This window comes from Salvia miltiorrhiza, unplaced genomic scaffold, assembly GCF_028751815.1.
Source record: "Salvia miltiorrhiza cultivar Shanhuang (shh) unplaced genomic scaffold, IMPLAD_Smil_shh original_scaffold_265, whole genome shotgun sequence".
NCBI classification, from domain to species: Eukaryota; Viridiplantae; Streptophyta; class Magnoliopsida; order Lamiales; family Lamiaceae; genus Salvia; species Salvia miltiorrhiza.
The window spans coordinates 2657-124136 of record NW_026651512.1 but is presented as its reverse complement, the minus strand read 5'-3'; the positions used below and the strand labels follow the sequence as shown (position 1 = coordinate 124136).

Below are 121480 nucleotides of genomic sequence, written 5' to 3'. Positions count from 1 at the left end.
TCCAGGAGAGTTCTGTGATGAAACAGTTTATTCTTTAAAGTTGAGGCAGTGTAGAATTAGTAAGTTGTATGTATTCGAAATTTCTTACTTTTGAAATTATATTGAGAATTTTAAAGTTTTGGTGAGATATACACCATATTATTTCATGAAAATGCTACTGGAATATATATATATATATATATATATATATATATAGGGAAGGGCTACCGTGAAAACACTTCTTAAAATAAAAATAAAAACGTTTTTCAATGAATGAATTTTATGTAGAACACGTATGAATTCATCCAACAAGGTTACGAATTGTGAAAAATAAATTTTTGCTACATTTGGGATTCTAACTCAGGACCACGAATTCATCCAACAGGGTTACGAATCAATCGTAGATCTTGATGATCTAAGGGCTTAAAATTGTTTATATTTTATATTTTAAGAAGTGTTTATATATATAATTTTGGAATTTTTCAAAAAGGATTTATGAGATTTATTTGTCACAATTCTTATAGAAAAGGATTGTTTGGACTTTTAATATATATATATATATAAAATTTTAAATTTTTTCAAAAAGGATTTATGAGATTTATTTGTCACAATTCTTATAGAAAAGGATTGTTTGAACTTTTAAAGGTTTGAAAAGAATGTTTGAGTCGGAAAATCCTTTCATATATATATTCCATAGCTTACATGAATATTTGAGAATTTACTTACAAGGAAAAAAGATTTTCAAGTTTCATGGAGTGATGTTTAAGTCACTTTACTATTTGAGTTAAACTGAGAAAATGTTTTATGTGGAATAATTGATTATTGAAGTATGAATGACTTATGTGAATTATTTGAGTGCTATTTACCTATAGGATTGAGTGTCTTTTAATGGGATAAGATATCCAATTACTTGGGAGGTCCAATTGGATAAATAGTGGAGAAGTTATAAGATGGGATCAAACATATGACACTACAAAAAAATGCCGAAATATCGGCGGTAATTACCGGCGGCACAACGACGGCAAACAAGGCAACCCGTTTTTTAAATTTTATCGCCGTCGATAATTGTAAAATAATTTAATTTATGTTTAATTTTAATTGATATATATATTACCGGCGGCGTGTTGCCGCCGCTATTTATAAATTAAAATCAGGTCCCTTTCTTTCCAGATCTACTTTTTCATGCACAGCAACCCCCCCCCTTGCACCCTACTGCACCCCCCACCCCCAGTCACCGATCCACCTCGCCCCACCCCCAGCCGTCGCCGCCGTCGAGCCACTGCCGCCGTCAGACCACCGCCGCCGGCCAGCCACCCCTGCAGGTCCTCTTTCTCTCTCTTTCTCTCACTTTCACATCTCATTTTCTTTCTTTATCGTCTCAGTTCGACGATGCCGCTACCACCACCGCCACCGCCACCGCTCCACCGTCGACCACTACCGTACGCTCTCGTTCTCGCTATTTTATTTATTTAATAATTATTTTGTTAGACTAAAATTAATGGTAATTAGATTAATTTTAATTAATTTATAATATGTGAAGTTTGATTAATTTTAATTAGTGAGATTAATTTTAAATTTGTTTTTACTATTATTTTGTTAGAATCTAATTAATGTTAATTAGATTAATTTTAATTAATTTATATTTTGATTAATTATGAAGCATGATTAATTTTAATTAATTAGTTTAATTTGTTAGTTTATAAAGTATGAATAAGTATGAATTTGTTAGATTAATTTATTTTTGTTAGATAATTTTGTTAAATTAAGTATGATTAAGTGAATTTTAGGTATGCTAGTATGTGTTTATGATGAAATGATATGTTATTATATATTGTGGGATAGATTTAATCAATTTCTTAAGGATCTTTTCCATTTGGGATAGAAATTGATTATTTCTTAAGGATCTTCTCCCAACAAATTATTGTTTTTTATTGCTTTATATGTATTGTATTGTTTCGACAATGGAAGGCCGGGTAGACCTAGTATAGGCTTAGTAAATTAGGACCACTATGGTCACTATAGCTGCCGGTAGAGTCGAGCACTTGGTAGTTAGGATAGTGGGGTTATGCTGTCGAAATTTCGTTTGATTCAAGTAATTTATCATCTTTTATTTATTTTTTTAATTAGAATTTGCAAGAATGAGTGATAATCGTATGTGGATGTACGCGAGATACAATGATCGTTCTGCATTTGAAACGGGACTTGAGAGTTTCCTTGAGTGTGCATAAATCAAACGGCGTACACAGATGGAGAAGGTAACATTAGGTGCCCGTGTAAGAAGTGCAAGAATGTAGCCTTTTTATCTGTACCTACAGTCAGAGAACATGTTAATAGGCGTGGATTTGTCCTTAATTACACAACCTGGATTTATCACGGGGAAGCACCATATATATGCCGACAGAACATGTTGGACCTAGTAATTACCAAGTAATGGATGAGGATGATGGGTCATACAATAAGTACGAAAGAAAGGTGCATGATCATGCTGGACCTAGTAATTACCAAGATCTTCCAAATCTGGAGGAGCCGCCCAATCCTGACGCTCAACAGATTTATGACATGTTGAATGCAGCCGATAATCCATTGTACCCATCCTGTGACACTTACTTACAGTTATCCTAGATGACTCAATTCATGAGTATAAAGACTGAAAGACACATGTCAGAGAGAACTTGCAATCAGTTATCTTTGATGTTTTGAAAAGGCTTTACCGAAGGATAACAACTATCTAGAAGACATCTATAATACGAAGAGAAATCTGTGCGGTTTGGGTTTGCTGGTAGAGAAGATCGATTGATGTGTTAATAATTGCATGTTATATTGGGGGGACGATAGTGAGTTGCACAGCTGTAACTTCTGTGGCGAGTCACGATATAAGGAGAAACGGCGTGTATCTGGAAGATAGCGAAAGAAACTTGTTCCTGCAAAATAGATGCACTATTTCCTTTGACGCCTCGACTGCAGAGGTTGTATGCATCTGCAGCAACAGCCGAGAATATGCGTTGGTATGCGACTTCAATAGACGATGGGGTTATGTGCCACCCGGCAGACTCTCCGGCATAGAAACACTTGAATTCAGTTTATTCTGAATTCGCTCAGGAGACCAGAAATGTGAGATTAGGCCTCTCTACAAATGGTTTTGCCCCCTTTGCACAATCAGGACGTCAGTATTCGTCTTGGCTGGTTATTGTCACACCATATAACTTTGCCTCCGTGGTTGTGCATGAAAGAACAATTCATATTCCTCACAGTTCTCGTACCTGGACCATCTAACCCAAAGATGAAGTTTGACGTATTTTTGCAGCCACTGATACAAGAGTTGAAATATTTGTGGGAGGTAGGTGTGAACACTTACGACGTATCTGTGAAGCAAAATTTCCACATGCGGGCAACTCTTATATGGACTATTAGTAATTTTCCAGCGTACACTATGTTGTCTGGGTGGGGTACAACTGGGAGATTAGCCTGTCCACACTGTATGGAGAATACAGAAGCATTCACTCTACCGAAGAGTGGAAAACAATCGTGGTTTGACAATCATCGAAGTTCTTACCTCATAACCATGTGTTTAGGAGAAACAAAACTTCATTCTTGAAGAATAAGACTTGCAATGTGAATCCACCAGAACAGAGATCGGGAACATAAATCATGGATCAAATAGAGCGGTTAGACTTCGTGAAGGTTACAAAAGACTTTGATGGCAGAAACGCTCAACTCACAAAATATCAAGACATTGGGTGGAAGAAGAAAAACATATTTTTGGATCTTCCCTATTAGAAGGATCTTTTGATTCGACATAATCTGGATGTCATGCACATTGAAAAAAATATGTTTGATAACGTGTTCAACACTGTCCTCAATGTGAAGGGGAAGACAAACGATACAGAAAAGTCGATAGAAGAATTGAACATCTTTTGCCGACGGCCTGAATTGAAGAAACTGGATGGAGCCCGACAGTATCCAAAAGCATGTTACAGGGGATCAGCAGGCACGTGGGAGGGTCTCAGTCCACTTGTATCCTGCAGCAGAGTCTGGTTAATAATTATCAAATAAGTTCATAAGTTATATATACATATATATATATATATATATAATATAAAAAATAATATAACTTATTTATCTTATATACATGCATGAACAGAGCTTGGAGACTGATCTCCCCCAGGATGCACAGAACTATAGCAACTTCCTCCACCTCCACATGCGCTCAGATGGAACTTTTCTGTCACCGAGGAATGAGAGAATAGATGTGTTTAAGTTTAATCAAATATTAATACATAGTGAAATATTTTTATTTTCTAAAAATTATGCATTGTTATGTATGAATTAGGTGGAGATTCGTCGCATTGCTGTTGAGACTGGACGAGAGGACCGACTGGATGAGATCTACTTTGAGGTCGTACAGCCAGACAGGTCACGGCTCTACGGCAATGGAAGTGTCGGTCGGAGCTAGGTTAGTAGGGGGTCTACTCGCAGCACTGGTGCTTTTAGGATATCTCAACAGCTGTATGAGACACGGATCTCTACGCTGGAAGAGCGGCTGCAGAAGGCGGAAGAGGACAGGGCTGCAGAACGAGCGAAATTCCTAGAGCGGATGGCTATGATGGAGCAGTATATGAGGCAGACGAGTCAGCTACCTCCATCCCCTACTCATCATGATGATGATTAGGTCTCTGATCCCTGGTCCATCGTCTTGACTTTTATATATTTATATTTTGTTGAACTATTTATTTCATGTTTTGGAATAACATTACACTTGGCACTTTGTTTTTACATTTATGTTTTATTGAACTATTTATTTCATGTTTTAAAACAACATTGCATTTAACGTATGCAAATGAATTCAAAATACATTCCAATTACCAAATCAAAATACTTCTGCGCAGGAAAGTGTTCTTCGTTAGGTTAGCCGAGGGTTACCGGAAATAAGAGCTTCGAAAATCTAGGGAAGAAAATTTGATTATGCGCAGGAGAGTGTTCTTCATTAGGTTAGAACCGAGGGTCGGCGGAAATGAGAGCTTCGAAAATTTGGGGGTCAAAATTTGGGTTTGACGAATTTTGGATGCAAAAATCAAGGGCAATTTTGGGAGAAGGGTTTCAATCTCAAAGTTCAGAAAACGTATCGGAGGGGGGGGGGGGCGCCAGTTGTGTAATCCGACATGAACAGTAACTAAAGGCCGAGCTATTGAATTTTACCGGGCCATCGGGAATATGTTCAAAGGATTTCAAACACCCGTGTATTGCCATATACATATGCTAATATGCCTTTAAACAGCCAATCAAACTGGGCCTAATGATATTATTATGATGATGCAAATAAGTTTATGACAGAAAAACATGAACATGTATTTTTAATCTCACTTAATCCTGTTGATGCTTTGAAAAAGGCAAGGTTGACATATAGCTCTAAGAGCAACATTTTAATTATTTCCGGCATGAGTTCACTGAGTGCGTTTTGGTACTCAGTCCTGCATATATTTCTAAATGTGCAGATTTGTTTGGCGTGAGGATGGGTGAAGGCTGTTGGAACTGTCAGTTGACCGTGTCTTTCCTATGTCTCATATTTATCTTTATACGCTTTGACTCTATAAGTAAGTGAACTCCCTACTATATGTCTTCACACATATAATAACATATCTCGCTGCATAACTGTGATGAAACTCTTTTATTCAATTTGCTTATGTTTGTAATATTCCATAAGGGATAATACTTTTCAAACCTTTGCTAAGGTCTTCAATTGCTTATTTATGTTTTACCCAAGTATGGAAATGTTTTGGTCTTAAAATCTTTCTTTAAAACGAGTAAAGTTTGCAAATGCTTCTACTAAAACAAGATGTATTTCTATTTCTTTAACCATTTCTTTTATTAGTCGTACGATACTTGGTATACGCTATCACTGGCTATATCGGGCTGCGACATGTAAAGTTTGTGCTGCTACTATTGGAGGAAGCTTTGTTGTTGGTGAAACTCACCTAGAGACCTCTTCCCGATCATCTCCAACCTTTGGATATGCATTGACGCATCGGCAAAATCCCAGGCATAGCTGCACGGTGACAGATGTAATATTTTATGATTATCAGTACTCTAGGATATTTTTTTAGAAAACGTCCAAACGATGGGCCAAAAATTGATGTTTACCCTAAGAGCATCTCCAGCACTATGCTGGAGAGCTGCATCGGACCAGAAAATGGGCGTGCCGCGCTCGCTGGAGAGCTACGGCGGCACGACCCCAGTTTTTCTGTGGAGAATCGCGGCTCGGGGAGGAGAGAGAGAAACGCGTTAATATCACGCGTTAATTAAAAAAAATTGAAAGTTGCAGAAATGGGGGAAGAAGAAGAGAAAAAGAAATGGGTGAGGCGTGTGGGGGGAGAAAAGAAGAGAAAAATAAGAGAGGGTGTTTGGGATAGGGGTTTGGGTAGGGTTTTTATTTTTATATTTTGATTTTTTATTTTTGATTTTTTTTAATTTTTAAATTCTATTTTTTTAATTCTTTTAGTTTTTTACTCCCTTCGTCCCATTAAAGTTGGCCACATTCTTTTCAGCACGGAGATTAAGAAATGTATTGTTATGAGTTAATTAAGTGGTCCATATTTTAAATGACTTTTGTTTATCTTAATTGCTTAATTAGCAAATCTGCTTAATATTTTTAATTTTAAAATCTTATATTTTATTTTAATTATTTTAATTATTGTAATATTGAATTTTATTTTTATTAAAATATTTAATAATAAAATAGAAGAGTAGAAATGAGATTAAATGGAAATGAGGATTCAAGGACCTTTTATAGAGCCTTTACACTGTGGATGGGAGGTGCTAAAGTGGGGACCGCCTTGTAGAGCCCCCTTATAACACCTCCCAATGAAGATGCTCTAATTGTTTTAACAAAACTAATTATTATATTGAACCATCTGGGCTCTTTCTAGCTGTTGTATGGTGTTGAATGGTAACGAAGTGATAATTGAAAGTGGGAAAGCAGCAAAGCTTCCGACAATAGATAATAAAGAAGAAAATATATTGTTTATTTAAATTTTTGTGTTAAATTAGATACTAAGAACTTTCTAAATTTTCATAAGAATATATAGAGAAAAATCAAATTGGAACACAAAAATCTTCTAGAAACTTTCTATGTAGTACTGAAGTTTAGAAAACTATTTTAACAATTATATTTTCAAATTAAAATTAGTCTTGCATGCGCATCATGATTGAAAATTAACAAGGCAAAATCCCAAATCTTCTGGAGTGGCTGAACCGGACAGAACTGAAATCATCGAGCTTTTTGGGTTTAATGTTGGGCACCTCCCAGTTAAATACATGGGAATCCCACTTGCATCCAAGAGACTCCTTGCTAGCAAATATGAGCCCCTTGTTAAGAAAATTTTTGATTCTATTCACAAATGGAATAACATTAACTTATCTATGGCAGGTCGCTTGGAGCTTGTTAGGTTAATCCTACATGGCATAGAGTGCTACTGGCTACAGATCTTCCCTCTCCTGACAGGTGTCATTGACAGAATTAATACAATAGTTTAGTCACTTTGTATGGGACTCTACTACCAGCCCCGTTGCTTGGAAGAGGGAGGCCTAGCAATTAGAAACCTCACAACATGGAATAAAGCGCTGCTAATCAAGAACTTGTGGAATATCCACAATAAAGCCGAATCACTGTGGGTTTGCTGGATTCACTCGGGATTCATTAAAACAAGAGACATCTGGACCCTAAAGGCTCAACTTTCGGACTCTCCATTGATCATAAATCTGATCAAAACTAGAGATGCGTTGCCTTATAAAGCATAATAATGATATTATGCAATCTCAACAAAAAATTGAAGTATGGGTAAATTCAAATCTGACTTTTGAAGCATACGAGTTCCTTAGGGGTAAAGGGCGAGAAAATGTTCAGGCATAGAGTCAGTCATTTGGAGAAGCTACATCCCACCGCGGTGTTCAATCACCCTTTGGCTCGCGCTACAAGGACGACTGAAAACCACAGATAGAATTGAAGGAGTCTCTAAACTTTGTGTGATTTGCTATACTCATAATGAGACTCACGATAATTTTTTCTTCAAACGCACAGGAACCGCAAAAGTTTGGGATACAATTTGAGATTGGCTACGCATTCCACATAAAATGACTACTATTAGTAGTGCAATCAAACACCTATCCCAACAAAGAAAAAGATCCACCATATTCCAAAAATTAAATTTTTAGCCTTAGCAATTTCAATAAACCATCTTTGGTTTGCTTGAAATAAGCTAATTTTTTAGGACGAACTGTTTGTAGTTGCTAAGATAGTCTATGAGATTAAATGTGATATCTATCGTTGCTTGAATGAACTTTTTACACCGGAGTAGGTGCGAGTCCACTTAGAATGGAACACTACCAAGTGAAATCAGGTGATACTTTCCAATTCATTGAAGTTCTATTAATTTTTATAATTGCTACTACCTGATTCCCCTCCTGTTTTTGGTGTTTAACAAGTTCAAATTTGAAGGCATTCATTGAAGAACCAAGAACCCTAAGACCAGAAACTAAAGATCAAATGCAGCCTGTGACTTTATCCGACCCTCCAAAATTGAAAAATAAGGACTACACTTTGCTTTTATTATTTTTATCTTTTTGGGTGTCTTTTTGAGAAAACCCTCTGTCCCCTTGCCCTAAACCTTTTTTCACGGTGTTTTAGTGGTTGTATCCCCTTGGGAAAATGCTCAAGTAATTCGAGTTTGTACATGTACTATCTAGCCTTATTTATTTTACGATGTTTTTTAGAAAACCTCCTCCTTACCCCCCCCCCCCCCCCCCCCTTGAATATGCCCAAAGACTTTAGTTTGTATAATGAATTTTGGTAAATAAAATCACGAACTATTTTGAGTTTGCAATTTTAACGCGACTTTTGAAGTGTGACGAATTAAATCACCACCTTTTCAAATTTTGCAATTCTGTCCCCCCAATTTTTTTTCGGTCGCCAGGGTGTTGAATTGGAACTTACGTAGATTAGTAAAGACGACGCCATTTTTGTGAGGCTTAAATGGCATCGTTTTGCCCAATTTCAATTAATTTTTTTCTCCAAATTATAAAGATTGTATCATGTGTTTGCACCATAATTTTCAATATTCATCAATTTTATAGAAAACATTGTAACATGAATATTATGTGGCGAATTAATCCACGTAAACTCCAATTCAACAATCCGACGACCTGAAAAAATTGGAGGGACGAAATTGCAAAAATTGAAAAAGTGATGATTTAATTTGTCACACTTCAAAAGTCACGTTAATATTGCAAATTCAAAATAGTCCGTGATTTTATTTGCTAAAACCCCTTTGCATTATTTTATTTAATACAATATTTTCATTATAAAAAAAAAAGCCTTGCATTTAGCTAGATCTTGAAAAGTTTCCGACAATAGATACGTTGAATGGTAAGAAAGTGAAGATTGAAAGTGGAAAAGCAGCAAAGCTTCCGAAAATGCGAAAGAAAAAAGTATTGGAACACATACAAACATGTAAAATCGACTCACTCCAGATTGCAAATTTTGAATTTGTAACAAGCATCATCAACACAAAAGCACTTAGCTACATTAACAATCAACAAGCCTGCTGCAATCAGCATTATGATATACATAACCAAGCAGGCACATTAACACTGTATACATACATCTTGAAGGCGACTGCAACTGCAACTTGGCTCACCTAACCCGGCATGCTGCAGGGCCACCAGGGGAGCAATTTGGGTTGGAAGACCGACAACCAACACCAGCTCCGACTGCCCCAGCAAACCTGCGATGCACCCGATAATCTGGGATCCGTCCTGTCACAAATGGACTGCCACTGCACAGGAGCGTAGGGGTTGAAGACGATGATGAAGAGACTTCATTACCACCATTAGACTGTAAAGGTTCCAAAGTCTCAACCACATCACTCATTAATGGTCTGGCCTTCGGGTTTTGGCTCAAACAATAGTATGCCAAACTGCAAGCTTTCTGGGCTGCCCTTACTGAATACTGATTCTCTAATCTAGGGTCTATGATTTGCAGCATTTTTCTCTTGTCATTTAGCTTTGGCCTCGCCCAATCTACCAAACTTTGTTCTTTGCTAGGCCTCGTCTTGTCTACTGACTTTCTCCCCGTCAATAACTCCAGAAGAACTACCCCAAAGCTGTACACATCACTCCTGGCAGTAAGGTGCCCTGTGCATCTCATGTAGAGTCTAATTAGATAAGTGAGCTGTGTATACATTCAATAACTCTAGATACTTAACTTCATGGCACGGGAAGAACTGAAAACACATAAGGGATGAATCTACATAGACAAGTGATTTGAAAAATTGTAAATGTACAAGAGAAGAAGCTTTTCACATCAAGACCAAAACCAAGCATTTACAAAACCAAAATTCCATCTGCACAATAAATTTATGCAATACTAGCTCTATATACATTATATTTGAAGGGAGTTTTTGGAACAAGACACAAAGAAACCAACAAAACAACCATCTGAAGGCTTCTGTTACCACAGCAAATACCAGCAGTAAATGAATCAAGCTTCAGCCCTTATTTATTTATTTTTTTTATTCATTTTTTCTGATAAAAAAAAAAAAAAATCAGAATCCCTGAGCCATTAATATCCAATAGCTAATGATCAATTTCAACAGCTGATATATATATAAATGATAACATAGTGCATGGAAACAAAATATATTTCTATTACCAGTCATAACATATTCAGGCGCAGCATAGCCATAGGTTCCCATTACTCGAGTAGATACATGGGTCTCATCACCTTGCGGCCCTGCTTTTGCAAGACCAAAATCAGAAAGCTTGGCCATATAATCCTGCAACAAAGAGAATTTGCATAAAGTATCAGATGAGAGCTCCTCTATTGGAAAAAAGAATTCAGATATAGAAAGAAAGTGATGACAAATAAAACTATGTCATTGATAAAATCAAGTGAGCACATAATTATAATCTTTCAAACAAATTCCCCAGAGAATTTCAACCACATCACTTACTGAATCTAGCAGAATGTTGGAAGTCTTGAAATCCCGATAAATAACTGGCCTTTCAGCATTATGAAGGAAAGCAAGGCCCTTAGCTGCCCCAAGAGCAATCATCATTCTTGTTGACCAAGATAGTGGAACAGTTGCTTCTAGATGCCTCAGCAAAATTTCAGGTTAATTGTGTTCAGCAGATGATTAATTATACAAACTTTATGCTAATCGGCACATAGCAGAATTGAATGTTCATGCTTAGAAGAATAGTGAAGAAAAAATAGAGCTAAGGAACACATAATAGAAAAGATTCATTAAGTAGAAAACATAGCATGCATTATTTAAATGGAAAATACAATGAGAGCTTAATGCAATGAAACAGTGACACAAGAGCATCTTTGTTGAGTAACAATTTAGTTCAAAGACAGTACATTCTCAGATCCAGGAAGTCTGGACTTCACAAGCATGTAATATTCGTATCAGATAACAACACAATTTTTTCACCAGGACAACAATTTGCAAGAAGAATCTTTCTTTAAATCCACTTCTAAACAAATATTGTGTGACCCCACTATAGGCAAGATATCATGAAAATTCAGTCATATACAGAGACAATTTGAACGTAGAAGCATAAAAAACAACTCTAAAGCATTACTTGGAAAGGAATCGAAAACGGGACATACTTCGAAACAGATGATTCTCAAGACTTCCTCTAAACATGAATTCATAAACAAGTAACCTGTGGTCATCCTCACAGCAATATCCAATCAACTTCACTAAATTAGGATGCCTGAGCTGCCCAAGGAAGTTGACCTCAGTCTGCATCAATGAACTCAAAATTAGCATATAACCATTATCGTGTTCATGGGACAAGGAAAATAAAACCGCGGACAGAAGTTAATATCAGGTCCAAGAAAAGACACGAAACTCACTAGCCATTCGCGGTGGCCCTGAAGACCTTCCTTATTAAGCACTTTGACGGCAACAGGAAGGGATTTGAGACCAACCCTAACATTCTCATCAATGTAGCCTTTGTATACAGTCCCAAAACCACCTTCTCCAAGAATGTAGTCTGAACGGAAGCTCTTTGTGATGGTCTCAAGCTCAAAAAGAGTGAAAGCAATGACGTGGGTGTAGAGCAGGGCGTTTTTACGGAAGTCCTCAAAGTTTCGGGGCGTTGAAGGATCACTCAGATCTGAAGTGGAGCGGCTGTGCTTCTTATCTGTGGAAGGGTTCCTAGTGGGCAATGACAGCACTTGTAGCTGCTGGTGCACTGCACATTGCGCTCTAAATTAACACCTTTTTTTCATGAATGAAATAGTAGAAATTTACATCATAATAAAGACCATAGCTAATTGGTGGATAATTGTTAAGAAACCCTAAATGCGAGTAACGATCTCCAGACAGGTTTACGCGCAAAATTCCTTCCAAGCAAGTAAATCAGTGTAGTAGAAGAAGTAAGAAAATGAGGAGTAGTTGAGCATGAATTGAGCAGTGAAACCTAGATCTGATTGTGGAGGGAAGGAAGAGGAAGAGGGAGAGGGAGAGGGAGAGAGAAAGGGAAATGTGGGTAAATTAAGCATAAGCGGGCGGACCTTGATGGTGTTGATGCGCGGTGGATACGACGGCGGACTCCTCCCTAGTGCCGCAATTTCCCATCTTGTCTGCCACCGCGATGTCGCCGTCTCATTCTTCGCCGCCTGCCAGCCTTCACTTTCTTCTCCCTTTCACAACTCAACTCTATTCACTCGTCTCTTGTGCTCCAACCTGGACGACTTTTCCTCTTTATTAACTCTACTACAACTCACCCAAAATAAATAATAGTACTACTCTACTACTAACATATTTACCTTTCTTCTTCTCACTTCCATCGTAATTCATAACTTTTACTTTTAATAATTATTTTCTGTATATTTCTAATTATACTTTATAATTTCCAGTATAAAAGTTATAATTAAACATTCAACTTATTAGTTATCAAAAGGACATCACTTTTTGTTGAAATATGGTATCCCCTCTGTCCCATAAAGCTTGAGCAATAAAGTGAAAAGATGAATAAACCACACACACACCCCACCTAGTGATTATTGTGGCCGAGAGTACTCGAACCTGTGACCTCTTGGACAACAGGCAACCACCCTAACCACTAGGTCATCCCAAGGGGACAAAGATAATTTTTTTTGTTATATAAGAAAAGTGTTCGAGCTTCACTGGACAACCCAAAAATAAATACTACTCAAATTTTGCGAGAGGGATGAAGTATTTTCTTATAGGCTTAACTGCCGTAAAATAAACCAATTTTCAATGAATTTTATTTTTAAATTTTGAAATAAAATACAATACTTTCACAATTTGTCTGATTTTTTTCATAGATTTCGAATTCCCCTAAATCGATCCAGAAAATGGATGTCTGATTTATTTCAAAATTGAAAAATCATAAGAAAAACCAGAATTCACTGAAAGTTGGTTTGTTTTAAGGCAAATAACCATTTTCTTATATATAATAAAAAATAGTTTTTTTATAGGGCACTCTAGAATTTCTCCATACTCATTTTTTCAAAACTTGTAATAGTTACTTTTTTATTTATAATATCTAAAGTATATATTTAATATTATCAATGGAGTCGTTGGGAGTGCTTGCATTTAACTTTTGTTGATGGGGCAAATGTTTGAAGACTACAACATTTATCAAATATAAGGCCTCTCACCCTCTATTATGACAACAAGAGTATAATTGATATTACAAAGAATCATGTCTTATACTATCGGACTAAGTATATCTCATTTTACATCATTTTATCCGAGACATGATGGAGAACAAGGATCTTAAATTAGAGTTAATGCCCACTGAAAGACAATTTGCCAATATTTTTACTAAAGCTCTTGATGTTGATAGGTTTGAAAAACTAAAAGGTGAACTTTGTATCTTATGACTAATTGTGCTATGATTGGTCAATGGAAGTAATGACTTGGTTCACTTCATCTAAGTGGCTTCTTGGTGTAGTCCAAACCCTTGTTGTTTTTTATTGGATTTTTAGTTATTTGAGTTTAAGGGTTCATATTTTTACAGCCTTATGACAGTTGGCGCGCCTATCTCGGTACAGTCTCAATATGAGTGCTTTCTGGATTTCAAGAATTCATACAACAATACTTTTTGCAATGTTTGGCGTTGGAACTTCTAATGGGACTGTGAAATGTCATCATCACGACTCTGCAATTTTGCATTGCGTCTCATACTGATTATATGATTTTTTATTTTTGGAATTTAATATTGGAAAAGATTGCATCTAATAGTTTCCTTCTCCACACCTTACGTTTCTGTCTATATGTCACACCCCAATTCTTGAAACGATAACTATAACCGGGGTACGACTCATCATTTAAAATGAACAAGGGAAAAACCTTGTTAAATCTTGTTGGGAACTTTATTGAAATATCCTAATCCTTGTTTTGATGATACCAAAATCCATAGGACCTTATTGTAATAGACTAGAACCTTTTGAACTCAAGTGTTAGAGTTCGTTTCTAGTTTAGTTAGCAGTTCTGAAGACTGAAGGACGAATGATTGAAGACTAAAGACTGAAGATACCAACTGAAGTATCAGTTGAATAATAAGTTCGAAACTGATTACTTAATGCGTGCCGCGTGGATTTAGCGGACTGATACTAAAGTCAAGTATCAGTTAAACAATCTTGCTCGGACTGAACCTCGAACGTTCAAAGGAAGCCGTGTACTCAAAAAGTACAGCCGCATTAAATGCAGAGATCTCAGGATCATCCCTCTCTGCAGAGGTCATTCCTATTTGGTGGCTTCTTTATCAGAGACGTCACATCTCCTGCTCTTCAATATAGCCGTTCCCACCAAACAAGGAGCCTTGAAGATTGAAGCCTCAGCCCAAATTCGAAAAGCTCTCCAACGGAAGAAATCTTGAAGACGTTCTCCGCCAACGGATCTATTCAAGACCTCTCCTATAAATAGCGCTCGAGGATTACTTCAATCTTCACCGATTCAACGACATAAGCTGAAACTCTGCCAAAATAGTTTCTCAGCCAAAAACTTAACCTCCCCAAAGCTTGAATCGAATAAGAGAATTCCAAAGCTAAAAATCAGTCACTGTTGATTACACACATTCTCTTAGACCTTAGGCAAACCTCTGTTCACCTAGAAGCCTAGGTCAAACTAGCTCCAAAGAACTTGTTCTTTGAAGTTTTGTTGGCAGGATTTCAAACCTCCCTTCGAGATAGAATCGAGTGTTTGAGTGAAAAGGAGTTCAGGAAGGTACTCTGACTCCGTGAGATCCTAGTGCAAGGTCGTGCTAGGAGTGAAAAATCCAACGCGAGTGAAGTGTTGGTACTGAAGAGTGGAATCTTCAGTGGTACGGTTGTGTGCACCCGGCAAGCACATGGTTCGGTTTGCAGTGCACCAGTTAAGCACTTGCGGAGTGGATTGTTGGTCTGATCAACCGACCGTGGATGTAGGAAGTGTTTTCCGAACCAAGTAAAATTTTTTGTGTTATTTACAGCTTTCAGTTTTACATTCATACTTGTGTTCTTACATTTGATAAACTGAATTCTGATTAACTGCAAAGAGAAACCTAAGACTAACAACGTGCTCAATCGAGGCTATTGCGAAACAAAGTTATTTCCGCTGCAGATGTTATTAGTCTGACTGATCTATCCTCTGATAGTCAAGAAGACTTGTAACATCTCTGTCTTAGCAAACTCGACTGAAGCCTTAACGTGCATCAGTTAAGTTCCAGTGACTTAACTGATAACTCCTTACTGAAGAGTTTTTCAGTATCAATCGTCAATCCTGTTTGGTCAAAACTCCTTTCTGTTAACAGGTGTCTTAGTTTGCTTGCAAAGTTTCGTTTTGATCTCTATCTTGAGATCCCTCTGTTTTAGAGGAGAAAAATAGCCCATAGGTGTATTCCCCCCATACACCTATTCGAGACCCTCCGAACCTAACAATTGGTATCAGAGCAGGTTGTTCGCAAGAACATTCTATTTCTGATTAGGTTCTAACTGAACTAGATCCTACTGAGGGCAATTTTCTCTAATCATTGTCGTCTCGAGATTTTTCTTGAGTTTGCATGTTCTGTGATTCTTTCGTGCTCCTGTGTGTCTTCTTTTCTCTTTTATCATGAACAGGATCAAGAAAGACTCCTCCAGCGATTATGTCAATACATACTTTCGAGGAGTGAACGGACTTGCGATTGGGTCATTGGATTCTAACATCGACAACCAACTCATCTTTCCAGAAGAAAATCAGAGTCCAACCCACTCACAGTCAGAAGGAACTTGCAGACATGATCAAGTTCAACAAGAGTATCAAGACCTAAGAATGAGATTTGAAAATCTCCTTAGGGAGCACAGACAGATCATCAGTGAGATCAACTATGTGGAAGATGCTCGAAGGATCATCATGCGCTACATATCAGACGAAGACGAAGCTGATAGAAGAAATGTTCAAGAGCGCAGACTGATCAACAGACTGAAACTGCTTCAGTCTCAGAAACAAGAACTTCTACCACGTCTTGAGGAAACAGAGATAGACTTCAAAAGAACGTCAGAAGTATTTGAAGAAATGATTCATGAAGAAACACTTCAATTCAGAAGAATGATGAAACAAGAGAGGAACGTGCAACAACAGTCGACAACTAAGTAGCTGAAGGAGAACCAGTCATCTATTTAAGGGGGAACTTCCACTACAGTCAACGACTAATCAAGTGCTAGTCGTTGTGTAAGCTTCTCTCAACAAGTTCATTTGTTTTATTGACTGAGTTTCTTTATTACTTTCGACTGAAAATTGTTCTTAGCTGATGTGTCATTAAGTTTGCTTCTTCATTTTCTTTTAAATGACACGTAGAAATTTCGTTTAAATATGGATGTCACACGTTCGCACGATCCCGCCCTTTTTACTAACAAGCGGATTGATCCACGTGCCACGTCTCCATTTGCACGGATTTCAAAAGTTTATTGAAACCGCCTTGTGCACGATCTTCCACATTCTCTTCAAAATCATTTCATCTTCTGAAAAAGATTTACTCAATCTCTGAGAAATCTTTTGTGCCAAAATTATCGAGTGTGTTTTCTCTCCAAGACTAACAGTGAATTCCACAGTTCAATCTCTGTGAGAACAGTTTACAGATTTTTGCAGAAACCTCTCATTTCAAAATCTACACATGGCAAAATCCACAAAATCCATCTCTCAACAGGCAGTATGTTACGAGTCCATCATTACATCTGAGGCTCTTCAGAGTTTCATTGAATATGTCAAGATTAATGAGATCTTGGAACGCCATGGATGGACAAGGTTTCTTCAAAGCTCCCCAGAATTCCTTCTTGACGAACAAATCATCAGAGAATTCTATGACAACATCAAGACTGATGAGTCAACTGGTGACTTCACAACGAATATCAATATCTTCATCAACGAAGATCTTTCAGAATCGACAAAGTTCACCATCAACGTCACTCGAGCAACAAGAGAACTGTTCAATCTTTCAACAGAAGGACTAGCCCCATTCTTCACTGATGAAGAAGCCACCGATCTCATGAGAGATGCGCTGATGAATGATGCATCCTCCAATTCCAACATCACAAATGTCTTGAGCATGTCAAGATTGCATCCTCATCTCAGACCAATCGCCAAAATGATCAAGAAATGTTGGTTTGGCATTCTTGGATCACCTGGTCATCTCTCAAGACCACATAAATTGGTACTGATCGCTCTACTTCAAGAAGGCCCATATAACTGGGAAAGGGCATATCTTCAAATCCTAGCTGAAGAGAAGAAAGAGACTCATTCATCTCGACATCTTCGTCAAGGAACAAGAGTGTCATCATTGGTCCTTCACAGTGTGAAAGGAATTCAATGTTTCTGGAAGAACACCTCTCAAGTGTCTTCGACAATGCATCTCTTTGAAGGACAGAAGAGCTCATCCAAATGGATCACCAGCCTGGTTAGTGAAACTCCTGGTTTTACTGATGAAGCACACTACAGAACTCGAGGTTCAGTCAAGAGGAACATTGACAGTTCCTCATCCCCAGTCAAGATCTTACCTGACTCTCCTCAACAACCACTCAATGAGGATTCTGAAGAAGCTGCACAAAAGGCTTCAGAGGAAGTGCAAATTCCAGACACCGAGACTTCTCATCAACAACCGCCATCTTTTATTGTACCTCTACAACGTCAAGAAGAACGACAACCGAAGGAGTCACAAGCAGCTGACAAAGAAATAGATCATGCAGAAGAAATCGTTCCTCCTCTCAAAGGATTCTTCCGCTACTGCATTGACGAATTCAACAAGAAGGTCAAGTATGTAGAGCCTGCTGATATGAATGCTGCATCCTCATCTTCAGTGGCTCCACTCGCTCTTCTAAAAAATTATGTGACACTTCTGGCTCAACACTGTGTCACAACCACCTTTCCTTTGCTCATGGCAACTAAGCATGTTGAAGAGTTTTAGGACCTTGTCAGCTATTTCTTCTTCATCTTCGTCAAAACGATGCCCAGATCTCAGTTTCAGGGGATTGACGAAGTTCTTACAAATGCTGAAATGGATGCTCTAGAGAGTAGCGTCTTTGAAAAATTCAAAGTCACAAATCTCTGGGATGCAATCCATGACTGGTCGCCCAATTTCAAACAGTACCTAATCTCCAAAGGTCTTGTAATACCCGCCATTTTTTTTTATTCTTTATATATATATTATATTCATATTATATTATAAAGATTATTTGGTAGGAATTTAAACTTTTATCATTTGCTAAAATTAGGAAATTTCTAACATGTTTAATGGTATTCCACGTCCATTAAGGAAATATGACTCATTAATAATTTTTATATCCATTAAAAGGGATTATTATTATTAACTATATATATATATATATATATATATATATATATATATATTATCCTGCTATTTATTTAGCAACGTTTGTGATATATACTTACATATATATATATATTATCCTGCTATTTATTTAGCAACGTTTGTGATATATACTTACATATATATATATATATATATATATATATATATATATATATATATATACAGTGAATTAACTGATATTATATATGGATCAATCATATTATGCTTATATGAGCATAAAATAATATTATTATATTTTTCATTAATCAATGAAAAATTTATTATTCTATATAGGTAGAATTTAAAGGAGGAATTATCCTTGATATAAGAAATAATCGTTTATATTAATAAGCGATTTTAGTTACTTTTGTGACAATGCATAATATTAGAAATATATATATTATTATTGCATTGTTAATATCCCACAATTTAAAATTTTGGGAATAAGCTATGATACAATTACAGCCTGATAATTGAGTTAAGTTTAATATTATGGGGATAAATTACTATCATTTTGGGAATAATTAAATTATTCTTTATATGCATCACAAATTAAATTATTTTAAGGAGAGATCATATTTTTGTGTAATACCAAGTTTTCCGCTATATTGTATCTACGGGAACTGGATATAATACTCCAGGAGACAGCGGTGATAAGCCTACGAGTTCGTAGGGTGGGCGGCAGATAAATGCGAAGATTTCAATAAGGGACAGGAGAATGTTTCATATCTTTCCTTACGCAATCGAATTACTTTACATTTAATATTCTCACCTGCAAACTGTTTTTCTTTCCTTTCATAAGCTCTGCCTTCTTCACTCTCCTACGCTCACTCATCTCTCTCCTCTACTTGCCAAACAAACATTCTCTTTCCTCTCTTATACAGCACAACCGCCTCACCGTCTTTTAGCAAACACTCACCACTCTCTCTCACATCTGTAATCACCACACAACAGCAAGAAGCAGCTGACAACGAGCAGCAGCAGCGAGCAAGGCCACCTACGTTACCACCACAGCCCTCTTACGTCGACACCCTCGCAAAAGCTAGCCAAGGACGCTGCATAATTCACGAAAGAGACGTTACAAATCCCTCTCTTTTGTTGCCAGAAATTAGAGCAAAGGCTCAAGTGGACCGTCTTCGTCGACTCGTATCTTCGCCGACCGACCACCAGACCGTGAACCGTCAAAACGTAACCAATCCTTCATCTTCAGACTACCAACAAAACAAATCGAAAAGCCGAAATACTCTCTCTATCTCCCTAACTAACGGCCGCAATATCCTTCGGCAACCAACGTCGAATTTCCGACATATCCGCCAGCCGACTTGCGACCTTTGTATCTTGCTCTTCCTACGACGAAAAGAGGCCAAGAAAACACCGTCGTATAGCCTGACCAACCTCGCTCGAGGACAGCCCAGCCGTTCGTTTCCACGACCGAACATCATCACGAACAAAGGACCGAAAGATCTCTCGGCGAGCACCTTTGTTTCTCACCTTGCACTGCCCTCACTTCCGGCGTATTTTCAGACGAACTGAAGCCATCCCTCACGATACCAAAGCCATCAAGTTCAGCCCCAATCACCGTTTATCTCATCGGCGTTGATATCGCCGGTAGCTAACGAACCTATCTCAAATTTTTGCTTGTGTTATACACCTCACATATATAAGTATAAACGTATACTTACGTAAAATAAATGAACTCACACACATGCACATAATACGTATAGATATATATATTATTATTGAATACTTATATATATGTATATATATGCTTACGTAAATATATATATATATATATATAATAATATTACTATTATTATTAATATTAGTAATAATAGTATTATTATTATTATTATTATTTCTTCTCATAAGAAGAAATCTTACGTAGTAATTTATTTTAGATCCCGAACGGAATAATCAAAGCACAGAGCTTGCTCCACGACAAAGCACAACTTGAATTTCCCACACACTTGTGGATTGAAGTAAGTATTAAAGTGCTAATGATTCATTTAAATTATTGACTTGTTGCAAATTATTTTGCATGGGAAGCTTTGCATGGGAATAAATAAAAATTCCTATCATGCATGCAAAGGTGATGTATACATGAGAATAGTGATAATTGAATTGTTAAAATAGTGGTGATGGATTATCATTATTTGATAAATTATTGATCGTATGACTTTTGGAATCATTGGATATGAATTCACTAAATTTAAATTTTTATGTCATATAGTAATTCTTATTGTTGATTTACTTATGATCGTTTACTTAAAATTGATTAAGATTTTGTTGGTTTAAGCACTATTATCATTGAGTTATCAAGCCTCATTTTCTTAATAATTATAAAAGTAATTATTTTTAAAGACAATTCGTTTGAATAAATTTTGATTTTATTTGGAATTGAGTGAATAATATAATTCACTATGCGTGTCGTTTCCCTTTTTCCGTATTAATAAACACACGTATTATTGCTATCAAGGGTTGAACGAGGAAAAGTGACAAGGTAATCTACGTCACTAAAAGAAGGAAAGCAAGGACGACAGGTGGGCATATCTTCTAACCCTAATATGTGGGCCTCGCGAACCTTCCTATGTGGGTTAAAAAAAAAAAATTATATAAAAAAAATATATGTTATATATATTTCGACTAAACTTCCTACTATTATTATTAAGTATAATGTGATTAAAATTGTTGACTTGCCATGTTTTGAATGAGTGATTATGAAGTGTATTGTACCTGCTACAACGTAATACGATCGGCCTTGAACTATGTGAGCTGACGGGCTACTAGTTAAGGTATGTGCACAGTGGTGATCGTGAGCCGTTGTTATGCATCGGCCGGTCACGGGGTTGAGAAAGAGGGCCACCTTCTCTTCCCTATATTGTTACTATTACCATCTTTATGATGAGGAAAAATGTTGAGTAGCAGAGGTACATGCATTCTATGTTATTGGACATCCATATTGAAGAATTATTGTTAAATTTATTTATACACATATATATAGATAAATATATATATGTTGGATTATTATTATCTCTTGTAAAAAAAAAAAAAAAAAAAAAATATGGCAGGCACAGGTAACTTTTCTTCTAAAAATTTATATACTTGTGTTTTGCTATATTACAGGCAAGTTCAACGTATAGCTCTAAGTAGCACTGTTTAAATTATCTTCGGCACATGTCCACTGAGTAATATTTTGTTACTCAGCCCTGCATATATTTCTAAATGTGCAGGATAAGAAGAGATGGAGAGGAGGAGGCGTTATGTACGAAGAGTCTGTTACACCCGACACTTCAAAATGACGTCTATTATATGTTTTCACTTTTGCTTTATCATGAACTCCAAGGCGTATGCCTTAGCTTGTGATGGCATATCTATGATATCTCGTTTAGACCTCACGGATCACGCGTCTTCATACGAATGATCCGATTATGCTTTCATTTGTGTTGCTCTGTGAACATCTATAACTAGATACCTTTTTACCTTGTAATGATGTAATACTTTGTGTGTCATGACTATGGTTGTCTATCCCCTGTTGAAATGTTTGTAAAATAAAATTTAGATTTGATGACTTAATTAACTTAGTACTGGACTAATAATGCCTAGTATTGATTTGCATATTGTCCGTTATGCGAGTCGCCTCTGATTTGATCAAACTTTATTATGAAATGGTTGAAATAAATGGTTTATTGTTATTATTGTTAAATCGATCCTTTTTCTTAATTAGTCGCGGGATACTCGGTTTATGCTATTACTAGCTAGATGTCGGGCCGCGACAGGTCTTCTCAAAGAAGATGACATCGATGGTACTGAAGCTCACCCTAAGTCACCACAGCGACAGACTGCTCCCTCCAACACAAGGGATGAAGACTCAGCTGATGAAGATCAAAGATTAGCAAGGCCTCTCACTGATGAATAAATCCAGATGCTGGATGAAAGGTTGATCATTCAAGAAGAAGCAACTTATGAGCTCAAAGTCAAACTGACTTTTCTTGAATCTACAGTCATGCATCTTCAACAACAATTGGGAATTCAGACCAAGTCCAGTGCTGTTCCTGAATCTCTCCACAAAGACAAGCAAGTAGAGACAGGAAGGGAAAAGGGAAGAAAGATGAAGAGTCAACTGAAAGTCCTCAGAAGAGACAAAGCAAGAAGCTTCGCATCAACTAAGAACGAAGGAAGGTCAAGGAATGTCAACTGATTTAAAATTTCTTATCTGTAAATGATGTTCTTGGCTTGTTCTGTCAACTTCCATTTGTTCAGTATCACTTTGTTTTTAGCAAATGTTGATGAATTCAAAATTGCATTATTCTTGCTTATCCACAACTCTCTTCATTGTGCATTACTGATATGATTATCAAATTTAGGGGGAACGCTGTTTAGTCTGTATCAGTTATTGATTATTTTCCTGACTGATTGTTGGGAACTTACTGGAATTAGCGATAACTTTGACTGATAAGAGAACGGGATCATTGTGTCATACTGTTGACTGGTGACTGTGTTTTACTTTTAGGACTTTTATAACTTTGAATACCTCTTTTTAGACTTATTTTTTCAAATCATTGCATACATTGTTCGCCGCCTATTTTCTATGAGTAAGAGATTGCGTCAAATATTCCTCATCATTTTGAATCTCTTATTTTAAGGTATTTTTCTGACGGGCATTTTTTACGGACTTCAAATTTCATTAAATACGACTTGGCGCGCGGATTTCAAACCACCCATGCCTTTTCATTTGCCCTAGTAACAGTCCATCTTTCACAATCACACTGCATCACGTCCTGCACACTGTCTCCACTACTCACGTCTTTCACTCTCCCATAATCATCACACATTCACCATCACTTTTGTATCACTACTAACCTTTTCCACAACCATCAACTGTGAGAACTCTCTCGTTTCCAAAAACTCTTCTTTTGCAGATTTATAGAATGTCTAAATTCGACGGAGAGAATTCTGATGCACAAAAGAATGAATGCCTCACCAAAGGAGTGAGATACGACCAGTCACTGGACTATCCATCTCTCGAAAAGAAATCAGAATGTCCTAAAGTAGAGGAGATTCTAATTAAACATCAGTGGAAGACCTTCGTGACCAAGGAAGCGAACTATCTTCTCGTCGACGTTGTTCGACAATTTTATCAGAATCTAAAGTTCAATGATTCCGGTGAACTCTTCTCCGAAATCACGGTATTCACAAACTCGAACTTCTCATACGGACAAGTTAAAACGCTCAATGTTACAGAAATTGTCAGAAATCTGTTTAAGCTTCCGAACAGTGGTCCGTCACCCTCATCCATTTCAGATGAAGAAGCTAATGCCACTCTCAAAAAGGCATTGAAGAATTCAAACAATACAGCTGAAGGGACGCTTGTTCTATCTCTTCTCGAACCTCAATACACTCTCTTGGGTAAGATCGTACAAAAATGCTGGATAGGCGCAACAGGAACGCCTGACAAGGCTTCTCAGCCTCAGAAGAACATTCTGGTTGCTCTACTGAAGGACAGACCCTTCAACTGGGAAGAGGCGTATCTCAATCACCTCTTCAACGAACGACAGAACACAAGGCCGGCAAATCTTTTTCGACAAGGAAACAGGGTATCCCAGATTATCATTCACGGGACGAAGGATCACCCCACTGTCTACTGGTCGGAGATGCTACCATTTACAGACAACTACCGACTCCTCAAAGTTGCAAAAGGTGGACCCAAACCTTCTCCTAAAACGAAGGAAATCATTCTCTCCTCACCTGAATCAACTGAATCAGAAGTTCCTGAACCCTTTGCTTCAAATCCTTCCATCCCCACAAATGTGCCCCGTCGATCTCGTTCCACCCTTCCAAAAACAACATCCAAGAAAATCCCCAAATCAAAGCCAAAAACTGCCTCCAGAAAGCCTATCTCTCCTAAATCCAAAGGCAAAGGTGTTTTGGAAACTTTCTCTGAACCAACTCCCACTGGTCTATCTGATAAAAGCCAAGCAGTCGTTGAACTGCAGTCCGAAGCTCAACAAGATGCAACAAATCACCTCCGACGTCTTTTTGGTGATTTTGATACATCTCTAGAAGTCTATCAGAACCTTCATAGACTTCTCACTTACACTTTCCTGAAGACGGCACCCTACCCTCAGCTCAACAGTCTTCAAAACGCTGAAACTGAAGACTCGTTCGAAATTGAAGAAGCATCCCTGATCAGCCTCTTTCAAATCACAAGAGTCTGGGATATCATCTATGGATTTGATAAATTTGCCATGGATTATTTGGATTCCATCAGTTATTCTAGGCGCTCAACTCCATTCAACAACGATGCTGGCACATCCAAAGTCTCAGAAGAGTCTACAGTCCCTGAGCCTGTAGATGATTTACTCATTACATCGCCACATCGTCAGGATCCAATTTCTGAGATCCATCTCCGAGAAGCACCTGCATTTGAGACTGCTCCTCAAGCGGACTCTGCAACTGACATCACTTCTCCAGAGCAACTGATGACTGATCCGATCAGTCAGTTGTAGTTTGAGACATCAACTGTTCTGCCATCCTCCGTTGAGGATATTCAACCCGGTGATGTTGATATGGCTGCACCTCCTTGCTCATCGCCAGCAGCTGAAATGAAATCAGCCGACAACGCTGATCTCTCGTCTTCGGAATGTCAAATTGAGGATATCTCAGAGATTCCTCGATCATCTTCACCACCCCTCTTCAACACTGACGAGCCCACTCATTCCGAGGGCCTCAACATCAGTCAAGAGTGGATGTATGCTCCATTGCCTACTGAAGAAGAAGCTCGTTGTTCTACTCCTCCAGCTGATGTTGTCGCCACAGCCAATGTTTCCTCAGCCACTAATGAGGCTTCTACATCCCAAGGACCAGCACAGGCACCTCCTGCTCCTATTGAACAACCAGAGCAAATCGTCGATGCTCCTTCTGAGCAGCCAGAAGAAGTCATCAATGCTCCCCTTGAGCAACCGGAGCAAGCCATCGATGCTCCGCCAGAGCAACCTGAGGAAATCATCGAAATCTCTCGCCGACCCGGTGTCATCAGATATGACTCGGATGTTGATACTGATGGTTTTCTAACTGAGTGGAAAAAGAGAAAACCAGTCAGGACTCAGTTCCAGATTCCTGAAGGAACTGAAAATTTGATTGATGCCCTGCTCGAGGCTATCTCCGATCAGCAATTTGCAATCGAAACACTCAAGCATGAAAGAGAACGTTAGGACATCTATGGTACAAAGTTCCTTAGGCATCTTAGAGTTGTTGAAGCTCAAGCCAAAGATGACATGATCCATCACGATGCTCTCCTCATTGAACTCCAAGCAAGAATTAATCGAGCTGAAATTAGTAGTCTCACGTTCCAAAGAGACCTACTTCGAGACGACTTTACCGAAAATTAAGAAAGAGCTCAAGGAGCTTCGCCAACTCCTCTTGGAAGCTGAAATCCAATCCAAGCAGAAACTTCTTGATATTCAAGAAAATCTCAGAAACATGCGTGTGGAGTTCATGACTGACTTCATGACTTCTACTGATGCTCAACTGATGATCGCGCAAGAACTTCGACCGATCCTCATTCGCTTAGCTAAAGTTGAAAGTGAGTTGAAATATGTTCGAGATTCCTCCAACTCTTCGATCATGCAATCAGTGCTGAGTGATATCAAGGATCTTCAGAAGAAGGTTAGCTCTATCCCTCGCGATGATGCCAAAAAAGGGGAAGAGTATTTAGAACCTTCCTTGCCCAAAGAACTGGCACAAGACTTTGCCAGGGCACAAGTCATCTTCTCCGGTGCTACACAAGCTCCCTCTGTCTCAAGAGATCAAGAGAAGAAAGCTCATCCTCAGAGCCGAAGGCCAAGAGAGCTCTCTCCATGAGCGAAGAAATAAAACAACCCTTTTCAACAGAGTCTTCAAGATCAACAGATGATAGTTCAGTACATCAGTGAAGGCCTCTTAGCATCCCACCTGGATAGATGTGAACGACAAGATCGTTGGATGCCTTCCGAAATGAATGAATGGTGGGAAAAGCTGAAAGAAAGCTACACCAAATGGGTTGTCTTCGCAAACCTCGACAGTAGCAGAGAATTTCAAATTGAAGCTTGGAAATACTTCCTTGTCAACTGGCCTGAAAGAGCAATGGTTGAGAGAATGCAGGATGCTCAGAGAAAAGCTAGGATTTCGACCGCAAATACGCTGATGAAGACTGTCTGCCCTCCAAGAACCAGAAACGGCGTGAACAGAGATTCCATTAAAAGAGAAGTCGAAAGCATCTGCAAAATCTGGAAGGTACATACTAATGTCCATTCAGAGGCTCTCAACAATATCAAGAATACAGTCTTCAACTTGAATGGACAGAGACCGTAGTTGTCTATTTTCTTAAGGAGTTTCTTTTTGCTTACTATGTAATTCAAGTTGATGTCTCATCAGTCTTACTTTTAATGAAAATGAACTTCTTTTGATATCAACCTGAAGACAATGACTCTTTGTCCAGGCTCTGATTAATGTTTTTCTGTTTTATCCTCGTTCTATGTTAGAAATGTTGTGTTCTTTCTCTTAGTACAAGTTTTTAGGTTCTATTGTTAAGGGGGAATAATATTCACCCTATTTTAGGACTTGTGCTCTGAGTTCAGTCTGTTGTTTGTCTAGAACTGTTGTGTGGTTTTGGCATCATCAAAAAGGGAGAAATTCTTGGGTACTTTATTGAAATATCCTAATCCTTGTTTTGATGATACCAAAATCCATAGGACCTTATTGTAATAGACTAGAACCTTTTGAACTCAAGTGTTAGAGTTCGTTTCTAGTTTAGTTAGCAGTTATGAAGATTGAAGACTGAAGGACGAAGGATTGAAGACTGAAGACTGAAGATACCAACTGAAGTATCAGTTGAAGAATCAGTTTGGAACTGATTACTTAATGCGTGCCGCGTGGATTTAGTGGACTGCTACTAAAGTCAAGTATCAGTTAAACATTCTTGCTCGGACTGAACCTTGACGGAGCTGTCATTTTAGCTTCGTGCAAATAAAATAATCCTGTGCCCACAACTAGACTAGCTAGCGGTAAGTCCAGAGTCGAATCCACAGGGAACTGAGCAGTAATTTCTCCTGTAAAGGGTGTCACTAAAAAAAGTTTTGTTTTCTGCAGTGTTCTGACCAAAACGTGGTTATGGGCAGAATGGGTATCCAATCTAAACTGAAATAACAAAGTAGATAAATCAAATAACAAAACAATTCTAACTTGGGTTCGAATCACTAAACATGAATTGACACTCGATCATTGGTGCAAAGATTAATCACTATATTCACATACCAGTGGTTATAGGCATAAGAATTGTTGTGCCCCTATTGTCACTCGTCACGCACACAACAAACCCCTGCCCAATCTATCCTTTCAGTTTATGATTCCTTAGAAGGGTCAGCTAATGGAAATCAACTACCCCGAACAACATCCACGCTCTCTGCGATGGCCTATCGCTAGTTGTACTTTGCCCAGAATGCTTTAAGAACTAGATAGACCCACTTGACTCTTACGCCGATATTTCACAGCAGTCACGGCTCCAACACCAGTTGTACTATTTTGGAGGTCGATGGCTGAAGGAATATTAAACTGAATTAATGCTCCGTTTGCCCGATGATCGTTTCTTGGATTATTATTAATTCATCATACAACGATTAAACCCTAACATGCTCCTATGAATTTAACAGCTGCACATAGGTGTTAGGAAAACTTACTTGAGAATCGGATGCACAAGCTGTTGATGATCGCGTCGAAAGAATCTGACTCCAGCTCTGATCTTCTCGACTGTATCCCGCTCAATTCCCAACGTTGGATGGACAACGAGCTATGGAAATTCCCAAGACAGAATGACCACTCACGTTTCCTGCGCCTCTCTCTGCTCTCAAAAACCCTAATTTTTATCAGTGTATTTTCCTGAGAGCTGACAGCTGTATTTAATAATACAGAAAACTGAGAGGGGGCGCTAGTTTCAAGGTGAGGGCCGAAAATCTGCCCTACTTGGGCTAGGAGACATTGGGCCAGCCCAGGGACCAGATACAAGGAATAAAGATGGGCCTCAAATAAATTAATTTATCTATGGTCAGCCCAGACCATAATTAATTTATAAATATCAGTTCATTCCACTAGAGAACCGATACTGACTTACCCCTTTATTGCCGGTGATGAGTCGGGGCTTGTATTTAGACTTATTAAATCTCCGTATTTAAAATATCCGACATCCATTAATTAATTAGAGCTCTGACAGCTTAAATTAATTAATCTCTTAATAATTCCTTAAGCAGTACCACTCAAACTTTATTATTACGCCTGAACTTAATCAACCTGTAGGGTTTAGCGTAATAAACCTTATTGAGCTCCTTAAGGGGATGTCATTATCCTATACCGGATACGGGTACTAATACAGATAATCAAATATCATATATTAACCGCTATCACCCAAGATACAGAGTACTCGAGTTAGTATATAACTTTCACCCATAGTAAGTCAAAGTGATATACAAATTAATATATATATATGAATACTTATTAGTATTAAGATTTATAAGTCACCGAGATCTTGATTCTTCACTTAAGTCAGATAGAAGAATACATCTCAAACTGTGGTCCTATCAATACGTAATGACGTACCAGTATAGACAAGTAGCCAAGACAAACTACTTCCATCTATACTGCAGCCTAAACCAATAACTTGTCCTAGAGTTATTTCGGCTGTGATCATATTATATCTCTTAAGGTTATTCCAATTATATGGTCTTCTGTGATCTACAACACACCATATAATCTACTTATACAGAGATAAAGAACATACATATGCAATCATGAACACAATCAGATAGGAGATAAGAATAGTGAAAACAGGAATCATTGTATACAAGCATAAAGTTCTTGCTTTCAGTATACAAATCCAACAATCTCCCACTTATACTAAAGCAAAACTTTTAGTATATAATGTGTCTAAATACTAGCTATTACAAAAACTTCACTTCATCTCTCCCACTTATACTGAAAGTTTTTCTCTAAGTGGGTGGCATCAACCGCAATCCCATCCCTCGAGCATGCTTCTCATAGGTCTTTTGCGGTAAGCTTTTCGTGAAAGGATCAGCTAGGTTCTCTAATGTGTCAATCTTTTCTACTAGCACATCTCCTCTGTTTACGATTTCTCGTATGATGTGGTACTTTCTCTCTATGTGTTTTGACGCCTTGTGGCTCCTGGGTTCCTTAGAATTTGCCACTGCACCCGAGTTATCACAATAAATTATGATATTCTTAGGCAAATTAGGGACCACTCCTAGATCCAAGAGGTAGTTCCGGAACCATACAGCCTCTTTAGCAGCTTCCGAAGCAGCTACATACTCGGCTTCCATGGTGGAGTCTGCAATGCACTTCTGCTTTGCACTCCGCCACGATACGGCTCCACCTCCCAAGGTAAACACATAACCAGAGGTAGATCTCTTCTCATCCCGGTCAGCCTGGAAATCCGAATCGGTGTAACCCAAAGGAAATAGACTGTCTGACTGGTAAACTAGCCTATAATCTCGAGTCCGTTTTAGGTACTTGAGAATATGCTTTACCGCAGTCCAGTGTCCTGGTCCAGGGTTCGACTGATATCTTGCAACCATGCCAACGACATAGCAAATATCAGGTCTCGTGCATAGCATCGCATACATGAGGCTACCTACGGCGGAAGCATAGGGTATCTTCCTCATCTCCTCAACCTCACTAGGCGTCTTGGGACACATGTCCTTAGACAGAGGAATGCCATGTCTAAAAGGTAGCAAGCCTTTCTTGGCATTTTGCATGCTAAAACGAGCAATCACAGTGTCAATGTAAGACGCTTGAGATAAGCTCAACATCCTTTTCTAGCGATCACGAACAACCTTGATCCCCAGGATGTATGCTGCATCTCTTAAGTCTTTCATTTGAAACTGTTCGGATAACCACTTCTTAATGTCCGATAATAGCTCAACATTGTTTCCAATGAGGAGGATATCATCTACATAAAGTGCAAGGAAAACCACATCGCCATTGGCATCTAAACGGTACACGCAACTTTCGTTTTCACAACGAGTAAATCCATAGGATTTAATGACCTCGTCGAAACGCTTGTTCCATGACCTCGAAGCTTGCTTAAGTCCATAAATGGACTTCTTGAGCTTCCACACAAGATGTTCTTCGCCCTTTTTCACAAAACCTTCGGGTTGCTGCATATAAATGTCCCTTCCTTCTTCAAGGAAACCGTTTAGAAAAGCGGTTTTGACATCCATTTGCCAAACCTCAAGGTTCATGTGGGCTGCTATGGCAAGGAGTATTCGGATAGACTTGAGCATGGCAACCGGCGAAAAGGTCTCATCATAATCTATACCCTGTTCCTGGGTATAACCTTTCGCCACCAGTCTAGCTTTAAAAGCTGCGACTTCGCCATCCGAATCTCTCTTTCTCTTGTATACCCACCTACTACCTATAGCTAAAAAGCCGTCTGGTAATTCGATTTTCTCGTATACATCCATAGCACTCATGGATTCTATTTCAGAAACCATGGCTTCGTACCAAGAATCTGCATCTTGATCTTTCATCGCTTGTCTGAAGTTATCAGGGTCGATATCCTTTTGTTCATCAACAGGGAGAAGATCCGAAGATTCTCCCAAGAACATAAATCGATCGGGTTGGACTATAACCCTCCCACTACGACGAAGCGGTGGTGGTACGGCTGTGACAATGGTTTGTGCAGTATCCTGCGGTGCATTCACTTGCACACTTGGCTGGGGTGATGAAATCGCCTGTCCATTGCCTTCGATTTCTTGAAGGGCAATCTCGGACTTAGACTTGTGGTTATTCATATAATCTTCTTCCAAGAATCGTGCGTTGGTGCTAACAACCACTTTCTGATCCTTAGGATTATAGAAATATCCACCTTTCGTTTCTCTTGGATATCCTATGAACAACATTACTTCGCATCTAGGGTCCAATTTCCTTGCCTCTTTGTCAAGCACATATGCAGGACAACCCCATATCTTTATATGATTCAAGCTGGGCTTACGCCCTGACCATAATTCAGTGGGAGTCTTAGGCACAGACTTGGATGGTACTAGATTCAGCAAGTAAGCCGCTGTTTGCAAGGCATATCCCCAAAACGAAATAGGCAACGATGCATAACTCATCATTGATCGTACCATTTCCAAAAGAGTCCTGTTTCTTCTCTCTGCTACACCATTCTGTTGGGGAGTACCTGGTGCAGTCAATTGGGATGTAATCCCAGAATCTGACAAGTATTGCAAAAACTCGTTCCCGAGGTATTCGCCACCGCGATCAAACCGCAATGACTTGATAGATTTACCCGTTCTCTTCTCCACTTCCGCCTTGAATTCTTTGAATTTCTCAAAGCATTCAGACTTGCGTTGAAGTAGGTAAATATACCCATATCTTGAGTAATCGTCAATGAAAGTGACGAAATACTCATACCCTCCACGAGCTCTAGTGGACATCGGTCCACACAAGTCAGAGTGAATCAATTCTAACACATGCGAGGCCCTATTCCCCTTTGCCTTAAAAGGCCTTACCGTCATCTTTCCCTCTATACAGGATTCGCAGGTTCTAAATGGAACCGCTTGAAAGTCTTTCAAGATTCTATTTGAAACGAGCCTTTGGATCCTATTTAGATTGATGTGGCCTAACCTTAGGTGCCACGCATGAGTATATTGTTCATGAGAATAATACTTCCTCTTATTCGGATTTGGAAGGATTTGTGATGTAGATGCAACATGAACAGAGTTGTTAATTGGGCATGTAATAGTATAGAGAGAGTTGTTCAAAATTCCAGAACAAATAGTCTTGTTATCTCTCATGATAGAGACACCCCTATCAAAAGTAACAAAATATCCATTCAAAAACAATTTTGAAACAGAAATTATGGTCCGCGGAAACTCCGGCACATACAAAATATCCCTAAAAACTAAAATGTCATCACCAAAACATAAAGATAAATCTCCAATTGCAACAGCTGCGACCTTCGACGCATTGCCCATGGAGATGGTGATCTCATCACTTGCTAGCTCCCTTGTTGGCTTGAAGCCCTGCAAGGTGTAACAAACATGGTCAGTTGCCCCCGTATCCACTACCCACGAATGAGTAGAAAACGAAGCTAAACATGTTTCAGTTACTAAAACTTGTGACGTACCTTGTCCCTTTGCCTTGAGCACTGGACAATCTTTCTTCCAATGCCCAACCTTGCCGCACTTGAAGCATTTTCCCTTGGCCGTTGGCTTGTTCACGCCGCCGGTAGGGCCATCTACTTTGGCTTTACCGCTCCCACTAGCCTCATGGTCATACTTGCCCTTTGGACCTTTTCACTTCTTTTTCCCGCCTTTCGACGAAGAAGCAGATCCCTTGGCAGCAACAAGGACCTCTTTCCCACGACCCATAACTCCCTCCGCCGCAACTAGAGCATTCAACAACTCATTAAGAGTGTAGTTGACCTTGCTCATAACGACATTGAGTCGGAAGTTCTCATAGGTTTTGGGGAGAGTGTTGAGGATGATATCGACCTTGGCTTCACCTTCGATACCCCCTCCTAGCAGATCAAGCCTGTCAAATAAATTTGTCATATGCATGACATGATCGTGCACCGAGCTGCCCTCGCTTATTTTACAAGATAAGATTTCTCTCATCAAGTTAAAACGAGCAGACCTCTCGGACTCCCCATAAACCTCCTTGAGGTTTAACATGATTTCAGCCGCGTCATTCATGACCTGATGCTGGAGTTGCAAAGTTTGTGACATAGTCATCATAATATAGCACTTGGCCATATTATTTGACTTGTGCCACCTGAAGGAATATTAAACTGAATTAACGTTTCGTTTGCCCTATGATCGTTTCTTGGAATATTATTAATTTACCATACAACGATTAAAACCTAACATGCTCCTATGAATTTAACAGCTGCACGTTGGAGTTCAGAAATACCTGAAGAATTCAGAAGAATTCGTCAATCTGTCGCTGAACATGTCAGCCAACTTCAACACTCCGTTTGACCCCTCAAACGACCTCCAATCGTATTTTGTGCAGAAATACGACTTCTTCGTCTTCGAGAGAGCTTTCCGTGGCCGCCTGATTCGTCTGAATCTGAGTTCTGTGGAGGAAGTTATGGCCGTTTTACGGAGACTGCCAGAACATGGTTTCCTGCGAAAATCTGACTCCAGCTCTGATCTTCTCGACTGTATCCCGCTCAATTCCCAACGTTGGATGGACAACGAGCTATGGAAATTCCCAAGACAGAAATCACCTCACGCTTTCCTGCGCCTCTCTCTGCTCTCAAAACCCTAATTTTATCAGTGTGTTTTCCTGAGAGCTGACAGCTGTATTTAATTAAAATTAAATACGTGTGGGCACAGAATTAGTGTAGGAGGCGTTTTTCTCTCCTTCTAGGGCTAGGAGACATTGGGCCAGTCCAGGGACCAGATACAAGGAATAAAGATGGGCCTCAAATAAATTAATTTATCTATGGTCAGCCCAGACCATAATTAATTTATAAATATCAGTTCATTCCACTAGAGAACCGATACTGACTTACCCCTTTATTGCCGGTGATGAGTCGGGGGGCTTGTATTTAGACTTATTAAATCTCCGTATTTAAAATATCCGACATCCATTAATTAATTAGAGCTCTGACAGCTTAAATTAATTAATCTCTTTATAAATCCTTAAGCAGTACCACTCAAACTTTATTATTGCGCCTGAACTTAATCAACCTGCAGGGTTTAGCGCAATAAACCTTATTGAGCTCCTTAAAGGGATGTCATTATCCTATACCGGATACGGGTACTAATACAGATAATCAAATATCATATATTAACCGCTATCACCCAAGATACAGAGTACTCGAGTTAGTATATAACTTTCACCCATAGTAAGTCAAAGTGATATACGAATTAACATATATATCTGAATACTTATTAGTATTAAGATCTTATGAGTCACCGAGATCTTGATTCTTCACTTATGTCAGATAGAAGAATACATCTCACTGTTGGTCCTATCAATACGTAATGACGTACCAGTATAGACAAGTAGCCAAGACAAACTACTTCCATCTATACTGCAGCCTAAACCAATAACTTGTCCTAGAGTTATTTCGGCTGTGATCATATTATATCTCTTAAGGTTATTCCAATTATATGGTCTTCTGTGATCTACAACACACCATATAATCTACTTATATAGAGATAAAGAACATACATATGCAATCATGAACACAATCAGATAGGAGATTAGATAGTGAACTTAGGAAACATTGTATACAAGCATAAAACGTTCTTGCTTTCAGTATACAAATCCAACAATCTCCCACTTATACTAAAGCAAACTTTTAGTATACAATGCGTCTATTTACCAATCACCTAACACTTCTCCCACTTATACTTAAAGTTTCCTAAGTGGGTGGCATCAATCTGGCATCAATCGCATTCCCATCTTTCAATGACCATTTGCGATAAGCCTTTTGTGAAAGATCAGTAGGTTTCTCCAATATGTGAGAATTTATTCTTTGAGCACAAAAACCTCGATTTACGAATAATCGTATAACTTGGTACTTACTCTCCATGTGTTTAACCCCTTGTGGTTCTTGGATTCCTTACAGTTCGCAACTGCACTTGAGGTATCACGAAGGTGATGCTCCCACGCAAACTAGGAATTACCCTTAGATCCTGGAGATAGTAGTCAAACCAAAAGGTTTTACCTCCCAAGAAAAAACACATAGCTCGAGGTAATTATTCTTTGTTCCGGTTAGCCTGGAAATCCGAAATCGTATAATCCAAAAAGGAACTAAACTGTCTAACTGGTAAACTATCCTTATTCTCTAGTCAGAGACTTGAAAATATAATTTACCACAGTTCAGTGTCCTTAACTAGGACTATACAGATATCTTACAACCATGCTAACTGCATAGCAAATATAAGATCTCGTACATAGCAAACCATACATGAAGCTATCTACTGCGGAAACGTAGAATATTGCCTTCATTTCCTCAACCTCAACAGGTATCTTAAGACATAGTCTTTAGATAAAGGAACGCCATATCTAAAAGGTAGCAATCCTTTCTTGGCGGTATTCATACTACAACGAGTATTCTCAGTATCAATGTAAGACACTCGAGATAAGCCCAACATCTTTTTCTAGTGATCCCTTATAACCTTGATCACAAGGATGTATACTGTACCTCCTTAGTCTTTCATCTGAGACTGTTCGGATAACCATTATTTTATGTCTTGATAATAGCTCCATATTGTCGCCAATTAGGAGGATATTATCTACATAAAATGCAAGATAAACCACATCACCGATGACACGAGAGCGATTGACACGAGATGTTTCTCTCCCTCCCTCACGTAACCTCGATGGTTTAAGTGAGCTGTTATGGGTAAAATGATCCGAATGTTCTGAGCATGGCACTGGCGAAAATATCATCATAACCTATACCTTCACACTGGGCATAACCTTTCGCCACCAGTCTAGCTTTAAAAGCTACGACCTTGCTCATTCGGACTTATCATTCTCTTGTATACTCACTTGCAACCTATGGCTTTACGGCATTCTGGTAGCAAGATTTTCTTAGTATACAACCATATTCTTAATGGATTCCTCCATTGAGGCGTGCCAGAAATCTACATTCTCGTCTTCCACTAATTCCAAGTAGATATCTGGGTCGATTCTCTTATATTCACTACCAGGGACTGAATCCAAAGATTCTCCCAAGAACATAAATCGATCAGGTTGTCCCACAACCCTCCCACTACAATGGATCTGTGGTGGCACATGTGTGTCAACAGTGCGTGCAGTGTCTTGTGGTACAAAACTCTTGCACACTTGGCTTGGGTGATGGAATCGCCTGTCTAATGTCTTCAATTTCTTGAAGTACACTATCTGACTTGGATTAGTGATTACTCCCATAGTCCACTTCTAAGAATCGTGTGTCATTGCTAATAACCACCTTCTGATTCTTTAGGGCTAATTGCAAAGATACATAACTCATCATTGAACATATTTTTCCAAGATTGACCTATTTCTTCTCTCCACCACACCATCTTATATAGGGATTACACGGTGTAGTAAACTGGGTTGGAATCCCAAACACTGAAATGAATCAGAAAAGATCATTCCTAACACATTATTGGCCCTTTATCCCCTTTGCCATGAATGACCCGGTCTCCATCTTTTCCTCTATACAGGATTCGCAGGTTCCAAAAGGTACAGCATGGATTGAATCCAATGTACTATTTAGACACGAGCCTTTGGATCCTGTTAAGATAGATGTGACCTAATCTAGGGTGTCAATATATGTGTAAGATCCTCATGAGAGATTAGCCTTAACTTTTTCTCTTTCTTTTGTTCGATGATGTAAATGCAATATAAAGGTATTTTGAAGACAAGTTATAGTGTGAAGAGAGATGTTAAAAAAATACCAGAATAGACAACTTTTGTCATTTCTTATGATAGAAACACCACTATCAAAAATGACATAAGATCCATCTATTCAAAAATTTGGAACATGATAAGGAACTCTCAAAAACTAAACTATGTCTTTAGGACTTAAAGACAAGTCTTCAATTGCAACAACTGCGACTCTAGTCACGTTGCCTATGAAGACAATCATCTCATCACTTCTCAGCTTCCTTGACAACCTTAAAGCCATGCAAGGTGCAACAATCATTATCAGTTTCTCTCGTTATCCACTACTCACAACTGAGTAGAAAACGAGCTGACATGTCTCAGTTACTATAGCAAGTGAAGTACCTTAACCCTTTGCCTTGAGTATTGAAAGAAGAAATTTCCAATACTCAATCTTATCACACCACTACTCCCACTATTTCCCTTGTCTTTCTTGCCCCTTGGACCCTTCTTCTTCCCGTCATTCGACGAAGAAGATGGCTCTCTTTTGGCAATAACAAGTGCTTGCACATCTCTTTCCGACAACTTCCTTAGCCGTAACTAGAGCATTCAACAACTCAAAGAGAGTATTATCTTTCTTGCTCATAACAGCGTTGAGGCGGAAGTTCTTAATTAAAAGACTTGGGAAGAGAGTTCAGGATAATATCGACTTTTTGCCTCACCGTCGATACTCCCACTGAGCAAGTCAAGTCCGTCAAAATTTGCATGACATGCTCGTGCACTGAGCTGTGCTCACTCATAAAAATAACGAGATTACTCTCATCAAATTTAAATGAGCAGCTCAGTCCAACTCTTCGAACACTTTCTTGAGATTCAGCATGATGCTAATAGCATCGTCCATGCCCTGATGTTGAAGCTACAAGGTTTGTGTCATTATACTCATAATATAGCATATAGCCACATTATTCGTCTTATGCCACCTTTTATGTAATTCATTTTTCTCATCAGTTGACTCATTGTTCGGACCATAAGAACGTGGAGTAGTAAGCAACACAAAGAAGACTTGTGTTAATTTGTGATAAAGATAAAAATCCAAAACTGCGTTTCCATTTTATATATGTGGACCGGTTAAAAGACTTTGTGCAAGAATAAAGAAACAGGAGACATAGACATATCTGAAAGTAAACAAATAAACATGTAAGAACATGAAGCACATAATTCGTAACAATAATATTGTAACCTTTTGATAAAACAATATTATTGAAACCTCCAACCGCTCAAAGAATTCCATGTGCAAGCCACGCGGGTGGACGTTTACACACGAACTCCTCAACCAGACTATTTACCTAGTCGTTTAATTTCCATCCATGTCAACTTAACCTTTTGACAAAAGAAATTAATAGTTGGACCTTAACTAGACCATATCATAATCAAGAAGGGACTCCTCGGGGAGTTGTACATTGTACTTGATATGATATCTAAGCAATGACCACAATTTAACCTTGATAATTAAATTCTCGAAATTGACATACTCACTCGGACCATGCCGCTTTCAATTTAATTATCTTGGTTATCTTATTTAATTCCATTCTCCAAAGTACTCGTGGAAATTATACTAGCAAGCCACGCGGGTGGACGTTTACTGCATAACTCCCACTACTTTAATGGATTTAAATATTTTTATAGAAACCTCATCTGACAAACTTATGAGAGGACAAATATGAAGTAAGCCACGCGGGTGGACGTTTACTCACATCGCCAATCACTTTGTCTAGAGACCGCTTGTGGAGGTCTATATAATTTTAAGAATAAAATTATTAAGTAGTAACCACAACCTAACTTTTGAAATTAAATTCTTGAATTTGACATACTCACAAGGACCATGCCGCATTCAATTTAATTCCTTAGTTATCTTATTTAATTCCATCGTCTAAAGTACTCGTGAAAAATTATACAAGTAAGCCACGCGGGTGGACGTTTACTGCATAACTCCCACTACTTTAATGGATTTAAATATTTTTATAGAAACCTCATCTGACAAACTTATGAGAGGACAAATATGAAGTAAGCGACGCGGGTGGACGTTTACTCACATCGCCAATCACTTTGTCTAGAGACCGGTTGTGGAGATCTAAATAATTTTAATCGTCTATAAAATTACTAATACAGCTTAGTCTTTTTCTTTCAAAAGGTTTGATCATGCTCAACACATAATCCTAAACATGCTCATCTAGAACGCAACATGTAAAACATGCTTACAGAATTCTAAAACATGCTTAAGAAAACGATAAACCTAGCATGCTTGTCTAAGCGCAGTTAATAAACACATATTAACAAGCAAAGACAAAAACAGCATGCAAAGAGCATAAAGGATTAACACCACGACATGCAAAGAACAGAATTAAAGAATTAAATTCTTCGTGACCCATTCGTGGAACCCCAATTTCTAATCTATTACATTTAAAACAGAAAAGAAAAGGCTCAAAAACGTAAAACTCGGCCCGAACAGCTTCATCAGGCCCGTCTTTGAAAATAGGGTTTGGGCCCCCTAGGGTTTGTAGAAAACTCGCGCCTACCTAGGGTTTGGGACCCCTTAGGCGGCGCCGCCACCTGCTCTTGACAGCAGCTGGAGCAGCCCTCGGCACCAGCCACAGCAGGCGCACAGCCCCGGCGAGGAGAAACTGCCCGGCGCGGCAGCCCGGCGCACTCAGCAGCCCTGCGCGAGCAGCAGCCCTCCGGTGCGGTAGCAGCCTCCTGGCTCGAGCAGCAGCAGTAGCAGCCTGGGCACCTGGTCTCGGCGGTCTCGGCGCACAGGCAGCAGCGGCCGCGCGACGCCTGCCGGGCGCGCAGCGTGCAAAGCGCGCACGCGCAGCCCTGGGCGCGCACAGCCCCTGCTCGCCCCCGTCCAGCCATGCCTCGCCCCGCCACCAGCCCACCTCCTCGCACAACATCCAGCACCGAGAGCAGCAGCGGCCGCGCGGCGCCTGACTGGGCACGCTGTGCGAGCACCCGCGCGCGCGCAGCCCCTCGGCGCCCGCAGCCCCATCTGCCCGATCCCGTATGCAGCCAACCTCCGTTCTTCGATGTTGATTCGTCGTCGTTCTCATCTCGATTTCCAACAATTACAGATTACAAAGGAAAAACAAAACAAAAAGAAATCCTAATCTAACCACGGATTTTTCTCGTGGTGAAAAACGATTACAACGTCAAACGACGTATCCCACGAATCAACAAGCCACGAAGAACGACAGCAGTAAAAACAACGCACATTATTAATCGTACATAAATTAATAATAGAGCCAAGAAATTAATCCTGGGCTCTGATACCAATTGAAGGAATATTAAACTGAATTAACGTTCCGTTTGCCCTATGATCGTTTCTTGGAATATTATTAATTTACCATACAACGATTAAAACCTAACATGCTCCTATGAATTTAACAGCTGCACGTTGGAGTTCAGAAATACCTGAAGAATTCAGAAGAATTCGTCAATCTGTCGCTGAACATGTCAGCCAACTTCAACGCTCCGTTTGACCCCTCAAACGACCTCCAATCGTATTTTGTGCAGAAATACGACTTCTTCGTCTTCGAGAGAGCTTTCCGTGGCCGCCTGATTCGTCTGAATCTGAGTTCTGTGGAGGAAGTTATGGCCGTTTTACGGAGACTGCCAGAATATGGTTTCCTGCGAAAATCTGACTCCAGCTCTGATCTTCTCGACTGTATCCCGCTCAATTCCCAACGTTGGATGGACAACGAGCTATGGAAATTCCCAAGACAGAAATCACCTCACGCTTTCCTGCGCCTCTCTCTGCTCTCAAAACCCTAATTTTATCAGTGTGTTTTCCTGAGAGCTGACAGCTGTATTTAATTAAAATTAAATACGTGTGGGCACAGAATTAGTGTAGGAGGCGTTTTTCTCTCCTTCTAGGGCTAGGAGACATTGGGCCAGTCCAGGGACCAGATACAAGGAATAAAGATGGGCCTCAAATAAATTAATTTATCTATGGTCAGCCCAGACCATAATTAATTTATAAATATCAGTTCATTCCACTAGAGAACCGATACTGACTTACCCCTTTATTGCCGGTGATGAGTCGGGGGGCTTGTATTTAGACTTATTAAATCTCCGTATTTAAAATATCCGACATCCATTAATTAATTAGAGCTCTGACAGCTTAAATTAATTAATCTCTTTATAAATCCTTAAGCAGTACCACTCAAACTTTATTATTGCGCCTGAACTTAATCAACCTGCAGGGTTTAGCGCAATAAACCTTATTGAGCTCCTTAAAGGGATGTCATTATCCTATACCGGATACGGGTACTAATACAGATAATCAAATATCATATATTAACCGCTATCACCCAAGATACAGAGTACTCGAGTTAGTATATAACTTTCACCCATAGTAAGTCAAAGTGATATACGAATTAACATATATATCTGAATACTTATTAGTATTAAGATCTTATGAGTCACCGAGATCTTGATTCTTCACTTATGTCAGATAGAAGAATACATCTCACTGTTGGTCCTATCAATACGTAATGACGTACCAGTATAGACAAGTAGCCAAGACAAACTACTTCCATCTATACTGCAGCCTAAACCAATAACTTGTCCTAGAGTTATTTCGGCTGTGATCATATTATATCTCTTAAGGTTATTCCAATTATATGGTCTTCTGTGATCTACAACACACCATATAATCTACTTATATAGAGATAAAGAACATACATATGCAATCATGAACACAATCAGATAGGAGATTAGATAGTGAACTTAGGAAACATTGTATACAAGCATAAAACGTTCTTGCTTTCAGTATACAAATCCAACACCACCTTTTATGCGTTTCTCGTTCCGCATCAGTGGACTCGTCAGTTAAGGGCGCGGGACGTGGAGTAGTAAGCATAAAATTGTGCTCATCAGCGTCAAGAATATACATAATATGGCGTTTCCATTCGGTGTAATTTGGACCGATGAGAGGATTGTTTGCTAGAATGTTAATAATTGGAGACATAGACATATCTGAAAGTAAACAAATAAACATGTAAGAACATGAAGCACATAATTCGTAACAATAATATTGTAACCTTTTGATAAAACAATATTAATGAAACCTCCAACTGCCCAAGGAATCTCACGAGTAAGCCACGATCGTGTGGACGTTTACACATGAACCCCTCAACCAGACTATTTTACCTAGTCATTTAATTTCCATCCATGTCAACTTAACCTTTTGACAAAGGAAATTAATAGTTGGATCTTAACTAGACCATATCATATTCAAGAAGGGACTCCGATGGGGAGTTGTACATTGTACTTGAAATGATATCTAAACAGTGACCACAATTTAACCTTAAAAATTAAATTCTCGAAATTAGCATACTCACTAGGACCATACCGCTTTCAATTTAACCTCTTGGTTATCTTATTTAGAATCCATCCTCTAAAGTACTTGTGAAAATTATACGAGTAAGCCACGATCGTGTGGACGTTTACCGCATAACTCCCAATACTTAAATGGATTTAAATATTTTTGATAGAAACCTCAACTTAACAAACTTGTGAAATCCAATATGAAGTAAGCCACGATCGTGTGGACGTTTACTCATATTTTCAATCACTTTGTCTTGAGGCCGCATGTGGAGGTCTAAAATAATTTTTAAATACTATAAAAATTATTAAAACAATTTAGTCTTTTTCTTTCAAAAGGTTTGTACATGCTCAAGCACATAATCCTAATCATGCTTTTCTAGAACGCAACATGTAAAACAAGCTCGCAAAATTCTAAAACATGCTTAAGAAAACGATAAACCTACTATCATGCTTGTCTAAGCGCAGTTAATAAAACATATTAACAAGCAGAGACGAACAAAAGCAAGTTAAGAGCAAAAAGGATTAACACCACGACATGCAAAGAACAGTAATAAAAGAATTAATTCTTCGCGGCCCATTCGTGGAATCCCATTTCTAATCTATTACAATTAAAAAGAAAAGAAATTAATCCAAAACAGCCACAAAAAAATGGCTGGAAAAGCTCTCCAGCCCAGCACTTGGGCCCAAAACCCGCAGCCCAGCCGCTAGGCCCGTTCAGCAGCCGCCCATTTCCACACGGAGCAGTCCAGGACCCGCGGTCAAAGAACCAGACCCGCGGTCAAAGCCTGGTCGCGACCCAGACGCTCAGGCCCGAGCGCTCAAGTCCGGCCCGCGAGCTCCATTTCAGGCCCACGTCTGCTAGGGTTTCGGAACCCTTTTCGCGCCGCCTAGGGCTTTCTGCTGCCAAGAGCGGCGCCGCTGCCTGCCATCTTCTCCGGTCACCCACACGCAAAGACGCCGCCGCACGCCGAACTCCGTCGAGACCCTTTCCGCGCCGCCCGCCAATCACCCTGTCAAGTGAAGCTCCGCCGTCTGCAATTGAACCCGACCGCGCGTCACAGGGCCGTCGAGCAGGCAGGGGTTGCCGAAGCCACCCTAGCCCTCGACGCCGTTGAGTGCGATGGCGGTGGTCCAGCAAGAGACTTCGCGGTGGATCGGCAACACAGCAGCTATGAAAAGAACTTGCCCAGGTGGTCTGTGCACGCCAACCCCGGCAGCGCTCGCCGGAGGCGCGGCGATGGCCACCAGAATCTGACTCCAGCTCTGATCTTCTCGACTGTATCCCGCTCAATTCCCAACGTTGGATGGACAACGAGCTATGGAAATTCCCAAGACAGAATGACCACTCACGTTTCCTGCGCCTCTCTCTGCTCTCAAAAACCCTAATTTTTATCAGTGTATTTTCCTGAGAGCTGACAACTGTATTTAATAATACAGAAAACTGAGAGGGGGCACCAGTTTCAAGGTGAGGGCCGAAAATCTGCCCTACTTGGGCTAGGAGACATTGGGCCAGCCCAGGGACCAGATACAAGGAATAAAGATGGGCCTCAAATTAATTAATTTATCTATGGTCAGCCCAGACCATAATTAATTTATAAATATCAGTTCATTCCACTAGAGAACCGATACTGACTTACCCCTTTATTGCCGGTGATGAGTCGGGGCTTGTATTTAGACTTATTAAATCTCCGTATTTAAAATATCCGACATCCATTAATTAATTAGAGCTCTGACAGCTTAAATTAATTAATCTCTTAATAATTCCTTAAGCAGTACCACTCAAACTTTATTATTACGCCTGAACTTAATCAACCTGCAGGGTTTAGCGTAATAAACCTTATTGAGCTCCTTAAGGGGATGTCATTATCCTATACCGGATACGGGTACTAATACAGATAATCAAATATCATATATTAACCGCTATCACCCAAGATACAGAGTACTCGAGTTAGTATATAACTTTCACCCATAGTAAGTCAAAGTGATATACGAATTAATATATATATATATATATATATATGAATACTTATTAGTATTAAGATTTATAAGTCACCGAGATCTTGATTCTTCACTTAAGTCAGATAGAAGAATACATCTCAAACTGTGGTCCTATCAATACGTAATGACGTACCAGTATAGACAAGTAGCCAAGACAAACTACTTCCATCTATACTGCAGCCTAAACCAATAACTTGTCCTAGAGTTATTTCGGCTGTGATCATATTATATCTCTTAAGGTTATTCCAATTATATGGTCTTCTGTGATCTACAACACACCATATAATCTACTTATACAGAGATAAAGAACATACATATGCAATCATGAACACAATCAGATAGGAGATAAGAATAGTGAAAACAGGAATCATTGTATACAAGCATAAAGTTCTTGCTTTCAGTATACAAATCCAACAATGGCAACTCGCCTTTTACCCAAAGTATTACTTGTGACCAAAACTCCCTAGTTAACTAGTGATCAATTAATTAACCAAGTTATTTAAGTCTTTTTGGAATCAAACCTAGTGTATCGGGAATATGTTCATATAGTTATTATGCCCAAATTAGACCTCTCGAGTTTATTAATTCATGCTTAGATCATCTTACCCCAAATCAGAATATAAACTTAGCCAACCATAACGTAAATAACACAAGCAAAAGATATAAAAGAAAACATAACTGGAATTGAAATTACTTAAATGAAAATGAAAGTACCTACGACCGAAAGTGCCGTGCAAAACATAAAATGGTAAAGTACTAGGAAATTGCCCACAGCCTGGGCTAACTCTGACTCTCAAATAATGTACAACTAGACGGAAAATCAGCACCATAGGCTTGTGAAGCTCTTCGGGTATTTATAGGAGTCATTAGGGTTTTAAGGCCCAGCCCATGACTTGCGGCCGGATCCATGCAAGCATGGAGATGCGTATCCTTTTTTCAGACCTAATCTTCATGAAGATATATTTCCTTTTGGATAAGGCTGTGATTTGGCCTTATCGGTCTCTTTTGGATAGCTACCGCCTTCCGCCTTTCTCGGACTCCCACTTGCACTTCTTCCTCGCTCGTCTGTTGCACCTCTGTCTTCTCTTTCCTTCCTTCTTTCTCTCGCCTGCCAGCTCTCGTGCGGTACTTATGGACATAAGGAAAAATCCTGCTTCCACAATCCCTTTGCTTCTGGCGCATACCTCTTTCACGAGAGGTGGCAGTGCTTCTGACCCCTGGAATGTTCTGAGGATTCTTCTGCTCAGCTGACTTGGCTGCTCTGGCGTCCAGAGGAATTGCTTCCTCGCTGGCGGTCAAAGGAATGACTTCCGCGCTGGTGTCCAGAGGAATTGTCTCCGCTCTGGCATCCAGAGGAATCGCTTCCCCGCTGGCTTCCAGAGGAATCGTCTCCGCTCTGGCTTTTGTGACTCCTCTGGCCCTTTGATTCCTCTGGTAAAGCTGACTCCGCTGGCGCTTCTCTACTCTGGCCCTTTGAATCCTCTGATACTCCATTTCTTTGGCATTTTGGCTTCTTCCCCGCAAGTTGGTTCCTGCCATTGAACTATGCCCTCCCAGGCGACCAAACCACACAAACACACGGAAAAAGACTCGATCTAGACTTAAAACAAACACAAAAATAGAGCACAAACCTGGGCTCATCACACGCACACACTTTAAACACGATTGTCCTCAAGCGTGCATGCATGAATTTGCCCAGGAAACAGACACGAACGAAAAAGACACACAAAACATAAAAAAAAAACGAAAACACACAGCATGCTAAACTCTCTCAGTCCAACAGTAAAATGAAGATCAAAAGAAACAACAAGTAGCTGGATCAAACAATCAAAATTGCCATCAGTTGAGTCAAGATCGGGTTGTGGGCATAAGGATGTTCCTCCCATTTCACTCTTTCTCTCAAGTGTTTAGGCTCGTGTTTACACTCCGGACATCTTGATTGGGTTCTGACCATAAGCTTGCCTATCTTCTAATATCTTCCCCTTTAGTCAAAGTCCTAGGTGCATCTCATTAGGTCTTTCATGGGTTGTAATGTGGCTTAAGGCATAAGGTGAGGATTTTTGGTACAAGGCTAAGGTCATACTGAACTTCATTCTGGGCAACTGACTTCCCAAATTCTTTTGATCATTGCCTATTCTTACGGGCCTAAGCACATTCTTCCCTTTATTCTTCCTCTCTTTTTTTCTTTTTCTCTTTCCTTTTCCTTTTATTTCTTTTTCTCTTTCTGGACTTTTCTCTGTTTTGGGATTTAGATTTCCCATTTTGCATTTTCTTTGCACTAGTCCTGCCCATAGGATCCATTACACCATTCTCCCTTTCTTTTTGTTTTGCCCTTAAGTTCAGTTTTGACCGGGATGGCTCAAATTTAGTCAAAATTATAAGTGAATTCAAAAGAATTATTAAGCTCAAAATGGTTGCAAGTGATAGATGTAGGGTTGGTCAGTTTGGCTTAGTGGGCTTAAAGAAAGAAAAAAAAAATCCTAAATCATTCAATACACCTAGACTGTGTACACATGGTTCGATCAAGAATCAAGGCAAGTTCTAGCATTCCCCTTAATCAAGATGTCAAAATTCACACAATGAAAGAAAGAATTGTTTTGGCATAAAGTAACAATTTAAAAGCTCAAATCCTCACAAGGTATGCCCAATTCCCCATCCATCTTCCTCAACTACATACGGCATAGGGTTTGCTTAATCTTACTCACAAAATTGCACTTTCAAATCATCACAAACTGAGAAACCTCGAATGTACAGCATGCTTGACACAAACTTTGAAACATAAAAGAATACTAGGTCTTCCCTCCTACTCACACACTTTGTCTTAAGGCAAAGGGTGTGAGAACAAGGATTACTGGTAAAACCACAACAGACGTCTTGGCCCCCCCCACACACACACTTTGCTTTGAGCAAAGTGGGTGTGTAGAAGGGGTCAAGGAAAACACAAACTAAAAACAAACTAAACAGGCAAACAACAGAAGCACAGACTCAAACGAACTAACAGAACACAAACACAAAGACACAATAAAACAAAGCAAACTAAAAACTAACATCCTAGGGAGGGTATAATTCAAGGAGCAGGTGCAGGCGGATACCTGAACCCTTGATGCTTGAAGAAAGCTAGAAGGGCCTTCTAGGTTGCTGCCAGTGCTTTTTGGGTCTCCACTATCATGGATTCAATCCTGTCCAGCTGACTCCCCTCATCCTCTGACTCTGATTCCTCAATCTTTTCCTTCCCTTTTCCAACAGCGGGGCTTTGGCCTTCGGCTGCTGAACATTCCCTCTCATCAGGATTGATAAATTTTGGCACACCCCGATCCATTCTGACATCTTTCATGCGGATCAGAGCTTCGATGTTCAGCTTTTCTGGCTCAACTTTGGTGTTCCCCTCTTCGATCTCAATTTCATTCACCTTGGCAAAAGCGGTGGTGAATTGAATGCAGGAAAGCCTCTGATTTGGCTTGCTGATTATGGAATCGATGTGCTCAATCAGAAAGGCCCCAAAATTTAGCCTCACCCCGCTGTGCATAGCCCACAGGATGTAGAGATCCTTCTTGGACATAGCATTTCCGCTGTCGAGCTTGCCGAAGAGGGAGTACGAGAGAATGCGATGGCAAACCCTCAGGGCTGAATCGCGAATCCTGTGCCCCTTAACCTTCTGAGTTCTGAACTGGCCTCCATCTCCTATTTCTGCCCACATTTCATCCCATTCCTGTGCAGTGAATGTGGGGATTCCTCTCTTCGCCTCTTTGTAGTCCTTCTTCTGCAGATCCTTAAGCCTAATCATCCCAAGATTTTGGTTGAGCTTATTCACGGACATGTCTCTGATCTCCCCATTCATGGAGAAACTCATGCCCAAAAGACCACAGGCTTGGTTGATGTCCACCTGCACTGATTCAAATACTTCTCTCACCACCTCCTCGTAAGCGTGCCCTGGCCAATCCAAGAATGCCTTCCATCCGATGTTGTTGAAATACTCCTTTACCTTGTCCACTATGCCCAGGAGTTTTAGTGCGTCCATATCCGGAATCTTGGGCACAACAATCCCTCTCTCCGCCATCTTCTTGCTCCTTGGTGTAGATGTCGGTTCTTCCTTTATCATTCGGATTGGGTTTGGGTCTAACACCTTCTTCCTCCTTTTTGTCGGAGTTTCTTCTTGCTCCTCGCCGGAATCTCCCTGTTCTTCGCTCTCTGCAGCCGAACCAGATGGTTCGTTTCCTTCAGTGGATGATTCTTTGGCTGGCGTGGCCAATTTCTTGGCTGCCGGCTTCTTCCTCTTCTGGACAGCTGTGATGCGCCTTTTCTTGGACGGCTCTCCCTTGCTTTCCTTCGCCTTGTCCGGTGTCGTTTTGCTCTCTCCTTCAACTACTTGCTGGTCTCCGTCGCCGAGAGTAGGGACGTCAATTTCCGCCGTGAGTTGCTCGATTGCATGTTCGTCTACCGGCGAGGGGCTCTCGGTTCGCGCTGGGGTTTTGGATGAGGGAGTAGGTGTGGTTTCCATCGGAAATGGTTCTTTATGTGGGATTTTCTTCAGTGCTTTTGGTTTTGTCGGTGAGGGGTTTTCTCCGGTAAGGTCGATTTCTGTTCCGTCGGGTATTCCTCTAAGTTTATTTTTGGGTCTGGTGGATACCATGGTGGCTGATGGTGGTTTTGGTATTCGAAAGGTCGGGAAGGTGGTGGTGATTATGGGAAGTTGGCTAGTTAGGGAAATGACGTCGTGGTAGGGGTTTTTAGGGTTTTTGGGGGATATAAAAGGGCTGACAACTGTCACTTGATGTGACGTGCGTCTGGTAGTTTCAGCCGCGTTCTGCCCGAGAGCCCCCTTTTACCCTGGAATCATTGCTTCTCCCATCGACTGTCCTTTTGCCCATAACTCCTTCCCTGTTTCTGCAAAACAACTTCATACTTCCGCGAATGCGGGAAACTAAAACTCGCCCACAGCATGTGGGCATAACCGGGTTCCTAGGCAAACAAAAAACGAAAAACGAAACAAACTAAAAGTAAAGAATAAAACTAAACGGAAATACCAGGTTACCTCCTGGCCAGTGCCCTATTTATCATCCTGGGCATGACGTGGTACCTTCTAATTAATCCGAGGTGCTTGTGGCTGGATCGAGATCCACTTCTTCCCCAGCGTCGGGCTTATGCCCATAATAGGCCTTCAATCTTTGTCCATTCACCTTGAACACTTTCCCTGATTTTGGATTTTCGATCTCAACGGCTCCATTTGGGAATTGGGTCTTCACCATGAATGGGCCGGTCCACTTTGTACTTAGCTTGCCTTTTGTGAATTTGAACCGTGTCTGGTAAAGGAGGACCTCTTGCCCATAGCTGAATTGCTTGCTTGTAATCAAGGCATCATGGCTCTTTTTCATTCTTTCCTTGTAGAGTACAGCATTGTCATATGCCTCCCTCCTGATTTCTTCGAGCTCTTGAATCTCTAGCTTCCTTGCTTGCCCTGCTTTGTCCCAATCATAGTTTACTTTGTTCACTGCCCAGAACGCCTTGTGCTCCAATTCCACCGGTAAATGACACCTCTTGCCATATACCATTCGATATGGCGACATCCCGAATGGAGTTTTATATGCAGTCCGGTATGCCCATAAGGCATCTTCCAACTTGAGACTCCAGTCCTTCCCTGTTGGGCCAACGGTCTTTCGCAAAATCGTTTTGATTATGCGATTTGAAAGCTCGGCCTGTCCATTGGCTTGTGGGTGATAGGCTGTCGAAACTCGATGTTGGACTCCATACTTTTTGCACAAGTTTTCGATCGAGAAATTGCAAAAATGAGATCCTTGGTCGCTGATGATTGCTCTGGGTACACCAAACCTGCAAAAAATGTTAGTCTTCAAGAAATTCACCACTACCTTTGAATCATTCGTCGGTGATGCTTTTGCCTCCACCCACTTGGAGACATAATCCACCAAAAGTAGGATGTACAAATTTCCTCTCGAGCTGGGAAGAGGTCCCATGAAATCCATTCCCCAAATGTCAAAGATCTCTACGGGCATAATGGGCATCATGGGCATTTCATTCCTCCTGGTTATGTTCCCTTCTCGCTGGCATTGTGGGCAATTCTTGCAGATGGTGTAGCTGTCCTTAAAGATTGTTGGCCAATAAAAACCACAATCCAGAACCTTAGCTGCAGTCCTCTTATGCCCAAAGTATCCCCCACACTCCTTCGAATGGCAGAATTCTAGGATGCTTCCTTGCTCCTCTTGTGGAATACATCTCCGAAGCATTTGATCTCCGCATTGCTTCCACATGTATGGTTCGTCCCATATGTATTCTCTGCTATCTTTGGCCAATTTCTTCCTCTGGGCATAAGTATACCCAGGGGGTACATACCCAGAGCAGAGATAATTGCTCAAATCAGCGTACCACGAATCTTCTCTTCTTCCCTGGGCATAGAACAATTGTTCATCCGGGAACGTCTCCTTGATTGGTTCCCCTTCTTCCTTCCTCACGATCCTACTGAGGTGATCAGCCACTTGGTTCTGTGCTCCAGCTTTGTCCTTTATCTCCATGTCGAACTCTTGTAGTAGCAGAACCCATCGAATCAGCCTGGGCTTAGATTCCTTCTTGGCCAGAAGGTACTTCAGAGCCGCATGATCGGTGTAGACTGTGGTCTTTCCTCCAAGCAGGTAAGATCTAAATTTTTCAAAGGCCAACACCACTGCCAACATCTCCTTCTCTGTCGTGGAATAATTTACTTGAGCTCCATTCAGTGTCTTCGAGGCATAATAGATGACGTGACTCTCCTTTCCCCGCTTCTGCCCAAGCACTGCCCCTATGGCATATCCATTGGCGTCGCACATAACCTCAAAAGGCATTCCCCAGTCAGGGGGCTGTATTATGGGTGCGGAGATTAGATTGTTCTTCAAGATCTGGAACGCCTCCTTGCAATCCTCATCAAAATTCCACTCCACTTCATTATGTAGCAGCCATGTCATAGGTGTTGGATTTGTATACTGAAAGCAAGAACTTTATGCTTGTATACAATGATTCCTGTTATTCACTATTCTTATCTCCTATCTGATTGTGTTCATGATTGCATATGTATGTTCTTTATCTCTGTATAAGTAGATTATATGGTGTGTTGTAGATCACAGAAGACCATATAATTGGAATAACCTTAAGAGATATAATATGATCACAGCCGAAATAACTCTAGGACAAGTTATTGGTTTAGGCTGCAGTATAGATGGAAGTAGTTTGTCTTGGCTACTTGTCTATACTGGTACGTCATTACGTATTGATAGGACCAACAGTTGAGATGTATTCTTCTATCTGACTTAAGTGAAGAATCAAGATCTCGGTGACTCATAAATCTTAATACTAATAAGTATTCAGATATATATGTTAATTCGTATATCACTTTGACTTACTATGGGCGAGAGTTAAATACTAACTCGAGTACTCTGTATCTTGGGTGATAGCGGTTAATATATGATATTTGACTATCTGTATTAGTACCCGTATCCGGTATAGGATAATGACATCCCCTTAAGGAGCTCAATAAGGTTTATTACGCTAAACCCTGCAGGTTGATTAAGTTCAGGCGTAATAATAAAGATTGAGTGGTACTGCTTAAGGAATTATTAAGAGATTAATTAATTTAAGCTGTCAGAGCTCTAATTAATTAATGGATGTCGGATATTTTAAATACGGAGATTTAATAAGTCTAAATACAAGCCCCGACTCATCACCGGCAATAAAGGGGTAAGTCAGTATCGGTTCTCTAGTGGAATGAACTGATATTTATAAATTAATTATGGTCTGGGCTGACCATAGATAAATTAATTTATTTGAGGCCCATCTTTATTCCTTGTATCTGGTCCCTGGGCTGGCCCAATGTCTCCTAGCCCAAGTAGGGCAGAAATCGCCTATCACAAAGAAAGAAGCGCCCCATACGTATTTAATTCTCTATTAAATACAGCTGTCAGCTCTCAGGAAAATACACTGATAAAAATTAGGGTTTTGAGAGCAGAGGGGGGCGCAGGAAATCGTGTGAGGCATTCTGTCTTGGGAATTTCCATAGCTCGTTGTCCATCCAACGTTGGGAATTGAGCGGGATACAGTCGAGAAGATCAGAGCTGGAGTCTGAATCATTCGACACGATCATCAATCATCTGTGCATCCGATTCTCAAGTAAGTTTTCCTAACACCTGTGTGCAGCTGTTAAATTCATAGGAGCATGTTAGGAATTAATCGTTGTATGATGAATTAATAATAATCCAAGAAACGATCATCGGGCAATCGAGTATTAATTCAATTTAATATTCCTTCAATTGGTATCAGAGCCCAGGATTAATTTCTTGGCTCTATTATTAATTTGTGTACGATTAATAATATGCGTTGTTTTTAACTGCTGTTGTTCTTCGTGATTCGTTGATTCGTGGGATACGTCGGTTTGACGTTGTAATTGTTTTTCCACCACGAGAAAATCCGTGGTTAGATTAGATTTTCGAATTGTATTCGTTTTTCTGTTGTAATCTGTAATTTTGGAGAACAAACGAAGAACACGAAGAACGGGGATGAGGCTGTTTGCCGATTCCCGGCACCGGAAACTGGCGAGGAGGAGGCGAGCGGAGGGGGCAGCGCGCGCCTGGGCAGCGCCTGCGCGCTGTACGCGCGGCGTGCCTGGCGGGCGACGCACTGCCGCTGCCGTTGCTGCTGTTCCGCCCACGCCGAGGTCTGCTGCTGGAGACGCCGAGGGTGCTGTGCAGGGCTCCTGCGTGGGCTGCTGGTGGTGTGCAGGTCGGGCGAGAGCGAGGAAGCAGGCGGCAGGGGCTACGCGCGCTCGGGGCCGCGCCTGCGCGCTTTGCGCGCTGCGCGCCCAGCGGGCGGCGCACAGCCGCTGCTGCCGCTGCTGTTTCTCTACGCCGGGGGCCTGCTGCTACCTGGGCTGCGCGAAGGAGCATGCTGGAGGCGCCGAGGACCTGCTGCTGGAGGCTGCCGACCGGAGAAGATGGCAGGCAGCGGCGCCGCTCTTGGCAGCAGAAAGCCCTAGGCGGCGCGAAAAGGGTTCCCAAACCCTAAACCCAGACGCGGGTCGGTGGCGGGTCAGACGGGCAGGGCGCGGGTCGACGGGTCCTGAGGCGGGTCTGGGCTGCTCCTTGCGGTTCTGGGCTGCTCCTAACGGGCTGGGCGGCTGGGCCGCGGCTTTTAAGCCCAAATTGCTGGACTGGAGAGTTTTGGGCTGTTTTTTGGGCTGTTTTTGCCCATTTTTAATTTCTTTTCTATTGTTTTATTGTAATAGATTAGAAATGGGTTTCCACGAATGGGTCACGAAGAATTTTAATTCTTTAATTATGTTCTTTGCATGTCGTGGTTGTTAATCCCTTATGCTCTTTACTTGCTTTTGCACGTCTTTGCTTGTTAATATTTGTTTATTAATTGCGCTTAGACGAGCATGATAGTAGGTTTGCCGTTTTCTTAAGCATGTTTTAGAATTCTGCGAGCATGATTTACATGTTGCGTTCTAGAGAAGCATGTTTAGGTTTATGTGCTTGAGCATGAACAAACCTTTTGAAAGAAAAAGACTAAGCAGTTTAATAATTTTTATAGTAATTAAAAATTATTTTAGACCTCCACATGCGGTCTCTAGACAAAGTGATTAGCAATATGAGTAACGGTCCACCCCACGTGGCTTACTTCATATCTGTTTCTCATAAGTTTGTCAGAAGAGGTTTCTATAAAAATATTTAAACCATTGAAGTAGTGGGAGTTATGCAGTAACGGTCCACCCCACGTGGCTTACTTGTATAATTTTCATAAGTACTTTGGAGAATGGTATTAAATAAGATAACCAAGAAAATTAAATTGAAAGCGACATGGTCCGCGTGAGTATGTTAATTTCGAGAATTTAATTTTCAAGGTTAAAATGTGGTTATTGCTTAGATATCATATCAAGTACAATGTACAACTTCCCCACGAAGTCCCTTCTTGATGATGATATGGTCTAGTTAAGGTGCCAACTATTAATTTCCTTTGTCAAAAGGTTAAGTTGACATGGATGGAAATTAAATGACTAGGTGAATAGTCTGGTTGAGGAGTTCGTGTGTAACTGTCCACCCCACGTGGCTTACACATGGGATTCTTTGAGCCGTTGGAGGTTTCATTAATATTGTTTTATCAAAAGGTTACAATATTATTGTTACGAATTATATGCTTTTCATGTTCTTACATGTTTAATTGTTTACTTTCAGATATGTCTATGTCTCCGATTATTAACATTCTAGCAAACAATCCTCTCATCGGTCCTAATTATACCGAATGGAAACGCCATATTATGTACATACTTGACGCTGATGAGCACAGTTTTGTGCTTACCACTCCACGTCCCGCGGCCTTAACTGATGGGTCGACTGATGCAGAACGAGAGGCGCATAAAAGGTGGCACAAGTCAAATAATATGGCCAAGTGCTATATTATGATGACTATGTCACAAAATTTGCAACTCCAGCATCAAGGCATGGACGATGCAGCGACCATCATGTTAAATCTCTCTGAGGTTTATGGGGAATCTGAAAGATCTGCTCGCTTTAACATCATGAGAGAAATCTTAGGATGTGTTATGAGCGAGGGCAGTTCTGTGCACGATCATGTCATGCATATGACAAATCTGTTTGACAGGCTTGATCTGCTAGGAGGGGGTATCGAAGGCGAAGCCAAGGTCGATATCATCCTCAACTCTCTCCCCAAATCCTTTGAGAATTTCCGTCTCAATGTCGTTATGAGCAAGGTCAACTATACTCTGAATGAGTTATTGAATGCTCTAGTTGCGGCAGAGGGAGTCATGGGCTCGCGTAAAGGGAAAGAGGTCCTTGTTGCTGCCAAGGGATCTACTTCTTCGTCGAAAGGCGGGAAAAAGAAGTGGAAAGGTCCAAAGGGCAAGCATGACAATGAAGCTAGTGGGAGCGGTAAAGCCAAAGCAGATGGCCCTACTGGCGGTGTGAAGAAGCCGACCGAAAAGGGGAAGTGCTTCAAGTGTGGCAAGGTTGGGCATTGGAAGAAAGATTGTCCAGTGCTCAAGGCAAAGGGACAAGGTACGTCACAAGTTTTAGTAACTGAAACATGTTTAGCTTCGTTTTCTACTCATTCGTGGGTAGTGGATACGGGGGCAACTGATCATGTTTGTTACACCTTGCAGGGCTTCAAGCCAACAAGGGAACTGGCAAGTGATGAGATCACCATCTCCATGGGCAATGCGTCGAAGGTCGCAGCTGTTGCTATTGGAGATTTATCTTTATGTTTTGGTGATGACATTTTAGTTTTGAGAGACATTTTATATGTGCCGGAGTTTCGGCGGAACATAATTTCTGTTTCAAAATTGTTTTTGAATGGATATTCTGTTGTTTTTGATAGAGGTGTTTCTATCATGAGAGATAACAAGACTATTTGTTCTGGAATTTTGAACAATTCTCTCTATACTATTACATGTCCAATTAACAACTCTGTCCATGTTGCATCTACATCACAAATCCTTCCAAATCCGAATAAGAGGAAGTATTATTCTCATGAACAATATACACATGCATGGCACCTAAGGTTAGGCCACATCAATCTAAATAGGATCCAAAGGCTCGTTTCAAATGGAGTCTTGAAAGACTTTCAAGCTGTTCCATTTAGAACCTGCGAATCCTGTATAGAGGGAAAGATGACGGCAAGGCCTTTCAAGGCCAAGGGGAATAAGGCCTCGCATGTGTTAGAATTGATTCACTCTGACTTGTGTGGACCGATGTCCACTAGAGCTCGTGGAGGGTATGAGTACTTCGTCACTTTCATTGACGATTACTCAAGATATGGGTATATTTACCTACTTCAACGCAAGTCTGAATGCTTTGAGAAATTCAAAGAATTCAAGGCAGAAGTGGAGAAGAGGAGGGGTAAATCTATCAAGTCATTGCGGTCTGATCGCGGTGGCGAATACCTCAGAAACGAATTCTTACAGTACTTGTCGGAATGTGGGATTACATCCCAATTGACTGCACCAGGTACTCCCCAACAGAATGGTGTAGCAGAGAGAAGAAACAGAACTCTTATGGAAATGGTACGATCAATGATGAGTTATGCATCTTTGCCTATTTCGTTTTGGGGATATGCCTTGGAAACAGCGGTTTATTTGCTGAATAGGGTACCGTCCAAATCGGTTCCTAAAACTCCTATCGAGTTATGGTCAGGGCGTCAGCCCAGCTTGAACCATATAAAGGTATGGGGTTGTCCTGCATACGTGCTAGACAAGGAAGCGAAGAAATTGGAACCCAGGTGCGAATTAATGTTGTTTGTAGGATATCCTAAGGAAACGAAAGGTGCTTATTTTTATAATCCTAAGGATCAGAAAGTGGTTGTTAGCACCAACTCACGATTCTTGGAGCATGATTATATAAATGAGCACAAGTCTAGGTCCGAGATTGTCCTTCAAGAAATCGAAGGCAATGGACAGGCGATTCCATCACCCCAGCCAAGTGTGCAAGTGAATGCACCACAAGACACTGCACAAACCATTGTCACAGCTGTACCACCACCGCTTCGTCGTAGTGGGAGGGTTGTAGTTCAACCCGATCGATTTATGTTCTTGGGAGAATCTTCGGATCTACTCCCTGTTGATGAACAAAAGGATGTCGACCCTGATAACTATAGACAAGCGATGAAAGATCGAGATGCAGATTCTTGGTACGAAGCCATGGTTTCTGAGATAGAATCCATGGGTGCTATGGATGTATACGAGAAGACCGAACTACCAGATGGCTTTGTAGCTATAGGTAGTAGGTGGGTATACAAGAGAAAGAGAGATTCGGATGGCGAAGTCGCAGCTTTTAAAGCTAGACTGGTGGCGAAAGGTTATACCCAGGAACAGGGTATAGATTATGATGAGACCTTTTCGCCGGTTGCCATGCTCAAATCTATCCGAATACTCCTTGCCATAGCAGCCCACATGAACCTTGAGATTTGGCAAATGGATGTCAAGACCGCTTTCTTAAACGGTTTCCTTGAAGAAGGAAGGGACATCTATATGCAGCAACCTGAAGGGTTTGTGAAGAAGGGCGAAGAGCATCTTGTGTGGAAGCTTAAGAAGTCCATTTATGGACTTAAGCAAGCTTCGAGGTCATGGAACAAACGTTTTGATGAGGTCATTAAATCCTATGGATTTACTCGTTGTGAGAACGAGAGTTGCGTGTACCGTTTAGATGCCAATGGTGACGTGGTTTTCCTTGCACTTTATGTAGATGATATCCTTCTCATTGGCAACAATGTTGAGCTATTATCGGACATAAAGAAGTGGTTATCCGAACAGTTTCAAATGAAAGACTTAGGGGATGCAGCGTACATCCTGGGGATCAAGGTCGTTCGTGATCGCCAGAAAAGGATGTTGAGCTTATCTCAAGCGTCTTACATTGATACTGTGATTGCTCGTTTTAGCATGCAGAATGCCAAGAAAGGCTTGCTACCTTTTAGACATGGCATTCCTCTGTCTAAGGACATGTGTCCTAAGACGCCTAGTGAGGTTGAGGAGATGAGGAAGATACCCTATGCTTCCGCCGTAGGTAGCCTCATGTATGCGATGCTCTGCACGAGACCTGATATTTGCTATGTCGTTGGCATGGTTGCAAGATATCAGTCGAACCCTGGACCAGGACACTGGACTGCGGTAAAGCATATTCTCAAGTACCTGAAGAGGACTCGAGATTATAGGCTAGTTTACCAGTCAGACAGTCTATTTCCTTTGGGTTATACCGATTCGGATTTCCAGGCTGACCGGGATGAGAAGAGATCTACCTCTGGTTATGTGTTTACCTTGGGAGGTGGAGCCGTATCATGGCGGAGTGCAAAGCAGAAGTGCATTGCAGACTCCACCATGGAAGCCGAATATGTAGCTGCTTCGGAAGCTGCTAAGGAGGCTGTATGGTTCCGGAACTACCTCTTGGATCTAGGAGTGGTCCCTAATTTGCCTAAGAGTATCATAATTTATTGTGATAACTCGGGTGCAGTGGCAAATTCCAAGGAACCCAGGAGCCACAAGGCGTCAAAACACATAGAGAGAAAGTACCACATCATACGAGAAATCGTAAACAGAGGAGATGTGCTAGTAGAGAAGATTGATACATTGGAGAACCTAGCTGATCCTTTCACGAAAAGCTTACCGCAAAAGACCTATGAGAAGCATGCTCGAGGGATGGGATTGCGGTTGATGCCACCCACTTAGAGAAAAACTTTCAGTATAAGTGGGAGAGATGAAGTGAAGTTTTGTAATAGCTAGTATTTAGACACATTGTATACTAAAAGTTTTGCTTTAGTATAAGTGGGAGATTGTTGGATTTGTATACTGAAAGCAAGAACTTTATGCTTGTATACAATGATTCCTGTTATTCACTATTCTTATCTCCTATCTGATTGTGTTCATGATTGCATATGTATGTTCTTTATCTCTGTATAAGTAGATTATATGGTGTGTTGTAGATCACAGAAGACCATATAATTGGAATAACCTTAAGAGATATAATATGATCACAGCCGAAATAACTCTAGGACAAGTTATTGGTTTAGGCTGCAGTATAGATGGAAGTAGTTTGTCTTGGCTACTTGTCTATACTGGTACGTCATTACGTATTGATAGGACCAACAGTTGAGATGTATTCTTCTATCTGACTTAAGTGAAGAATCAAGATCTCGGTGACTCATAAATCTTAATACTAATAAGTATTCAGATATATATGTTAATTCGTATATCACTTTGACTTACTATGGGCGAGAGTTAAATACTAACTCGAGTACTCTGTATCTTGGGTGATAGCGGTTAATATATGATATTTGACTATCTGTATTAGTACCCGTATCCGGTATAGGATAATGACATCCCCTTAAGGAGCTCAATAAGGTTTATTACGCTAAACCCTGCAGGTTGATTAAGTTCAGGCGTAATAATAAAGATTGAGTGGTACTGCTTAAGGAATTATTAAGAGATTAATTAATTTAAGCTGTCAGAGCTCTAATTAATTAATGGATGTCGGATATTTTAAATACGGAGATTTAATAAGTCTAAATACAAGCCCCGACTCATCACCGGCAATAAAGGGGTAAGTCAGTATCGGTTCTCTAGTGGAATGAACTGATATTTATAAATTAATTATGGTCTGGGCTGACCATAGATAAATTAATTTATTTGAGGCCCATCTTTATTCCTTGTATCTGGTCCCTGGGCTGGCCCAATGTCTCCTAGCCCAAGTAGGGCAGAAATCGCCTATCACAAAGAAAGAAGCGCCCCATACGTATTTAATTCTCTATTAAATACAGCTGTCAGCTCTCAGGAAAATACACTGATAAAAATTAGGGTTTTGAGAGCAGAGGGGGGCACAGGAAATCGTGTGAGGCATTCTGTCTTGGGAATTTCCATAGCTCGTTGTCCATCCAACGTTGGGAATTGAGCGGGATACAGTCGAGAAGATCAGAGCTGGAGTCTGAATCATTCGACACGATCATCAATCATCTGTGCATCCGATTCTCAAGTAAGTTTTCCTAACACCTGTGTGCAGCTGTTAAATTCATAGGAGCATGTTAGGAATTAATCGTTGTATGATGAATTAATAATAATCCAAGAAACGATCATCGGGCAATCGAGTATTAATTCAATTTAATATTCCTTCAATAGGTTGGGCAATTTTTGCAAAGTCCTTCACGAACCTTCTGTAGAATCCAGCATGCCCAAGGAATCCTCGTAGCTGTTTAATGTTAGTTGGATATGGTAGCTTGACAATGATTTCAATTTTTGCTTTGTCCACCTCTATTCCTCTGTCTGATATTACATGTCCGAGCACAATTCCTTCTCTGACCATGAAGTGGCACTTCTCATAGTTCAACACCAAGCTCTTGTCCACGCACCTTTGCAGCACCTTCTCCAGATTGTCTAAGCACGAGTCGAAAGTTTGCCCATACACCGTGAAATCATCCATGAAGACTTCGATGCAATTCTCTAAGAGGTCAGAGAATATGCTCATCATGCATCTTTGGAATGTGCCTGGGGCGTTGCATAACCCAAATGGCATCCTCCGATAGGCAAACATCCCAAAAGGGCAAGTGAATGTCGTTTTGCCCTGGTCCTCCTCTGCGACCCAAATCTGCATGTAGCCTGAGTATCCATCTAGAAAGCAAAAATATTGATTCCCCGCAAGTCTTTCCAGCATCTCATCGATAAAGGGTAAAGGGAAGTGATCCTTCCTTGTCTTATGGTTTAGCTTGCGGTAATCGATACACACCCTCCAGCCGGTCTGCAATCTTGTAGCAATCAATTCTCGGAATTCATTCTCCACCACTTGTATGCCCAACTTCTTGGGCACAACGTGCACTGGGCTTACCCACCTGCTATCGGATACTGGGTATATTATGCCCAAATCCAATAGTTTGAGTATTTCTTTTATCACTACTTCCTTCATGGCTGGATTCAGTTTCCTCTGGGGGTCTCTGACTGGAACTGTATCTTCCTCTAACAATATGCGGTGCATGCATACGTGGGGCTTATGCCCTTGATATCGGCTAGGATCCATCCAATTGCTTCCTTGTACTTTCTCGTCTTCAAGTGTCAACTCTGAGTTGATGATAACGGGCAACGTGTCATCCTCGCCCAAGAAGATATACTTTAGGTGTTTGGGCAGAGATTTCAGCTCGAGCTTAGGTGCCCTTTGGATCGAAGGCACCAGTCGGTCTTCCTCCTTCAAGGTTGGGATTTTTAGTGCCTCAGTGTAGCTGACCTCTTCGCTCCACTCATTTAGTACTTTCACCGCCTCTTGCAATTGCTCCTCTTGCAAGTCCTCCTCTGTTATGACATTCTGGATTATTATGTCATATGGCTCCTTGAATGCTGCTCTGGGCAAAACCTCCTCAACAACTTTCTCGATCATGTCGACACTTCTCACCATCTCTGTATCAGCTGGATGCTTCATGGCATTGTATATGTCGAAGGTCACCGTTTCCCCTTCAAACTGACATGTTAGCTTCCCCGTATCACAATCTATGCGAGTCCTGGTAGTCTTTAGAAATGGTCTGCCCAAAAGCATTACAGGATCTCGTGCTTTTGACTTCCCCATGTCGAGAATGTAAAAATCCGCTGGAAAGATGAGTTCCTCCACTTTGACCAGCACGTCTTCCAATATCCCCTCTGGGTAGACACTTGATCGATCTGCCAGTTGGATTACCACTCGGGTGGGCTTCAGCGGTCCTATCTCCAGATCCTGGTACATGGATAAGGGCATAACGTTGATGGATGCCCCCAAATCGAGCACCGCCTTCTCCACTTTCATTGTTCCTATCACACAAGGAATGTAGAACATCCCAGGATCTCCACACTTTATCGGCATATCTCTTTGTAAGACCGCGGATACAGATTCTCCCACTTGAAATTTCGCATCATCAGTGTATTTGACTTTCCTAGTGTAGAGTTCTTTGAGAAATTTCGCACATCTGGGCATTCACCTTCTTCACCTCCACTTGGGACGGGAGTGCCCCTTGTTTGCTTTCAAGTCTGGCAACTGCTTGGGCAAGATGTGATAGTTGGGAGTTCACATTCTGCATTCCTCCTCTTGTCTCCATTATGAATTTTTCGGTCTCACTCTGGAACTTCACTTGTTGCTGAGCCATTTGATGCACTAGCTCTGATAAGGAAGACCCTCTTGCTTGTTGAGGTTGTTGCGAGTATTGTGGTGGGTTACTCGTTTGCCCTTGGTTTGGCCCCAAATAGTGGTTGTTGCCGTACCTAAGGTTCTCATGTTGCCTCCATCCTTGATTGTTATACTGCTGTCTGTAGGGCTCAAAAGGTTTCTGGTTCTGCCCTCCATTGTTTCCTCCTGGCTGTTGTCCAATGGCATTAAGCTCTTCATCTTTGAAAAGTTGTGGACATTCATCGGTTGCATGTAAAGTTTCCATGCAGAGTTGGCATGCCTTCACAGGCTTCCGAATGTTGGGTATTCCCTGATTGGATGCTCCTTGGTTCGTCATAAACTTCTCGAACATGTTGCACAGCTTATCCAACTTTTCGTCTTGGGCAGAGGTGGCTGGCGTCAGAGGGTTCCTGACTATAGTTCCTTCCTCATCTCTCGATTCCTCTGCCATGTCGGCTATGAGCTTGAAATCCTCCGCTGCGGATTTATTTAAGATCGATCCTCCACATGCAGCGTGTAACCATTGCCTATCTTGCCTCCGGAGTCCTCCCACGAAATACCTAATAAGATCATGATCCGGTATTTGGTGTTGTGGGCATTTGGCCAGCATCTGCTTGAACCTTCCCCAGTACTCATATAGAACTTCTGCTGATCCCATCTTTATATTGCTTATTCGAGTCCTCAGATTCTGGATCCGGGCAGCTGGAAAGTATCGCTCCAAAAACTTGCTTTGTAGCTCCTGCCATGTTCGGATACTTCCTTCGGGTAAATCATACAACCACTCCCTCGCTCCTTCTAACAGAGAGAACAGAAAAGTGAGGAGTCAGATGTATTCGCCAAGTGCTTGGCTAGCGGTGCGCACCGTTCCACATGCCATCTCAAAATCTTGTAAATGCCTTCGAGGGTCCTCTCCGGGCATATCACTGTATTTGGGTAGGATCTGGATAAGAGTATGCTTCAGCTCCCAATTTCCAGTGATCTCCGGCAGTACTATGGCTGAGGGCCGGAGGTTCAGGTTGCTTGGAAACATCATGTCTCGAAGAGTTTTGTTGGCGTTATCATTCTGCCCTTCTGGATTTTCTGCCATCTCTCTCTCCGCTGCTCTCTGTCTCTCTGCTTCTAACTGTCTCTCTCTGGCTTGTGCCTCTTGTTCTGCCCTGCGTCTAGCAGCGTTGTTCTCTCGAGCAATTCTTTCGATATCCTCGTGGAACAAAAGATCTTCGTTACCTGCACTCCTGGTACGATGCATGCACAAACGTGAAGGTAAAACTCACACAAAAAAAAATCACAAAAGAGATTACTAGCGCTCTCAGCTCCCCGGCAACGGCACCAATTTGACGGAGCTGTTGTTTTAGCTTCGTGCAAATAAAATAATCATGTGCCCACAACTAGACTAGCTAGCGGTAAGTGCAGAGTCGAATCCACAGGGAACTGAGCAGTAATTTCTCCTGTAAAGGGTGTCACTAAAAAAAGTTTTGTTTTCTGCAGTGTTCTGACCAAAACGTGGTTATGGGCAGAACGGGTATCCAATCTAAACTGAAATAACAAAGTAGATAAATCAAATAACAAAATAATTCTGACTTGGGTTCGAATCACTAAACATGAATTGACACTCGATCATTGGTGCAAAGATTAATCACTATATTCACATACCAGTGGTTATAGACATAAGAATTGTTGTGCCCCTATTGTCACTTGTCACGCACACAACAAACCCCTGCCCAATCTATCCTTTCAGTTTATGATTCCTTAGAAGGGTCAGCTAATGGAAATCAACTACCCCGGACAACATCCACGCTCTCTGCGATGGCCTATCGCTAGTTGTGCTTTGCCCATAATGCTTTAAGAACTAGATAGACCCACTTGACTCTTACGCCGATATTTCACAGCAGTCACGACTCCAACACCAGTTGTACTATTTTGGTGGTCGATGGCAACTCGCCTTTTACCCAAAGTATTACTTGTGACCAAAACTCCATAGTTAACTAGTGATCAATTAATTAACCAAGTTATTTAAGTCTTTTTGGAATCAAACCTAGTGTATCGGGAATATGTTCATATAGTTATTATGCCCAAATTAGACCTCTCGAGTTTATTCATTCATGCTTAGATCATCTTACCCCAAATCAGAATATAAACTTAGCCAACCATAACGTAAATAATAAAAGCAAAAGATATAAAAGAAAGCATAACTGGAATTGAAATTACTTAAATGAAAATGAAAGTACCTACGGCCGAAAGTGCCGTGCAAAACATAAAATGGTAAAGTACTAGGAAATTGCCCACAGCCTGGGCTAACTCTGACTCTCAAATAATGTACAACTAGACGGAAAATCAGCACCATAGGCTTGTGAAGCTCTTCGGGTATTTATAGGAGTCATTAGGGTTTTAAGGCCCAGCTCATGACTTGCGGCCGGATCCATGCAAGCATGGAGATGCGTATCCTTTTTCAGACCTAATCTTCATGAAGATATATTTCCTTTTGGATAAGGCTGTGATTTGGCCTTATCGGTCTCTTTTGGATAGCTACCGCCTTCCGCCTTTCTCGGACTCCCACTTGCACTTCTTCCTCGCTCGTCTGTTGCACCTCTGTCTTCTCTTTCCTTCATTCTTTCTCTCGCCTGCCAGCTCTCGTGCGGTACTTATGGACATAAGGAAAAATCCTGCTTCCACAATCCCTTTGCTTCTGGCGCATACCTCTTTCACGAGAGGTGGCAGCGCTTCCGACCCCTGGAATGTTTTGAGGATTCTTCTGCTCAACTGACTTGGCTGCTCTGGCGTCCAGAGGAATTGCTTCCTCGCTGGCGGTCAAAGGAATGACTTTCGTACTGGTGTCCAGAGGAATTGTCTCCGCTCTGGCATCCAGAGGAATCGCTTCCCCGCTGGCTTCCAGAGGAATCGTCTCCGCTCTGGCTTTTGTGACTCCTCTGGCCCTTTGATTCCTCTGGTAAAGCTGACTCCGCTGGCGCTTCTCTACTCTGGCCCTTTGAATCCTCTGATACTTTATTTCTCTGGCACTTTGGCTTCTTCCCCGCAAGTTGGTTCCTGCCATTGAACTATGCCCTCCCAGGCGACCAAACCACACAAACACACGGAAAAAGACTCGATCTAGACTTAAAACAAACACAAAAAAACAGAGCACAAACCTGGGCTCATCAAACCTCGAACGTTCAAAGGAAGCCATGTACTCAAAAAGTACAGCTGCATTAAATGCAGAGATCTCAGGATCATCCCTCGCTGCAGAGGTCATTCCTATTTGGTGGCTTCTTTATCAGAGACGTCACATCTCCTGCTCTTCAACATAGCCGTTCCCACCAAACAAGGAACCTCGAAGTTTGAAGCCTCAGCCCAAATTCGAAAAGCTCTCCAACGGAAGAAATCTTGAAGACGTTCTCCGCCAACGGATCTATTCAAGACCTCTCCTATAAATAGCGCTCGAGGATTACTTCACTCTTCACCGATTCAACGACATAAGCTGAAACTCTGCCAAAATAGTTTCTCAGCCAAAAGCTTAACCTCCCCAAAGCGTGAATCGAAGAAGAGAATTCCAAAGCCAAAAATCAGTCACTGTTGATTACACACATTCTCTTAGACCTTAGGCAAACCTCTGTTCACCCAGAAGCCTAGGTCAAACTAGCTCCAAAGAACTTGTTCTTTGAAGTTTTGTTGGCAAGATTTCAAACCTCCCTTCGAGATAGAATCGAGTGTTTGAGTGAAAAGGAGTTCAGGAAGGTACTCTGACTCCATGAGATCCTAGTGCAAGGTCATGCTAGGAGTGAAAAATCCAACGCGAGTGAAGTGTTGGTACTGAAGAGTAGAATTTTCAGTGGTACGGTTGTGTGCACCCAGCAAGCACATGGTTCGGTTTGCAGTGCACCAGTTAAGCACTTGCGGAGTGGATTGTTGGTCTGATCGACCGACCGTGGATGTAGGAAGTGTTTTCCGAACCAAGTAAATTTTTTTGTGTTATTTACAGCTTTCAGTTTTACATTCATACTTGTGTTCTTACATTTGATAAACTGAATTCTGATTAACTGCAAAGAGAAACCTAAGACTAACAACGTGCTCAACCGAGGCTATTGCGAAATAAAGTTATTTCCGCTGCATTTGTTATCAGCCTGCCTGATCTATCCTCTGATAGTCAGGAAGACTTGTAACATCTCTGTCTTAGCAAACTCGACTGAAGCCTTAACGTGCATCAGTTAAGTTCCAGTGACTTAACTGATAACTCCTTACTGAAGAGTTTTTCAGTATCAATCGTCAACCCTGTTTGGTCAAAACTTCTTTCTATTAATAGGTGTCTTAGTTTGCTTGCAAAGTTTCGTTTTGATCTCTATCTTGAGATCCCTCTGTTTTAGAGGAGAAAAATAGCCCATAGGTGTATTCCCCCCCCATACACCTATTCGAGACCCTCCGAACCTAACAATTGATATCAGAGCAGGTTGTTCGCAAGAACACTCTGTTTCTGATTAGGTTCTAACTGAACTAGATCCTACTGAGGGCAATTTTCTCTGATCATTGTCGTCTCGAGATTTTTCTTGAGTTTGCATGTTCTGTGATTCTTTCGTGCTCCTGTGTGTCTTCTTTTCTCTTTTATCATGAACAGGATCAAGAAAGACTCCTCCAGTCATTATGTCAATACATACTTTCGAGGTGTGAACGGACTTGAGATAGGGCCATTAGATTCTGACATCGACAACCAACTCATCTTTCCAGAAGAAAATCAGAGTCCAACCCACTCACAGTCAGAAGGAACTTGCAGACATGATCAAGTTCAACAGGAGTATCAAGACCTAAGAATGAGATTTGAAAATCTTCTTAAGGAGCACAGACAGATCATCAGTGAGATCAACTATGTGCAAGATGCTCGAAGGATCATCATGCGCTACATATCAGACGAAGACGAAGCTGATAGAACTCATTCTGTTTTCTTCTGTCTATAGCATCCTGGTATGTATTTCTCATACAACTCATTCTTAAAATCATCCCAAGTGAAATTTTCCCACTGATCCTCAGTCATTGTGCGCCTCACCGATTCCCACCAGAAGTCGGCTTCGTCTACTAGTTGGTAGGCTGCGCTAGTCACTTTGTCTTTGTCATCGCAACGGATGTAGCTGAAGATTCACTCTACTATTCTAACCCATTTTTCGGCGTCCATGGGATCGCCCAGACCATCAAACGTTGGAGGCTTTTCCTTACGAAACTTTTCCTCAGCAGTACACTCTGGTGCTACTTGAGGGATAGGCTGTTCAGGGATGAATCCCCTGTCGTGTCCGTGACCACGTCCTCGTCCCTTACCGTGTCCTCTTGGCGCACTTCCATTCTGATTAACGAATAAAATCAACACAAAAGTGAGACTCCATCCGCATGCATGCATACATGTATACATACATAGATATACACAAGGTATATCGCTTCTATATTGTAACCTTGTGAAAGGCTAACTCTATGTGGAAACCGATCTATCTTGGTGGAATACTCAAGTGAATCCTTAATCTCATCTCATTGCTTCTACGTTATAACATATCTGTGTTAAACGTCTCTATCTTACCAGTCCTTACTTAAATCGATCAAGCGGAGCTATCACGACTAACATTCCCAAGGCATTCTTGAGTGGTACTTAAACAGTTTGTAAGAGTTCCCATCTTTCTGATCGTATAGGCAATGAACCTAAAACGATAACATAAACTTTGTCATTCGTTCATTCTCTTTGAAACCTGAAACATGTTGACATTAAATGCCACATGAAACTTTTCTATTGCCGGAAATATTCAAAGAATCTAACTCGACCATACATCTGGTATTCGTGAAAGGCTCGATAGTCCTAAACACGACTTTAACTCATTATATCGTTAAGGGCTCGAGTAGTCCCAAGCACGATACTTATCTTATCGTTAAGGGCTCGAGTTATCTCAAACACGATATTGACTTATCTTATCGTTAAGGACTCGGGTTGTCCCAAGCACGATACTGACTTATCTTATCGTCACTACTACAAAAGTTTACATACATAACAGTGCATAGATAACGGTTTTTTTAAAAAACCGTTATGTATGAGCGCACTTTTAGGTATAGATAACGGTTTGACAAAAAACCGTTATCTATGTAGTGTTCTCCATACTCATAGATAACGGTTTAAGTTAATCTGTTATGTTTGTGCGTTATCTATTAGTTGCATACATAACGGTACTACAAAACCGTTATCTATGAGCATATTTTTATAACGGTTATTTTAACCGTTATATATGAGCGTTTCAATACTGTTATGTATTATTTTCTATATTTATTTTAAAATTTAATATTATTATCAAAAATCAAACCCTAACCACCCCCCACCGAATTTCCCCAAATTGAACCCTCTTTATCTCTCACTTAGCCGCTGCCGCCCCTCTCTATCTCTCAGCTCTCATCGCCGTCGAAGACGCCGGCCACCGCCGCCCTCTATCCGCAGCAGCAAAATAGGCCGAGCAAGGCGAGTGTTAGGCTTGCTCTGGTTCGTCCTTTACCATCGAGGAGCGCGCAATCAAAATTTGGTGCACGGGGTTGCGCACAGATCGCCGGTTCTCGCCGCCTCCGGCACGGTGATGGGCGTGGTGGTTCTTTTCCTCTATCATTTTCTACTTCTTTTCCTAAATCTCAAGAATCCTCGGGTTTCGATGTTTTTTCTCTTTCAATTCTATTCCGTCCAGCGCGCCTTCGTCACCGCCTGAGTTTCCGTCCACTGTGCTGCGCCACCGCTCTCTCTGAATTGCCCCTCGCCGTTTCCTCCATCGTCTCTCCGCTTGCGCAGTCGACTCCATCGCAAGTCCTTCTCTAGCCATCTCTAACATCTCAACTCAAAAAAGCCCGATTTATGTGAGCCCTAATTTCATATCTAAGTTCGTCTCCTCAAATTGCAGCTTCAGAATTCATACAAATGGCAGCTGTAGCCCGTGGAGATAGGTTGTGTTAGCTTGACTTCGATGTTGCCGTACCACACTGCGACTGCCTCAGTGGTGCTTACCTCGATGCTTTCCATTGCTCCTCGTACCTACGCTTGGACTACCGAAGGTAAATTCTTCGTTTTCCTCATTGTGTACCTCTCTCTGGAAATATATTGATGTCTTCTGTTGTAACTCTGAATATAATCATCGTGAGAATAAATCCACATATAATGTCTGTGATATTTGTTAATCGAATAGCACCGATTACGGTATGATTTGTTATATGCTGATGTATGTTTGATTGAGTGGCAAGGATTTCGCTGCATATGGTTTCGAATTCTGAATTTCTCAAGTTGTTATCTGACAGCCTGTTACTTGCTACTAGAAAAAAGCCGGAGTTGTCCTGAACCCCGGGACTCCATTGAGTACCATAGAGTATGTTCTTGATGGTAAGGTTCGGTATGTCCTTAAATTGAGAATGTATTATGGCAAGATTCAAAGAGGAGATGATGTCAGTGATTTCTTTCTTAACGGGTTGTGGCCTGCTTCTCATAGTATAGAAGGCATAGCAGCTTAAACGACCACCAGACAAGAGCTAACTTAGAGTAGAAAGAATGAAATATTTGATCACGAATTATGATAATATATTATTGCATAATTGCCAAGCCAAAGGGCAAATATTTGAGTTAGTGAATTTGAAGCAGAGTTTCTGGGGCCACTAAACCAAATGCTTATGCCTTTTTTCTGATTTATATATATTTTTTTGGGGGGGGGGGGGTTATGTCTCTCATACTCATGTTTCTGTCTCCCACAGTGTGTTTGGTTCAGTTAATTAACATTTCCTAGCGCATTCTCTTTTTCTTATTTACAGTGGTTGATTTGGTATTGATTATGTCTGTAAATCCCGGGTTTGGTGGGCAAAGCTTCATAGAAAGCCAAGTAAAGAAAATAGTGGAGTTGAGAAGATTGTGCGCTGAGAAGGTAGCGTGAATATGTCTTTCTGCTTCGTCGCTTGCTTTCTTGCATGCAATACTTGACTGCTTGTAGATTTCCCTTACTGTTTGAAAAAAATTCGTACAGGGAGTGAACCCATGGATTGAGGTAGATGGTGGAGTTGGTCCGAGTAATGCATACAAGGTCCACTACCTAGTCCCTCTTCTCTTTAATCCTTATCAATTACTAAAGAATAGTGACTAATTCTGCATGACTTATGGTTCAGACATATTAGAATGTCACTTAAACCCAACATCCATAAACATCCTCACTTAATCTTCTCATCTTTGAGGAGGATAAGAATAAAAAGCTTACAATCTTGAAACCTTGCTTTTGAAAAATTCAGTTTACAATTGTTTCTCCTTGTGGCTCGTTGATCCTTGATAGACTATCTTAAAGGGTTTAATGATCTTTAAGGTGGGGTTTTGAAGAAAGAGATCATTAGGGTTGTATAAACCAGTAAAACTTGCTGCATGTGTGCGGACGATTTAGGGAAATCGGTTATGTAAGTTTGCTTTGGGATGTTAGTTTGAGTGAATTCTGTCGTGCCTATGGTGTATTTTATGCCATATTATTCTTTGGTATTGGGCCTAAGGGTGGATAGAAATTGGAAGAGAAGTGATCTACTTCTGGTTTTTCCCAATTTGGCCTTCCAATTGAAGCTATGTTTTTGCTCGAGGTCATATTACAAAAGTAAGAATGAATAAGTGTGCAATTCTTCGACCAGAAATGTCGGTCTGCTGAGAGAAATGAAGCATAGATTCTTATGAGGAAATCCTGCTCTTTGATTATCCCAGAATCACCGTCTTCGCCTATCTTTTCATTTTTATTCATTTCTTTTAACTTTTATCGGAGTTCTTCCATATTTGTCTGTGCTAAAAGTCAGTTTTATAATATACTTGCACAGGTAATTGAGGCCGGAGCCAATGCGTTGGTTGCTGGCTCTGCTGTTTTCGGAGCTCCTGATTATGCTGAAGGCAAGGATTAAAACTGCTTCATTCGGGGTTTATAGAAAGTATCGGTGCTTGTTGATTCATCTAATTTTTGTCTTTTGTAATTTTGTTTTCGCAGCTATCAAAGGGATCAAAACCAGCAAAAGGCCTGTAGCAGTTGCAGCATAAACTTTGCATTCCGGATTTTTATTTTAGGTTCCACACTCTCTATTTCTGAGTAGTCTCCTTACTAATGCTAAATGTAGGTTCCACAGCCTGTGCACATATTTCTAGTAGTTGGCAGATGTTGTGGATCTTTTTTCTCAACATCAATCTTTTTTCTCAACATCAATCTTTTTTCCCTCAGGAAAAGGCTGCTAGGATTCCGCCTATCGAGGAAGTTAGAACACTTCTTCATCACAGTGTACGGGGATTTATCTCCTCCTTCTCTCAGGTATAACCACTCTTTGATCACACGCCTTTCTCATGCTTGATAACTAGAATATGTGGTTATTGATTGTCATTATCTTATGCAAGAGCACCATGGATATCCATTCGGGTCCATGATTGACTTTGCTTGTGATGCTTACGGATCTCCCATAATTGCTGTTAGTAACTTAGCAGCTCATACAAAGGTATATCTTACACCATTACATTCAAATTCCCCAATTTCTGCATTTGGTAGCATTCTCTTTTTGCCTTGCATAGAAAACCAATTCTATTAGTTTCAGGCTTGATGTCAACTTGCAGTTTGAGAGTGTTAAAATCTTTTGTAATTGGCGCAGGACCTGCTAGCTAATCCTAAATGCTCATTGCTTGTGGCGAAAGATCCTGAGGACAGGACTGACATTATTGTTACGATTCAGGGAGACGCTCTCCTGGTAAGATTCACTCTTTTCAAGATTTCCTTTTGCTCTATGCTTTGAATTCTAGTTATTTGGGTGAACAAATCAAACTATAGTTAGGCAGTCACTCTCTTCTGACAGTTCAATTTAACACGCGCTACATATAATTCACATAGGTTGATGAGAGCAATATGGAAGCTATTCGGACTGCCTACACGACTAAGCATCCAGATGCATTCTGGGTAACTTTTAGCTTGGATGTCTTTTATTTTCTCTAGCCCTATGTGACAGAAATATTATGTTCCTTATACTGAGATAAGTATTGTGCAGGTGGACTTTGGTGACTTCCAGTTCCTGCGCATTGAACCTAAAGTTGTGCAATATCTCTCAGGTGTTGCGACAGCTTCACTAGCATCTGGAGGTTTGTATTCCTTACTACGGAATGTTTATACGGAAAGATTCATTCAGTCTCTTCATTTCAGGATGTTTGCATAATGAACTTTTTATTTCCTTTGTCTATTCCCATGATTTCAGAATTCAGCAATAAGTGAATTTGGGCATTCTTGAGGTAAGATAGCTAAATGTTTGATGCTTATGTAATTGAACTCTTGGGAGCGTGGAATGTGATTATATGATAGAAATTGGGGGATATTGAGCATGTTACTATGTGTTGTATTCTTATACACTTGAGAAGATATTGTATTTTTGTAACTTTCTAATAAAGATAGACTTTCTCCAGTTCATTATTGTGATTGAGTTTATCATCTTGGCGGATCAAGTAGATGGGAGTCGATGAGCTATGAGGACTACTACAAACGAGAAGGCTGAAGCAGAGAACGCCGTTTCAAATGTCTAGCAAGTTGCGCGCATTTGTAATATTTTTTAATTAAACATCTAGCTAAATAGAATATATGTGAAGTTTTCATTATATTTGGATGATAATGTATGAATATTTTGGATGATATATAATATTGTTATTGTTGATTTTATCATTTTGTCGTTTTATAAAAATTGCAAAATTTAAAAATATACTACAATTATATAAAGTGTAAAAAAACTGTTATAAAAGGTGCAAAAACCGTTATAAGAAGTAAAAAAAACTGTTAACTATGATGGGAAAAAAACAAAAAAAAATACAAAATAACGGACAAATTCTCATATATAACGGTAATAAACTGTTATGTATAAGCATTATAGATAACGGTTTCATACCGTTATGTATAGAAAAAAAACTGTTAACTATGATAGAAAAAAAAACAAAAAAAAAAACAAAACATAACGGAAAAATCCTCATACATAACGGTATAAACCGTTATGTATAATCATTATAGATAACGGTTTCATACCGTTATGTATGAGCGTCTCGTACCGTTATCTATTCTCACATACATAACGGTTTTTAAACTGTTGTCTATGATACGTATCATAGATAACACCACTATACACAACGGTTTTTTTGCTCATAGATAACGGATTTTATCCGTTATCTATGAGCGTTTTTCTAGTAGTGCGTTAAGGGCTCGGGTTGTCCCAAACACGATACTTAGCTAGTTATATGAGTCGGAGACTCAAAATAACAATATGAAAGCGATTAGCAATTCATAACTTATAGCATATGGAAAGCGGTAAGCAATTAACATAGCATCATTTACTGAAAGCGCGCACTTCTTGAAAACTCTCAAACATTTAAAATCGTTGAAACTTTTAAATCGTACCTTTTCTTGCGGCAGTGTGACGACGAGCTGAGGTTCAACAACTTTCTTAGAAGTCTAGAAGCACTAATCTAGACTCAACATTAGAAGCTTTTGGTTATCAGAGACATGAAATAAAACTTATGCTCTGATACCACTCTGTCACACCCCAATTCTTGAAACGATAACTATAACTGGGGTACGACTCATCATTTAAAATGAACAAGAGAAAAACCTTGTTAAATTCGAATAAAATGGATAACAATCGGGTTAGCCCCTTTGGATGAAGAAAGACAGGCATTCAAGTGATACAAATCAATCAACAAGCATAATAACTTCAGGATCACAAGTTTAGTGTAATGCTTCAGATAACCAACATTTAGAATGAAATACTTGCGAAATAATAGTCTCGGCTTAACAAAATATATTGTTTAGAGTCACAACATAAAGGTCTTAAGTTAAGAAAACAAAAGACATATACTGGTCAGTTCTACAGCGGAAGTCAAAATAAGGAGTTGAACTCTAGCCTCAGCTCATCCCGTCAGCACCAGCCATTAACCTGAAAAACATTTGAAAATATTTGGGCTAAGTACTAATGTACTTAGTGGGCTGCAACTTTTGAAACATTTCATAATCTGAAGAACAGTTTATCCAATCATACTGACATGACTTAGAAGGTTTTGAAGTGAAATAACTTCTAATTCACTACTACAAAAGTTTACATACATAACAGTGCATAGATAACGGTTTTTTTCAAAAACTGTTATGTATGAGCGCACTTTTAGGAATAGATAACGGTTTTGGAAAAATCCGTTATCTATGTAGTGTTGTCTATATGCATAGATAACGGTTTTTGAAAAACCGTTATGTTTTTGCGTTATCTATTAGTTGCATACATAACGGTATTACAAAACCGTTAGGCCACCGTTATCTATGACCATCTTTTATAACGGTTTATTCATAACGTTAAAGAACCGTTATGTATAAGAGTCATTTACAACGGTTTTGGAACCGTTATGTTTGAGGGTATCTAAAAACTGTTATGTATAATTTTTTTTATTTTTTTTTTAAATTTTTTTAAAACTTTATATCATTTGAAACTTAGTTTCCCCCATTCTACTCCACCCAATCCGCTGCTGAACTCCCTCTTCCGGCCGCACCACCTGTCCGCCTTCCCACCGGCTCCGGCGAGGCCGTGTCCGGCCGAGGGCGCTGCTCCTCGACTACTTCCTCCCATCATCCATTCTTCTCTCTCAAAAATCACGGATGAAGACAAAAGGGGAGCCCTAATTTCCTCCCCAAATCAGGAAACGCCGCCGCCTGAGCCGAAATCCGGCAACGCAGCGCCCTTCTCTCCGATGTTGTCGATGCCTCCACGCAGGAGGCCCCTTTCCCTTCCAATTTTGAGCCCTAGCTTTCATAGAAAGAAATACCGTTGTCGCTGCAACTGGAAGACCAGTGAATGGTCGGGCGAGTCATTGTCACCTCTGCTCTCTCGTTACCTCTCTCACTCACTCTCAAGAACAGATCTCCCTCACACACGAAGAGAATAGAAACCGAGTCCTAGCTCTCTCTCGACTCTTTCCCAATCTCTCGCTGCTGTTACGTTTCTCCGTCGAGCAGGTGAGGGCCTGCCGCCTCCGTCGATCCTCCGAGCTCCGTCGTGCGTCGGAAATTGGTCGTCGTGCCGCTCTCCTTGGTTACAGAGCAGGGTAGCCGCAATTCTCCCCTTTCGAAGCTAGGTTTTCTATTCCATCCATACAATCTAGCCCTAATTCTATTTCTTACTTTTTATTCTTGCTGAATTCGGCAAATTGATGTTTGAGTTTGTACTTGTGAGTGTGAGTTACTCATTATTGCTGAGTTAAGCTGAATAATGGGCAAAGATGGCTTAATTTAACGAATTTACGTATTTGGCTAATTTGTTGAACGGAGTTGGTTATGAATGTGTGGTGTGATGCTATCCTCAATTCCTTACTATCAGTGTATTATGTATGTGGTGATGTTTCTCCTGTACGTTTTAAGAATTTTATCAAGAGAAATCTAATAATAGATGAGGCACTTTCAAGATTCATATATCCTATTTGTTCGTTGAAGTTTATGCAATTGCAGAAATTGAGATTTTAGATTTTGGTACGTGGAAAGGAATCAGTAGGATTATTTTTTATCTGATGTCTTGTGTTTTGATTTTACTGAAGTGCTCCTACTTTTAGAGTGTTTTTTGCAGATGAAGACCCCCAATTCAACACGGCCTACACAGTATCCTTTATTTCATAGATTTGATTTTGGTCAGAATTGTTTGTGTTTGTTCCCTGAGAAAAAGAGAGAAGAAAAGGATAAATTGCTTGTATAGGTGTTAGATTTTACACATACTCTCACGCACCGACGCCCAAACACCCGAAAACAAACACATATCATAGCAGTATTTGTGTCAAGGAAAACTGTGTTAACATTCTTCACATGTCAAGTTTTTCAGCTTGTGCTTGTCTTAACTCCTAAAGGTGTCCGTTCTGCAAAACCTCAAATTATGCTGTGGAGTATCGAGGTGTTAAGACGAAGGAGGAGAAAAGCATGGAGCAACTTGTGAGAGTGATTTATTGTTAATAATCCTTCTACTTTTCTTTGTAGTCTTGAATATTCTCATCTCTGATATATTTAATATAACTTGCACCTATAGGAAGAACAACGAGTTATTGAGGCCAAAATAAGGATGAGGCATCAAGAACTTCAGGATGAAGAAAAGTCGCTGAAACTAAGAGAAATAAGCTCTTCTAGCAGTATGAGAGCACCAACTGAGGTTGAATAATGCTCAACCCGAGGTAACAGGTCTAAGCCTCAAGTAACAGATATTAATTTCTTGCTTGTGTAACCATTGTGCTTTGCCTGTATACAGCACCCACTTCTGTTTCTGCTATAGGAAGTGAAGAAATTTTTGCTTCACATGAGTCCAGTGAAACTTCAGCGGTAAGACCACCTCCACGCCAAAGGCAGATTAGGTATGGCATTTTTCCTTTTATTAGCTTAGTTTATTTAGAAAGCCATTGCTGTATTTTAGTTCTTCTCGAATCTGAAAGTTTAAAAAAGTTTTCCCTGAGTATCACATGGCTATTTTTGTTGATTTTGGTTTACCTTAGAAAACTTACACCATATGTGAATTCGTTTGACCTATATCTATAGGTTAATAATTTTCATTAGATTGCATCTATAAGGGGGTAGGGTAGTTCGCGAAGTTGCTAGTATCTTAGTGCAAGCTCAAGATTTAGCATGATCATGATATGTTATCTTAGGCTATTAGCATAACTTTTTGTTGGAATTGGGAAGTGATGACATGAGTTGGTGGAGTCGATGAATTCCTTCTGTTAAAGTTCAACAAACAACATGCTATAACTCCATGCTGTTTGATACGCTGAATAAATGCTTGGCTGAATCTCAACGTGTTCTTAAAGCATTGGGGATGGATTATTTAGAGAAGGCTGCTGATTATGATGCTTTAAAATGCTTCAGAAAAGCTTAGGGCCTTAAATCTGCTATGCATTCATGTTCTTGGAACGAAGTAAGGACCTTTTCCATTTTAAGTTATACATGCCACACCTTTTTATTCCTCACCTAGCTAGATTCTCTTCTGCTTCTTATGTACAGAAAGCTAAGAAATTGGATAGAAGACCAAAACAAACAATTTGAGCAGAAGACAAAGGAAGCTAAATCAAAGGTTTTTGATGCTACAGGCAAGGTAATCAAACATTCTAATTAGTAATTACACCAGTTGTGAAACTAGATTTATATCAGCTTTCTCCCTCTTCTTATACTATACTCTCAACAAATAAAGACTTCGCAGCTGAAAATTAAAGGTGACATTGCCAAAGCAATTGATGCTAGGGATGGGGAGCGGGAAGCTCGTGCAAAGCTGCTCGAGTCAGAGGCGATGCTGATGCAAAGCTGCATTAATTATTCTATGCAGCATATTAGTTCTAACCGTTTTCTGTTTGTAGGTGGCACCTCTGGCCGTGTCTGATGCAGCTATGCTAGCTCCTAAAGAAGTAATTTCTGGTAAAGGTGACATCAAAGAAGAAACTGAGCTAACAAAGGCAGATAGAAAGAGGAGAAGGGCAAAGAAAAAAAGACAGTTTAAAGGTGAAATATTGATTTGAGTGTTATTATACTGTTTGTTCTCCATCTGTACAAAAAACAATAAGGCAGAGTTTTCTTTCGTGTGATTAATGCTATTTCAAGCTGTGGATAAAGGAGTATTGTTTTTGTTATTCTTCTGTACTTTTATATCTTGATGGTCAGATTCTTGCTGTGTAAACTAGCCATAAGGAGGAGCATCCTTTCCACATCAATTGCATGCTGGTGTCTGGATTTTTGTTGTTATATATTAGTGTAACACTCTCTGCACTATATGTCGTCTCTAATTTTATTTTCCTCTGAAATGTTGAATCAATTACAGCTGAGTCTGTCAAACGGATGGCAGTAAAGACACAGCTAAGCACATTGAAGAAACCCGAAGATGGTAATTTTGTCATATGCATTTCATTTTGGCTCTTGAGGTTTTGATTGCTAATTCACTAGACCCTTAGTTTTTTTCAGTTTTATGAAGCCCCTGAACTTTTACATTTTGTTTTAGCAACATAAACTTTAAAATTCAGGGCAAGAAACTGATTTTGCCTTGGTTTTGCTGTTGCAATTTTGGATCTTGTAAAGGAAATCTAATTGCTACTGCTGCTTGAAGTTGCAGGGAACGGGGAGTCATGAATGACACTTTGAAAGAAATGTTTTCTTGCCTTTGCCGTCTAATGTGATTCATGATGTAGTGTGAAACAAAAGTCAACATATTGTTTGTTATCTTTTTCTTGTCCAGTTTTCTTTTATTTCACATATTTTATTTGGATTATTTTTCTATTGGCAGGTTGAGCTTGTGTGTCGGGTTCTCTCCTAAGTTAGTTGCTGCAAATTCATCATAGCAGGTCAACTAGTTCATGAGGACTTGGTGCTAGAACACATAATATGATAGATTTTTGTTTAGCTATAAGATAGTTGGTACTTTCATTTTTGAATCGAAATATGCAATGATCATATGTACTTGATACTTGGTTCATTTGGATGGTAATGTATGAATATTTTGGATGATATATAATATTGTTATTGGTGATTTTATCATTTTGTTGTTTTAAAGTTATTTATTTATTTCTTGAGATAAATAACATAAAAATCGAGAAAAAATATTAAATATGCTAGTTGTAGTTGAAATACATAACAATATAAAAAGTACAAAAAAATCGTTATGTATTTCTAGCAAAGATAACGGTAAAAACCGTTATAAAAAGTAAAAAAAACTGTTAACTATGATAGAAAAAAAACAAAAAAAATACAAAACATAACGGAAAAATCCTCATACATAACGGTAATAAATCGTTATGTATAAGCATTATAGATAACGGTTTCATACCGTTATGTATAGAAAAAAAAACTTTTAACTATGATAGGAAAAAAAACAAAAAAATACAAAACATAACGGAAAAATCCTCATACATAACGGTATAAACCGTTATGTATAATCATTATAGATAACGGTTTCATACCGTTATGTATAGAAAAAAAACTGTTAACTATGATAGGAAAAAAAACAAAAAAAATACAAAACATAACGGAAAAATCCTCATACATAACGGTATAAACCGTTATGTATAATCATTATAGATAACGGTTTCATTCCGTTATGTATGAGCGTCTCGTATCGTTATCTATTCTCACATACATAACGGTTTTAAAACCGTTGTCTATGATACGTATCATAGATAACACCACTATACACAACGATACACAACGGCTTATAAGCATGTTAAAACATTTCATATAATACTTAATTATTTTGCGCGCGTTTGCACACTCCATTCTGTTACTCGCTGTGATCCCGGACCTTTTAGCCACCGACGGATCTCTGTCTCCCGCTGACTTGAACTGAGGGCGTAACCCAGCCAAGTATAATTAACCTCGGAAATTAATCCAAACAGGCCTATCATAACTATGCTCTGGAACACATCCCGTCGAGCACCCTTATAACGCCTCTGGTTAGTGCCCGATGGAGATCAACCCACCGAGTCAGTTAACAAGTGTAAACAATTGTCAAATAACGTGTTAGGTATAAGAGAACCTCAATTGATTCGTTGTGGCGAGCCTTAAACATGGTAGAGTGCACAAAAATATTTTATTGGATAAACAGTTTATATTTCACGAACATTTAAGCTCATTAGCTCAATCATACATTTGGAAAACAAGCCCACCTATTTAGGCAAAGCCTGTCGTTTAACTTAATCTCTGAATCGAAATAGCAGTGCTAATCCTCCTGATGTTCAAGGCCTACAAGAAATCTATTCTTAATAGGTCTCTTTAAATCTAAACTCAAGTCACGGTAAAGTGCTTAACATTCTATGATTCACTTAGCCGGATTTTCAAAATTTATGAATAAATAATTGAAAACAATTCTCTTGAGTTAAGAACACCAACAATATTCTTACTCATCTTTCTTTTGTAATTGGAAATTATAAATAACCAATTAAATCATGATGCAATGCATGACTCATTCCATACTTAAGCATATAAGTGTTTACTTAAAATGTACAAGTCCAAAATAACAACAAAGGCAGCCCATGGCTTCGCCGCCTCTCCCCCCTTTCTCTGCTCTGTTTTACTACTCTCTACTCTGCTCAACTATACTCTGCTCTACTCTGCTCTGCTCAACCAGCTCTGGTCTCCCAGCTCTGGTCTCTCAGCTAGGGTATCCTAGCTCTGCTCTCCAGCTCTGGTATCCCAGCTCTGGCATTCAGCTCTGATCTTTCAGCTCTGGCATTCCAGCTCTGCTCTCTCAGCTCTGGTATTCAGCTCCGATCTTTCAGCTCTAACATTCAGCTCTGATCTTTCAGCTCTGGCATCCCAGCTCTGCTATACAGGTCTGCTCTTTAGCTCTGCTAGTCAGCTCTGCTCTTCAGCTCTGCCAGTCAGCTCTGCTCTTCAGCTCTGCTCTTCAGCTCTACTCTTCAGCTCTGCTAGTCAGCTCTGCTCTTCAGCTCTGCTCTTCACTTCTGCTCTTCAGTTCTACTCTTCAGCTCTGCTCTTCAGCTCTGCTCCGCCCCTCCAGCTCTGCTCTGCCTTCTCGCTCTGCTCTGCCTCTCCAGCTCTGCTCTGCTCTGTTCTCATCTCCCTACTCTGCTCTCATCTCTCGCTCTTCTCCCAACTTCAGTACACCTCACGACTCTCTCTTTCTCAGCCCACCAGTACAGCTCACGCCGATCACCTCCTTGGCAACGGCGAAGCGCCGTCACCTCCCTCTGTTTTCGGCGACCGCAGCAAGCCACAGCCGCTACCCTCACTCTCCTCTCCTCCAGATCTGACGGAAACGCGACCCACAGGCCACGCCTCCGCCGAGCCTTAGATCCCCAAATTTAGCCACCACCGCCCTTACTCTACCTCTGATTCTCTCTTACTCCGGCGACACACGACGAGGTCGCCGCCGACAACAACAATACCCTCCGACTCGGCACCTCAGACCCAACGCAGCCAAAAACCAACTAAAAAATTCTACCTTTTATTTTATTCTTTTAATACAGACAAGTTTCTATTGCAAGCATATAAACATGAACATAGTATATGAACATGTGTTTTTGAAATATCATTTTGTTCGATCATGATATGAACTGGTCTCCGAATGAAATAGAGGAATCTCAAAGTTGAGAAGAACTTACTAACGTTGCTGCGTTTCTCTTTAGGGGCGAATGAGTTGAGAAGTAGAAATTCCAAGATGAAAATCGGCTGAATTGTTGAGAATGAACTTGTTTCTCTTGCCGAGGAGGGTGAAAAATCAAGAGGAATGAGGCTACTTTAAGAAGAAGTGATGTGCACATGGAAGGCTGCGTGGATGACCCTCTCCACAATTCCTTAAACATTGTGATATTTTGCTAATTGTAATTAGCAAAATATCTAGGGAATAGTCATGTTTGGGCTCAATGAACTTGGGCTTAAGGATTAGTGGGCTTAATGGGCTTCATCTTGTTACTCAAAGGTAATTAAAACATAAGGCCAAAAATGAAAATTTAAAACCCAACCCATATAAATGCTTGAATGCTTAATTAAATAAATATCCAATGCATATAAATTTAATAACTAAATTTACAAATGCTTTTGTAAATCATTTTTGTTGGAATTAAAATAAATTCTTTTTCTCAATCCGGCGTGAATCATCTTAAATCTAAGTTCAAAATTATTCTAAACTTAGCTCGAGGAAACAGTATTACACTATATAAGGCTATTTAAGGTACAACCCCATTCAATTTTTCCACTCTAATTATTTAAATAGCGCTATTTAAGGTACAACCTCATTCAATTTTTGGCTAGCCATCACGGCACTACTTTCTCAAATATGGTTTCTAAATGGAATTCCTACCTCAGTCGATCTAAAGACACTATCTCTTTAGGCGATCATTCTTCCTATATAGAAAATCCTGATACTAGAGCCACCTCTTGTCGGCCTACTAAGCAAAGCCTTAAAATGGAGTCGCCTTCCTCCTTTGAGACTGCTTTGGAAATATCAATCTATGTCCACTCAACTGATTATAGGAGCTCATTGTTGTCCTCCAAGGAAGAATCAGTGGGTATTAATATGATGATTACTGATATTCAAATGCTTTAAAGGCAAAGGTGTAACAACCCGCTCTTTTATATTTATTTAAGTCCAGTATTGCGTGTTTATTAATCTATTTCTAGTAAATGAAACGCTTTATGAATTTTCAACTATGATTCTGAATTACGTAAATTGGAAACAGAGTCGCTACACTAGCAGTATGCATTTATTTATCTTCGCGTGTTTAAAACCGCGACGTTAATCTTTGAATCAATGAATGATTATTATTCAAGGTTATAACCAACTTAGCAAAGTTGTGTTATTTATTAATCAAGATGGAGGTTATTTATAATTATTCATATTGTTCCTTAAGTCGTGAATTATTTCCGACTTTGTAGCTAATTAAATCTACGGATTTAATTTAATGATGATCGAATTAAATCTATGGATTTAATTTATCAATCTACAGTTTTAATTTAGATTTTTACAAGACAATATAGATATCAGATACAAGAATTATTCGATTAATCTGTATCTGAATACAAGTGCTCGACATTAGAAAAACTCGATACCAAAGTTCTAATACAGAACCAATGAGAGATTTATTATAGATACACATCAATCATTCCAATAATATTTTCCTACACCTACCATCTGCCAACACCCTAATTTAAGGAAAAGATAGATAAAGGAGAAAAGAAGAAAATGGGACGTTTGGTGATTAATGACAACTGCTGCTAAAGTGTTGCTACAGTGCTGCTACAGTATTCAACAGTGTCGCCCATCCAACACTTCAAGTCCACTTCAGCCACTCTATTCTCACCCGTGCTTAGTTTTTATTTCACTCCAACATAGTCAAAGAAAATATTCAACAGACAAATCTCAATTGTCAGCAGAAAATCTCATCAATTAAATTCTTCAACCACGCCTCAATTTAGCCACACTATTCATCATCTTTTCACAGTAATCAGCTCTCCTTAAGTTCAGTATAAAGCCATCCTCATTCACCCTCTTCATCACAGCAACAAAATCTACTCCTTCCATCGAGAAATCACCAAGCATAATCTCCTCATTCCCATTCCACAAACGTTCCTAGCAAAAAGAGGAAAGACTGCACTGCTCTTCATCATTCTCTGCCAAAGCATTTTCAAGTATCAGTTCATTCAAACAATAACAAACCAACAAAACCATTCAAGGTATTTCATGCTATCTTAGTTCACTCTCTTCATATACATATATCATATCTCAGTAAAGCATGCTTCATATATTAGAAATGCAGTAGATAATGAGCATGATTAATTAGTTACATGGCACTCTGTATTCACAAGCGAATAGAGAAAGGAACACCAGAACTTATAGAACAAACACAGCCTTTTACTTAGCACAACAACACCTATAATTCGTAGAATAAGAGGAGAACGAAACTTGAAAAACTTAGCTTTTAAACAACGAGGGACGCGGCCCTATTCAGTCGGGCCGAGAGATGACTAGAAATGGAGGAGAACGAACGAGGCGGCGCCAACGTGTGCTGCCGTCTCTCGCCATTAACCGAACAGCAACAATAGAGCCGAGAGATCATGGCTCGACCCTTGCCTCCGTCATGTCGGCACAAACGTGTGCGTGAGAGCAGTGAGCGGCGACGGCCTCCCTACAGCAGCGGTATTCGGTGCTTGGCAGCAGAAGTCGGCCTTGGGCGAGGCAGCGGCAGCCGACGACGGTGGTGGCTATCGGAACTCGGCAACAGCAGCCGCGACTCCAGAACAGCAGCAGTCGGCGGCCAACTCCAGAACAGCAGCAGTCGGCGGCCAACTCGACGAACAGCAACAGTCGGCGGACTCCTCGGTGAACAGCAGCAACAACCGCGACTCCGGGCGAGCAGCAGCAGTTCCAGGCGGCTGAGCGGGGCGGCGCGGCCGAAGGCCAAGCGCCGCTGGTCGCGGCCCAGAGCTGAACAGCAGTAGTCAGCGGCAGCAGCTCCACGCGGCGACCTCGCTGTGAGTCGCCGGAGCAACAGAAAGCGACGCTCCTCGCCGTTGAAGAGAAGAGCCGCGGCGGCGGAAGTTCGAGGGAGGAGATGGCTGGATTGAGCGAGAGAGAGAGATGGTTTCCAGCGATGACTCGCCGGGAAGAAGGACGCCGGAATCGAGCGAGAGAAAGAGAGATGTGAGCAGCGTGATTTTGAGAGAGAGAGTTGAGCAGCGTTTTTAATTGTGAGAATGAGAGAGATGGTGGGTTCTGCTTTTAAAAAAAAAGAGAGAGTCTCGATAATTATATTGAGAGAATGAATGTTGGCTTTAATAAAGATTGAGAGAGAGATGATGTTGAGTGGCATTAAATTTTAATAAAGGAAGAGGTAGTGGAGTGATTTGTGTTATATAAATAAAGAGAGGGACCGAGATTGAGGGAGAAGGGACCGAGATGGTTGTGTTCGAAAATATTAATCTTTAATCTATCCTTAACTGCACAAATTTTCAAGATTTGGATCTGAGAGACGTGAATAATGAGTGAGAGATGGAAACCTGTGGATCAAAGCTTACTATGTATAAAGAATCTTCTCAGAAATTATATATATATATATATGAATATGCATTATATATTAGATATATATTGAGTAAATAAAGAAATTAAGATACATTAATTACCTGAGAAGAAAATGAAATGTCGTTGGCGAATGGTGATTAATGATATAAAATACCTGTACAGGTTATTGATGAAAGAAATGATAATATTTTGGTAAATACGAGTCTTTAAAGGAAAACCCTCGTATCTTACTACTGTTGAAAGGCTTGACAATAAAATATTATGCATGTATGTAAATTTCGGCAAGTGTCCACTAAGTACTCCCGTACTTAGCCCTGCATGTATTTTTAAATGTGCAGGTTGAGCTGTGATCGAGGATGTAGTGTGCAAGCGGAGCTTTTGTCGATCTAGGATGAGTACCTCAGAGTAGAGCATATGTCTTCATACATATACTCAAATTGTTATTCCGCTGCGAACACTGATTTTGCTAAAGACATTATGTTATCTTGTCAAATAATATGTATTATTTAATAATGTACTCAAACTCGTTGAGTACCTCTTTTGGATAATATTATGTACGGTTCCTTTTGACCTTCGTTAAATTCTAGTTAATTTCAATCGTTTTCATTATACAAGTCGAGTCATCAAGAAGCTAAACATGCCCCTTTTCTAATCCCGCTCGTAATTTCCCTCCCTTAGTCGCGGTTTTCCCGAATTTGCTATCCTTAGCAAGTGCGGTCGTGACAGAATGGTATCAGAGCATTTCTTTTGCTCTGAGTACTAATCATTCCTTCTAAGTTGAGTCTAGATTAAGTAAGTTAATACACCTTTGAACTAGTTGACAAAAGCTTGGCACTACATCTCGTCACGCTCAACGGAGGTTATGGTAAGTACTTTCAAGTTTTAATTAAGTTAATTTCTTGAAATGTATGAAGCATGAATAAGTATGACTATTGTATGAATCACAAGAACTTAGAACTATTAAGTTATATATATGCTCACTCACACGAAAGAACATAGAAGAAAACTTAGGGAGATGCCTTAACTTTTTCTTCATGTTACGATGACATCGACAATGACGGTTGAAATAGAGAAAGAGGAATCACACGAAGAGTCGCATGATGAAACCACGAGCATGGAGATTAAGTAGCGTAACGAACGCCAATAGTACGTTGATAGCATGGGCATAGTTTAAATATTCGAGTGTTTTTCTACGATGAGATCTCGAATTGACTTGGCCTTTTGAATTTATTTTGTTGAAACTTTTATTGCTCGTTGCTAGATCTAAGAGTATATCATCATCGCATAACAAGCCCTAAGATCGGTAGATCATGACACTAGAGCTTTATGATGATTGTCGAATCCTTAATCTATGATTAAGTATTAGGGAGGTCCTTAATACAAGTTATGATTTTGTGCTTGAGAACTAGATTTAGATCACCTCTATGACATGTGCTTGAATACTAGATTTAGACGATGTTGTGATTTCTAGATTTCACGAGTTATGATTTTCGAACCGATTCTTGATTGCCAAGTATAGATGTTTGGAACCATATCGTTTTAGTTACTTGTCACGTTTTACTTTGAGTTGACGATAGAACTTCTTTCGTTAGATGGCGAGGACTGCCTATACTCGACGACGACCCTTGCCCCCATGGGCTAGTCCAGAGGAGGTCGAGCGGTCCTACCGCACTTATGCCCCATGTCACGGGGATAACCTCGGACAGTTCCTCGCAGGTTTTCACAGACACTGGGTCGAAGCGAGTGCACATGGAGTATCAGGGTATGACGGTATCCAGAGGTTGATCTTACTGTTACCTTCCGAGTGGCAGGGATGGGCTAGGCAGATTTCTGCCCACTACATCTTTCGCCGAGAAGATTACCACGACCTCATGGGAGACTTCCCTAGCTTCATTGCGGAGCTTCAGGCCTGTTTCACCTTGTGGGGCAGCGCCCCTCTAGGGCCCTACATCCTTCCGGGAAACTACGTACAGGTGGGGATACCTTTGCCAGCGGAGGCACCCGCTACTGCTCCTGAGCCCCCGATGGCCTTGCCACGAGACCCTCCACCACGTGCCTCAGTTCTAGGGCGCCGTGGTAGGCATGATGACGAGGCAGGCCCTTCTCGTCCACGGGCTCGCAGGGATTTCCCATCGCCTCCTGACTCAGTGATCCGAGCTACTACTCCTCCACCACCACTGATACCTACGATAGACGCAAGGTTTGAGGCTGCCATGGCAGATGTCGACAGGGTCATGGCCAACATGAGGGAGTTTCTAGATAGGGGCAAATACCCTATGCAGGAGGATGACGATACAGCACAGTATGGTACGATGAGGATTACTCGTCCTGAACCCGTGCCACCTCCAGCTCCAACCGAGCCTCGTGCCACGGCCAGGATCAGCACCAGAGAACATCCGATCCGTGAGATTGTGGACGATATCTTCCGCTCAGCCCAGATCATGCGGGAGACAGGCGAGGGCCAGGGAGAGACTCTGTTGCCCAGCTGGGAGCCGGGCGAGGATGAGGAGGAGGACCCCGAGGAGGATCCGGAGGATGACCCCGAGGAGGATCCGGAGGAGGACCCCCTGGCGTCACCGAGGAGCAGTCATACCGCAACTCAGGATTCACAGATTTGATAGTTTTTAGCTTGTGAATGTACTCCGGAAACGATGATTCGTTCCAATGACTATGATTTTATTTATGTTGTCTCTAGCTAGCATTAGTACGGAAACGTTGGTCTCTAGGACGTTCCGTGAATAAGTACCCTTTTGTGATTGCTTAGCTAATAAGCCGGTACATCATAGGAAGTACTGGATAGACTTTACTTACGTTTTGGTTGACGATGTAAAAGCCTCGATGAGACAATTTTCCATGATATATATATGACCCTAGCATGGGCTTTCTGCGACGATCTCGTATATGTTTTATGTTTCTCTACGGGTTCTTATTCTTCACGAGTCAGTTAAGAATGTAGTAACTTTGAATAATGTGACTCGTGTATGCAACGAATCCTGTTAATAACTTAGTTTTGAAGTCATGATAAGTTAAATTTGATAAACAGTTCTTTATTAATTGCCTTAGAGACTCCTGTATAGAATGTGTTAAAATGGGTGTTTGTAATTCAGAATGCCGCCTAAACGAGGTCGCCCCGCTAGGAGGAACGTTAACAACGATGGAAATCGTGATGAAATACCTGAAGGACGGCAAAACGACAGGGAACCTACCCCACCCCCTCCACCCCCTGCTAGAAGGACTGAAGAACTTTTTCTTCGACAGAATCCACCCACGTTCACTGGGACAGGCGACCCAGCCGAGGCCGAAGCTTGGGTACGCGCCTTGGAGCGTATTTTCAACTTTCTACACTGCACTGAAGAGGAGCGACTCTCGTGCATGTCTTTCCAACTAGCCGGATCGGCTGACTTTTGGTGGGAAGCCCGCCGAAAGACTCTGACTCCCGAACAATGGGCAGCTTATACTTGGGAAGACTTTAAGACTGGATTATACGATAAGTATATTCCCAAAAGCTACAGAAAGAAGAAGGAGGCTGAGTTCTATAGCCTGAAACAAGGGAAGAAGACAGTAACGGAATATGACAGAGAGTTCTGTGATCTATCGCGTTATGCTCCGCAGCAGGTGGATACTGATGAGAAAATGGCGGAGAAATTTTGTGCCGGTCTGAGGCACGAGATTCGGATGACTTTAGCTAGTCATGGTGGACTCTCATACACCGAGTCTTTGAATAGGGCACTGGACATCGAAGCTGCGATGCCAGTAGAAAGGTTGGCTCCATCACAGACCTCAGCGCCAGCCAACCCACCTGCACGCCCTCAGAACTTTAAAGGGAAGCGCAATTGGAACGACCATGGAGGAAATGAAAACCAGACTAACAAGAGGCCATGGCAAGGAAATGCGCCGTTGGGACAATATCAGCAACAAGGACAAGGGAAGCAACAGGGTCCTGCCCCGGCTGGAGACAGCCAAAGACAAAATGAAGTTCCCCTTTGTCCAAAATGCCACAAACCACATCGTGGTGTCTGTAGGGCTGGAACTGACAGTTGCTACACGTGTGGCCAGAAGGGCCACTACTCCTCACAGTGCCCCAACAAACAGCAGGGCACGGCAATCAGGGCCATTTATGCTCAGCCCCTGCAAGCAGTTCAAGGGCAACACCAGCCCCGCCAACAACAGCCACACCAGCAGCAATACCAACACCAGCACCAACAGGGCCAACAGCAACAGAAGCTGCCGCAACAGGCGAGAGCCTTTGCTCTCACCCAAAACCAGCCCGAGAAAAACCAGGGAAACCTGGCAGGTATGGGCAAGCTTAAAGGTTTTTCCATTATGATTCTGTTCGATACTGGTGCCTCGCATTCTTTTATATCTGCCCCTTGCGTAGATACAGTAGAAATCGAATCAGAACGAGCTAAGCGTGCCTTAAGAATCACTACACCCTCAGGAGGAAGATCTACCACCACAAATGTTTGCTCGAACGTAGAATTTGAAATAGGAGAACTTAAGATGGTAGCGAACAATCTTAATATTCTGCTCATGTGGGACGTAGATATGATCTTAGGAATGGACTGGCTAGCTGAGAATCACGCCACCATCCTTTGTAGTAAACGAAAAAAAATTCTCTTCGACCACCTGGAAAGGAACCGACGGAATTTCACGGCATCGGTATGAAGAAAAGAGTACCAGTGATATCCGCATTACAAGCCAGAAAAGAGATGATGAAGGAAGGAAGCACAGCTTATCTCGTCTACCTAAACGGGGAAGCTAGTGAAGACAAGAGGGTGGAAAATGTGGCAATAGTACGAGACTTTCCAGAAGTTTTTCCTGAAATATTGCCGGAAGCTATCAAGAGGCAACGGATAACGCAATTCTTTTTGAAGGAAGATTGTGGGTTCCCCATAACGAGGAACTCAGAAACGAGATCATGAGTGAAGCTCATGACACGCCCTATACCGCTCATCCCGGGAGTACCAAAAAGTACCAAGATCTACAACAGAAGTTTTGGTGGGACGGGATGAAACGAGATATAGCCTCGTTTGTAGAACGCTAGTGAAAGCTTTACATCAACGACCATATGGGAAATTGCATCCATTGGAAATCCCAGAATGGAAGTGGGAGCACATAGCAATGGATTTCGTGATGGGTCTACCCAAGACAAATAGGGGCAACACAGCTATTTGGGTAATAGTAGACCGTCTCACGAAGTGCGCTCATTTTATACCGATTCCAATTACCCATGGATCGGAGAAACTAGCCCAACTGTACATCCGTGAGATTCGGTGTTAAGGGTAAGTTCAGACCCCGTTTTGTAGGACCTTATGAGATCCTTGAAAGAATAGGTCCCGTAGCGTATAGGTTGGCGCTGCCACCTAGCTTTGGAAACGTCCACAATGTGTTCCACGTGTCACAACTAAGACGGTACGTGTTTGACCCCAAACACGTGATTCACCAAGAGGAAATGATTCTTAACCCGGACTTGACGTACGAGGAAAAACCTGAAGCCATTCTAGATCGAAAGGTGCAAGAGTTGAGGAATAAATCGATCGCGTCAGTCAAAATACTGTGGAGACACCATGGACCTGAAGAAGCAACGTGGGAACTTGAGGACCAAATGAAAGAAAAATACCCAGAACTTTTCACATAGGTATGCAAATTTCGGGACGAAATTTTTGTTAAGAGGGGTAGTATGTAACAACCCGCTCTTTTATATTTATTTAAGTCCAGTATTGCGTGTTTATTAATCTATTTCTAGTAAATGAAACGCTTTATGAATTTTCAACTATGATTCTGAATTACGTAAATTGGAAACAGAGTCGCTACACTAGCAGTATGCATTTATTTATCTTCGCGTGTTTAAAACCGCGACGTTAATCTTTGAATCAATGAATGATTATTATTCAAGGTTATAACCAACTTAGCAAAGTTGTGTTATTTATTAATCAAGATGGAGGTTATTTATAATTATTCATATTGTTCCTTAAGTCGTGAATTATTTCCGACTTTGTAGCTAATTAAATCTACGGATTTAATTTAATGATGATCGAATTAAATCTATGGATTTAATTTATCAATCTACAGTTTTAATTTAGATTTTTACAAGACAATATAGATATCAGATACAAGAATTATTCGATTAATCTGTATCTGAATACTAGTGCTCGACATTAGAAAAACTCGATACCAAAGTTCTAATACAGAACCAATGAGAGATTTATTATAGATACACATCAATCATTCCAATAATATTTTCCTACACCTACCATCTGCCAACACCCTAATTTAAGGAAAAGATAGATAAAGGAGAAAAGAAGAAAATGGGACGTTTGGTGATTAATGACAACTGCTGCTAAAGTGTTGCTACAGTGCTGCTACAAATTTTCAAGATTTGTGTTCGAAAATATTAATCTTTAATCTATCCTTAACTGCACAAATTTTCAAGATTTGGATCTGAGAGACCTGCAAGAAGGTGAATAATGAGTGAGAGATGGAAACCTGTGGATCAAAGCTTACTATGTATAAAGAATCTTCTCAGAAATTATATATATATATATATGAATCTGCATTATATATTAGATATATATTGAGTAAATAAAGAAATTAAGATACATTAATTACCTGAGAAGAAAATGAAATGTCGTTGGCGAATGGTGATTAATGATATAAAATACCTGTACAGGTTATTGATGAAAGAAATGATAATATTTTGGTAAATACGAGTCTTTAAAGGAAAACCCTCGTATCTTACTACTGTTGAAAGGCTTGACAATAAAATATTATGCATGTATGTAAATTTTGGCAAGTGTCCACTAAGTACTCCCGTACTTAGCCCTGCATGTATTTTTAAATGTGCAGGTTGAGTTGTGATCGAGGATGTAGTGTGCAAGCGGAGCTTTTGTCGATCTAGGATGAGTACCTCATAGTAGAGCATATGTCTTCATACATATACTCAAATTGTTATTCCGCTGCGAACACTGATTTTGCTAAAGACATTATGTTATCTTGTCAAATAATATGTATTATTTAATAATGTACTCAAACTCGTTGAGTACCTCTTTTGGATAATATTATGTACGGTTCCTTTTGACCTTTGTTAAATTCTAGTTAATTTCAATCGTTTTCATTATACAAGTCGAGTCATCAAGAAGCTAAACATGCCCCTTTTCTAATCCCGCTCCTAATTTCCCTCCCTTAGTCGCGGTTTTCCCGAATTTGCTATCCTTAGCAAGTGCGGTCGTGACAAAAGGCCTATTCTCTCGCTAAGAAACCTACCGATTTTTCTCCTACCATTGCTACTCCCACAAACGTTGTTCTTCATATACATATATCATATCTCAGTAAAGCATGCTTCATATATTAGAAATGCAGTAGATAATGAGCATGATTAATTAGTTACATGGCACTCTGTATTCACAAGCGAATAGAGAAAGGAACACCAGAACTTATAGAACAAACACAGCCTTTTACTTAGCACAACAACACCTATAATTCGTAGAATAAGAGGAGAACGAAACTTGAAAAACTTAGCTTTTAAACAACGAGGGACGCGGCCCTATTCAGTTGGGCCGAGAGATGACTAGAAATGGAGGAGAACGAACGAGGCGGCGCCAACGTGTGCTGCCGTCTCTCGCCATTAACCGAACAGCAACAATAGAGCCGAGAGATCACGGCTCGACCCTTGCCTCCGTCATGTCGGCACAAACGTGTGCGTGAGAGCAGTGAGCGGCGACGGCCTCCCTACAGCAGCGGCGTTCGGTGCTTGGCAGCAGAAGTCGGCCTTGGGCGAGGCAGCGGCAGCCGACGACGGTGGTGGCTGTCGGAACTCGGAAACAGCAGCCGCGACTCCAGAACAGCAACAGTCGGCGGCCAACTCCAGAACAGCAGCAGTCGGCGGCCAACTCGACGAACAGCAACAGTCGGCGGACTCCTCGGTGAACAGCAGCAACAGCCGCGACTCCGGGCGAGCAGCAGCAGTTCCAGGCGGCTGAGCAGGGCGGCGCGGCCGAAGGCCAAGCGCCGCTGGTCGCGGCCCAGAGCTGAACAGCAGTAGTCAGCGGCAGCAGCTCCACGCGGCGACCTCGCTGTGAGTCGCCGGAGCAACAGAAAGCGACGCTCCTCGCCGTTGAAGAGAAGAGCCGCGGCGGCGGAAGTTTGAGGGAGGAGATGGCTGGATTGAGCGAGAGAGAGAGATGGTTTCCAACGATGACTCGCCCGGAAGAAGGACGCCGGAATCGAGCGAGAGAAAAAGAGATGTGAGCAGCGTGATTTTGAGAGAGAGAGTTGAGCAGCGTTTTTAATTGTGAGAATGAGAGAGATGGTGGGTTCTGCTTTTAAAAAAAAGAGAGAGTCTCGATAATTATATTGAGAGAATGAATGTTGGCTTTAATAAAGATTGAGAGAGAGATGATGTTGAGTGGCATTAAATTTTAATAAAGGAAGAGGTAGTGGAGTGATTTGTGTTATATAAATAAAGAGAGGGACCGAGATTGAGGGAGATGGGACCGAGATGTTTGTGTTCGAAAATATTAATCTTTAATCTATCCTTAACTGCACAAATTTTCAAGATTTGGATCTGAGAGACCTGCAAGAAGGTGAATAATGAGTGAGAGATGGAAACCTGTGGATCAAAGCTTACTATGTATAAAGAATCTTCTCAGAAATTATATATATATATATGAATCTGCATTATATATTAGATATATATTGAGTAAATAAAGAAATTAAGATACATTAATTACCTGAGAAGAAAATGAAATGTCGTTGGCGAATGGTGATTAATGATATAAAATACCTGTACAGGTTATTGATGAAAGAAATGATAATATTTTGGTAAATACGAGTCTTTAAAGGAAAACCCTCGTATCTTACTACTGTTGAAAGGCTTGACAATAAAATATTATGCATGTATGTAAATTTCGGCAAGTGTCCACTAAGTACTCCCGTACTTAGCCCTGCATGTATTTTTAAATGTGCAGGTTGAGTTGTGATCGAGGATGTAGTGTGCAAGCGGAGCTTTTGTCGATCTAGGATGAGTACCTCATAGTAGAGCATATGTCTTCATACATATACTCAAATTGTTATTCCGCTGCGAACACTGATTTTGCTAAAGACATTATGTTATCTTGTCAAATAATATGTATTATTTAATAATGTACTCAAACTCGTTGAGTACCTCTTTTGGATAATATTATGTACGGTTCCTTTTGACCTTCGTTAAATTCTAGTTAATTTCAATCGTTTTCATTATACAAGTCGAGTCATCAAGAAGCTAAACATGCCCCTTTTCTAATCCCGCTCCTAATTTCCCTCCCTTAGTCGCGGTTTTCCCGAATTTGCTATCCTTAGCAAGTGCGGTCGTGACAAAAGGCCTATTCTCTCGCTAAGAAACCTACCGATTTTTCTCCTACCATTGCTACTCCCACAAACGTTGTTCTTCATATACATATATCATATCTCAGTAAAGCATGCTTCATATATTAGAAATGCAGTAGATAATGAGCATGATTAATTAGTTACATGGCACTCTGTATTCACAAGCGAATAGAGAAAGGAACACCAGAACTTATAGAACAAACACAGCCTTTTACTTAGCACAACAACACCTATAATTCGTAGAATAAGAGGAGAACGAAACTTGAAAAACTTAGCTTTTAAACAACGAGGGACGCGGCCCTATTCAGTCGGGCCGAGAGATGACTAGAAATGGAGGAGAACGAACGAGGCGGCGCCAACGTGTGCTGCCGTCTCTCGCCATTAACCGAACAGCAACAATAGAGCCGAGAGATCATGGCTCGACCCTTGCCTCCGTCATGTCGGCACAAACGTGTGCGTGAGAGCAGTGAGCGGCGACGGCATCCCTACAGCAGCGGCGTTCGGTGCTTGGCAGCAGAAGTCGGCCTTGGGCGAGGCAGCGGCAGCCGACGACGGTGGTGGCTGTCGGAACTCGGCAACAGCAGCCGCGACTCCAGAACAGCAGCAGTCGGCGGCCAACTCCAGAACAGCAGCAGTCGGCGGCCAACTCGACGAACAGCAACAGTCGGCGGACTCCTCGGTGAACAGCAGCAACAGCCGCGACTCCGGGCGAGCAGCAGCAGTTCCAGGCGGCTGAGCGGGGCGGCGCGGCCGAAGGCCAAGCGCCGCTGGTCGCGTCCCAGAGCTGAACAGCAGTAGTCAGCGGCAGCAGCTCCACGCCGCGACCTCGCTGTGAGTCGCCGGAGCAACAGAAAGCGACGCTCCTCGCCGTTGAAGAGAAGAGCCGCGGCGGCGGAAGTTCGAGGGAGGAGATGGCTGGATTGAGCGAGAGAGAGAGATGGTTTCCAACGATGACTCGCCCGGAAGAAGGACGCCGGAATTGAGCGAGAGAAAGAGAGATGTGAGCAGCGTGATTTTGAGAGAGAGAGTTGAGCAGCGTTTTTAATTGTGAGAATGAGAGAGATGGTGGGTTCTGCTTTTAAAAAAAAAAAGAGAGAGTCTCGATAATTATATTGAGAGAATGAATGTTGGCTTTAATAAAGATTGAGAGAGAGATGATGTTGAGTGGCATTAAATTTTAATAAAGGAAGAGGTAGTGGAGTGATTTGTGTTATATAAATAAAGAGAGGGACCGAGATTGAGGGAGATGGGACCGAGATGTTTGTGTTCGAAAATATTAATCTTTAATCTATCCTTAACTGCACAAATTTTCAAGATTTGGATCTGAGAGACCTGCAAGAAGGTGAATAATGAGTGAGAGATGGAAACCTGTGGATCAAAGCTTACTATGTATAAAGAATCTTCTCAGAAATTATATATATATATATATGAATCTGCATTATATATTAGATATATATTGAGTAAATAAAGAAATTAAGATACATTAATTACCTGAGAAGAAAATGAAATGTCGTTGGCGAATGGTGATTAATGATATAAAATACCTGTACAGGTTATTGATGAAAGAAATGATAATATTTTGGTAAATACGAGTCTTTAAAGGAAAACCCTCGTATCTTACTACTGTTGAAAGGCTTGACAATAAAATATTATGCATGTATGTAAATTTCGGCAAGTGTCCACTAAGTACTCCCGTACTTAGCCCTGCATGTATTTTTAAATTTGCAGGTTGAGTTGTGATCGAGGATGTAGTGTGCAAGCGGAGCTTTTGTCGATCTAGGATGAGTACCTCAGAGTAGAGCATATGTCTTCATACATATACTCAAATTGTTATTCCGCTGCGAACACTGATTTTGCTAAAGACATTATGTTATCTTGTCAAATAATATGTATTATTTAATAATGTACTCAAACTCGTTGAGTACCTCTTTTGGATAATATTATGTACGGTTCCTTTTGACCTTCGTTAAATTCTAGTTAATTTCAATCGTTTTCATTATACAAGTCGAGTCATCAAGAAGCTAAACATGCCCCTTTTCTAATCCCGCTCCTAATTTCCCTCCCTTAGTCGCGGTTTTCCCGAATTTGCTATCCTTAGCAAGTGCGGTCGTGACAAAAGGCCTATTCTCTCGCTAAGAAACCTACCGATTTTTCTCCTACCATTGCTACTCCCACAAACGTTGTTCTTCATATACATATATCATATCTCAGTAAAGCATGCTTCATATATTAGAAATGCAGTAGATAATGAGCATGATTAATTAGTTACATGGCACTCTGTATTCACAAGCGAATAGAGAAAGGAACACCAGAACTTATAGAACAAACACAGCCTTTTACTTAGCACAACAACACCTATAATTCGTAGAATAAGAGGAGAACGAAACTTGAAAAACTTAGCTTTTAAACAACGAGGGACGCGGCCCTATTCAGTCGGGCCGAGAGATGACTAGAAATGGAGGAGAACGAACGAGGCGGCGCCAACGTGTGCTGCCGTCTCTCGCCATTAACCGAACAGCAACAATAGAGCCGAGAGATCATGGCTCGACCCTTGCCTCCGTCATGTCGGCACAAACGTGTGCGTGAGAGCAGTGAGCGGCGACGGCATCCCTACAGCAGCGGCGTTCGGTGCTTGGCAGCAGAAGTCGGCCTTGGGCGAGGCAGCGGCAGCCGACGACGGTGGTGGCTGTCGGAACTCGGCAACAGCAGCCGCGACTCCAGAACAGCAGCAGTCGGCGTCCAACTCCAGAACAGCAGCAGTCGGCGGCCAACTCGACGAACAGCAACAGTCGGCGGACTCCTCGGTGAACAGCAGCAACAGCCGCGACTCCGGGCGAGCAGCAGCAGTTCCAGGCGGCTGAGCGGGGCGGCGCGGCCGAAGGCCAAGCGCCGCTGGTCGCGTCCCAGAGCTGAACAGCAGTAGTCAGCGGCAGCAGCTCCACGCGGCGACCTCGCTGTGAGTCGCCGGAGCAACAGAAAGCGACGCTCCTCGCCGTTGAAGAGAAGAGCCGCGGCGGCGGAAGTTCGAGGGAGGAGATGGCTGGATTGAGCGAGAGAGAGAGATGGTTTCCAACGATGACTCGCCCGGAAGAAGGACGCCGGAATTGAGCGAGAGAAAGAGAGATGTGAGCAGCGTGATTTTGAGAGAGAGAGTTGAGCAGCGTTTTTAATTGTGAGAATGAGAGAGATGGTGGGTTCTGCTTTTAAAAAAAAAAAGAGAGAGTCTCGATAATTATATTGAGAGAATGAATGTTGGCTTTAATAAAGATTGAGAGAGAGATGATGTTGAGTGGCATTAAATTTTAATAAAGGAAGAGGTAGTGGAGTGATTTGTGTTATATAAATAAAGAGAGGGACCGAGATTGAGGGAGATGGGACCGAGATGTTTGTGTTCGAAAATATTAATCTTTAATCTATCCTTAACTGCACAAATTTTCAAGATTTGGATCTGAGAGACCTGCAAGAAGGTGAATAATGAGTGAGAGATGGAAACCTGTGGATCAAAGCTTACTATGTATAAAGAATCTTCTCAGAAATTATATATATATATATATGAATCTGCATTATATATTAGATATATATTGAGTAAATAAAGAAATTAAGATACATTAATTACCTGAGAAGAAAATGAAATGTCGTTGGCGAATGGTGATTAATGATATAAAATACCTGTACAGGTTATTGATGAAAGAAATGATAATATTTTGGTAAATACGAGTCTTTAAAGGAAAACCCTCGTATCTTACTACTGTTGAAAGGCTTGACAATAAAATATTATGCATGTATGTAAATTTCGGCAAGTGTCCACTAAGTACTCCCGTACTTAGCCCTGCATGTATTTTTAAATTTGCAGGTTGAGTTGTGATCGAGGATGTAGTGTGCAAGCGGAGCTTTTGTCGATCTAGGATGAGTACCTCAGAGTAGAGCATATGTCTTCATACATATACTCAAATTGTTATTCCGCTGCGAACACTGATTTTGCTAAAGACATTATGTTATCTTGTCAAATAATATGTATTATTTAATAATGTACTCAAACTCGTTGAGTACCTCTTTTGGATAATATTATGTACGGTTCCTTTTGACCTTCGTTAAATTCTAGTTAATTTCAATCGTTTTCATTATACAAGTCGAGTCATCAAGAAGCTAAACATGCCCCTTTTCTAATCCCGCTCCTAATTTCCCTCCCTTAGTCGCGGTTTTCCCGAATTTGCTATCCTTAGCAAGTGCGGTCGTGACAAAAGGCATATTCTCTCGCTAAGAAACCAACCGATTTTTCTCCTACCATTGCTACTCCCACAAACGTTGTTCTTCATTTCTCGTAGTTCATGCTCCTTATATCATATGTCTTGAACTTATAGATTTTCCCAAACATGCTTCTCTTATTAAGAAGAGCACTGCTAAGAGGCAAATGTCTCTTATTGTTCCTGACGGAGCTGTTGATAAAGCTAATACTGGTGCAGATCCGAATGGTCACGATGAAGATATTATCAATGTAACTATTTTTTATATTGTCATTGATGATGGTAATACTCAAGATGTTGTCGAGGCAGACATCCACATCTAGGATCTCTATCACGCAAGCTCCAAGAAAATGAAGAAGTCCTTTACCTTTAAGACTCATTATAAACAGAAAAAGAAAGATGTTCCCCTTACTATTCTTGTTGCCTCTGCTCTTACCTCTCAAATAAGGAGTCGAATGGACAAAACTTCTGCTAGCCGAAAGTTTGTTGATGTTCTCAATACTGGTCTTGTTCTCATTTTCCAATCAAACTACCACAAACGGTTTTGTCTTATCGTGGTAAGCAAGAATCTTATTGAGGAACATCCTCTCTATCTTGTTGATGTTCTTAGTACTAGTCTTTTTCGTTTGTTTATGGATAACATTTTGGTTAATATTATGTTGAACACACATACCTTAATTTCATACGTAGTGTTATCTTGGAGTTTCATTACAATTTGTCCAAAGTATAGCTAAGCTGGGTTTTGCAGATCGCTTTTCTTACCTTTATTCATAGAAGGTATATCAATTGCTCCATACAGTTAGTTGGTGAGTTTGTTGGCTGTGATCACACAGTTTATTATGAGGAAGATGTTCATGTTTCTATTGTAACGACTGAACTCACTAGTGGAGTTCAAACTTATTGCCTCTATGAAATCTATGGATTCTATTTTTCCATCAAGTACTCTATCTTGCACAAGATTTCCATCCAAAATTGGTTTCCCACCAAGAACGGCTTTGACGTGGGAAAAGCTTTAGGAACACTTTAACATCGCATTGGTCTTAGTTAGTCGATCAACTTTGGGATTAGGGTCTTTAACCATGTTGCATCTCATGTTGAATCCGCACGTCTTAGTAGGTCCTTATCATTTTCGAAAACTATTTTTGGAGTGATTATGTAACAAAGAGATGTGCTAGAGTCCGATGGCTGTTATGATCCGCACCCAGACAAGCTTGTATAGTTAGAAGTTGTTCAACAAATCTCTCTGTATCAAATATACTGAAGAAGCTTCAAAAAGTGTCTAGAAGGGATACATGAATGTCAAAGTGACAAATGGAGCCCTTCCCAATAAGGGCATGTTGAAGGTGTTCGCCAACCGTACTTTTTGCGGAGCTTGAGCAAGAGCATTCCCCTGTCAGCAAAATTATTACTAGTGTCACTTTGCACAGAAGTGCCATTGAATCAGTCATGTTTGACCTACTTCATAGTCTTATTAATATTGATCTTTCCGCTGGTAATAGTGATACCTTATCTTGTCGTGACATTGTTGTTGAAAATGAATATCTCGATGAATCTCTTTCCCCCAGTGTAAGCTTTGTCATAGAGGGAGTAGGCCTGTGTGTGGATGGTTTATGTTTTTTCTTTGTCTGTTTAGAGCTTGGTGGTCATAGACGTTTATTTCTCTGTTTCGTGTGTCATTTTCTTAGCTTTTTTTTTTTGGTTTTGCCATGTATAGGACTATTGAGCTAATCGCCTTTGTACTTCAGTGTGTTTGTACTCCTGCCTTTTAGCTTAAGGGGGAGTTTTGATGAAGTTGGCTTCTATTTAAAAGGGATAATTGTCTTACTTTTTTATGCTTTTCATATTCTTCTCTCATGCCTTGGTTATTGATGAATCTACATAAATGAAAAAATAGGAGATTGCTAGTGTGTTTTGACACACCTAGTTTGTCACTATGTAGACTTATTCAATAAGCTCTCTTTTTACCCTGAGTGACAGTGCGAGTGCTTCGTAATTTATTTTGCAGCATTTTGAAAACTTTCCTCTTGCAAAGCAGATGTTGTTGGTAAGTATTATTTGCAAACATCCTTGTAAGATCTCTAGCGTGTGGAGTTGTTTAGCCAGATCTTCTTACCTTTCTTAAGTACATGTTCGAACGAAATATTTTTCGAAATATTCACTAGGCTACATACTAGCATATTTAGGATTTCTTCGGTACACCTTATATATACGTCTTGAAGATTCAAGTTGAAGCAGTCGTTTTTCTAAGTCTTATTTACTTAATGTTTTCATAAGCATTATGTGTTTGTGAAAGATAGGTTATGTCTTTTGTTGTTCAATAATCGAGTTGTTTTATTGTTGGAATCTTTAAAGTTCTGTTTGTTATGTTGTTGGGATTGCCTGGTGAGTGTTGGTACTCACATCCAAGTAGCGTGTGGTGCATACATACAAGCTTCTACCATATGGGTGAAGTTTTGGGAGTTAATTACTTAGGATTTTGACTCAGAGTTTATTATAAGTCCTCTATAACTTAACTTCAGTAGTTGAATGCAAGCCCTCCAGACCTAGGTGTGCTTATACCGAATTTTTTTATAACTATTCTTGTGCATTGATTGTCTATTATATTTGTTTTGTTTGTAGAGTGTATGTGTGTGTGAATATCTTTACGAGTACCTACATATTGATCTTTTACAATTAGTATTTCTCTACCCTCGTGCTATGCGAGGAAAAGTTTTTATATTTCTATACTACTTATATAAATTGATACCAACTCAATTATCATATTTATAAATATAATGAAAAATTAATTTTAACTAAATATATTTGAGTTGAATATTAAAAAAAAAAAGAATTCGCAATAATAAAAGTGCCAACTTTTGAGATAGCCATATTGAGCAATGGAACTCAATATTTGGCCCTCCCATCTTAAAAACACAAATTTCGGTCATTTTTTTTACAATTTTAGACTGTATTGCCCTTAATTTGGGCGGACCGGATCGGGTTAGGTGCGCGGGTTCGGGTGATACTTTTGGCACCGGAACAAATGATAATATTAGTGCCAAAAGTACCAACACAAATCAAATAAAAAAAACTAAGTAATTTGGTACTTTTGGCACAAATGACAATATTAGTGCCCGAAGTACAAAATTACTTGGTATTTTTTTGTTTGCTTTATGTTGGTACTTTTGGCATAAATTATAACATTAGTGCCAAAAGTACCACCCGAATCCGTGCGCCCAACCCGATCCGGTCCGCCCAAGTTAAGGGCAATACAATCCGAAATTGCAAAAATGACCAAAATTTGTATTTTTAAGATAGAAGGACCAAATATTGAGTTACAATCCCCAATGTGGCTATATGAGTGCATATTCTCATAATAAAAATTGATATTATGAAAAGGCAAAAGAAAAGTTAAAAATGAAAGTAAAAATAAAACATAATTGAAAATAGATTTATTTAAAAAAAAAAGATCGAGAGATGAGAGAGATTTTATTAAAATTTTAATCTTTAAATAAATATAACCTTTACATTTTAAATCAAATATTTACAAAAAAAATATATCAAATTAAAGCTCTTATTGTGATCTTTAATTTGATATGCATATTAAATATTTTATAATTAATCGAATTTCGTAAATTTAAAAGGAAAAAAAGAAGATAAAAAGAGAAAATAAAAAGAAAAAGTATAGTCTGCAAATAAATAAACTTTCAATTTTATTATAACTACAAAAGTGTCGTTCAATTTTGAAATCAATTTGAAATTGATTTCAAATTGAAATTTTAGCTTTTTAATAGTATAGATGAATTATTTATTTATATAAACATATTTGGTGTTAAATTTTTCTTTTTAAATTATTCATATTTTTCTAGATTTTTTAATTATTTTTGGGCTGTTAAAATATAAAATTTTAATAGTAATACATTTTAAATTTTTAAGAGGCCAAAATTGTTATATTAAATGATGACTATTCATTTTATTATATTGGTTTTTCTAGACAAGATTTTATTAATTTTATTATATTGACGTCTAGTAATTTTATTATATTGATGGTTTAGTGTTATTTGCTCAAAATGAAATTGACTTCAATTATTTTCTTTACCGTTTATAGATTTAATTATTGTTATACATATCTATTATTATTATACACTACTCATTAAATTTAATATTATACTCATTAAGTTGATAATATTGTTATTATACACTATTTAATTTACATTAACTACTACTATTTAAATTAACACAATTTTTTTGTTACCAATTAATCTAATTCATAAATAATGATATTTTATACTCCCTCCGTCCACGATAAGTGTAGTCTTTTTGCTATTTTCGTATGTCCATAATAAGTGTGGTCTTTCTATTTTAGGAAATACACCTTTATATTTTCCCTCACATTCACACACAATACTTACAAAAAAATCCATTTGACAACTATTTATTAATTACCTAACATTCAACTTTGGTGGGAGACTTTCTCCACTTTATACACATCTTCCAATATTTTCTTAAAACATGTGCCTTCCCATTCACACCACACTTATCGTGGACGGAGGGAGTATAATTTAAAATTTTAAAAATAAATAAATATATCGTTGCTCGTGCATCGCACGTGAGGGCGTACTAGTTTTAGCTTTTAATGAAGGGAGATAAAATAAAATATTTTAAACTTTAAAATTTTCATGACTTATTCGTTTTAAATTCATTTTTGATAATTTTTATATCATATTAAAGATGTTGTCGGGAATTAAATTTGACAATGTGAATTAAAATAAAAAAGAAGAAGATAATAGAGAAAATTAGTGAAAGAAGAGAGAAAAAACAGGAGAGGGAAGAAATGGATACAAAAAAACTCCATTTTTTTTTATATATTATATAGACATGAATCAAGAAAGTAGTTCAAATGATAGGAATATTCGAGGGATTTGGAATATCCCAAACTTCTTATCATATATTATAATAAACAAATAATTAATTAGTCTTACTCTATCAAAGCACAAAGTTTAATCCTCAAATTAAAATAAAAAACTTTGTATTATAACTAATATTTTGAAGAAACTCCATGATCTCCCATTGTCAATATAATTTGAGAGACAGCTCTAGTGATGAAATTAAAGAATAAACACGATACATCGTAGGCGTAGTACCTAGCAAATTCAATCGTTAAAGAGAGTGTCACTCCATTATTTTTGGAATCCAGAAATTTAGCACATATGATCATTAACATTTCAACATTTGATTCAAAATCCATATCTGGGTATTAATCTCGAATTCGGTAGCGCTTTATCTATCCACAGAGGTGTTTGCGTATCTGCAGGGAAGAGTTGGAAGACAACGTAACAACAATTTTAGTTTGATGGATGAACAAAATTAATTTGTAATATATATATATATATATATATATATATATATATGTACATACCTCAGGAAGTTTCTGGCGGAAGACAAGGTCTAATCGAGCATCCAAGGTATTCTCACATACAATTTTCCCATCTCGAGAAGCCAAAACGACCCCTCCGGAACTTTAATTCATTTCATCATCAAAATATCAGTGTACAAAAAAAAAAACATCAAAATATCATAAATAAGAAACATACACACAGACACACACATAGAGTTCAAATGGTAATCCTTCTTAATGTGAGAACTACATTAACTTATACATTATGTGCAATATATAATACTCATATTGTTGGACAAATAGATTGTACTTGGCGTGTTGTATATCATGAATTGTCGATATTTACAGAAATTCAATACGCATATTAACATAAACATTATGACAGGACAATAACTTATAATTTAATGTAACTAACCAAGAAGGAGCAATGGAGTGTATGTCGTCGGTAGGAGGAGGTGGCAAATACACTTTGTCAACGACAACGCTTGGGACTGGCACTCCTGCTTTTTTCGCATATTCACGCTTTGCTTCTTCTAATACTGAACTCACTACATTTGCATCCATCTCTCGACATCTCAACAACACTGACGCCTCCTTCAGCCGCATTAAACTCTGCATGCAACTAACTTCTTTATTATATCAAATTTTCATTCGAATTCATTTATATTTTGGCATGCTATGCGGCTGACCTGAATAATCAAGGCTTTGAGAAGGCCTTTATATGGACCTTTTTTAGTAGCAACTTGTTGGAGCTCTTTCCTCGTAGCATCTTTCATATTGTTGACGACGTCGTCTTGGGCCTGAAGCACCTTGATGCGCGATGTGTTCAACTGCATCGAGTACTCACTGCAGCATGCATGCAGGCACCATTAATTATGTAAGTAATTAAGACTACATACATAATCTTGAGAATACATACATCTTCTTGCGAACTTCCACCTGCTTGCTCTTGCGCTCGTATTCTTGTCTGATTTTCTTCTTCTCAGCCTCAACTATTTGCAATTTCTCAATATTGCATTCCTATATACGTACACACATTCTATTAGAAAAAAAGTAAGTAAATATGTATCGTAAGAAATTAATTGAGAAGAAAAAGAACCTCTTCGGCAGAAAGGGTAATCTCGTTGGCTTTCTCTTGGGCTTCCTGGCGGATGAACCGCACCATCTGCTGTATCTGCTTCGATACATCTGCGTCATTCATCTTTCCTGTCTTTCTTCTTTTTCAATTCTTTTAATCATTCAATCTACAACACAATCAAGAATTATAATAAGAGATAGAGAGAGAACACAAGGCCGCGAACAACGTGATGAGACTTTACAGGGCTCTAAATTCGGACAAGTTATGGACAGACTAAAATATTACTAATATGTCGACATAATCAACAAATTATATATTATATATAATTAACAATCATCCAAGTCTCATAATCAAATGAAATTATATATTATATATACTTAGCATAGCTAGTCGTCCATTTTAATATAAAAAAGTATCATTTGAATTTACAATTTTGTCCGTTATATCTCCCAAGTCCCACACCCTAACATTATATAGCTCGAATTTTCTTCAAAATTTAGAAACAAAAATTATGAATGTATTGCATTTCAACTAACTAAGATCAGCTAATTTGAAGTACCAGTAACCACCAGTACGGATATATCAAAACTCAAATTATGAATTACTCCACTATTTGAATTTAGTGCCATAACACAAAATGGGCCGACCATCGCCAGTCCAACTCACTAAACTTAATAAATGAGCCCAAACCAAATCCCATATCCGCAAATTGGATCTTCTATTAAGCATACACGGTTTCACAAATATCGGATTATTTTAATATTCATGAATGCTGATTTTATCTTTCTATATACTCCCTCCGTCTACGAAAGAACTTCCTATCTTTTCTTTTTGGGACGTACACAAAAGAACCTCCTACCTATTTTTAGACTATACCCCACCACTTATAATCCTCTTACTTTTCACTTTTCACAACTCTCAATATTAATTATAACACATTTTCACCACTCCCAATACACTCAACTACCTTTTATCCACTCCCAATACACTCGACAATATTTTTTCTTAAAATCTGTGTCACTCCCTCCTAGGAAGTTTTTTCATGGACGGAGGGAGTATATATATAGGAGAGGGCTAAAATAAGTATATTTCTTAAGATGTAAAATAAGAATAATTTTTATCCCTTAGATCATTAAGATCTACGGTTGATTCATCATCCTGTTGGATGAATTCATGGTCCTGAGTTCGAACCCCAAATGCAGCAAAAAATTATTTTTCGCAATTCATACCTTTTATACATCATACGTGTTCTACATAAAATTCATACATTCAAAATTATTCTTATTTCTTATTTTAAGATGTGTTCTCACGGTAGCCCTTCCATATATATATATATATATATATATATATATATATATATATATATAATGATCAAAAGCATGACTTTTTTTTTTCTTTTTTTGTTTTGAAAATAAGCATGACTTGTTTGAATTGATCTAAAGTTGTAAATTGGAATGTGAACTAATCGAATTGAATTGAATATTATTGGATTCGACTTATATTCATAAAAATAATTACATATTTGGATTAGTATTCGAATATATTTTGAATCTTAGAGCACTCACAGTGGAATAATCGATCTCACCTACTCGAGTAAGGTGGGGATTGAGTCCCCCACTACAGTCAAAGGGGACTCGAGGGAGATCCGATTTTTCGGGTAAGGCATGATGGCTGAAAAGTGCAGCGCGTGTCCACATGCGCCAGTTTAAAAAAATTAATTTTTAAATTTTGAACTAAACGGCTATGTAGCTGGTGAATTATAAATGAACAGATATGGAAATAATCGATGAATTGTTGTTGAATCGCGAATTATACCTAGTGTTTGATTGGAAAAGTGAGGGAAAATAGTTGGATTGCCGAGAGCACGAGAATAAATTGTTGTAGTATTCAAAGTAAAGATAGCGTAGATTACATGACAGGGGTAAAGTAGTAATTTCGCCTACAAAACATGCTCTCCGCGTGGTCGAGGGCATAATGGTAAATTTGCCTCTTGGCGGGCGATTCCTCTGCTCTTTTAATGATCTCTATGACGAAGGTCATTCCTCTGGCACGGGCCATTCCTCTGGCGAGAGCCATTCCTCTTCGGGTATGACTTTTCTGACAGCAGCCATTTCTCTGGCAATGACCATTTCTCTGGTGAGGACCGTTTCTCTGACTACACTCGTTCCTCTGGCAAGGTCCGTTCCTCTGCTCTGCACATATTACTCCTCATCAGTATCCAATTTCAATTTTTTTTCCAACGGCTATGAGACCGTTTTCTTCACCTTATTTATTTATTTATTTAATTTCCTTTCTATAAATACCCCTAATGAGGACTGTAATACTCATCAGCGCTGTGCTTAACAATACAAGAACATCTTACTTGATTACTATTATTGTTATTATTATTCTTATTGAACGAAGCCAACCAGCGCAGGTTTAATTGAAGACCTCAGATAATAAAGGGACTCGGCAGCGCAGACGAAGGGACTTGGCAGCGCAGACGAAGGGACTTGGCGGTGCAGACTACCCGAGTTACTTGGCAGCACAGACTCGCCTGCGCAGCTCAAGGGAGCTACTTAACACGGGCAACGAAGGACGGCGCAGATGGGTCAAATCAAGACTAAGGTGTATTAAGGCATTAAAGGGCCTAAATCTAATTATTAGAGTTCATGGGCCTAAGGCCTTTAGGGTTCACTCTCACATCTATAAATAGAAGGTTTAGCATTAGCATGAGGAATGATGATTTATCTTCTGAGCAACACTTGTAAAATGTAATTATCTCGAAATATAGTGGAAGAACTCGAAGATCTCCCGTGAACGTAGGTCTTAACGACCGAACCACATAAATCCTGTCTCGATTATTGCTTTTTAGATTAGGCGTTGATTTCATGCTTCACCAACCCCCCATTTCTTCATTCACACATACAAAAAAAATTCTCCTTCAATCCATCTTTCTTTCTCTACTACATTTTCATATTCTCTTTCAAAAAATGGTCGAATGGTTCGATGATACTTCGTCGTCTTCGTCCGACGGGGTAGCGCAAGAGATCATCGATGAGATCAAGTTGCATAAACAATTGATTGCTCAAAGGTACTTCCAACCGGAGCCGGAACGTGTTGTTCATCACCGGTCTTACGTCTACCGTGATCGTAAGGCTGCCCATTTACGTCTTATGCAACACTACTTCGAACGTGCCTTTGAATTGTTTCAAGCTTGATGGAGAATCATTCGAAGTCTGGCACGGAGTTGGTACGTCTAACATCTCAAGAACATCATGATGTTGCATCATTCTCCACAATATGATTGTGGAGAACGAAGGTGAAAGAGCTACCAATTGGAGAGATGACGACGCAGAACATGGGGCGTCTAGCAGTGACTAGACGGAGAGTGCTTGAGCAACCCCGATTTGTTTCGAGAAATATGTGCGAAGAGATGCACTTCTCTAAGATAGGCAGATACATGCTCAGCTCTAAAATGATTTGATTGATCATGTTTGGGCACGTTTCGGACCTCTAGAGCCGGAATAGTTATTTTAGGATATGTTTTAAATTTTTTAAGATTTATGCAATTTTTTTTATGTAATTTTTAGGATTTTGAAATTAATTCAATTTAAATTTGAAGTAAATTGTGTTATTTAAATTTGTGCAATTAAATTTAAATAAGAAATAAAAAAATCAAAACTAAAAAAATCAAGTAAGCTATCAAGTCATCCCACTGTGGCCTCCTTACTCATTCACTACAAAAAAATTGAAGTTTTAGCCACACATAATTTGTGACATATAATAATGTGTGACAATTTACCCACACATAACTAAATATGTGTAGGTAAATTCATTAAACATTTTTAAAGAATTGGTGAAATTTATTTATGTGTGGATAAAAATATTTAGTCATATTTATCTTTTATTTTATATTTTTAAAATACTCTAAATCCCAAATTTGCTTACGTGGATGAATAACTTATATAATCTCTAGTATATTGACTCGCGAATACTCAAATCGAATCGAATATTCGTTTAATTGTTTTACAAGTGTATTTTAAACAATATAAATCGAATATTATCGAAAATTTCTACTATTTGATTTGATTCAATTCAATTTTGATAAAGAAAAATTCTAAAATAATATTTCAAACAAAACACTTTCGTTTGAAATATAATTAAAATCAAAGTCTTTTTAAAATTTTGATGATTATTATTATTATTGTTGTTGTCGTTGTATTTTTTTTTATTGTTGTTGTATTAATATGAATAATGTATATATATATATATATATATATATATATATATATATAGAGAGAGAGAGAGAGAGAGAGAGAGAGAGAAATGTTATGCTACATACCTTATGTGAGCACCGCTCACGTTTAACCCTCGTTAGCGTACTCTTTTTTTATTTAGGCGTTTATTTTTATTCTAATACTTCATAAATTGATATTCGGATCGTAAATTTTATAAATTATATAAAAATATAGTCCAATTTGTTATTTTTATTAATTATTTGAAGTTAAAGGGAATATGAACAAATTAGACTTTGATTTTTATGTAATTTATAAAATTAACGATCTCAATACTAATTAATGAAGTATTAGAATAAAAATAAACACCTAAATGAAAAAAGAATACGCTAACGAGGATTGAACGTGAGCGGTGCTCACATAAGGTATGTAGCATAACATTTTATATATATATATATATATATATATATATATATATATATATATATATAGGGTGCGGTTATAGTGAGAACCACAATTATCGTGAGAACATAAGAACCAATAAAATTACTGCATTTGCTATACAAATTAATGCATCCGCTATTAAATTTAATGCATCCGAAAAAAATAATTTTTTTGCTCCCTTTAGGATTCGAACCCAGCACCTGCATCCATCCACCAAGATGATGCATCCACCGTAGATCTTGATGATCGAATGGCTTAAAATGGTTCTCCGTTCTTATTTTATTAGTGGTTCTTATTTGAATCTCTCCCTATATATATATATATATATATATATATATATATATATATATATATATAGGGTCAAGTTAAACAAAGAATGACCCTAAGTATAGAGAATAAAGAATTAATCTCCATCATTCAAACCACTTAATCATGCGGTTGAGATTAATTTAGTTTCCAGCTTTTAATGTATTAAACCAAATTTTGAAATATTAATTTTAATTAGAACAGGGCATTAAAGTAACTATCTATTGGCTAAAAACTGAAAGGACGGAAATCACTCCCCCATTTTCTGCGGCCTCTCCTCTACAAACCTCTCTCTCTCTCTCTTTCTCTCTCATTTATAGATTTTGAACGGAAATCACTCCCCCATCAAAAACCTCATCTCCCTCTCTATTTCAACGGCGAGCGACGAGAATCGACGCCGCCCCCTTCTCCATCGGTCTGAAGTAGCGACCATCAACTATCATCGCCGCCACGACGAACCACCATCACCACCACCTCTGATTCTCCCTGAGTCGCTCCCTCTGCTCCCCCTGAACAGACCAAACGGCCCAGATCTCGAAGCATCGCCGCTGTCTCAGACTACTCGCCGGAGCCCAGACTACTCGCAGGACGCCCGACTACTCGCCGGAGCCCCCAACCATCCACACCATCGCCACCTCCTTTTTCGAGTCTAATCCTCCGGGTAACATCAATTAGAACCGCCGCAATCCCCGACTCCCTCGACTCTTCCCGATCAACTCAAGCCCTAAAAATTTAGATCTGGAATTTGGGAATTTTGGGAGAATCCTTTTGGTGTGCAATTTTTTATCTGGGGAATTTTGTTGTTGGTAGATGATTATGCATACTTGGATGACGATTGGCGGCGCTGCGGCGGTGGAGCGGCAGATTCGGCTCTAATTCGTTGAAGAAATTTGGAAACACAAGATCTAGTTTTTAGCTCTAATCTGCATTCTTTTTTTTTCCCCTGTCAAATTGAATGATTTTTTTTGGAATTTTGGGATATTCATGCGTGTAGTAAATCTGAATATATCTGTTCATTTAGAAATTGTGACCTGTTCGTTTATAAATGGTGATCTGTTCATTTATAAATTGTGATTCTTTTTGAAATACTATTTAATAGGTTGATAATCGTTTCATCTAAAATCACTCATTTATCGCTTCCATTCTTCCTAAAAGTTATGCACGAAAGATAGGGTTTCTTAAGTAAATCGACGAATCGCTTTTGTTTTCGGTTCTACTATGAATTCTGATTTATTTATTTTTTGTTTGGTTTTTTAACATGAAACATTTTGAACATGCTTTAAACAATTACGAACACCTAAATAAACTATTTGAATTTCTCTTATTAACATAAAATATTTTGAACAGGCGTAAAAAAATTGCGAACACCAAAATAAACTATTTGAATGTTCCTTACTAACATAAAATATTTAGCATAAAATATTTCTAACAGACGTAAAAAAAATTACGAACAGGCGTAAATTATTTCGAATAGAGATACAGAAATATTTAACACAAAATATTTAGAACAGAAGTTAAAAAATTTACGAACAGGCGTAAATTATTTCGAATACAAACACAAAAATAATTAATAAGATTACACGTGAATGCTTAAGATTACATGTAAAAAAAGATAATTAAAGAGTTGAATTACACGTGAATGCAGATATGGAAATTTGCATAAAGATATGACATAATAATATCTTACCAAAATAAATTTATTCAATTACAAATATAGCCTTTTCGGCTATAATTAAGGAAAAAATCAAATTAAATTCAAACCCTTAGATTGGAAATTTTGGAGGCTCCAGATTAATTCTCCTTTCTCTACATATTTGTCATTCTCTGTTTAACCTTTCTCTCTCTCTCTCTCTCTCTATATATATATATATATATATATATATATATATATATATATATATATATATAGGGGGCCGCTCCAATGAGACCCCCTAATTTTAGTGAGATCTAGGGCACGATCTGGTGCGTTTATTTTATCAATCTTATGGTTGATATTGTATCTGGAGGGTGATATTTTTTCGCAGGGTTCGAATCCTGGAGGGAGCAGAATATTTTAAATTTTGTTATTTATCAGTATATACTGCATTGTTCATCAGTATATACGGCCATGTTCATCAGTATATATGTCTTATTCATTACGAATTTTTTAAATTTTATTTTTCATCAGTATATACATCTTGTTCATTAGATATACGTTTTGTTCATTAGTATTATATGTCTTATTCATTGTACTCATGTTACACGAAAAATAGGGGGTCTCATTGGAGCGCGCCCCTATATATATATATATATATATATATTGAATATTATTGAAATCGAATCATATATTGTAATTTTCGAATTGTATTTAATAATTAATTGAATAAAAGAATTATTTGTATTTATATTCAAATCATAAAATTTCATATTCAATTATCAAAAATTCGATTCGAATACTGAATCGAACAAAACTTATTTGATTCATTTTCACCCCAATTTCAAATGAATAATTTATTATGCTCTTTCAACACAAAAACAGAAGTAAACGGTAATCGACAGTACATGTATGTAGAAATGCAAGAGAGAAAATGAAGTAGTGCATTTCATCGGCCCTCCAAACTCATAATATGAGAAAGAACAGCACTGGGAGTCACCCCACTCGAATCCAAATGAAGCTCCTCAGAGGTCTCCTGCAGCTGCAGCGCGAACTCAAGATTCCACAGCACATCCCCCATCGACGGCCTCTCCATCCCCACCTCATCCACGCACTTCGCCGCCGTCTCCGCAAACTTATCGAAGCTCTCTCGCGCAATCTTCCCGATCAGAAACTGGTCCACAATCCCATCAAGGACGCCCTCGTTGTAGCATTGCTGCGCCCACTCCGCCAAGCTAACTTGCTCCTCCGGCAGCCTCCGCATCAGAGGCGGACGAGCGCACAGGACCTCAAAGAGCACCACTCCAAACGAGTACACGTCGGATTTCTCCGTCAGCCGCTGCCTCCGGTAGTACTCCGGGTCCAGATACCCGAAGCTGCCCTTCACCAAGGTGCTCACGTGGGTGTCGTCCAGCGAAGGCCCCGTTTTCGACAGCCCGAAATCGGAGACCTTCGCCACCCACTTGTCGTCCAAGAGTATGTTGGTCGTCTTGACATCGCGATGGATGATGGTGTGCTTGGGCCCCGTGTGCAGATAATGCAAGACGCGCGCGGCGCCGATGCAGATCTCCAGCCTCTGCCTCCACGACAGGGGAGCGGCTGAGGTGCCGTAGAGATGATCGCGGAGAGTTCCGTTAGCCATGTAGTCGTAGACGAGGATCATCTCGCAGTTGTCTTGGCAGAATCCGATGAGAGAGACGAGGTGGCGGTGGCGGAGCTTGGAGAGCATCTCGATCTCTGTCTGGAACTCGTGCACCCCCTGTTGCGACTGCGGGTTCCCTCGCTTGACGGCTACTTTGGTGCTGCCGCCGTCGATCTCGCCTCTGTAGACCTTGCCGAAGCCTCCCAGGCCGAGGAGAAGAGCCTCGTCGAAATCGTTGGTGGCGGCCTTGATCTCCGCGATGGAGAAGTGGCGGCAGACGTTTGAAGGGAGGTTGCTGCTGCTGCTGCCCTCAGCTTCACCGCCGCTGGAGTCCTTCCGACGGCAACAACCAAGTAGAAGAACCACAAGAAGCGCAGCAACTCCGGTGCCAACCCCTCCTCCGATGGCGGCTCTGTGATTTTTTGAGGGCCGTTTACTTGAAGGATCGGATTTTGGGCGAGGGGGAGGGATTGGATTTGGGCCACCAAGATTGCCTCTAGTGTCATTAATCTTGAAAATCTCCAATCCGTTCAAGATAGCGTCGTAGTATTGAGGCTTGGAAGCAGTGTAAGGATGCAAATCGAGCCAAAGATCCTGGCGCGGCGGACCGGAAGAGGGGACGAACACAACATAATCCCGGTGAATCGGAACTCCATTTCCGCCCGCCCAGGCAATCACATCCGCCTCAGCCGCCGCAGTCCGATTGTTCAAGAAAATGCTAAAAACCCTCTGGTTTGTCTTGTTTATAACGCCGTCTATCTCGCAGAAATGGAGGCGAACAAGGTAGGAGAAGCCGGAATCCACAGCGAAGAGCCAAGTGAGATTGAAATTTCGGTTGACAGAGTCATCAGGCTCCATCGATCTCAGCGTCGTGTACAAATCCAGCGGCGCCGCGTAGTTTGACGGCAATCCCACCGTGACGTTCGGATCGGGAGCTCCGGTGACCCCAGAGGCTGCACTAAACAAGTAATCCAGGTCAATACCCCATGATCGGAAAAGCCCATTATCATCAGACGGTTTGATGGCGTTTCCGCCCACGTTAAGGCGGTAGACGTTTTCCATGGCTGTAGAGTTATCAACGCTGAATCCAGTTGATTGGCCCACCACGATTGCAGTGGCATCCATGGTGTATATATCGGGATGCGACACCAATTCGATCCCATTCACGAAGGCATACGAGTTGCCGGAATCTTCAGCTGGCGCGAATGTGATGTTCAGAGCTTGTCCCGGCGGAACGTGGACGGAAAACTCCTTCACCATGTGAGTGGAGCTGAGAGCCTCCATCGTCTGGGCGGCGCTGAAGTTTTTCAAGAGGGTGTAGCCTGCTGTCGTGGCCGAGAAGAGAGCGTTGGCGGCGTTGAGGCCGTTGTAGGAGGCGGAGTACAAGTGCAGACGGACGAAGATGCGGCCTGGAGCTACTCGGAAGGTGTAGGTGAAGTTGGAGCGGGAGACTCGGGCTGTCATGTAAGGGACTTGAGGCACGTCGGGCTTCTGCGCGTCTGCGGTGGCGGCGGCCGTGGTGGTGGGCGGGGCGAAGCTGCTGTCGGATATCCAATTTCGGCCGTCGGAATCAGTGGAATTAGGGCCTCCACAGTTGAAGAAAATCGCGTCTCTTGGGGCATAGTTAGATTGATTTTGTGATTGCACACTGACAAAATAGACCAACAAGAAAATAGTCAATAATCGCACACATTGGCGGGGATTACTCATGCTGTTCCTCATGGGAAATACACTAAATGTGAAGCTAATTCAACAAAATCAATTAAATTATATTTAAGTAAAATGTGCTTATAATTTCATCATCTATCGTACGACAAATAAAAAGAGGGAGAGGAGAGAAAGTTAAACGGGCATTACGACAAACGCAAAACGTTAATTAAATCAGCAGCATCAGCATGCAAGAAACTGAGACCAAGTTGCTGAGAAGAGACTTAAGTATTACTACAATGTAACTACTTCTTCTTGGTCGGAAAAGCCTGCTCCGTTATTATTTTTTTTTTCTAAATTAAGAAGGTTTTCTTGGGTTTTAGTGTGGGTGACCTCATAACTCAACGATCCATATTTGTATTTTGTCGGGGAGCTTATTTAAAAGATTTAAACAAATACAAGTTCATGGGATAAGCTTTAGAGGGAAAAAACAAACATTGAGATATGTACCTAAGACTAAGTTTATTAACAACCGGTCATCACAAGTCATAGCTAAAAGACAAAATTAAAATAGAAAACAAAATGTTAAAATAGAGTGAAAATAACAACCGATCATCTAAAAAATTGCAGACCAACCCTGCAACAATTTTACAACCTTTCTTATGCTTTTGACATGTGGCACCAACTTTTCATGTGTCATTATTTAATAATTTTTTAATTAATTTTATAATCATTTTATATAATTATTTTTAGGTTGAAGTAGGTTATTGATAAAATATAAAGGTTGTAGAATTATAGGTTGTGTATGTGAAAGAGAGAGAAATAATTTTTTTATTAAAAAGTTGGGTTGGTGTAGATTGTTGATAAAGATAGTCTAACGCAAATTAGGTGGTTTACGAATGATGTAGATAGCTGACATGAAGTTATTGTGAAAATTGAATAACGTACGGAATCTTCTACTCAATGGGTACCCTCACAAATATAGTGTAGTAAAGTAATTAATAATTTGAGTACTGCTAAAAATCATTTAATTTATCTGTATATACATATTACATAATTATCCATGGTAATTATTAAAGAAAAGATTAGTCAATCTTTCCAAAATAATTAAAAATCTTATTTCTTTCAATTATATCAATCAATTCCACAAATTGTTTAACTATCCTATTATCAAACTCCACCATTTAACGTGATTAGCTGATTATGTAGCTAAGATAGAATCATTATCACTCTATAAGTGCATTTATTTGCTGCATTTTTTTTTCACAATTATAGTCATTTTTTGAGTTGACTAATTTAATATAATATATTATCCTATAGTATAATTTTATTGAGTAGTCAATCAAAATGCTCGACGTATGATATTATTTTCATAATTTTAGTAATTTTTTAAAGGGTTAATTGCCGGTAAATTCACGAGAAATTCCCAAATTCAGGAATATTTCATGACCTTTTACTTTGGCACAATAAACCAACACCGGAGAAATTGATTTGATTTGTCCCCCGGCGAGCTTATGCGGCCTACTTAAAGCTGACATGGCAATCGGCGTACCCACATGGCGATGCCGGATGGTGAAAGCGGACGACGTCGTTTCAAATGGGGCCTTAAATGACGTCGTTTACATCAAAACGACGTCGTTTACATCAAAACGACGTCGTTGGAATGCAAAGGGTTGGAATTTTACTGCCACAAATTCACTCCTTTTCACAATAACCCTTCACTTTCTACCTCTTTAGTTCTAGGGCGGGAACACTGGTGCCACTGATATTCCTCAAGTGTTGTCACTGTTCTTCGAGAATCGTGGGTGTGGATATTATAGAAATCCAGTTTGTCGCCCAAGTGGAGGCATCTGGGACCGGATATTGGAGAAATGTTCAAAAGGTAGGCTCTTTTCACCATTTTTTAATGTATCTCCAAAAGTATTTTTTGTAGTTTATTGCATGGTTGAAAAAGTTCATCTTTCTTCATTTGCAACGATTTGTTTTCGGTTTTTATTCATCATGGGGGTCGGTTTATGGAGTTGTGTGGGAAAAATTCTTATTTAGGGGGGACAGTAGACTGGAAAACTCAGCTAGATAAAGATAAGTTTGGATATTTTGATGTTGTTGAGTTAGTGGAGAGTATAGGTTTCCCTAACTCAACAAAAATGTGGTATAAGACTGCTAGTGATGATTATGTCAAAATATTTTCTAATAAAGAGGTAATGGAGTGGTTGAAAACAATTTCTGACAAGACTAATGTTGTCAATCTATACATTGAGGGTCAAAAAACTGTGTCTGGGTTCAAAGAAAAGGGTAAGAGTGAGTTCGATGTTAAAGATGTTTTAGGATTTAATCAGAAGGGTAAAGAAAAGGGTAAGAGTCAGGTTGATCCTCCTAATGCAGATGTAGGGATGACTTACAAGGGTAAGGAGAAGATAACTGGTAGTGAGGTTGTGGGGAATAATGACAGGGGTATAGGTAACTCTTTGGAACAAGAATTGAGAGATACTGATGATGAGCAAGCTTTGTTTGACCACTACAATGACTGGTTATTAGGAAGTGATGATGACAGTGAGGATCAAGACTATGAACAACCGAGTTGCCTTCTAGTGATGATGATGGATTAGATGACCTAGAACTAGCCTCGGGTGATGAGGAATACATCCAATCTAGGAAGAAAAGAAGTTTAATTGCAAACAAGAAGATATTTGATATGATTGATGATGAAGTAAGGACTGAGCCCGTGGAGTGTTTATGCTAGCATAGTGAAGGGAGAAGGCTCTTTCAAGGTGAAAAGAATTGGTGGGAGACACAAGTGCACCAAGTCCATGAACAATAAGTTAGTGAGTTCTAAGTGGATTGCCAAGAGGTATCTCAATGTGTTCAGAATTAGGAGTACTATTAGTATTCCTGAGTTGAGGAATGCCATCTGGAGGAGATTTGGAACACAGGTGGGAAGGGATAGGCTTTACAAGGGTAGGTCAATTGCACAGCAAATGGTTAGGGGGATAGTGTCTGACCATTATGCTTTGATTAGGAGTTACATTGCAGAGAATAGGAGGGTGGATCCAGAAGGCCGGTTTGAGTTGGTCACTGGAGAAGCAAATGTATTTAAGACAGTATATATGGGATATAGTGCCTTAAGAAAAGGATTTAAGTAGGGATGTAGACCCATTTTAGGATTGGATGAGTGTTTTTTGAAGACTTCTGTGGGGGATATTCTCCTTTGTGCTGTTGGTAAGGATGCCAACAATCAAATGTACTCAGTTTCATGGGCAGTGGTAGGCATTGAAAATGAAGAAAATTGGGGATGGTTTGTGAAATGCTTGAGTGACGATTTGGAGATAGGGACAGGAGAAGGACGGTGCTTCATCTCAGACCAACAATATGACTTTATTGCTTACATTGTCATAATTATCTGTTCATTATGAATTATACATATACACCTACAAAACTTTATTTTTTATTGAGTTGGGGTCTTGAGAATGCAGTTGCCAACATAGATCATAAGGCTTTAACATTAATCAATAATCATAACACTTTCAGTATTCTTTACAGATGCCTCAAAATAAGCATGCCACTCATGTTGTTGGGAATCTTGTGGAATATCTTAATCCTTGTTTTGATGATACTAAAATTCATAGGTCTTAATTGTAATAGACTAGAACAGTTTTTGAACTCAAGTGTTAGAGTTCGTTTCTAGTTTAGTATGCGGTACGGAAGACTAAAGACTGAAGACTGAAGATTGAAGAACGAAAGACTGAAGACTAAAGACTGAAGATACCAACTGAAGTATCAGTTGAAGAATCCGTTAGGAACTGATTACTTAATGCGTGCCCCAGACTGATACTAAAGTCAAGTATCAGTTGATCATTCTTCCTCGGACTGATCTTCCAACGTTCAAAGGAAGCCACGTACTCACAAGAGTACAGCCGCATTAAATGCAGAGATCTCAGGATCTTATCTCTGCAGAGGTTATTCCTATTTGGTGGTTACTTTATCAGAGACGTCACATCTCCTGTCCCTCAAGAGAGCCGTTTCCACCAGACAAGGAACCTCGAAGATTGAAGCCTCAGCCCAAAATTCAAATTGCTCTCCAACGGAAGAAATCTTGAGGATGCTCTACACCAACGGATCTATTCAAGATTTCTCTTACAAATAGCACTCGAGGATCAACTTCAATCTTCACCGATTCAACGACATAAGCTGAAGCTCTGCCGAAATTGCTACTCAGCCTAAAGCTTAACCTCCCCAAAGCTTGAATCGAAGAAGAGAATTCCAAAGCCAAAATCAGTCACTGCTGATTACATACATTCTCTTAGACCTTAGGCAAACCTCTGTTTACACAGAAGCCAAGGTCAAACTTGCTACAAAGAACTTGTTCTTTGCAGTATAGTTGGCACTCGTTCAAACCTCCTTTCCAAAAGAAAGATTTGAGTGTTTTGAGTGATTCGGAGGTCAGAAGGGTTTTCTGTCTCTGAGAGTCTTAGTGCGGGTTGTGCTAAGCAAGAGAAATCCGACGCGAGTGAAGCGTGGGTACTGTAGAAGGGTTTTCTTCAGTGGTACGGTTGTGTGCACCCGGCAAGCACACGGTTTGGTTTGCAGTACACTTGTTAAGCACTTGCGAAGTGGAGTGTTGGTCTGATCAACCGACCGTGGATGTAGGAAAGGGTTTTCCGAACCACGTAAAAGTCTCTGTGTTGTTTACTGCTTTCAGTTTTACATTCTTACTTGTGTTGTTTCAATTGATAAACTGAATACTGATTAACGGCAAAGAGAAACCTAAGACCAACAGCGTGCTCTACCGAGGCTATTGCGAAACTAAGTTTAATTTTTGTTGCGTATGATATCAGTCTGACTGATCTATCTTTTGATAGTCAGGAAGAGTGTCATCATCTGTGTTTTAGCAAACTCGACTGAAGCCCATAAGTGCATCAGTTAAGTTACAGAAGCTTAACTAATAACTCCTTAACTGATAACTCCTTACTAAAGAGCTGAAAGCCAAGAAAGATCGCAGCTTCTCAAGGAAGAAAGCGATGGTTGCTGACGATGCTAATTCTTCCAAAGATACATCAGGATCATTCAACTTCGACAGCTCCAGCTCAGACGATGAGAGCCGAGCCCTGATGGCCAATGAATCTGAAAGCGTGGCTGACAACAGCTACGACAATGGAATGAATGGCTCAGAGGTAATCTCTCATTCAAAAACTCCTTATACTGATAACTTCCTGATGCTTTCAGGAGACCTCTCAGAATCAGGAGAAAGCTCATCCGATGAAACTGACGAGTTTGATCAACTCATGACTGATCACTATCAATTGAGGAAAATGTTTGAAGATCTCCTCAAGCAGAATCAGAAAATGGACAAGGAGATCAACGATGAACGAGCTAGGAATAAGACAATCATCTACTTTCCGGATGAAACTTGTCTTGGTCAGCTAATCATGGAGAACAGTCGACTGGAAGAAAAGCTCAGAATCTCCAACTCAGAATGTGATAGAGCATCTCATGAGATTAAGAGGCTCAATCACAAGCTGGAAGAAACAGTCAAGAACTGCATGATGCAGTCTTCCATGATGAGTAACTTTCCATCGAAAGGCCTTGTTAAAAGCATTGGAGGAATGGTTGCAGCTGATAAAGGAAAGAAGATCATGATCGCTTCAAAGGACGATACTTCTGAAGTCACAACATCAGAAGAATCAAGAGATCATGATATGGATGAAGTTCGCAAACGCAAACTGATGGCAAGATCGAATGTTCCACCTCCACGAAGCTACAGACGAGCAAGGGAGACCCCCAACCAGATCACCCTACTAAGAAGACTAAAAAGCAGATTTCAGTCAAAGATCGGGGAAGGAACATCAGGATTCAAAAAGAATCTTCCTCACCAGTCCAGGGGGAAGAAAGGCCACATCAGTCAGAGACTGACATCAGTTCAATTTCAGAATGAACAACATCCATGGAGACAAATCAATGATGAGTCCAGTCGAGCCAAGTGACATCCACGACGACAAGCAACCGGACATCAAACGACTCATGTTCCACGACATCAGTCAAGTCTCCATCAGTCTGGAAAGACTCGAGTATCTCAAGGAAGATACTTCCCCGAGCAAAGAAGACCTCAACCACTCATCAGACAGAACTCCTACCAGAGTGAGGCTTTCAGAAGAAATTCTCAACAGAAGAATGCTCGTGTGCCAACTGAAGCGCCAACAACGTCAGTCAGACGATCAACAAAGCGCAAGAGATCAGCCAGACCAATTCTGAAGCAGATATGGGTTCCAAAGAAAACTCGAGCTAACATCGAAGGACCCAAATCTTGATTGGGTGCCTGAAGCAACTCTTCCTTGCAGGTCAATATCAGGAAACACAAAAAGAAGAAAGAAGTTAAAGCTTCAATCAGAACATGGTATCTGGATAGCGGCTGCTCGAAGCACATGACAGGCTACAAAGAATATCTATCTCAGTATGTTGAGAAAGCTGGATCCAAAGTTGCATTCGGAGACAACTCAATCAGAGAAATAAAAGGCTATGGTGTGCTCAACATGGGTAACGCCAGTATCAGTAATGTTAGCTTTGTTTCTGGTCTTAAACATAATCTGTTGTCTGTGAGTCAATTTTGTGACAGCGGTTTCACAGTGAAGATCAAAAAGGATGAATTCACTGTTAGAAACAATCAAAAGAAGGTGGTTCTGAAAGGTTTCAGACAAGGAAGTCTCTACGTCGTTTCATGGGAAGACAGCCCACTAGAAACATGCC

At 40.0% G+C, this 121480-nt stretch overlaps 8 protein-coding genes and 1 long non-coding RNA gene across 11 annotated transcripts; 5 read left to right on the top strand and 4 right to left on the bottom strand.

Moving 5' to 3' along the window:
- Nucleotides 1-9480: 9480 nt before the first annotated feature.
- Nucleotides 9481-12771, bottom strand: LOC131003727 (probable serine/threonine-protein kinase PBL8). Its single transcript, XM_057930268.1, has 6 exons — nucleotides 12557-12771; nucleotides 11894-12234; nucleotides 11645-11780; nucleotides 10983-11119; nucleotides 10682-10805; nucleotides 9481-10164 (listed from the first exon to the last, which is right to left on the bottom strand). The coding sequence occupies exons 1-6, from the start codon at nucleotides 12618-12620 to the stop codon at nucleotides 9665-9667; spliced, it is 1302 nt and encodes a 433-aa protein (XP_057786251.1). The 5' UTR covers nucleotides 12621-12771; the 3' UTR covers nucleotides 9481-9664.
- Nucleotides 12772-55376: 42605 nt separating this feature from the next.
- On the top strand, nucleotides 55377-56163 carry LOC131003731 (glycine-rich RNA-binding protein RZ1C-like). The gene is made up of 2 exons (XM_057930272.1): nucleotides 55377-55646; nucleotides 55751-56163. Exons 1-2 carry the CDS (start codon nucleotides 55397-55399, stop codon nucleotides 55780-55782), a joined length of 282 nt encoding a protein of 93 aa, XP_057786255.1. The 5' UTR covers nucleotides 55377-55396; the 3' UTR covers nucleotides 55783-56163.
- A 5856-nt stretch (nucleotides 56164-62019) lies between these two features.
- Nucleotides 62020-62907, bottom strand: LOC131003721 (uncharacterized). The gene has a single exon (XM_057930262.1). The coding sequence runs from the start codon at nucleotides 62905-62907 to the stop codon at nucleotides 62020-62022; it is 888 nt and encodes a 295-aa protein (XP_057786245.1).
- Nucleotides 62908-69520: 6613 nt separating this feature from the next.
- On the top strand, nucleotides 69521-71365 carry LOC131003729 (ribulose-phosphate 3-epimerase, chloroplastic). Its single transcript, XM_057930270.1, has 5 exons — nucleotides 69521-69621; nucleotides 70044-70153; nucleotides 70253-70309; nucleotides 71073-71142; nucleotides 71237-71365. The coding sequence occupies exons 2-5, from the start codon at nucleotides 70064-70066 to the stop codon at nucleotides 71284-71286; spliced, it is 267 nt and encodes an 88-aa protein (XP_057786253.1). The 5' UTR covers nucleotides 69521-69621; nucleotides 70044-70063; the 3' UTR covers nucleotides 71287-71365.
- Nucleotides 71366-71466: 101 nt separating this feature from the next.
- LOC131003720 (uncharacterized) lies at nucleotides 71467-72493 on the top strand. Its single transcript, XM_057930261.1, has 6 exons — nucleotides 71467-71552; nucleotides 71635-71732; nucleotides 71883-71978; nucleotides 72119-72184; nucleotides 72273-72363; nucleotides 72477-72493. The coding sequence occupies exons 2-6, from the start codon at nucleotides 71661-71663 to the stop codon at nucleotides 72491-72493; spliced, it is 342 nt and encodes a 113-aa protein (XP_057786244.1). The 5' UTR covers nucleotides 71467-71552; nucleotides 71635-71660.
- Nucleotides 72494-75467: 2974 nt separating this feature from the next.
- On the top strand, nucleotides 75468-76993 carry LOC131003734 (E3 ubiquitin-protein ligase DA2L-like). Of its 2 annotated transcripts, XR_009094780.1 has the most exons (4): nucleotides 75583-75892; nucleotides 76135-76216; nucleotides 76311-76452; nucleotides 76527-76991. XR_009094780.1 is itself a non-coding variant. In XM_057930274.1 (3 exons), the coding sequence occupies exons 1-3, from the start codon at nucleotides 75861-75863 to the stop codon at nucleotides 76437-76439; spliced, it is 243 nt and encodes an 80-aa protein (XP_057786257.1). In that variant the 5' UTR covers nucleotides 75468-75860; the 3' UTR covers nucleotides 76440-76993. The 2 variants fall into 2 exon arrangements, 1 of the variants encoding a protein (XP_057786257.1); XM_057930274.1 differs by having other exon boundaries at nucleotides 75468-75892; nucleotides 76311-76993.
- A 57-nt stretch (nucleotides 76994-77050) lies between these two features.
- On the top strand, nucleotides 77051-78637 carry LOC131003728 (uncharacterized). 2 transcript variants are annotated; one of them, XR_009094778.1, is made up of 5 exons: nucleotides 77051-77186; nucleotides 77273-77363; nucleotides 77469-77764; nucleotides 78081-78143; nucleotides 78363-78637. It is a non-coding gene; the product is annotated as an uncharacterized LOC131003728 (long non-coding RNA). The 2 variants fall into 2 exon arrangements; XR_009094777.1 differs by having other exon boundaries at nucleotides 77460-77764.
- A 24749-nt stretch (nucleotides 78638-103386) lies between these two features.
- On the bottom strand, nucleotides 103387-104612 carry LOC131003732 (V-type proton ATPase subunit E2-like). The gene is made up of 4 exons (XM_057930273.1): nucleotides 104462-104612; nucleotides 104188-104384; nucleotides 103794-103893; nucleotides 103387-103682 (listed from the first exon to the last, which is right to left on the bottom strand). The coding sequence occupies exons 1-4, from the start codon at nucleotides 104606-104608 to the stop codon at nucleotides 103659-103661; spliced, it is 468 nt and encodes a 155-aa protein (XP_057786256.1). The 5' UTR covers nucleotides 104609-104612; the 3' UTR covers nucleotides 103387-103658.
- Nucleotides 104613-112280: 7668 nt separating this feature from the next.
- LOC131003719 (receptor-like protein kinase FERONIA) lies at nucleotides 112281-115042 on the bottom strand. The gene has a single exon (XM_057930260.1). The coding sequence runs from the start codon at nucleotides 114812-114814 to the stop codon at nucleotides 112400-112402; it is 2415 nt and encodes an 804-aa protein (XP_057786243.1). The 5' UTR covers nucleotides 114815-115042; the 3' UTR covers nucleotides 112281-112399.
- Nucleotides 115043-121480: the final 6438 nt, after the last annotated feature.

Excerpts from the sequence above, each read along its gene's own strand:
- LOC131003727 (XM_057930268.1), bottom strand. The coding sequence starts at position 12,620 with ATGGGAAATTGCGGCACTAGGGAGGAGTCCGCCGTCGTATCCACCGCG. Across the intron at positions 12,235-12,556 it reads CGCGCATCAACACCATCAAG|TGCACCAGCAGCTACAAGTG; the intron begins GTCCGCCCGCTT and ends CGCAATGTGCAG. Across the intron at positions 11,781-11,893 it reads AGGGCCACCGCGAATGGCTA|ACTGAGGTCAACTTCCTTGG; the intron begins GTGAGTTTCGTG and ends TCATTGATGCAG.
- LOC131003731 (XM_057930272.1), top strand. The coding sequence starts at position 55,397 with ATGGGCTCGCGTAAAGGGAAAGAGGTCCTTGTTGCTGCCAAGGGATCT. Across the intron at positions 55,647-55,750 it reads GCTCAAGGCAAAGGGACAAG|GGCTTCAAGCCAACAAGGGA; the intron begins GTACGTCACAAG and ends TACACCTTGCAG.
- LOC131003721 (XM_057930262.1), bottom strand. The coding sequence starts at position 62,907 with ATGGGATCAGCAGAAGTTCTATATGAGTACTGGGGAAGGTTCAAGCAG.
- LOC131003729 (XM_057930270.1), top strand. The coding sequence starts at position 70,064 with ATGTCTGTAAATCCCGGGTTTGGTGGGCAAAGCTTCATAGAAAGCCAA. Across the intron at positions 70,154-70,252 it reads GAAGATTGTGCGCTGAGAAG|GGAGTGAACCCATGGATTGA; the intron begins GTAGCGTGAATA and ends AAATTCGTACAG. Across the intron at positions 71,143-71,236 it reads AGCTCCTGATTATGCTGAAG|CTATCAAAGGGATCAAAACC; the intron begins GCAAGGATTAAA and ends TTGTTTTCGCAG.
- LOC131003720 (XM_057930261.1), top strand. The coding sequence starts at position 71,661 with ATGATTGACTTTGCTTGTGATGCTTACGGATCTCCCATAATTGCTGTT. Across the intron at positions 71,733-71,882 it reads ACTTAGCAGCTCATACAAAG|GACCTGCTAGCTAATCCTAA; the intron begins GTATATCTTACA and ends TAATTGGCGCAG. Across the intron at positions 72,185-72,272 it reads AGCATCCAGATGCATTCTGG|GTGGACTTTGGTGACTTCCA; the intron begins GTAACTTTTAGC and ends AGTATTGTGCAG.
- LOC131003734 (XM_057930274.1), top strand. The coding sequence starts at position 75,861 with ATGAAGACCCCCAATTCAACACGGCCTACACA. Across the intron at positions 75,893-76,134 it reads AATTCAACACGGCCTACACA|GTGTCCGTTCTGCAAAACCT; the intron begins GTATCCTTTATT and ends TAACTCCTAAAG. Across the intron at positions 76,217-76,310 it reads AGAAAAGCATGGAGCAACTT|GAAGAACAACGAGTTATTGA; the intron begins GTGAGAGTGATT and ends TTGCACCTATAG.
- LOC131003732 (XM_057930273.1), bottom strand. The coding sequence starts at position 104,608 with ATGCAGTTGAACACATCGCGCATCAAGGTGCTTCAGGCCCAAGACGAC. Across the intron at positions 103,894-104,187 it reads CACTCCATTGCTCCTTCTTG|TTCCGGAGGGGTCGTTTTGG; the intron begins GTTAGTTACATT and ends AATGAATTAAAG. Across the intron at positions 103,683-103,793 it reads TCCGCCAGAAACTTCCTGAG|ATACGCAAACACCTCTGTGG; the intron begins GTATGTACATAT and ends TCTTCCCTGCAG.
- LOC131003719 (XM_057930260.1), bottom strand. The coding sequence starts at position 114,814 with ATGAGGAACAGCATGAGTAATCCCCGCCAATGTGTGCGATTATTGACT.